General features: G+C 40.5%; 6 protein-coding genes and 1 pseudogene across 10 annotated transcripts; 4 read left to right on the top strand and 3 right to left on the bottom strand.

Annotated features, from left to right (window-relative positions):
- The first annotated feature begins 20,813 nt into the window (after window positions 1–20,813).
- On the top strand, window positions 20,814–21,482 carry LOC115730197 (peamaclein-like). Its single transcript, XM_030660797.2, has 2 exons — window positions 20,814–20,967; window positions 21,094–21,482. Exons 1-2 carry the CDS (start codon window positions 20,880–20,882, stop codon window positions 21,276–21,278), a joined length of 273 nt encoding a protein of 90 aa, XP_030516657.1. The 5' UTR covers window positions 20,814–20,879; the 3' UTR covers window positions 21,279–21,482.
- Window positions 21,483–22,744: 1,262 nt separating this feature from the next.
- On the bottom strand, window positions 22,745–29,103 carry LOC115730196 (aspartic proteinase 36-like). 5 transcript variants are annotated; one of them, XR_007197562.1, is made up of 13 exons: window positions 28,715–29,103; window positions 28,481–28,601; window positions 27,405–27,832; window positions 27,144–27,300; window positions 26,287–26,369; window positions 26,107–26,203; window positions 25,767–25,839; window positions 25,374–25,589; window positions 24,272–24,396; window positions 23,863–23,964; window positions 23,677–23,774; window positions 23,081–23,325; window positions 22,745–23,047 (listed from the first exon to the last, which is right to left on the bottom strand). XR_007197562.1 is itself a non-coding variant. In XM_030660795.2 (12 exons), exons 1-12 carry the CDS (start codon window positions 28,984–28,986, stop codon window positions 23,154–23,156), a joined length of 1,944 nt encoding a protein of 647 aa, XP_030516655.2. In that variant the 5' UTR covers window positions 28,987–29,103; the 3' UTR covers window positions 22,745–23,153. The 5 variants fall into 5 exon arrangements, 4 of the variants coding, with proteins under 4 accessions (XP_030516655.2, XP_030516656.2, XP_048130731.1 ...); XM_030660795.2 differs by having other exon boundaries at window positions 22,745–23,325; XM_030660796.2 differs by having other exon boundaries at window positions 22,745–23,325; window positions 25,383–25,589; window positions 28,715–29,102.
- Window positions 29,104–33,528: 4,425 nt separating this feature from the next.
- Window positions 33,529–35,599, top strand: LOC115728400 (annotated as a pseudogene).
- A 10,581-nt stretch (window positions 35,600–46,180) lies between these two features.
- LOC115728397 (putative pumilio homolog 8, chloroplastic) lies at window positions 46,181–49,999 on the bottom strand. Its single transcript, XM_030658732.2, has 5 exons — window positions 48,720–49,999; window positions 48,461–48,623; window positions 47,168–47,331; window positions 46,813–47,065; window positions 46,181–46,518 (listed from the first exon to the last, which is right to left on the bottom strand). Exons 1-5 carry the CDS (start codon window positions 49,586–49,588, stop codon window positions 46,390–46,392), a joined length of 1,578 nt encoding a protein of 525 aa, XP_030514592.2. The 5' UTR covers window positions 49,589–49,999; the 3' UTR covers window positions 46,181–46,389.
- A 3,806-nt stretch (window positions 50,000–53,805) lies between these two features.
- Window positions 53,806–58,518, bottom strand: LOC115728398 (metal transporter Nramp2-like). Its single transcript, XM_030658733.2, has 4 exons — window positions 57,671–58,518; window positions 56,236–56,372; window positions 55,481–56,133; window positions 53,806–54,519 (listed from the first exon to the last, which is right to left on the bottom strand). Exons 1-4 carry the CDS (start codon window positions 58,375–58,377, stop codon window positions 54,307–54,309), a joined length of 1,710 nt encoding a protein of 569 aa, XP_030514593.2. The 5' UTR covers window positions 58,378–58,518; the 3' UTR covers window positions 53,806–54,306.
- Window positions 58,519–60,918: 2,400 nt separating this feature from the next.
- LOC115728396 (putative cyclin-A3-1) lies at window positions 60,919–63,892 on the top strand. The gene is made up of 8 exons (XM_030658730.2): window positions 60,919–61,313; window positions 61,849–62,081; window positions 62,207–62,282; window positions 62,402–62,478; window positions 62,598–62,631; window positions 62,694–62,843; window positions 62,938–63,072; window positions 63,169–63,892. The coding sequence occupies exons 1-8, from the start codon at window positions 60,978–60,980 to the stop codon at window positions 63,238–63,240; spliced, it is 1,113 nt and encodes a 370-aa protein (XP_030514590.2). The 5' UTR covers window positions 60,919–60,977; the 3' UTR covers window positions 63,241–63,892.
- A 6,405-nt stretch (window positions 63,893–70,297) lies between these two features.
- Window positions 70,298–71,086, top strand: LOC115728399 (MFP1 attachment factor 1-like). The gene has a single exon (XM_030658734.2). It carries the CDS (start codon window positions 70,340–70,342, stop codon window positions 70,901–70,903), a length of 564 nt encoding a protein of 187 aa, XP_030514594.2. The 5' UTR covers window positions 70,298–70,339; the 3' UTR covers window positions 70,904–71,086.
- Window positions 71,087–121,896: the final 50,810 nt, after the last annotated feature.

Here is a 121,896-nt window from a genome sequence, read left to right as displayed (position 1 = left end):
AAAAAGAGTTTGGCCATTTATTAATAGATTTACCAATAACTTAAAGGGAATAGACAACTCACAAGCGAAGTCATCAATGAAAGCCTTGAAGTTTTTTTGACAAAGTCATAAATATCAACGGTGAGCAATAAACAAGAAAATAATCGATGGTGGTTGTGTCCATATCTGTTAATTTAGGATTTTTGTAATTTCTTTTGGATAAGTATTCGTGAAGTAACTTCCAGAAAACGGCCACCATTAGGAAGTTAATTGTTTATTTGAATTCCAAAGTTGTAACTCGCTATAGGGGATTATAAACTCCAAGTGTACACTCGATAAAGCCCCTTTAATCAATGACAGGAGTCAACGCTCTTTATTTTAATCTTTATTTTTTGCAATTTATCCTTTCTGTACTTCAGTTGTAGTTTAAATACTTCATCGTCGAGTAAATTCTGACATTGTATCTTTATCATCACACTTTATTGTCAATTAAATTTTGGCAAACTATTTTCTACTTTGTTGTTGATTAAATTTCAATGAAGCATATTCTTTTGTTGTGATTCATTGAAACTCCTATCCGGAATTGCCACAAAGCCCGTATTCTCTTAATAAAACCGAAGAACCAATTTTGGCAAATGTTTCTTGAAAATGACTTCTAACTCATATTAGCGTCTGATAATCAAACCACTATTGGCCAGAAAATGTCTTTAGTAAAATTCTATTTCTGTGAAGTGGACGGAACCCACAAGTTTAGTGCATTTAATGGACCAAATTAGAATTCATTTAGAGGTAGCAAATGGGTGGGTCGAATCGGAGTTTTGTCCGATTAATGTTTTGATTTCGTCATTTATGGATACATGCCGTTTCGGTTTAAAAAAGTCCAAGGCGGAGCGGTGGTCTTGGGTCGTCTTCAAATCATTTCAGTTTGTGCGTTTAGTTTATATTCCAAAATGTCTTTTCATTTCTTATAGTTAATAACATTTAAAATCAATCAAAATTACGATTGATTGATATATCACAATTAGAAAACTATAATTTAAATTGATAGCAATAAAAATAATTACGTAATTGAATATAAAGTTATGTCAAATAATGTACCATTTCGATAATTAGTAATTATAAAATTACATTCCAGTTAATATTTAGTTATAAATAGTATTGTATACATGTTCAATTGTACGAAAATTACTATTAGAACATTACAATTTGTTTTATTACTTTTATATAGTTTTTTTTATCAGATTAGGTATAGTTATTAATATTGTAATACAATTACAAATGATCTATTTATAATTGATGATAACTATAATGTAATTAGACCTGTGATATAATCTTTAGATATTCTACATTTCTAATAATCATATTACTATTGAATGATAAAGTAATAAAAGTATCACTAGTAAAAATTAAAAGTAATCAGATTTCGATTGTTTCATCAAAAAGTATTACCGAAGTTCTTTACTATTACTTCGATTGGCGCAAACCAATTTTCGAGTAGGCCTGATTGGGTCGCATTCAGATGGCTAGATGATTCAAATTCTTCAGGTTTGAGTTATTTCGATAACTTGTCGAGTTGAGTGCAAGCTATATGTTTTTCTTAGTCAACTCTGATTGGATTGGATTGGATTGGCTTTCTAGTGATTCAATTGAATCGAATTTTACGGGTGGAGTTAGGTTTTCTCACCTCTGCTTTCCATGACATGTATACAAGTAAGGAAGTACAATGATGTTAAAGTAAAAACAACCTTCCCCTATAGGAAACAAGGCTCCAATATGACATGAGTTAAGGTATTAGGTGTAGGGGAGATTGATTTCAGAGTGGGTCACTTTTCGGCCTAGAACATGGAATTGATCCTATGACCCTTGATTTCAGAAGATAGGACTTGGGAATCGAACCGGTCGGTTTTAGTCCAGTTCTCGATTCTACCTAAGAGTTAACACATTTTGTGTTTTGAGTAAAACCAAACAAATCCTTGCAGTAAAATAAAAGTTGCACTGTTTTCACTATAAAAAAAATTCATTGGTCAAGTAGTTATGTTGTTGATTATTTATGTTGAAAACCATGGTTCAATTCTTGATGGGTGCAAAAGCTTTTTTTTTTTTACCAAACGTTGCTTCAAAATCGGTTCGAGTAGGAAACCGGACTAGTTTAAATGATTTCTGGATATTATTTGATGGCCCCAGCCTTGGAAGTAGGAGCTAAACTGGTCCTAATCATTCGCAGAGTTGGAAACCGAGTGAATTCTTCCTAAGATCAGTCTTGAACTAGTTTATCCATGCCGACTTGCTCCGACTCCTAATTGAATCGGACTCGGTGCTCACCCTTCTTACTTGATTGTGAAAAATACCACGTGGCACTCCGGCGGATACCATGTTGGGAAATTTAGCAAATATGATGAACAACAGAATCAAACTCTGAGGCGTGATAACACTTTTTTTAAGGAATTATTTGCCCCACAACGTTGTTAGTAGTTCTTGGCAAAGATCCTCCTGCATACAACAGAGTCTTAAGCGAGAATATTAGATAGAAAATCTATTATTTCTTCAAGAACTCTTTAGGAAACAATAAAAAAGAAAGGCTGTATTTTTTTTTGAAAAGAAACTGTTGACACTTAAAATAATCCAAGAAAGACTCGTGACGAGCACGTGAGGAAGCAATGATCGCCTACAGGAAGGAACACCGAAGCAAGGCACGTACCAATCGAAAAGGTGCCACGTGTCGGGGTAAACTCTAGCGCCACTTCCTTCTAGAACAAGAAAAAGCGCGCGGAGGGAGGCCACGATCGAGGCGGTTGGCGGTAATCCCCACGACGTAAAAAGAAAAGGCGCGAAGGATGGGAAACCGTCATCCACGTGGCTTATGGAAAAGAGCAGAGCGTGGGGCCAAAGGAAGAAACCGCTCAAGGGTTACTAAAGAGCTTGCCTATAAATACCTCGCAATAGTAAGATACAAACACACACAACAAATCCAAAACACTTGCATTTTCAAACTAGCTCTTAACCTTTAGCCTTTAGCCTAGCCTAGCTATAGTTTTCAGATTCCCGTCGTCGATTCAATTCCAACGAGTATCATATCCAGAGTTAGGTGTCGTCGATTAGATTCCCGCGTCTACTCGTTAAGTTCAGTATCGTCGATTAAATTCGGGTGTTGCACCCTTCACCCATCTTGTCCAAGACCGTCGATTCAATTTCGGTATTGTGTCCTACAATCCCCCGTCCGGTGCTGTTGATTAAATTCCAGCATTGTGTCCTATATCATCTCCCGATCCTGTCGATTCAATTCTAGGGTCGTGTCGAAGTTTGTCACATGCTGTTACTATTGCGCACATTGAGCCGTCGAAGTTGTCGAAAGCTTGTTTGTAACACGCCCTTTTGTGTAAATCTACTGCATTTGACACTCTCCGTCCAAAACCGACCCGGAACTCCTTTTCGGAAAATGAACGGATTAAGTTCGATAAAAGATTCTCGCGCAAGTAACCCTCTTTGTGCCATAGTCAATTTGGGCCTAGAACCCATAACCAGCAAAGCCCAGTCGAAGGATTTCGATGCGCAACAATCTTTTTTGACACGCCCGGTGGGACCTTTGGTGTCGGTTCGAGAGAAGTGCTATGCCACGCACACGAGGACGTAACAACTTAGACGGTGGTGGAGACGAACCCCAGGAAGAAATACAACGAATGGAGTCATCCACGGCCCATCAAGAGGATGTCGAGGTCTCTCGACGGAACGTTGAGGAGCCAAGGAGAAATCCAGAAATGACGCCCGTCATGTTAACATCGATAAGGCGTACCATCGAAGAAGTCTAGAACGAGTTTGCTGATCACATGGTCCAAAGGATGACCGAGGTTGTCGGGCCGTTAATCATCAACACGTATTATGAATGTGCTGCAGGACAACATGGGATTACAATTAACCCACCTCATGCTCAAGAAGGGAATGGTTTCGTACCAGCAGCAAGCGGCGGTTTACCAGTAACGACACCGTCAAATATTGGCCCAAAGGGACAGAACACTCGGCCTTTAGCACCTGCGTTGATTCCGCAACGAGGGGAAGCATTACCGGCCAACGAACCTAGACCCCCGATAAACGCAGACACAGGTATGTTCCCTAGACATCCTATTCGACAAGATATACCTGCGGATACCGTTATATTTCCGGGACACCCTGTTCGACAAGACGAGAATATTGCTCATCGGGAGGTTGCTGCCCAGAATAACCCCGTCCCTATCAATGAACAACCGGTACCCATGATCATCGAAAATCAGGGGGCAGTACCCTTTAGGGGGCAATGGCAGGCTAAGGGGCAGGATCAATTTCCCCAAGCCAAGGGACAAGGACAGTATGGACACCGGGCCATACGACTTGGATATTAGCAGATGAATCAAGCTTTACAACCACCAGGTCCCGAGCCGGTGTTTCAACCTGTTGTGCAACCCATGTATCATCCGCCACAACATGGATATCAACTGCCATATCAACCGCGGTACCATCAGCCAGTGTTCGACCAGGCACCCGTATACATTGACCCAATGGTAGGATACCGGGCTAATGTTTACCGAAAATCGTACCCAGATTGGATGGATACGATCCCGTATCCAAGAGGGTTTAAAATACCCGAGTTCACGTTTTTTGGGCGAGGACGATCACTCAACGTATGAACATATCAATCGTTTTCTAGCACTATGTGGAGATGCTACACATGCGGATCACTTGAAATTAAGGCTCTTTCCATTATCCTTGTCGAAAACAGCCTTTACATGGTATACCGCACTACCACCCAATTCGGTGTTGACATTGGAGCAGATGGAGCGTTTGTTTCATGGCCGGTTTCAAGGAGCGATGTCGAACTTGTCGAGAGCGGATTTGTCAACAATGAAGCAAATGACAAACGAGACTGTCGACTAGTTTATTGCAAGGTTTAAACGGGCTAGGAACAAATGTTTAGTTCCTTTACCAGAAAAGACGTTCGCTGAGTTCGCCTTCAACGGATTGAAATTCGAAATACGAGATAGGATGGTGGGGCATCCATGCCCGCACCTGTTCGAATTATCCACAATGGTAGCAAAGCATGAGAGTCTGCTCAAGGAAAAAGACAAGAGGCATACCCGAAGAGGAGATGTAAGTTTCGTCGAGCCACCCGATTTCGACGAAGAATTAGCGGATCCTATCGAAGTAGCCATCGCCCGATTAACCATCGACAAGCCATACACGTGCCAATCATTGAAGCCAGCAAGGATGAAAGAAAAGTCAGCGATAATGGTTAAAGCAAAAGATGCAGTGTACTATTCATTCGATGCGAATCGGACGGAAGAAATTTTCGACATATTGCTGGCCGACGGACAAATCAGGATGCGTGAAGGGCGGAAGATACCGTCCAAAGAAGAATTAGCAGGGAAGAAGTATTGCAAATGGAACCACTCATGGAGCCATAACACATCGGATTGTTTAGTCCTTAAAAAGAACATTCAAGAAGTGATTCGACAAGGAAAGATCAAATTCGCCAAAGACAAAGGGAAACCCCCGATGGATGTGGACATCGATCCTTTTCCAGTAATGACCGGAATGGTGTCGTTAAAGGAGTCGAGTAAAGGGCATACGTCAACAAATTTATGCGCTCATTGTAGGCGAAAATTGGGAAACATGAGTACACCCGAGGAAGGGTACCAAAAGAGCGGTCGAATTAGTCGGAGGGACAAGACGCCCTTTCGCATCAAAAGCACCAGACCTCAAAGAAATCCCAGCCATCGGAGAATTTATAAGTCATTCAAGCGGAGATACGATGAAGGGGACCCTACAATTGGTACTTAAGGTGAGCCAAGTGGCAAGTTTGATTATTATGTGAGCTATGGTCCACTACCCTCACATCCTCAAGAAAACGTCCACTACGGATGGGGAAAGGAGTTCGATAGAAATTTTCGACAAGGCCTCCATAAGCCATATCGTCGACGCACTCTTAAGATACCAAGCAACCCCGTAGAGGGATCGTGGTATGAGGTGACAGAGGACCAAGAAAAGGAGAAAATCTTGACCCGAACTCAAAAGAGAAGGGTGCAAAGAAAGAACATGGTCCGCATACTACGGCAACAGGAGATTCCAGCCAGTCATGGCTCAATGGCAACAGCTCCTAACCACACCAAACTGCGGAGGCCAAGAAATCCGGTTTGGCGGCGACGGCCAGAAGAGACACACCCAGTTTAAGAAAAAGAGGACAAGGGTACAAAGACAGAAAACATCTGCGTCTAAATCCCAATTTAAAACCCCTACTAGCAGGTCGGTTTCCCCCCTAAGCTCTTGTATGGTACGAGTTAAATTACCACACGAGTTTCGACTTGAGTCGACCTCACCTGACGGCGGCGACAAGGAAACGACGCAAGAAAAGGAAGGGGCTCAATTTTGCTTCAACGATGAAGAAACCATGGAATTCATAAAACCCATGGAAGATCTCTCAAATCATTTGAGGTCGCTCAATATAAATGCCCGGATCAACGGGCGGCCGATAATGAAAGTACCGGTGGATGGGGGTTCAACGTTAAATCTCATTCCGTACCGCTTCTTCAAGAAAATAGGAAGAAATGATGACGAAATAATCCCATCGAATATACAATTGTCCGATTTCACCGGCGAGATTACCGAAGTAAAGGGAGTATATGTCGCCGACCCGACCGTCGGATCTAAAACATCGAGGACGTCCTTCCGTGTCGTCGACGCCGACGGATCTTATAACTTGCTGTTGGGGCGGGATTGGATACATGGAAACCAATGTGTTCCACAACACTTCACCAGATGCTGGCATTCTGGAATGGGGACAAAGTGGAATATGTAAAAGCAAATCCCCGGACTTGTGTTACCCGGACCCGTATATCCGGCCGGGACAAAGTGATGCCGGATGATTACCTTCGCATATCTAAGCCGCCCGAAGTGGACTCAAGAGATATTGCATTCTGCCGTTTCGACAAAGGGAGCACCGAATGGATCCCAAGAAAGGAACCGGTGGAACCAATCGACCAGCTTTCCAATGGAAAGTCGCTTATTTGCGCAAAACCTTGCTAAGAGGTATGCGGCCTACGGGGCCGAACAAAGTGATCGAGCTAAACAGCTTGTAGACGGCATTTTAGATTTTGAAGAATCCCCAATTAAGGAGGACGACAAGGTAATTCAAGCTCAAGACCCATTGGAAGAAGTCAATCTCGGAGACGAAGTTTCCCCTCAACCTACTTATGTGAGCCAACTACTCGATCGCGAATACAATGATCAAATGGTAAACTTATTGAGAAAATATAAGGATTTTTTTGCCTGGAATTACCATGAGATGCCTGGCCTTTCGAAGAGCATAGTTGAGCATCGATTGCCAATTAAGAGGGGATTTCGACCACACCAACAGCCTGCCAGAAGGTTCGCTCCCGAAGTAATCCTTAAAATTAAGGAGGAAATTGAGCGTCTCCTTTCGGCCGGATTCATAAGATTAGCAAGATATGTCGAATGGTTGTCGAATATTGTGCCTGTCAAGAAGAAGAATGGTAAACTCCGAGTGTGTGTCGATTTCCTCGACCTTAATGCGGCCACCTCGAAAGACGAGTACCCGATGCCCATGGCCGATATGTTGATCGATTCGGCATCCAATAACGAAATGATGTCCCTCATGGACGGACATTACGGGTATAACCAGATATTTATAGAAGCGGAGGATGTTCACAAGACGGCGTTCAGATGTCCCGGGGCCATTGGTACGTTCGAATGGGTCGTCATGCCTTTCGGATTGAAGAATGCCCGTGCTACGTACAAAAGGGCAATGAATTACATTTTCCACGATATGATTGGGGAATTCATGGAGGTCTATATCGACGACGTCATCGTCAAGACAGACCAGGTAAGTCATCCGGACCACCTAGAGCAAGCTTTTGAGAGAATGCGCAAATTTAAGTTAAAGATGAATCCTTTGAAATGTGCTTTCGGGATAAAAGTCGGCAATTTCCTTGATTTTTTGGTTCACCAAAGAGGTATAAAAGTAGACATGAATAAAGCCAGGGGTATTTTAGAATTGCCATCTCCCGATAATAAAAAACAGCTGCAAATGTTAATCGGGAAATTAAATTTCTTGCGGCGTTTTATAGCTAACCTCTTAGGAAAAATCGAAGTTTTCTCCCCGTTGCTCAAATTAAAGAATGAGCGAGAGTTTGTGTGGGAAGAGAAACATCATGTGGCTTTCGACAGGTTAAAAGAGTATCTCATCAAGCCACCAAAGTTGACGCCACCAAAGGCGGGACGACCATTGAAGTTGTATTTATCGACCGCCGATACAACGATCGGGAGTATCTTGGCTCAAGAAAACGACGAAGGGAAAGAGCAGGCCGTGTACTACCTAAGTAGGATGCTCAACGATGCCGAGACGAGATACACGTCCATCGAAAAACTATGTTTATCACCGTACTACGCTTGTACAAAATTACGACATTATATGTTGCCGACTACGGTACATGTACTTTGTAAAACAGACGTAATTAAGTACATGTTGTCCAGGCCAATCATTAGGGGCTGGATTGCAAAATGGGCGTTCACTCCGATAGAAATCGACCTGGTTTATGTGCCGCTCAAAACAAAAAAAGGGCGGGCAATATCCGATTTCATTACCGAATATCCTTTAGGTTTAAAAATCGAGGATGATAAAAATTATCTTGGTATTGCACCTTGGATATTATATTTCGATGGGTCAGTGGCGTCCGGTTCAGAAGGCGTAGAAATCATGGTTATATCACATTTTCGATAGAAAACAAAATTCATATTCGAGCTTGACTTTGAATGCTCAAATAACCAAGCCGAATATGAAGCCCCGATCGTGGGATCGAATGTTTTAATTGACATGGGGATCAGGTCAATTAACGTGAAGGGCGATTTTCGATTGGTGATCAAACGACTAAGCGGTGAGTATCAATGTTTGAATGAAAACATTATTAGACATCATCACCTGGCGAAAGAACTATTGTCGAAGTTCGTCGAATACGAGCTAATCCATGTCAAGAGGAGTGAAAATTTAGAAGCTAACGAATTGGCTCAAATGGCGTCGGGATATCGCATGTCGAAGGAACTAGCAGACCACATCATTACTCAGGTAAGGACCTTACCACCGATAGATGCTCGGGTAATGATGATTGAGCAATCTGAAAATTCGGGAGAAACCAACGGCCAACAAGATTGGAGGACCCCTTTGGTAAACTACTTGAAAAACCCAAGTTTTGCGAGTAGGGACTTCAAAAGAAAAGCCCTAAAATATCCGTTGATCGACAACGAGTTGTATCGAAAGACAATCGACGGATCGCTTCTCAAGTGCTTGGGGTAGGAGGAAGCAATACTAGTCATGACGGAAGTCCATGAAGGGATCCGTGGTGCGCATCAGCCGGGATTGAAAACAAAGTGGTTGCTAAGGCGACATGGATATTTTTGGCCAACAATCACCCAAGACCGCATTGATTACGCGAAAGGAAGTCAATTATGCTAAAGGCATAGACCAATCCAGGAAGAACTCCGCGCACCGATGAACCCAATTATCAAGCCGTGGCCTTTTCGGGGTTGGGCAATGGACATAATAGGGAAGATTTATCCTCCCTCGTCGAAGAAGCACGCTTTCATTTTAGTGGCCACGGATTACTTCACAAAATGGATCGAAGCGGCGTCGTACAAAAGCGTGACACAAAAAACAGTTAGAGAGTTCATCGAAGAGCGAATTATTCATCGATTTGGGATTCCAGAGACCATCACCGCCGACCAAGGGACGGTCTTCACAGGCCAAGAAATACCGGATTTTACTAAGTCGAGGGTATCAAGATGATTCATTCAACGCTCTACTACGCTCAGAGCTAATGGCCAAGCGAAGCTTCCAATAAAATAATCATTGGATTGATTAAAAAGCATTTGGAGGACAACCCAAGGGAATGAGACTCATTGTTGTCGACGGTGTTATGGGCTTATCGAACTTCCAAAAGATCAAGCACCGGAGTCACTCCTTACATGCTAACATATGGGCAAGAGGCCGTGTTACCCTTGGAGATTACGGTGCAATCATTAAGAGTAAAGCTCCAAGATGGTATGGCTAAAGAGCAATACGATGAAATGATGTACGCCAACATTGATGAATTGGGAGAGAACCGAGCCGCAGACCTGGAAAAATTAATGGCTCGGAAGCGAAGGGTTGCCAAGGCTTACAACAAGCACGTGAAAGCTAAGCGTTTCGACGTGGGAGATTTGATGTGGAAGACTATTTTGCCTATGAACCGCGATAGCGAGAAGTTTGGCAAGTGGTCGTCAAAATGGGAAGGACCATACTTGATAATAGACGTCCTCCCAGGGAATGCATATCGAGTAATGGAAATCGATGGAAGAGAACTACAACGCTCGATCAACGGGAAGTATTTGAAAAAATTCTATCCATCGATGTGGGAAATGCAAGGAGAATCAGAAAGCGAAGAGTAAGAAAGATCAATTCCATTCATTCAATAAAACCTTTTTACATTCTTCCTCCCTTTCTCTCTCTTTCTCTCTTTCTCTTTCGTTCTCTTTCCTTCTTTCTCTTTCCCTCTCTCTTCCTCTTGCTCGCTCGCCCAAGTAGGCCCTTACCGGAAGTGCTCCCCGAAACGAACCATGAAACCTCGCAGCCGGCACTCTAACTTGGCGTTCTCTTCCCTCGCGCGGTGATGAGCTTCAGCCAACTCTTCTAGTGCCGCCTCCAACTTGTCCTTCTCGCTCTCCAGCCGCCGAAGGTGCTCTTTCTGACCCCGCAGAAAACCATTGGTAGAGTCCAACATGGCCTTCGGACCCTCCAAAGGGGCCCCAATGGAAGCCAAGGAACGGGTCTCGCAGGTTTCAGCGAGTTCATGTTCCCGCTGCTCGGATTCCTTCAGAGGCCATCGCAGTGTCGGTGCCGATCGGGCGGTCGGAAACAATGTTCCGAAGTTGGAGGACGCTAGCGTGAGAGGCATGGAGGGCTTCCCGGACGTTACGAAGTTCCTTGTGCACCACTTCTCCATTCTCAATCTCTTCGATCTTACACCAAACTTCATGTTCGGTAAGATTGTGCTGAGACATGGTGGCCGGATTCCAAACAAACTTCTCCAGCCCATAGTCGAAGAGTGTGACAAACTCTTCGTAGTCCGAATGGAACGGGTGGTCGGAGGGAAGATTTTGGGGCGCAGAGCGGTTGAGCAGGGCATGCAGCTTCTCGAGGGCCCGTGGTTTCACCACCAAGATGGTATAGGTTTAACTCAGAAGGGAGATAATCTCCCTCCGGATAGCCGAGAACTCACGGCTGAAGTATGTAGGGGGAGATGAAGCCGTAGAAGAAGACGCACGCTCCATTAAGGCTTTGAGAAGTTTTCTCTAAGAATGAAAGGCGAGAGGGTTTGGATGAAGACGCACTCCGTGCAAGTGATCCTAGTTATAGATAAAGGCCAAGGAACGATTCGTCCCACGATGCTGAGTATCCGCCCACGACCTTCCGACGATCGAGGCAGAAAAAGTTAGTGGATGGTTATCGAGGCGAGAAGGTATATCGCGATTGGTGAAGCACATAAATAACCATAATGACGCGAGTGGCGGGTTTCCCACCGGCTATTAACCACGTCGAACCGTCATGACGATTTGAATTCGGAAGGAGAATCGGAAACGACGTCTTTCATTAAATGCCGCATGGAAAAAGGATGATCTTGAGAAGATCATGTCATGATGAACTTTGGAGAATTGACTCTAAGACCGGCAGCTCAATGATAGAATAAGACGATAAGGACAAGTGGCATTAATGTGGGACTAGCAACAAGGACTACAATACGTCTTTGCTCAAGACTCAAGACGAAACTATGAAGTTGCATTTCAACGTTGCAATTGGCGTCAACAATTGCCTCCTTTCGATGACCGGACCGCATCATATCAAGGTGCATGATTCGCAAATTGCCTCTTGCTGTTTGATTGCCTTCAATTGTGCAGATAGTACTTGCAGGGTGGTACAACCGTCATTTTCTAGGGTATCAAGAACACTACGTTGATAAGCCGCCTCATTGTCGCAAAAAAGGGAATCTGTTTCCAGCTTGTCGATAATCGCTAGTTCACGCTGCCTTGTCCCGAAGGACCTTAAAGTCGAGCCAAATGTGAGGAAGAGTTCATTAATGGCAAATCCAAGGGCACGACATTGGATCGGATAGGGCAAATAGGCCGAAAAAGCAAGGAGAGCTTTGATCTCGTCCTCAACAGACGCTTTGTTACATATGTAGGCATATCCTCCTCCTAGTAAGTCATGCAAGTGTAACCACTTGCCTCGAAGGTATGAATAGTCGCAACGAAGAGTATTCGATGGGCCAGCCGAGGCACTCGCTATGTTCATATGAACAACCAACGATTTGTTGGGTAAGTCATCCGTGCGACCGTCAAAAGCCAGTGAATCATCCGGGAAGGAAGTCGGATCAATACTTACATCAAGCGAGAATACAGAGAAGTACTCATTTTCATTATCAGATTGTTTATATCAACAGAGGGTTTACCTTCATCGATCGGTTGCTCAAGTATAATGCTCGGTATAAGGAAAGAAGCGGGTCTTTTTAGATGATGCAGCAAGCCCAATGAGTTTCGACGGACTTTCGGAAGAACGTCCATTGCATTGATTGAGAACAAAGAGGAGCGATAGGAGAGCCACCACTTGTCGAAAAATGAGGTGCTACAAGGATGGTCAGAGAAGGCGACAAATACAAAGCGCCCGAGAACAGCATGTACAACTTCGATATGGCCCATCATGTCGCTTACCTCTTCCTTGCAACCTTAAAAGGGGAAATTCATGGAATACATCACCGGCATTGGAATCCCTTGAGTAAGCCCAAATTGGCGAGCACAATAATGAGGGTTATAAATCTCGAATCCCGATGAGAATTTGCCGCCACCGAACAAATTCATGGCTAAGTCACTTGGGACTAACACGCTCATCCATAAAAGACGAGAATCGGGGTCTGCGCTGGAGGAGCTATAGATATCATTATCGACGGGTAGCTTGGAAAAATCAAAACCGGTGAGAGACAACAGTTCAATAAGGAAGTCGTCAAAAGCGGTAAGGTTGTCAGGGGCACAATGAGGGGTCCGATTGAACGCCATGGGTACATCATTCCTTTTAATTTTCGATGATTCGGTTGTCGAAGTGAGCGCTTGATCAAAAAACATATGAGGAAAGTACACTCGGAGCCAATAATGCGGAATCCATAAAGGACCCGAAAAGGGGGCAGGATGATTGTCCATCGCCGAAGATTGAGCATCCGACAATCCCCGATATAATGCAGCCAGGAACATCCGGCCTAGGCCAATATCAACACCACATGCCGCTTCATAGGCCATATCAAGGAATTCCGAGGAAATTCGACATGTGGGGAGACAAAAGACATATTTGCAAAGCCAACATAAAAGGAAGGCTGTATGTTCCCCGAGAAGAATGGATCCTGAAGATTTAGCATGACGATCCATGAATTCGCCATATGGCAGGTCAAGGCAAAGAGACATATCAAGAAAAAATTGGTCGTTCGGAGGTCGAGAGTCACCATCGATAAATGGAGAAAGACCAGTTAGAAACCAAATATCAAGAAGGGTAGGGGTCACTGGACCAATAGGAAAAAAGAAACAGCTCGATGATGGTGACCAAAAGCAACAAACACTACCGACGAGCCCATACTCCGAGGGATCAATAGATGTACCGCAAAAGGACAACATGACATCTATCATGGCTCGTGCCCGGATGGTAGTCGCTTCTCCTTCTAGTCGTTTGTACCAGTTGTAAACCTGATGGTCGAAGGTTGGATATGAAGAAAATCTATAGTTACTCGACAACCAAGCAGAGATACAAATGCTAGACTGCTCAAAGGGTAAGACTTCTTCGAAGCAAATGGGAAAGCAATTAGTTAGTAAAGAAGGAGGTGGCAGACTTGTGAGATGCGGACCCAAAATTATGTGACCATTGTTGGGTTGGTGATCCATGAAGGATAAGGAAAGTTCCCTTTTAGCCTCATTGTGAGAGAAAGTGTCGAAGCGCGACAAGCAAGGAGCCGCGCGAGTACTCATGTGAACTCTATAGCAAAATTCGTATGGATTGGCATTTGTAGGCAATCATTATTTATAAGAGATTCCGAAGTAACCGACTCGGGATTGTGATGGCGCTTATTCGGACGTGGGCAATTACATGGATCGTGGCGGAATGCAATACGGAAAATAAGGAGGAAAAAAGGGGAGATTTCATTAACCAATATCGGGAAACAAAGCCGCCTTGATCCCCTCAAGCAACTCACAGAGTAAACGTTCAAACTTCCTATTTTTATCTATATACACTTTCCTAGTATGACGTCGGTCTATTTCTGCCCGCACAACCCGAGCGCAATCGGCTCGTTTCTTCTCTTCTAAGGAAGCTGCGAACGTTTTCAGCTGATCTTCTATGGAGGATCGACGGGAAAGTACTGTCGATCGCCGACTTCGAGTCTCCTCTAGTTCTCTCTCTATCGCTAGCCTCTGTTGCTCCGGGGTAGCCTCCTTCTTATCCAAAGCAACAGTTCGTCGACAGAAGAGGACCGGTTCTCCTTGAGTTACAAGTTGCCTCGCTTCTTGGGTCTCGGAGCTAGGAGAAAAGAGCCGATCAGGAAAATTCGATAGAGCAAGCACCTTGTCCCGACATTGTCGAAAATGCACAAAGGGAGTAGGAAAGTGCCCCAAGAATGTTTTTAGCCGGCGGACTAGGCCTTCAGGAAGCTTCACGCTGACTTCCTCTTTGACCGACCACTCCATCACGGATTGGATGTTTCGAATATTCGATGGGTTGTCGACAAAGGAGGTTACCCTTGAATGAACAAGGTCCAGGGAGCAAGATAGCATGATTCCCGGTTTGCTGAAAATCTCTGAATCGTGCGAGCTGCTTGATTCAGGCATACTCGGGTGATCCCAAGAGCGAGAAGATCCAGCAAGATGAGCTTGAACGTCTTCGATGGGCGATAGAAGAAGAGAAGCAGCAGAAAGATCCCGAATAACATCCGCAGATGAAGGGTCTTCAAGTGTTGAGGGACCTTCAGCTATTAAAGGAACTTCAACCATCGGGGCCGGGACGATAGCAAGGGTCGATGAAGAAGGTTCCCCTTGAGGCTTTGTAGGCGAAGAAGCCGCAAGTTCATACGAACCGCCAGCAATGGTAATGTTGCTGGACCCCCCAACAGTTGGATCAAGATCCACCAAAGGATCTTCAAGACGAGCGGTTGGAGATGCTTCGACGTCTTGAGGGACTATTGGAGATTCCGCTGGAGATTTGCTCTTCTTCGCTACCATCTTTCGCCGTTTAAGAGAAGTGAGCGTCTCCTCATCAGCTCCGTCGTCAGAATCGTCACCTAACAGCGAAAGTAAAGCAAAAAATCACTCCGGATACCGAGAAAATCGGGAAGAAAGAGGCTCACCGAAAACTGATCGTCGGACGTTTGCGACCACCAATCGAGAGAGCTTTGGTTGCACCCTTTTTCCCGCTTTTCTTCAAGGCGGACCAAAGGGTCAGATCCGGCTACTTTGAAGGATGGATGAGATGGCATCTTCGAAAGGGCTTTCGAAGGCGAAGGACGTCCACGAGGTCGTAAACTCGAAGTCACGCGGACTAGAACGAAGTCTGATGGGATGTCCCCCAAAACCGCCGATACATCATGGTGGTAATTTCGGCAGCAAAGAAACGGTCCATCGAGCTTGATGTTATAGATCTTCTTGTCTATCAATGGAAAATCCATGAGATAAGGGATGGGCATAGGCACCGCTTGTTGAAGGCCGAACTGCTTGGCGCAAGATTGAGAAGAATATGGTTCAAAGCCAGGATAGAACCTTCCCTTAAGACATAGCCGGATTGGAAGGTCTCGAGGGAATAGGACAAAGGTCCAAAAGTCGCGATTGTTGAACCGTTTTAAGGTTCGAGAGTTGAAACAAGAGTTGAATTCGCCCGAGCGGTAAGGAAAGAAATCTATTCGATCAGCCTCATGAGACAGAGGTTGTCGAAGAAAGAACCGAAAAGGTTGAACATCACCAGGGACCTTCGAGGGGACAGCTTGGAGTAGTCGTATGCCAAGCTTCAAAGGAACCGTGTTAGGGTTGAAGGAAGGCTCTCAAACATGAATGGGAAGTAGAATGCGACCCAGGCTTGGAGAATCCAGAGCGGACCTGACAAGACACCATCCTCTTCGGAATTCGACATTAGTCGAGCAACGTAAGAAATACTCCCGTATAGAGACGCCAGAGCAAGAGGGCCATGGGCAACAAGATTCCCTTTTGCTAGAAGTAAGGCAAGGTCGTAATAGTCCTTGGACACTTTGAGTGTTGGGTTAAAGAATAGATATTTCGACAGCCAAAAAGAAGGAAAGCTGTTCGTTCTTCGAAAGAAACATCCCCAGACGTTTTACTATAGGCATCGATGAACTTTCCATAAGCAAGAGAATCGTCAAAAATGGGGCAGTCCTTAGTTTTTCCAAGATTCTTGACCGAGGCCCCATAGGGGGAGAGACCAGCTTTAGCGAAGGTATCTAGAAGGGTTACGGACATGGGACCCCACGGGAAGAAAAAGCAATTGATAGAGGAGGACCAGAAGCTCGTAACGGACCCCAGTAGACCTTTATTCGGATCGTGGGACAACATGCCGACCTCAATTGCTGTCCCGATTTGCGCCGTTTCCTAGAGACCGACCGTTGGAATATCCTCTTGAAGCCTTTGGAACCAGGTATAAGCCCCGTCATCAAATGACGGAAAACTCCTAAATCGTTGAGCCGGCATGGACCAAATGTCCTTTAGTGAAGAGGCTTGAATGGGAAGCCGCTCATCGGCCCGCATTGGGAAGCAAGACCGAAGAAATGATGGAATGTGGTGGTGATCATGGAGACCGGGCCCAAGAATGAGACCGGCGTGCTCTCGATGAGTGTTCAACAACTTGAGGAAGCAATGATCAACATCGTCACTATTGATGATTCCATCGAAGCGGGCGATGAAATGGTGAGGAAGGAACTCAAGGGTTTCGGTTGCCATGTAAGCTTGGAATGCTCAGAAAAAAGAGTTTAGGATTTAAGGAAAAACGTTGATGAAGAAAGACGACAATTGGGAGCTTTTTCAAGACCCTTAAAAGCGAGACGAAAAAGGCCAGTGCACGGTACGAAGTCGAAAAGGTTGCGTTTTGGGAAAAGAGATTAAAGGGAAAGCGTAATCATCATTTGTACAATTGGAGATCACCAAACCGGAGGAAGATATTTTAAAAGAGATAAATCTTCGATTTACATCTTTTAAGGGGGCATATGTTGACACTTAAAATAATCCAAGAAAGACTCGTGACGAGCACGTGAGGAAGCAATGATCGCCTACGGGAAGGAACACCGAAGCAAGGCACGTACCAATCAGAAAAGTACCACGTGTCGGGGTAAACTCTGGCGCCACTTCCTTCTAGAACAAGAAAAAGCGCGAGGAGGGAGGCCACGATCGAGGCGGTTGGCGGTAATCCCCACGAGGTAAAAAGAAAAGGCGCGAAAGATGGGAAACCGTCATCCACGTGGCTTATGGAAAAGAGCAGAGCGTGGGGCTAAAGGAAGAAACTGCTCGGCGGTTACCAAAGAGCTTGCCTATAAATACCTCAGAGTAGCAAGATACAAACACACACAACAAATCCAAAACACTTGCATTTTCAAACTAGCTCTTAACCTTTAGCCTTTAGCCTAGCCTAGCTATAGTTTTCAGATTCCCGTCGTCGATTCAATTCCGGCGAGTATCATATCCAGAGTTAGGTGTCGTCGATTAGATTCCGGCGTCTACTCGTTAGGTTCAATACCGTCGATTAAATTCCGGTGTTGCACCCTTCACCCATCTTGTCCAAGATCGTCGATTCAATTCCGGTATTGTGTCCTACAATCCCCCGTCCAGTTCTGTTGATTAAATTCCAGCATTGTGTCCTATATCATCTCCCGATCCTGTCGATTCAATTCCAGGGTCGCGTCGAAGTTTGTCACATACTTTTACTATTGCGCACATTGAGCCGTCGAAGTTGTCGAAAGATTGTTTGTAACACGCCCTTTTGTGTAAATCTACCGCATTTGACGATCTCTGTCCAAAACCGACCCGGAACTCCTTTTCGGAAAACGAACGGATTAAGTTCGATAAAAGATTCTCGCGCAAGTAACCCTCTTTGGGCCATAGTCAATTTGGGCCTAGAACCCATAACAAAGAAAGCCCTGTCAAAGGATTTCGACGTGCAATAGAAACGAAAATCTAAAAATTTGAAGAAGTGTCATTCTAACAATGAACAACACAGTTGAATATATAATGAGAAAAGAACACACATTCGTATGTAAAATGTAGTTAATTCTCATACACCTCTTCATGTCCAATAACGGTTAGTTTGAACGTACCTCTTCATGTTCGAATAACCGCACACTCAAACACAGCTATTCATGTTCAAAAATTGCTAATTCGAACGGATGCAACATTCCATCGTCCGAAAACTATCTTGTCTGAAAAATTGCAACTCGTCATTGTCCAAAATTAATATAAAATTTGGAAATTAACTAATACTAATAAAAAAAATTAACTTAAAAACTCTTAAGTGAACAATCACGTTGTTTTGATAAGATTTAACAGTTAATTTTTTGTTATAATTTCGAAAATAAAAAAAAAATATTTGCTGAATATTGCCAATTCCAAAGCGCAAGCATGCCAAGTGCTAATAAGTGCGCATAATAATCATGCACCGGCATGCCGGTATAATGGGGTCTAGCTCACTTGTCCATTTCTTTATTTTGAAAAATCATAGTAGCCTTCTAACTAACAAAAAAACTTGCACTCTTCCTTTCATCCCATGTAGAATTGGAAAATGGCACTTAGTATTTGTTTTGCAAACAAAGTTCAAGTCAGCATACTTGAGTTTGGTACCAACAATTCTCCTTCCTACCTCTATTTCCTTTGTGGAAGCGAAAGACTTATGATCTAGAAAGCACCAATACTTTCCGAAGGCCTCCGTATTGTATCCGACACTCCGACACTCTCTTGACACTCTTCGACATGCAATCCACACATGGTCGGCGCTCCAGACACATGAATCCAGCATCCCGACGTGTCATTTAGGCAAGTACAGAGTTAATTTTAAGCATTTTCAATTAATTATAGGTTAAAATGTATATTTATCAAAAAAATATATGTTTAAGTCATATATTTAGCCATCCCAAAATTAATATACCCAATCAGCAAAAAAAAATAAAATCTAATTGTGAATTTCTAACAGAAAAAGAAGAAGAAAAAACTCACAAATATTTTCATATAATCATGTGTACATAAAAATATATATTAAATATATAATATGTTTTAACGTGTCCAAATTCTCTATTCTTTTAGAGATGACATGTTGGAGTGTTGTGTTGCGTATCACATGTCTGTATCATTGCTCCTTTACTTATGATAGCTCATTGGCCTCAAAAGGGAGGCCTACTTACTACTGGTGGCTTTGGCTAGGTCTAAAGATGTTGCGCTGGAATGGATCCCACCGGGTTTTGAAACCGCGTGGGGACCGATTCCTTCGGTTGGTGAAGTCACACGGGGAGTTGAGGACATTTCCCATGCGTTCCCTTCCTTCTGTCGGGCTAAAGAGTCCCATGCGAAGACTCCTCTTTCGACTCTCGACTGTATTAATGTGCACGAGGTTATGCCTAATCAATCGTTGGAGATAATACATCTACGAGCCCGTTTAAGTATTTTAAGAAGCTGCACGACATACCGTGATAGATGTCGTAATATTTTTCAGAAATAATTTGATGGGGAAAGAAGATTTTGCGTTAGTTAAAGTGAGCCGAGCGTTAAGTGGTCGCAACCCATCAAAGTTGGGATAATTATTCAAAAATTCTTGAACATATATATGGTGGTTAATCCAATCCCAAACTTTTCAATTGTGCCGATTCAGCCCAAAACATTTCGATAATTTATCAATTTAGTTATAATCTTTTCGGTTGTGGAAATTTAGTCATAAATATTTTGAAAATTTGTCAATTCAGTCATAAGCCCGGTATTTGGATAATTAGCTGAAAGGACTACATTGACAAATAATCAAAAAGACTAGAAACAAACCGGCAAATCATCGAAAGTTATAGATCTATATTGGCACAAGCGAAATGTTTATGATTGAATTGACAAATCGTCAAAAGGTTTAAAACTGAATCGGCACAATGAAAAGTTGAGGACTTAATTAACCGACGTAGAATAGGTTTAAGATTTTTTGGGCAAATTTTCCTCGTTGCCTTCACTCCCCCTATAGTACAACATGCCGACCTTCGAAAGTCCTCCATTGTTTTTGTAAATTAGGCCGCTTCCGCGATCAATCGAGAAAGATCTTGTGGATCGCAAAGCATCTTGACGACGCACATTCTGTTATACTTTCTGATCTAGAATGTCATATTACTAGACACACAAACTAGTTTTTTTTTTTTTTGTAAATTTGGGGGTTGGAATACACACAAACTAGTTGACGAGTCATATCCATGAACGATTGATGTGTGTATTTGTCCGATTCAACGTGCTATCGACCGGAAAGACGGGGCCCGTCGAGAGCACGGTGAAAACGCCCTCGACGAAACCTACATCACATGACACCCTGTAGCAGTTGTACCCCAACACCAACATTCATTATGGGAAGCCTCTAGCACTAGCACCACCCCAAACTCTCTCTCTCTCTCTCTGGTACAAATTTGTTGCTCAAAGAACAAGTCACTCTTCACCTTCCCACTTCATCGCTTTGCTTCTCTTCTTCTCGTGTATAAATAAACCCTACCATCCCCATTACTTCCTCCCAATTTGTTCACTCATACACACACGCGCGCTCAAAATCAAAAGATCTCTGCTTCATTTGCTATGCTATGAAGATGGTTCAAGCAACAGTTTTCCTCCTCGCCTGTCTCGTCGTCTGCTCCTCCCTGCTCGACCCGACGATGGCCGCCGGATCAAGTAAGCGCACGACTTGTCATTGTTAGAACGATACTGACCTATGAAAAGAGTCATGCCTCGGCGACATGCAAGCGCCCCGTCGAAAACTTCACTTGGGCTAATTTGAGGTTATGGAATTTTTGCGAGGTTTCTGCGGGTCCAAGTGCTCGGCGAGGTGCTCGAAGGCGGGGCTGAAGGACCGGTGCATCAAGTACTGCCGTATCTGCTGCGACAAGTGCAAGTGCGTCCCCTCCGGCACGTACGGCAACAAGCACGAGTGCCCGTGTTACCGCGACCTCAAGAACTCCAAGGGCAAGCCGAAATGCCCTTGAACGTCAGTACCGCCTTAAGTATCTGTTAATCATGATTATCAGGATAATTACCCCTATCTTACGTTGTGGTGCTTGTGAGACATCATATGTTTGAGACTAGACAGCTGGTTATCTGCTTGTGTTGGTCCCTTGAGTTGGTTCTGGATGTGAATTAGGCATGAAAATATGTTGCTTGAAAATAAAGCATTTCTTCGGGTGCGTAATCTTTGATTTCGTGGTTCCAAGAGTTAGCTTCGAAGTTTTGGCCACGGACGCTCTTGAATCTTGGGAGAATGTAATCATCTCCTAGTAACCTCTCTCTAATTTTTTTGGAAAAATCACCAAAAAAGTCATAAACCTATTTTAATTGTGTCAATTCAATCATAATTTTTTTTTTTACCATTTAACTCTTAAACATTTGGCAATTGTGCCAATTCAATCTATCCGATCAAATTTAACCGGCCAGTGCTGGCGTGACAATTTTTAATAATATTTTAATTTTTCCTAATTATTAATTTATTTTTTCCCTTTTTTTATTTTCTTTCTTTGTTTTTTCTTCTCCTTCTTCCTCCATTACCTCGCCGGCCCTTACTTCTAGCCGGTTGCTGGGAGACCAGTAGTAGCAAGTAGGAGAAGAAAAAGAAAGAAAGAAAAAATAAATAAAAATTGAAAAATTGTCAAAAAATTATTTAAATAATGCCATGTCAACATCGGCCGGATGAACTGAATTGACACGGATGCAAAAAATTTAGCACTCAATTAGCCATAAAACAATTATGACTAAATTGGTACAATTTCAATAGATTTAGGACTTTTGGTAATTTTTTCTTAATTTTTCTATTGTTCGAATGATTAATATATCCAGCAAACAGATATAAGATAAAGGGTTAGCCTGTTAGGAACACGTAAGTGATGTAAAAACTAAAGATCCACGAACAGATTAAGAGATGCAATTGCACAAAACAAGAGACACAAAACCACAGTGAGGCCCTTCTTCGCCTGTTTAAAAGCTAGCCCCTTACTCCATGATCTTTTTATTTAGCACTAGATGAGCCCCCCCCATCACCTCCCTGGTATTTTGCTTTCCTCGACTATGTGCACACCGCGTCAGCACTGATTCCAGAACGGGTTGAAATCCAACGCGAGCATTCTTGAAAGGATTTTATGATGAAAGCATGAAGTCTTTATTTCCATTTTAGATGACCTTCGAAATCATAATCTGTTGATATACGGTTGATATACAGTAAATCCGAATGTACTATTGAATTTGAACCAATGACTCCCTTCACATGAAAACAATATTCTAACTACTAAGTTAAGTAGGTCATTAACCCAACCGTCCTTTCTCTTTTGATTGGTGTTCCCAATGTGGTTTTTTTTTTTTTTCTTTTAACTTCCTTAGAGGAGAAGCCAATGAATTGTGTCATTTGACTGTTCTCGGTAAAAGGTTCTTTCATGCGATGGATAACGGCTGTAAGTATTTTTACTGCGCTGAACTATTTCGAGATCCGTAGAAGTTGGTGCTTTCCAATTCCAACCATGTGATCAAGCACAATCCATGTCATTCACCGTTCACTTGGTTAGCCCCAAGGACGGTTTTTCGTTCGGCGAATTCTCTCTCTGCGACAGCTGCGCAGCTGCCTATGTTACACTCTGCAATCTTCTAATCCTTTTCGTCAGCCAAGTATCTTTTCTACCGTATAACCGTATGAGGGACTGCTTTGTAGGCTTCTACTATATACCCGTGGTAGGAACTGCCCCATAGACGAACTACATAGATTGTAACCTTCCTCCGACCGAAGATGGGATTGACGCAGCTAGAAATCCTTCCTCTATCGACGTATATCGATGACTTGCACCCAAAAAAATCATAATGAGCAGATGAACGTGACTCAGTCAAAGCGGCTGAAGCTCTTGCTCAGGAATGGTGACACCTACAGGCTTGTATGAACCGGATTGCTGCCGGTTATTCTTCCAAACGAACCATAGTGCAATACTCGTTAGGGTAAGAAACAGCGCTACTGAAGCTACTGCAGCCACTGCCAAATAATTTCGCTGCCACCACGTGCTGCACCAATCAAGAAGAAGATACTGTTAGAGAAATAATAAGCAGCAAAAAAATGGCGGGGGGTCATATTGGCACAAAGTTCCTAGACATGGACATTGGCCATCCCTCTCTGAACTTAAAGCTATCTTAAAGGTGCGGAATATCCAAGAATTTGGAATGCTGCGACAACTCAGCGACTCAATTACAACGTTTATAATTCTAATTGCGACTTTTTTTTTCTGCAGTTGATTATTTCTAGTACGACCATCAATTCTTAAATTCATGAAGAAGATTTATTCAAGCTAAAGGGGACACCAACAAAGTAAATTACAACTGAACATGGACACAATGAAGAGGAAAACAAAACCATACCGCTCCTTTTGAGGCTCAATTTTCCATTCAACTAGCTGATAACTACCGAATCTCTCAGGAAGCTGCACATGATGATCTCTTAAGCGTGTGATTATGTTCTGCATACAAACACACGAGTCAGGAGTGAACCGGCAACTGCAAGAGCCTACTTGTAGACTAAATTCTATAAAAGAAAAGAAGCCATACCACTGCGGTGGTGTTAGAGATGTAGTCAGCAGAGTCAGCTGGAAAGATGGCCCACTCAGCAAGGAACTGGTTTCCACTGGAAGTGAAGTTCAGCAAATGGACCTGAGCACGAGTATTAGTTAGAAGCAGGTAAGTTTAGAACAATTCTGCTTAGCACAATCTGAAGTCAGATAATTCTTATGGAGGTATCAAGACAGTGATCAATATCTCTCACTTGATTATAGATACGACAAGGGTATGAACCCTGAGTGAAGAAAAAGGTCGAATATGTTAATAGTGCAATGCGAGTTTTAGTAGATTAGGTGGCTAGGACATCAAATCAAGAGGTCATGAACTGAGGACATGACGTCAAGCCTACCATTCAATCAGAGAATACCCGGAAAAGATGCCTGCAAGATCTGACTCTTACCTGTGCAGTATTCATTCCCAACTCATGAGCAATAAGTTCTTCAAATTCTGTGAAGTTAGGCTTCCAGCTGGAGTTTTTGATGCTGAATGACATGTTGAACATTATGACTCCTACTCGAAATTCAACTGAGCACAAACAAATGGTAGGATGAAATCGTTAATGGAAGATTTCTAGTTGCAAGGCGATAAGTAAGCCCAAAACAAGCAAGTCAAATCCCTCAGGAACTTCAAGGTTTTCAGTCATAATAGCAACATGATGAAAATACATAGATGACGGCACATAAGAAAAGGCACTCCAGAAAATCCAAGCTATCTTAGAGTGCGCTCGTTTCGTGAAAAATGAAGGGTTTGAAAAACATTTTCATAAAAATGACCGCTTGTATCACTTACAAAAATGAATAAATGAAAAATAATCATCGTCCACGAAAATAAATAAATAAATATAAATTGTTACCGATGATGAAAATATTTTTCATTAGCTAATTATTTCAAGTGATAGAAGTAATTATCTTTTGAAAAATATTTTCCAAATCCTTCATTTTCCGCAGAAAAATGTTATGCGGAAAATGAATAATTTGGAGTATATTTTCCTAAAAATGATCTCTTGTATCGTTTAGAAAAATGGATAAATAAAAAAAAATCTCAATCGTTCAAGAAATTATTTAGACATAAATTGTTATTGATAATCAAAACATTTCCAATTAACTAATTAATTCAAACGATACAAGCGATTATTATTAAGAAAATGTTTTCCAAATAACTTATTTTCCGTGAACAAAAAAAGCCTTATTCTTGAAATGCTTTCAAAAGGATTAAGGAAGTAGGAAAACCTGCGGATATGTATATCAGTCAAAAGGAAGACTACCACTGTTGAAACTCTTACAGTCGACAAATCTCAAGAACTGGAAAAGGAAGGAGACTAAAAGGAACAGTCATCACGCAGCAAGTAATCCATTTAACTTCTTCCATCGTTCTTTTAAACAGGATTTTAATGACTAGGAGAGGAGATGCCAGAATTGACAGTGTGCAGCACCCATCTGATTCCAGTTGAATACTTTATGTACAAAAACAGCTAAGGGCACTCAAATGCTTGTAGGATTTACTCTTCTTACCCGGAAAAGAATTTGGAGGCAATCCACTTGGAGCTAAGCTAGGAGAAACAGCTGGAGTAGTATTGTGGTTCTGAGGAACTAAAGGTGCAGGTGTGGGACAACCAGTATCTTCCAGTTGCTTCCACAGTTCAGAGCAATTAGTTTTCCAAAAGCCAAGCTTATTTTTCTCCCTATCATAAGTGACAAGGGTGTTGCGGACAATTATACCTGCCAAAAACACAGAGTAGGCTGGATCAAAGTTCACAAATTGCTAAGCATTCAAAATAGTAAAAAAGAAAAGGAAAAGAAAGGGGACAACAGCAAGAATCAAAATGCCTTCCCAAATTCAGTATGAAGTCAATCAGGAAGAGTGAAAGAAAGAGAATTTCAAATAATAAAAAGTACCTCCTAGCAGAGTGGTTTCATCATTTTTGTTCTCAAATACACCTAAGCAGTATGCCCCAGGAACCTTCGTATGCTATACCATTTTTTGGAAAAAATACAAAATCAAGAAGATATGTCAGACTAATAAAGAAAGTTTAGCAAACAGAAGTCAAAATTAGGTTATAAACAACTCGAGCTTCTCTATTCAAAGAAGGCTGAGCAAGGCAGCATTAGTACAAGTGATAACATATTAAGTTGAGCTTCTTGTCTATAAGGCATTCCCGGCCAACTAGTGTCCATACATCCATAAACAAAAGCATAAATAAAGCATTCTACGAGGTGATAAAAATGTTAACATTACCTTGAACAAGTAATTCTCAGGAGATAGCGACAACTTTTGCTTGTTGCCGAAAACCATATCAACCTTTGGAAATACTTCAGATAACTTGGCGATGTCCCTAAGCATAGGTTGAGACCAAAATCCAGTCAAGCACAGTAAAGAAAAAGTGCCGGTGCACATATTACGTTTATCAGCCATTACCATCCAGCACCACCAAAACAAACATCGTGGTAATTCGGATCAGGTCCTTGAATCTTTTTCAGGGATCGAACATTATTTATAATCTGCATATGGAAACAGAGAATTGCTGTCACATATAGCATAGCTTTCACATTAGATAATGCAATGTACTTCACGAGCAAGGCATCTTCAAATGCTATTTGATTCTGCCAATTCTCATCTGTGGCAAAATCAAATGGCTCATTATGTTGGCAAAATTAAAAGGCTCATTTTGGGTTATGTTTCTAAACACGATACCCATCAATCATCTTTAGTCATTGTCCGCCAACTTAAATTCCACAATGTCCTAACCATAGACAGGATAAAAATTGAGTCAACTGACAATAAGCCATAGAAACTCCAACTTTCAAGATCAGAGAAGCATTTTCCCAAAGCCTTGTCAGAGTCAAAATGATTATATGAGTCCTTACGAGTCATCATTTGAGCCTGATCATATTCAATGAATTGAAGTTATTATCAGTTATAATAGAATACCAGAAAACCAAAGAGTCATTAAATTTTTAACATGTTTTGGCATTAAAGTTCAGTATAATCAGCATATGGGTTCATGGATACTAATGCAAGCCAATAAGTATATAGGTTCCAGGAGGTCCTCAAGGAAGCTGCTCATGTTAATGGACTTAATGTATCTTAAGCACCAATTATGCATCAAGCTAAAACATTTTGCATGATAGAAATATAAATTCATACAAAGAAAGATCAGATGAACTTTCAAAATCTAGTAATCAAAACAAATCTTTCTGAAACATAACAGAGATATACACGAAAACCCGCTCTTATAAAATTTGGATTATTTAACTCAGGCTACAAAATCTTACAGCATCCCTGAATGCCAGAAATGCCTTTGCTGGTAGGTATGCATATGTCGTTCCACTATCCAAGACTGTTCCATGTCTTCCATCAAAAACACTTGACCTCAACTTCAATGGCTTCCCAGCAACATGTATTTCCTTCAGCTTGATATTGTAATAAGGACTGTGAACATCCCAATACTATCACAAATATGTGAGATGCACTAATTGCATTTGCACCCTCAAGGATGTCAACAATCTAATATAATATGTCAGCAGGCTGTTTACCTGCGTTGAGGATCCGAATGGGAGAATACCATTCCCGTGGGAGAAGCAATACTTCCAAGTATCATTGCACCCCCACCCACGCCCATACCACCATAGCATAACGAGAAAGAGTCATCGATAACGTGCTTCTCAACGAGCTGATTCACAAGGCTGAGGTAGCCACGACCCAAGCCCATTATGCCGTCTGCTCGTTGGCTGAACAGATCACCAGTTTCCACAGTTTCACACCCAAAAACAGCCCTCTGGGGTGTGAGCTCACTTTCATTCCCAAATGATACAAGATCATTTCCCAGCACACCGGTACTGGAGCTCATCTCAGCATACCGTCTCTGATAAGTGCACTGCTTTCCTGCAGTGTCGCAGTAGCAATGGGCATTGCATTTGACAGGTTGATAGGTGGAAGACAAATGAGGTTGAAATCTTGGATCCTGGATTATTGCAAGAGACACTTCAAACAAACCAAAAGAAGAAGACATCCTGGTCCTTTACCAGTCAAGAACTTCTTACAACTTATCTGATTGTTCTAAATCTAGAAAAGATACGAAAATTGTACATAAATGAACATTGAACAGCACAACAGAAAAAAAACGAAATTGACAAAGAAAGTATGAGAAAAGTCAACACTGTTTTTTGGTAAAGAAGAAAAGGAAACTTTACTATCTATTATCACAGCGCTAACAAACACGACAGACCATTAACACTCCGTTCGTAACTCTCCAACCCACATTGACAATAATCAGCAGCATAAAAACAATCAAACACCAGAGCAGAGACCTTCGTTGGTAAGTACTTCAGTGACCAATTAGGCCTCTCAGAGAAGAAGTTAGAATTCATATGTAGCAGTCTTACTAAAACTGTTGTTGAGAGCTCTAGACAATCTAAGCTATGGACAGAATCACCATAATCACGGGTACTCCACTTAACTGCTAAATAACTTTCAAAACCGAAACTAATTACAACTGCCCAGTTCAAGAGTTCAGCCATAATTGCTGTACATAATCCAAAGAAGCAAGAGAGAGAGAGAGAGAGAGAGAGAGAGAAGGGAAAAAGCTTAAAAAGCAGCTGAGAAACCAGACCTGATGTTTACCACACTGTTGACAATTGGAACAAGGAACATAAGTGACGGTACTTCCCGTGTCCACAATCAGTGCAAACTCCTGAGGAGGCGTCCCAATGGAAAGACGCGTTGTATAGTATCTGCAAAATCGCCCCCCAAAAAATAAGAAACCCATCAAACATTTCAGCCGAAAACATGAATAACCAAGAAAAACTCAACGAAAGCTCGAAAAATGATGAGACTTGAAGATGACCCATTAGAGAGGAGATCATCGTAGAGCCGCATGCGAGCGCTGGCCGAGCGAGAGAGCTCCGAGTTGTGCAATCGCCGGCGGTGATGATCTCTCTCGTGAGAAGGAGAAGAAGAAGAAGAAGCCGAAGAATCATGGGGTGTTAGAGAGAGAGGCAGAATCAACGGACGGTGGCGATTGCTTGGATAGGAGAGAGCCTGCGTGGAGACGATGAGCTCGGTCAGAGACAACCAGGTGAGAAGGAGAGCGGTGAGCCGATAACCGGACGGAGCCATGGGAAGACGGTCGCCGGAGAGAGAGGACGAGAGAGAGAGAGAGAGAGAGAGAGAGGGAGTTGACGTTTGCTTTTGGTAGTCAGCGAAAGAGAATTGAAGAAAGAAACAAACTACGAACTCTTTGTTGATACTTGTAAGAAATTAATAAATTGCGGCGAATTTTCTATCTATTTATTTATTTTGCAACTGACCCCAGAAAAGGAAAATTGGGAATAAATAAAAATTTAATTGTGATTAGAGTGCACATTTGACATTCGTTAGAGGACTAATCTAATCATTGATACCCATCTCCTCATTCATTTTTGTTAGCGATGCAAGCGATCATTTTTAAGAATGTGTTTTATATATAATTTATTTTTCGCGAAACAGATGGAACTTTAAGTCCGGATTATCTTTGCTGCACAACTTGCCTGTAAAACACGGGTGATGCATGCATTGAAAGGGCGTGCCCATTGAGGCAACAATCGACAATCCACGCGTAGTTATAAGAATGTGTCACGGAACATAAGGAGAGAGAATACTCGTTCAACATTTATGGGAATTCATTCACGTCTACGGAACAGCCCGACCGAGAAAAATCTATTTAAATTCATTTTCACATGTTTAGTCACGTGGATTCGGTTGAAATTCAATCATTATCCATTTTTAAGAACATCATGTACGTTCACATCTAGATATTTTGTTAAGTATATTAGATGTGCCAAAAAATAAAAATAAATAATTTTTAAAAAAATAATGGCTCATATCGCTTGAAATTAAATAATTGGAAAGTGGGCATTTAGCTATGAAGCCCAACCCAGTCCAGTTGAGCTCACGAGAAGTCTGCCCGGCGCAAAAATGTTGAAGGAATTTTTTAATTGACGGACAACCCAAGCAAAAATGTTATGCATGTCTCGTGGACCCCAACTTGTTTTAGACTTTTCTCTCAAATTGGATTACTTAGGAAAATTGTTCAAAGAGTCTTTAACGTATTGCGTTTTTGCCAATTCAGTCCTAAACCAATTGAGTTATAGACATTTTCACATTTTTCAATTAAGTCTATTCGATCAATTTTGATCGGAAATTATGGATTAGAATATCAGTCGTCCTACGTGGTATCACTAGCACCGACTTGGATATTTTTTTTAAGTTTTTTTTTAAAATTATCTTTTTTTTTTTTTATCATTTTTCTTTGTTTTTCTTATGAAAGGACTAGCGAATGAGGGCTAATGACTTCCACCGACTACCGATCGAGGACCGATGACTTTCGCCTACCCTTGGCGAGGGCCGTGAAGCCCTCACTAGCTGCAGGAAAGGGACATTGCCCCTTGCTAAAGTTGGCTAAGGCATTGCAAGCCACAATGAGGGCTTTGGGACCCTCGTAGAGGCCAGCAACCCATGTTGATCCCTAGTCGGTGGTCGGTGGAGGTCACCGACCCTTTGAGCCAAAAGAGGGGAAAAAGAGGTAAAATAATAAGATTTAAAAAAAAATATTCAAAAACTATTAAACATTGTTCATGTTAGCGTTGATCGTACCACGTAAGATAGTAGGCTGATTGGACTACCTTGTCAAGTGATTTTTGATCAGAATTGATCGGATGTACTTAATTGGCAAAATATGAAAAGATTTAGAACTAAATCGGGTAGTTTTAGAGCTAAATAGTTACAATTAAAAAGTTTAGAATTGAATTGACACAAATGCAATGGATTTAAGATTTTTCTAATACTTTTCTCGGGTTTCTTGTGGGCTGGGTTAATGCAAATCGGTGCCATTGAAGATTGGTTTGGATGGACAGGGAGCTCGTACTCTCCGAAAATACCTGAGAATCCTCTCTAAGTTTCCGCTACTCTAACGCCGCATTCTCTTCGTCGTATTGGCCAATGGTGGTCGATGATGGTTAGGGTTTCTTTGTCAAGAAAGATTGAAGATGTTAGGGCAATGGATAGAAACAATAAAGATTACAAAAATGTGTCGGTATCTCTCCCTTCTGGTTATTGCTTTGACTGGCTTTTTGAGGTTAGTGTGTGTGTGTGTTCGATCATCCCAAGCTTTCCGTGTCTTTCCTAGGAATTAACATATCGGCCTCGTTCTTCTCAAGTAGTCCCCCGGTCATTCCGACTTCTAATATGTTTGCTGGCCAGAAAAGATTAATGAATAAAACAAAACTTCTGATTTGTTTTGGGACGTTGATGTGTATCCTTAGGAAAATACACAAATTATCAAACATTTTATCTGTTCTGAGAAAAATAGGTAGACGGGGATTGGTGCCAATTAGATCATATGATTCGTGCGTGGTGCCCAATTAAACTGGCCGGTTGAAATTTTCCCGTCATAATATGAATAAACGTTTTTTTTTCCTTTCTTACTAACCAACAAAGCACGAATCATATTTTGTCATATTCGCTCTCTTAGTGAAAAATGTAACGTTTTTGAAAAAATATTTTCTGAAAAGTTATTTTTTTAGGAAAATGATAATATTTTTCGTTGTTTGGCTCAAACCTAAAAATGAACTGAAAAATATATCCTGTCATTTAGTAAGAGAAATCTCATTTGATTTTCTGTGTTGTCATCTGATCGGAACATATCATTTTGCTAGCCACAGGCGAGGCTCCATCTCGTCGGATCCGGCACCTCGCCAACCTCGAGCGAGGCCTTCCCCATGGAAGATTCAGCTCATTGTCCTTGCTCATTCGAGGTCCTTCTATGTTTCAATCACCATCCCATCTCGCCTCCTTGAATACCTCCTCCTGTCGAATCCCCCTCAGCTCAACCCAAATACCGCAGGCAAATCTGGAAAGTCTTCCCCAGCAATCTCTCGGACCATGCGAATCAAAGCGCCAGCCTTCAAGCTCGCATCGAGACAAGATGATGTCCATCTTCAGCTCCTTCGAAGCTCTCTGTAACTAGTCGCCCGGCCAGAAGATCGCCTTCTCTTCCTCTCCGTTCCGTCCAAGGCTCAACTGCCTTCTTTTTGGCGGGCGAAAAAAAGGGAAAGGGGGGAGGGAACAAGGGTGAGCTTGTCCTTCCCTTGCGACCGTCACTTCTGACCTCCTCGTTCTTCTCACAACACCCCTTCTCTCTCTCTCCTGCTCGCCTTCTTCACTAATTTGCGAACTATTCGAATTGAGCGTCTTGATTAGGTTCGATATCTTCGTTCACAGAGCTAGATCGAGAAACAATGTAATGATAGGACCGGTTCGGTGCTTTACTTCACATTTTTATTTGATTGGATTAAAATCTCATTTATTTTTTTTTTTTTTTTTTTTTTTTTTTTTTTTTTTTGGGTCTCCGGGCGGTATTTGGGCAACTCACCACCACCGAAGGGGGAGACCCCGCAGACAGCAAGCCCAAGAGAAACGCGTTGTTGAACCTGACGCCTGCCTTAAGGCCAAAGAGCTCAAAGCACCAAACGCCATGCCCGGTGGGTGAAATTGTAATTTGGTACGCATACATTCTAACAAGTTTCATTTTGCAATCAATCAACCAATCGGATTTCTGAAGAAGTATATTCAAAGCGTCATCGCAGCAAAATATTGCAACGGTTTCTCCGAGCAATTTTGGGGAAATTCAACTACTCGTGGACTAGGAAAGTGGAAGACGCTCTGGTATAAATTGTTAGTTCGAATGTTAACTCATGAAATTGAAATCATTTTCTTTTTTTAAGCTAGTGCCCTCGTCGTGTTAATAAAATTGATTCTACAAAGCAAAAAAAAGAAAAATAAAAAAAAAATAATTGGTTTTGATACATTTTCGCAAAAAAAAAAAAAAAAAAACAGATTTGGAAATGTTATGATTCTTTAAAAAGGTGGGTTCATAATGTTTGCAGTATATACCTCAGTATTCATGCGGTTATTTACGAACTTTAGTTTTCTTTGATATCGAATTTATTAATTCCATAAGCTATGTCATTGTAATTTTTCCTTTTTGTCATTTTTTGTAGTTTAGTTTCATTCAATCTCTCAATTTAGTACCATATAAATTTTGAGAGAAATCTTACCTATTGGAAGTAGTGATATACCTGAAATTATAAAAAGTTGTACACTGATTTAACGAGATTGTCGATTTTGGAATTAGTTCTCAAAGCATTACAAAAAAATAAATAAATAAATAAACAAAAGAATAAGTTCTCAAATAGTATCAATTTTTGAAATAAAAGTCCACGTTATAAGGATGCCCAATGATGAGCTCTAGTGATTGCATGGGAAGACTCCATTTCGCGAGGAATGAGAGAATATGGCATTTGCGAGAGATTTCCACGTAAATAGTGGGGTTCCTACCTACTTTGAGCAAGCCAAAGGATCTCCAATTCGGCACAATCAAAGACCTTGGTTGGCCGTTGGCTTGTGGGGGTGGGAATCGCTTCAGCTTCTGAATCGTAATTTGAATTGAGTTAAGGCTTAAACAGCAAACGCAAGAAGTGAGAACCAACGAAGAGCAGGGCGAATGGGCAGGGTTGAATCTTGAGGTTCTTGACGCCCAGAAGCTCAAGCTGCAATATCGGTCTCTTCCATCTCCTTGATGACCACCAACCTGAGAGTGAGTGCGAGAGAGAGAGATGGATGATGGATGATGATGATGATGCTAGGAGGCTTTGGAGCTCACTGTTCATGGAAGTGTGTATCGCAGTAAGTTCAACTTCAACCTATCAGTTCAACTTCCTTTTCCTCCTTTGTGCTTTGGTTTTGTCTGTTTCACGTGGAAGCTCAAAAATGGCATTTCCATGTTCGCACATATAAAGAGAAATTTTGAGCAATGAGAAATTACTGTGGACGTGAATGCTTTTTTCTGAAAAGGTTACACCCTTCAAAATCTTGCAAGCAAAGCAAGTAAAGCTCGCTGAATTGTTTGATTTTCAGTGTCGGTCTGGTTGGCCAACTGTGTTTTCTTCTTGTGACTTTTAGTCGTTTCTTTTTCTTTTTTCCTTTCTAAATTTGAAAATTTGAAGAGAAAATTGAAGTTGCAAAAACCGTAAAAATTACATGTGATTTTGCTTACCGACATCAGGTTGGAAGGATTTCCAATGAATCATGCTAAATAAGAGGAGATTCGACATAACTTGGCATTATGCATGGAGTCCCTCAGTTATCTGAAATCGGGTCACATTTGACGCATCAAGAAACTTGGGCAGTGTTGAAAGTACCTTTCTCTCTACTGACAGGTGGTGCATCCTGCGGACCTTTGTTTTAAGCTTCCAGACAATGTGAGTTTGGAGGAAGGGGCAATGTGCGAGCCCCTGATCATTGGAGTTCATGCTTGTCGTAGAGCTAAGGTCGGTCCAGGGACAACTGTTTTGGTAATGGGTGCAGGACCTATAGGGCTTGTCACAATATTAGCTGCCCGTGCTTTTGGAGCTCCTGGAATTGTCATTGTGGATGTCGAAGACCACCGCTTATCGGTTGCAAAGGATCTGGGTGCAGATGATATCGTGTAAGTTGCTACAGATAGGAAGGTATGCTGGACCAAATTTGAAGTAAGCATCATGTTGTCATTTTCAATCGGACTAACTAGCTGAAGCTAGTGATTTTGGTGTGCATTATAGTGCCTTCTGCATAATTTGCGTTGGTTGTGACTTGTGACTGGTTGAGGTGTTTAGATTGCTCATCTGCCTATACTATTCACTCTCCCAAACCGTTTGCGAAGAAACTGGAGCATAACAATGAACAAAACTTGCGTCTCTTCCCCGATAATACAACCACGAAGCCCGCGTCTGTAGCACTTACTGTGGAGAATTAGTAGTTGAATTTCTTTGAGAGTTGTATTTTCCATTTCATGGTTTTAGTAGAGAATGGCATGGCAGAATGGTTCAAAAAATAGCGGTCTTTATAGGCCCTTATAAGCTTATCACTAAAACTTGGAGGAAATGGAGTTTTGACTTGCTCTCGAGTTCATTGTCCTGAGTTTCGCCCTTCTGCAGGTCATACCTGAAGAGGTGGGGATGACACAAAAGGCTATGGAAACAGAGATTGATGTGAGCTTTGACTGTGACGGTTTCGACGAAACTATGTCGACAGCACTGGAGGCCACTCGGTCTGGCGGCAAAGTTTGCCTGGCGGGAATGGCTGTCCCGCTAACTCCTGCTGCTACTAGGTGCTCTTTGTTTTTTTTTTTTTTAACGCTCTCGTATATTTTTCCCTCCGCTATGTTACAAATGCCACTGCAATGTGCTCTGCTAATGTTAGCCAAGGGCTGGCTAGATATGAGCCTGAGCTTTTTACTGCCTAACTATGCCTACCATGGATATATTTTTTACTGATCAACTGTGTATCCAAAGACTCTGTGTCAAGATAGTGGCAGTTTATAATCGCGGAGCAAGTGCTAATATTTGAAAACTAGTATAAGAAGTGTTCTGCTGTGGCATCTGAATACGACGGGAGGAACGGATTCTGCACCTTCGCTCATTCATGCATACTTTGATGACCTGCAGGAGGTTGACTTGATCGGCATATTCCGGTACGAGAACACGTCCACATGGCCTCTCTGCCTCGAGTTTCTGAGAAGTGGCAAGATAGATATGAAGCCCCTCATAAACCACAGATTCGGGTTCTCCCAGAAGGAAGTTGAAGACGCCTTTGAGACGAGTGCCCGTGGCGGAAACGCCATCAAGGTCATGTTCAATCTGTGAGAACAGAATCACGCGAAATTTTTTTCCTTCACCCAGTGAAGTGTCTTGGCTGTGACATGGAAATATTGTTAGACCACATGTTTGATTCCTAATAACGCAAACCCGAGAATAACTATTAGACCATAAGCGCTTATTTGAATGGATGATGAAATGGTGTGGCTATTCTTCAGCCTGTTCCATCTATTTTAGCATCTGTTGCGGTCCGAAAACCTTAGTGGTGCTTCGTGCATCAGCGGACTATAGCAAGTGAACTTTGCTAATCAAGGCGAAATATCATGCCCAAAATTTGTCCAAAGACCCTCACAAACGGCATTTGGGCGATCTCTTGAAATAGTTTCGGAACGCGGAACTACTAAAATCACGGTCCTGTCATGTTTTGCTTAGGTCTACTTCTGTTGTTACCTTTCTCGCTATTTCATTTCTCTTTCTCTAGCCTGAGGTAGTGTTACAGTGAGGGGATAAGAGTGCGCTTTGCTTGAGGTTTGTTTCGCACGTAAAGAAACTTGCAGCTGCAGGAGTTAACCAGTGTTCAAACGTAGGGGTTCGTGCCACCAAGGGAAAAACAAAGGAGACCCTTCCTGTTACGCAGGCTAAAGAGGGAATTAAGAGTACAAAATCATGCAACGCCATTAGGAGAAAACGATGTGTTTTCTTCTGATGTGTCCCTCGACGGAATGCAGGCTTTAGTCAAAGTTTAAGAGTGTTGTCCTAGAGGACCTTTCCAATTGAGAAAAATGCTGTCGAAATGGGAAGTGACTAGAAAGGAAAAAGGCATTGAAAAGCCACTACTCCTTTCCCGTCTAGGGTATCAAAAGGATTATCGACCCTCCATAGCGGGTATCGTTGAACAAGTCATGTAAGTTACAAGCACCAATCTAAGATGGATCCTGGAATCGAACCGACATTGCGCGGTCCAGTTTGGTCCGGTTCCTACGAGGAACCATATCTGATTCTTTTTATCGCATATGGTAAAGTGGGTGATCTAGGATTTATGTGGTTGGTCTCTCTTTCTAACCTAGTTAGAGAAATTAACTGGACGGACGAATTCATCTCTTGGTTAGCCACAAAATTTCAGCCTTTAGGTGTGGATTGATATATAGAGGAACCTGCTTTGGTTTGCAATACGTAATCTGGGAAAGTTAAATAAGAGAAGTTGGTTTCGTAACAACAACAACAACAACAACAAAATAATAATAATAATAATAATAATAATAATAATAGTAGTAGTAGTAGAAGTTGGCAATGATGTAGACGCCGTGTTGCTCTAGGCAAAAAGAGCTAATATGGTCGGTTATTAAAGATATGTCCGAAATATAATCCTATTAGTACTAGCATGCTTGTGGATTAGTTTTTGTTAATTTGTTTTTGTCATTAATCGTATTGATATGATCTTTTGTTAGCAGGCTTTTGTTGTGGGTTAATCACTTTTTGATTATAGTCCATGTGCAAGCCAGTCAAAGCTCTTCTTCTTTGGATTTCACAACTTAGTGATGAGAGAACAATATGACAAAAATATAATGGACATGAGAATCACAAAGAGAATCTCTCTGGCTCTGCTAGCCTCTGTCGCCCCTATTACTAATTTGGGAATACCGTCACGTGATATTCTCGAGAGGTAATCTCACGTATACACTAAAAGTAAAATTATGTTTTCTCTTTTCAGGCACGGGTGGATTTTTGTTCTGCACGATTGTTTGCATGATATATTAGATGAAAATCTAACCTAAAAGCCTTTCAAATCTCACCATCTTCTTGGTTTAGTCTTTTGAAGGCATTTCTTTGGGTAAATTAAAACATCCAAGGACCAAAACAATTACTAGTTATTAGGCCTGTCAAAATGGGTTATAAACTCGTTTCTCAACCCATACTTAGGGCGCGCACTGCGACACTTCTGCTTCACAAATCAACTTCTGATCAGAAGTTACTTTTTGATCAGAAGAAGGCATTTGGTAACAAGATAAAATTTATGCTTTTGGAATATAAATTCATTTAATAACGATTGAAAATTTTTACTTCTAAAACATTATTAATACAAAATATTCTATGAAAAACTATTGAGCCTAACCTAAAATGCATGTTATTCGAGAAAAGTCAAATACAAATACCGATGGGTTTACATATAATTTGTCATTTAATTATTTATGCAAACGGGTACTGGAGAAAATTGTGTTAATGAATATGATGACCGAACTCATATATCCACGGTAAAAGCTCAAATAGTTTCAATGCTTCCTCACCTGTGCTTAGAGGTGTCAAACAAGTTGGTCGGATTGGGTTTGGGTCGAGTTGGATATGATCCGACCCTTATTGACGCATTTAACCAGCTTTAATCTATTTTCATACAGTACAAATTCAGCGACCTATACCTAACCCATATTACTTAAATATTTCTATATTTAACCAAATTATAGAATATTTATTTCTCATAATTTATTAAGAAAAACGATATTACTAAAACACTCTCATGTAATTGAAATTATTTTAATTTTTTTAAAATATATTTATTATTATTAAAAGATACTTTTTAAAATAAAAAAATATTAGTTATTGTTTACTTCGACGGTTGGAGATGCTAACCCTGTGTGAGCGGTGGGAGGTGGCGGCGATTGGCGACTATTGACAGATGGCGACACCGATCGGTGATTGTTCGCGGCAGGTGGTGGCGATCGGTGACCGTTGGCGGTTGGTGGCGGCGATCGGCAGTAGGCGATGATGGAGGCGTGGTTGGGAGTGAGTATAGAGAACGATTTGCAATGGAGAGAGAGAGAGAGAGAGAGAGAGAGAGGAGGGCAAAGTGAAAGATATATTGATGTTGAGAGAATTCTACTTATGAAAGAAAAGTAATTTCTTTTACTTCTGAAAGTGGATCGAAAACAACTTATGAAGTCAAAAATTATTTCAAAAGTAGAAAATGAAGTTGCATAACCAAACCAATTTTTACTTCAGAAGTTGCGTTACCAAATGGATTGCTGTTCCAAAAGTATTATCATGCGCTCCCTTAATTGGCTTAGTTATTATATGGGTTAGCTATGTTTAGTAAATGGATTATAATTGAGTTTAGAATAGCAAGCCCAAAAGATATGAATGTTAAATAGGTTTACAATATATCAAAATACAACTCACTTTTATGACTCTCTCTTCACCCTTCATGCAAAAATATTGGACTCCTCACACTATTTTAAGTTAAGAGAACTCTTGGTGGGCCGCAAAAGGGGCCCAACTTCACCCTTATTAAAAATATCAAGACTGCTTCTTTTTGCCACATCATTCTTTTTATGAATCTTGTAAGTTTTGTGTGTTAGTTATTTGAGTATATCTTTCCTTCATTACATTTAGCACTGTTGCTTTTACGTAATACTCTGATCTTACTTCTTGTTATTGCAATCCATGGTCACCACAAATCATCTTCTTCAATATCTTATGTTCCATTTAATGAAATTTCAATCCTTTCACGTTGCTTTTTGCTCTAATTTTATGAATTCACTACCAAGTACCAACTCTCTCTTGTGCTTCATTATGAATCAATACAAAATTGAAAATTCTAAGCAATATTGAAAGCCAATTCTTTAGCATCCTATATGAAAATGGCTCTTCTAGTGGAATGATCAAAAGACATACAGAGCTTAAAATAGGTTAACTAGGTGGATTTGGATTTTCATAGGTTGAATTAAATAAGAAAGTATTTTAGTAAAAATGTCAAGCCGGGTAAGGACCACTGTATATAAATTTATATTGTAAATTTTTATTGTAAGGGCCACTAAATGGGTCAAAACGTGTCAAATGGTCAAATTAGTTGGACCATTATCGATTCAACCCAAGCCCGACCCGACACATTCATTTGACGGGCCTAGTTAGTATATTAACACTAATAACAATTTTTTGTTGTTGTAGTTAATAATAATAAATTGTTATTATTGGTATTATCGTTATTATTATCATTAGCAGGAGACGGGATTCCTTCTTTTAGGCTAGGTTGATCGTCCGTATTTCTAATCGGGATAGGATTGGATATAATATGATAATAAATTTTGGAATTTTGTTATATCATATCCACTGTTTGGTGAACTTCGAATTGAAAGTCCGATATTCTTATATTTTATCATATCCATTGTTTGGTAGAAACCGTATATAAACATAAATGACATATATGTCCCTACGTAGTGCTCATAAAATAATATCAATCTTATTATCATACAAATACCATTCTCATTTACAAGTATACTTGAAACATGCACAATTAATCAGACTTACAGACCTCGTTGCAACAAAATAAAATAAAATTAGGCTCACAAACCACTATATTTAAATTATTCTCTATGTTATCAAACACAGACTTCTAATTGATCAAAGTTTGTAAAATAGCAAGAAAATATTATCAATTCGTTTGAAAGCAAGATAAATGGTATGGAATTGAGCCTTGGAGGAGCTAAGTAACTTGTAGTTTAGTCATAGTTCAAATATTACATAAGGAATGCGTCTCAATAATGACAAACCAGCACCATATTATACTTGTCTAATAGCAATGGACAAAAAACCAACTTACAACTCAAGTCTTACGACAATGGGAAACAAACGATTCTTTTAAATAATGTCAAATCATACAACTCCTTCATGTCCTCAACTTGCATTCCATTCATTAAACATTTGTATTGTCAAATTTTGTCTCCATGTCGTGAAATGATCTAACATCTCAACAACATCAATTGTTTCCACATCTTCAATGATATTAGTACCTTCATCTAACTGCGCCTCGATTAGATCAATAGCCATTTCTCTTCTTATCAAGTTGTATATAAGACAACAAGCTATGATTATTCGACATTGCGTTCTAATTGGATAAAACGATGGACTCGTAAGTGTAGCCCATCATAATTTAAGTAGACCAAAGCATCTTTCTATGACATTTCTAACTTGAGAATGCTTCATGTTGAAGTACTTCTCAACATAATTTGGCGTACAACCTACTGTCCACTCGGATAGGTGGTATAGAGTACCTCAATATGGAGCAAGAAATCCCTCCCCAATCGTGTATCTAGCATCTACAAGATAATAATTACCTAATAACAAATGATAACATTATTAATTGTCTTAAAATCATTAAAACACACATGAAAAAATTTCAAAATATTGATAAAGGTTTATCTTAGCAACGAGAATCTTTAGCCTATTTGGTTTAACTAACGCATCTCGAAGCACTCTAGAATCCGCTGTTTAGTCTTCCCATCTAGGTACAACATATATGAATCTCATGTCGCATGAGAAAACTCCTTACACGTTAGTCGCTACATCACACTTTCCATTTCGGTACCTCGATTTATCAACCTCCGGAACCCATACCCAAATGTATGTGTCATCTAATGATCCTAAGCAACCCTAGAAACATGAAATTAATGAAATAACCTTACCTTTAAAGTATTAAATTAATCCATGTAATAGCATAGCAAACATATCTTAAACCATTTCCATCTCTCGTCAATGCATCCATCCGGAACTGGTTTAGGTGGGACAAGAAGAACATTATGCAATCTAATCACTGCACTTAAAAATAAGTTAAAATAGCTACTCATTGTCTCCCCGGACCTCATAAATCTGAACTTGATGATGCGATTTTTCACATGATGGGCAAGTATATGCAGTAACATTGCCACTTGTTCTTCTATAGTTACAAGTCCATCTTCTTGTAAACCACCAATTGTATGTACCAACTCTCATAGTGGACTAAATGTATGTCTATTCATCCTAAGTTATTCCACATAATTCAAGTCACTACTATTAATGAGGCGGTCAAGGTGATCTAAATGAGTTTGGCTTCTAACAAATGTACGATCCTTCAATATATGGTTACGGTAGTGCCTTTCAACAACAGTGAACGCCACAATCATGTACATCATACACAAAAGTAATATTTTTGTGTTCACCTTCTCTAATATCATAATGCAAAATATTTCATCTCTATCATCGTGATCCATTTCTAATGAGAAAAACAAAAAAAGCAAAAACATTAGGCAAGTACAAATTAGCAGGTTGGATAATAGCTAAATCATTCAAAATGATATCTTTTTCAAATCAATAGATTTTCATAAAATCTTAATAAATCAATCCATCATTATTGCCGGATATACACAAATGCTTAGGAAATGAACTAAAGTTGATAGGTCTAAGATAGCAATGTTAAGGAACAAAAGTGAGAGTTATATATCTCCTTGGCAATATGAACAAGGAAACACAACGTTGACACCTCAATGCCTCATTGTCAAACATATATTACCTATTCAAGGTTACAAATCTCATAGATTATCCAGATAAAAATAAACAAGGCCACTTTATGTTTGCAGATCAAGACAATCACCACCATGAAAGGATCTCCAAAGTCAAGGTTATGGTTACAAACTTTTTATTGAACAAACTAAGAATTCTTAAGACGGCTATTAGTTTCGTGTAGTATCATTACGGTTAAATCATTGCCAAATACATCGAGCACCATCATCCCGATCTGGACTAATCGTTCAATGCCTTGTTATGAAGTTGTTTGCACTAATTGTTCAATGCTTTATTATGAAGAATCAAAATCCTCTCCATAGGCTTAGCAAGTAGGGCAGACGATCAAATTAAAAAAAAAAAAAATTGCAGAACAGGTTTCTAACTTCACTCGACCAATCTCAATTGGACCAACCAAGCACAAATTTTTTGCTTTTCAGTAGAGCATCCGAATCTCGAAGCTTCTGACTTCCGATTCATAGTGGCAATCTAAAAATCACAATGGCATTCTCTTATCCAGAAATCGGTAACGTCTTTCCAAACGTAATTGCCCAAATACCGAAAAGAAATCTACACCTAAATCATTTTTAACGCCTATAACAACCCTTTTTCAATCCCTACACTTGGCCTTCGTGCACAAGTCTTAATATGAGAATGAGAGAGAGAGAGAGAGAGAGAGAGAGAGAGAGAGAGAAACGATATATTATTTACCTGCGGGAATATGATGCTTCAATTCTTTCTCCTCTTCCGTAAAGCTTCCATGTGAACCAGAGACCTATGGAGAAGAAGGCGCTTCAACGTCGCTACTTTAGTTACAGAGGAGTCGTGCGTGCTAACGGAGGAGAAAAAAAGGGACAAGGTAGGGTTTTCAAAAAAATAACTGGATATAAGAAATTCTATCCTTATTTATTCCACCCCCTCCCCTAGGATTTTTAATTTCGGGCTATATCCTCTCTATATTCGACTTTATCCTATACTAGACACCTACCAAATGCAAGATAGGATCAAACATATCTTATCCCGACTTTTATCCCGACAACCAAACGCAACCTTAGGTATGTATCTCTCCCTCTTCTCTAATCCCTTCTAGGGTATATCTCGCTCCCTCTTCTCTTAATATTCTTATCGATTGTATAAATGTCTTGTATAAATATGAGGATAATGAGGTAATAAAGTACTAGTGCCAATGCTATTTATGAATTTTTTGTTTCTTTTTTAAGAAGATTTTTTGCTTTACTCCTTTTCCGTGTTCTCTTTTAAAAGAGACTTGAGTCGTACACTGTGAGGAGAAATGTGTAATTCCACATACAAAAGTAAGTAAATAAATAGTCAAATTTAAACAGAAAATTATACTTCTCAAAGAAAAACAAGAAGGAAGGATCTTATTATTTAAGGATCTGTGTCGTTTTTTTCCTTCCTATGGGGTCCACAATTATCCGTTACAAAACATTAATGTGTAAAGTAATTGCATGTTAGCCGTTGCATTTGGTATGGGAGCTATCGGTGTGTGCCCATCATGGACTTTGGTGATCGGCCGCTGCAATGTTATGGTATCAGATTTACTTTTGGAGGATGAGAATGTGTTTTTAGTTGTAGAATTTGCTTTCTGGATTTCTTTTACTGTCTTTTGGGAGTTTGAAAGCATTCTATGTAACTCTCTTGACTATTAATGAATAGAATCTTTCTTTCGACAAAAAAAAAAAAAAACTAATTGCATGTTTGGTTAGGATTTGCAAATGAAATAAACATTTCAAAATGGAATGGCATTTTGAGTGATTTGCTTGCTTTTTCCTTTGTTTATAAAGAAAGGTTTATACTACGGAAAACTCCAAATTGGTACACCTATGACAAATTTACTCCAAAATACTTTTATACCATAAAAAACCTCAAACAAATACACATGTAACAAATTTACCCCAAACTATTTTTTTACCATTGAAAATCTCAAACCGGTTCACCTATGACAAATTTACCCCAACTAATTTTTTGACAACCTAAAAACCCAAACTGGATCTGGGCAAGGGTCGCTGGCCCTTGCCGATCGTGCCACGTCGGTAGGTCCACGACAGCGATTTTTGGCCAAAATCGAATAAATGAATTCAATTGGCAAAACGTGAAAATGTTTAGGACTCAATTGGCAAAACGTGAAAATGTTTAGGATTCAATTGGTAAAATTTAAAAAATTTAGGTCTGAATTATCAAAAGTGTAATAAGTTTAGGATTTTTTAGACAATTTTTTCATGTAACAGTTTTGTGAACATATTTTGCTTACAAATTAAAATAATATAGTTTATCGCACTTGAGACATCTGATTAATGCAGTAAATATGGCAACGTGAACATGTGCCAGTGTTTGTGTCAATGGTTTCATTTCCTTGAATTCACTATTACTATATTTGGAAACAGAAAATGTATGCAGTATTTTTTTTTTTTTTTTGGTGAAGATATGCAGTATGTTTTTCGTTCTCCTGTTTATGCTAGAAAATTTTACAGTAAACAATTTCCAAAGCCTTTTACAGGCCAATTATGTCGTGTTGAGACTGGAAATGCCAGTTAGTTGCAATTTGGAAGATAATAGTTTTTATTGTCATGCTTCATGCATATGAAGATTTAATGGTCATTAAAGAAAAATGGTTAGCATAATAATAACAAAATCACCAAGATGTCACAGTACAGCGGGGTTACTACCGAACTTACCACGATTTGTGACTTTTCTTTTACCTCATCAAGTAGATTCGTTCGTTTATTTATAAATCTCACTGAATATGTAGTTGTCCTGTAAGTATTTCGAGAAAATAAATAATACTCAGTTGCCAGAACTATAAAAATCAATTTATTATCAGAGAAAAATCGTATGATCTATTTGTATAAAGTTATATCTTCTCGTGCATCGCACGGCTTCTTTTCTAGTTGTTTTGTGATAACAAATTATGATTCCATTTGTACTTTGAAATTTAGTGATTTTTCGTTAAAATTTTGATCTGTACTTGCTCAAAATAAAAATATAAGCAAAGTGAATAAGTTCTAATTTAGATTTGTGCTAAGTAATTTCAATGTTTGACTCTAAAATTTGATTGACCACATTAATTTATCATTGGAATTGTGACTTATAATTGACAAATACTAATTGTCATATATTATTCAGAATTTAAGTAACGGGATTGATTGCACATACTTATCGAACAATCTATTGAACTGCATGATGAATTATAAAAATATGAATTGTAGTAATCTGTTGAATAAATTTTTATTAGGAATGACAATAATTCTTCTATGAATAGATATTAGAGTGAATTATCTATGGATATTAAAGGTGAAAAATCAATTATATTAACGATTAAGATTTTATTATTAGCTTTTATTTACTATAAAGTCTGTAATATTTGTATAATTGATATCTTGTGGTACTACTACAATGCATCATATAAATAAGTGCGAGTGAATATATCAAGTTCGTCAAAAAAGGAAAAATGATCAGTGGACGAGTTAAGACTGCTCAGTGGACTTGTAGTCGATCCAAGCCTGCTAGCCTATAGAGCGAACCCGCTTCAAACGATGAGTACTGAGTAGGAGAAGCAAATCAGGATCAATTATCTACCATAATGCTCCAAAACTCCTAGTAGTTAAAGAAACCTCAATCACCTTTGTATAATGGGGTCGATTACATCTAGAGGTGTCAAACGGATGAGTCGGATTAAATATGGTCCGACTTATATTGACCCATTTAATCCATTTTCATGTTGTACAATTTCGACCAAAAGAAAAAAATGTAATACAAATCTAACGACTCATACCCGACCTGACCCATAGTAGTAAAACACTTCCATATTTAATCCAAATTAGCAAAACTTATAAAGTACTAAAAAAATTATATTACTAAAATATTGTGGACAATTTTTATAATTAAAAAAATAAAAATTGACTCACTTAAGATATTTAGCTAATCCATTTATGACCTGTTTAAAACTCATTTGAGATCCATTAAGTTATTAAGCAACTCATTTATGACCCACTTAAGCTTGTTAAGCAACCCACATTTTGTCACCTCTAACGACACCAACTTGCGAATTCCCCATTGACCAACAATTTGCAGGCACTGGAAGTGATTCATCGACAAGCACAGTACAGACAATCAGAGATATGAACTCTCGGAGCAAGAACTATATTCGTGACAACTGAGCATAAGACAGTCAACAATGGGGCATATCCATTCGATTTACACTTTGAAAAGGCAACTCCCCAGATTGCTTTCAAACTCCTAAGTCTGTGTGAGAGAAGTGAAAAAAGACAACATTTCAATGTAACTCAAACATTCGACCAAAAAAAAAAAATGGAACTCAAACATGTCTCCCTATTTCACAAGCCACAAATGAGGAAATGAACACTGGACACCAAACACCAGGGGGGCACGGAGAACTTATTAGCCTAAGACCCAACAACAACAACAACAACAACAACAAACACCAACAGGAAGGTTAGCCTAAAGACCAACTGGCAGAAATCAAAATATGCAGCTTTACTTTCTGAGCAAACACATATCCTCATCACGGCAATATGTTCTGCTTCTCGAGCCGAGAGACCGCCTTCTTGCTATAAGGATTGCTCTTGATTTGTGGATCCAATCTCTTGAGCTCCGCTGACAAAATGTAGTAGATTTGGGTCTGCCGCTGCTCCTGCATCAAATGAGGACAGAGACCATGGCAGGCTAGCAATCAGAGGGATTGACCGTGCAAAATGGCATGAAGCTAATCTCCAATGTCAGAACAAAGTTCCAGAGAACATCTAATGAATCTATAAGGGCTTTAAAACCTTGATAAGATTGCCAGGACATTGTCGATCGTAACTATTGCGAATCTTCATAGATTGAGATTTAGAGCTGAGTGATGACCAATTGTCCACGAATGCTGATCATGTATGAGAAAGATACAGAACACCTTATGGCATGTAGAATGCATGTGAAAACTGACCTTGGACACCTCAACTGCCCTTCGGATGACGTAGTTTCCAAATTCGTCCAAGAGCACCTTCAGGAATTCTTCAAGCAACTCCACAACAATTTGTTTGAATTGGTTGTATCCCATCTCTGTCAAGCATTTCTCCACCACATTGCTACCATACTTATTGCAGGATAGATTTACATAGCTGCCGAGGAACTGTCTGTGAAGATCATCAGCAGCTTGTGGGATCTCCAAAGTCAGCAGATGTTGTACCACATAGTTGCTGGATGGAGAAAAAAAAAATAAAAAACCAATTGAAATGGAAGGAAGTTGAGTTTGGTATCGAATAATAAGAGTAGGCTTAAGAGGGTATAGAGAAACTAACCCATAGCGGTTTTCAGCTAGCAGAAGGGCATGGCTTGTAATTTCAGCCACGAGGCGATCTCTTTGCTTTCCTTGCGCATGTTCAACACATTGTTGCAGAATGCAGCATCCACTTTTATCAATTGCAATCTCAAAACACTTAGTAGCCACCAGATCATAAAGGATCTGCACAACAAACGCAGTACTGCAATAGTTAATGGAGCCATAGTAAATACCAGAGAAGTGGAGGCTACCCATAGGAGAGCAAGTCCAAGAATAAAAAGAACACTTTGAACAAAGTAGTGGAATGCCCATCTCAATGGGCAGAACAAACTAAGGTTCAAAAGGTGGTTGTGCCTGGCCTGCTGTTACTGAACCAATGATTGGCTTTGTTCATTTTCTTTTCTTATGAGTCAGATCCAATTATTATCGTCCTTGCATCTGCATTTGTCTTATAGTCCAGCAGACTTCTAATCCATTAAAATAAACGTCTTCAAAGTTCAGACATCTCTATGTTTCTTTCTGGTTCAAGGACAACTTATACAGTAAACAGATATTATCTAGAGTAAATCCAAACTGAAAAATACTTTTCACCTAGCAACTGTTACTCCTACATCTTAATTGGCATACATAAATCTGTGTTTGTTATCACAAGCAGCACTAATTCAATTATTTTAGATCAACCTCTGTTCTCTTCTCTGTTTCTTTCATAGAAAGAGGACTTCACTTTATGAAAATTATGCAGGGCGACATGAGTGTAGCATACTGTACATGTGTATCATCTTGTCGAGCTCGAGGATAATGTAGCTTCGAGATGAGGATGCTCATCAGTTGATCTTTCGTCTAACTAAAAGATGTTTTAAAGCTAAATCGACCACAGTATGACAAACCTTAGCTTATCTTCAATCACACTGAAAAACAGATCGTAACATGGTGAATTTTCTAGACACACGATTAATTGTGTATGAACTACCTCAGTGGATTTCTCCTGCATAATTCTCAACATAGGAACATCAAACAGGAACTGATAGCTTCATTTGCTCTCCCTAGAACTTAGTGCATTACTGGGTAGTTAAAAGTCTTGGAGAGGAAATATCCCCTAAGAAATAGGTTCGAAAGGTGCACCGGCTTCTTGACACTCCATATTTTGCTGCTTTCCACAAATATTGATAATCTCCTTTCCCCAAGTAAAGATAAGAGTCAGATAATTAAAAAGGGCTACAAATTTAATTCCTAACATGTAGGAGCTTAGCAGGAGAGAGAACTTCTCTGGAAACAGAAAGAGGTGTAACCAACCAATGCAATGTCACACTACCTCATTATCTTCATTAGAGAAGACCTTAAGGCAGTGCCGGATGACTTGATGACCGACAGCGTTCTTGATCAATTGATACATAAAAGGTGCGAGGGCATGTATAACCACATTCTTTTGCCAACGAGTGGTAAGTGTGTTCATTAACTTCTGTACAGAACGAATCCTGCAAAAGAACTAGACTATCAGCATACCGAACAGAATTGTTAGTCCAGACTCTGAAGTAGACTTATGAGGAGATACTTGTGAAGCCACAACATACCCATATGTGCTAAGGCATATGCTAACAATTTGAGAATTCCAGGTCACCGCATACAAAATTTGCTTCCTCTGTTCCTCACTGCAGACTTCGAAGAGCCTCTGCACCACATGGTTAGCGAAAGGGTCGGTCATCAAATCGCCGACACGTCGAATAATCTCCGAGAAAACTAGTTCCGTCTCATCCCTGTCCATCCTCTCCATCATGGAGAGTAAAATCCGGAAACCTTCTGGATCTTTGGCAATGGACTCTACTCGGCCTCGCATAGCTTCTACAGATGTACAGTTGAATGATGCTTGCAGGAATTGCGCCCTCCTATCATTCGGACTACTTCCGGAAACAAGCCCGTTTACATGATATCCATTATCAGTCACACCTGAATAAATCCTGGAGTAATCGTTTAACAACCCGTTTTGCTGCGGAAGATTTGTGTTTGGCGAGACTTGGCTAATCCTATCCGTATAATAGTCCCATGACCCATCCCTATACAAACCAACCTGGCCAAGAGTATTAAACGCTGGACGCAGCACTTCGGCCTCGGCCGCCCCATAAATTTCTCGCCCATCAGGACAAGACCCTAGCAGACTCCGATGGTCCCCGGGGTGGCGATAATCCGGGGACCAGATACTGAAGCTGCGCCGGCTCAAGCCGCTCAGCTCATTACCCTTCAAAGCCAAGGACACATCGTCCACCCCGTCATCCAGCTCGACGCGACCCGGATAAACGCACGTCTCGTGACCGGAGCAAGGCAGGAGGCTGAGGCGAGCCAAGGCGGCCTCTAGGGTTGCGGGGGCCGTAAAGGGTCCGACCGGAGGGCGGTTCTGAGCGGAGGCAGACCGCGAGACGGGGGTCCGACGGGGCAGGAAGCACATGGGCGTCGTCGGGGTCGTCGGGAAACGACATGGATCGGAGAGAAAAGAACCGAAGCACCGGTCGCCGCCGCCTGCTTCTAGTCGTCTTCCACTCCGAGAGGCGAAGAAGAGGAGGAGGAGGGAGGGGGTTTCGGGGCGCTGTGTATATATATATAGAGAGAGAGAGAGAGAGAGAGAGAGAGAGAGAGAGAGATGGGTGGGGGAGTTTGAAAAAACAAGAAAAGAGAATCAAAGATACGATCTTTGGAGAGGAGATTCGATCAAGAGTCGGAGAGATATCGACTGGAGGAGGTGGGGAGGAGGGAATTTGGGTGGATGGAAGAAGGAAAGATCGAGAGATGAGGGGAACGCAATGGGAAATCGGTTGACTAAGATAGAGAGAAAGAGAGAGAGAGAGAGAGAGAGAGTGAAGAGGAAGAGGAAGAGGAAGAGGAAGAGAGAGAAAGTGGAAGAAGGAGAGAGAGACTCTGCCCTGCATGCAATATATGGAAAGTTTTCATGAGCGCGAAAGGGACAAGCTCTCGGGGGATTTCCTTGGTTTCCTTCTCTGTTGTGTATGTGGTGGGGTGGTGGTAGCAGAGGAGGCTACGCAGCGTGGGGTGGCCAGGGGGAGGGTCGGGGTTTCGTGGGCTTTGGTCTCCGGTTGGGCCCCACTATCCTAGGATGGGGCCCATTTGGATTTCCTTCTCTCTTATTATTTTTATTTTTATTTTATTTTTGCGGCTTTAAATTTTTAAGTAACTTTTTCTTTTTCTCTTCTCCGAGCGGTGTTTATAGGGTTTGCTACTTTTTGCATGATGCGTCCGTTCATCGGGGTTTGTTTGTCCGCATTTATGACCAAAACTTAGGATATAAATTCGAGGGGTTCGATTTGATGTCATGTGCGTAGATGGCGTAAAATGCACCGGACATAAAATAGTTACCCCAAAAGAAAAAAAAATTAAATATGTGCTTGATTGATATGGATGGTATCGATTTTATCTTTTTTTTAAAAAAACTTGTGTGGAAAAACTTTGATTTTATTGACGTACCTCTTTGATTTTAATGCCGTACATTTGTTATTCTATATCTATATGAAGCAAAACTCGTGTTAGTTTCGATATTCAATCTAAACCGGTAAAATTTCATGAGCGCTCGTTCGTTTGGTCGAAAGAATGCGTATGATGGGAGAGGCGGGGACAAAATTGTAATTTTCACAAGTAATCGAGATGGCAATAAGATGGTTATGTGAATGTCTAATGCTTTCCTAATTCAAATTCACATTAACTCGAGATTATTATTCTTCCCAGGTAGACAAATCTTCAGATATATATATATATGTTTGTCTCTTTATGCATTGATTGGGTGACTCTTTCTCGCTCCTCTTTTGCTGGTGATACGGAATGCAAATTGGAAACCACATTATTCTCTACACGGTTGAATTTTAAGAGTAGTCTATTGGACACATAACTTTAAGATAGGGAAAAATCCTTGGTCTAATTCATAATTAATACCGACCCAATTTGCCTCTTCGACCCATGCAATAAATCCAGCGTCACGGTATAAAAAAGTTGATAACATCGCAAAAAACTAAAAGTCTTTGCATTTTAGGAATCATGACTTCCTTCTTCAATTACGTGCAAAAATTAAGTCGAAATTCATCGATTGAAAATGTGCAATCAAAATCTTCCGTGCACATTTCAAATTGTATGCACAAAAAGGGAAATATGTGTTAATATCGAGGAAAGTTCAAACAATTGTTAGGTCGGTATCTCTCATTCTCTCCTCTCTCTCCAAAGATAGACATTAGATTATGGGCAGTACTATTTTCACTCTTTTTTCACTAAAAGATGTAGATTTTATGTTAACTGACCAAATTATTCTCAACTTTATGAAGCATTTACTGATACATTTATAGGCAAATTAATGATTAATCAGTTGCTACTTTTCTATCTCGATAAAATTCGAAATTTTCCTCTCTCTTTTTGTTCTTTCTTAAACCCAACTTGAAGAGAACAACGCCAAAATAGCAATATCAAATATCTCTATATATATATATATATATATAGTTGAATGTGTACTCAACTAGAAACTCAATTCGTGATTTTAATAAAGTTGTTTCTTCCAATTTTGAAATATAAAAACTAGAAAAAGTTCACAAAAAAAAAAAAAAATGAAAGAGAAAGATCAAGATCAAGATCAAGAGTAAACTTCTTTTATTGTTCAACCGTGAAGAAAGTTATCGGTATTGCCTGTGAATCTTGTCCTCAAAATTAGTTTTCTACGAATTCTTATAAGTTTGAGTGCGAAGGAGATGTGATTAGATTTGGAAGTTCCATCAAAATCACTTAAAACAAAGACAAAAGAAAGAACGAGCAATCGTCTGCTAAGTCGAATCAACAACATTATATCTTTAACAAATTAACGAATTCATCATTCGCAAAAAAGAAAAATATTTTCTAACTTCACAATATAGTTTTACTTAGAATAAAGACGTCTCTTAGGCTGGGGTTCTCTTGCATGTTATGCTATGTTGTACCTACCACCTGTTTTGGGTTTCCTCACTTCCTTCGTTTCCTGGCCCCCTCAGTTGCTTCGTTGGGTCTTTGCGTTGCTGTTCACCCTGTTATAGTACATTCTGTTTTGGTTTTTGGTTTCTTGGGTCTGTTTGCGTGCCGTTCTCGGTTTTGATGTATCCAGACCCTCATTTGTGTTGCTTCTGTGGGTATCACATGCTGCAACACTCTATTGATTCATCTACAGACTTCCTATTGGTGTGCCTATGCTGTTCGCTGCTGCTCTAACATGGAAGGTCCTCCATTCTACCATCACATATGCTGCTCCTGCATTGAGTATGCTGCTGTCTTTCCAAATTACCGCCTGCATGGATACTGAAGCCCCTAAACATTGTAGCTGCCTCTTCATCGCTTGGGCTGCCATGAATACCTCCCCTAAGTCACTATGGGGACTATCCTCTACTGATGCTGCTGCTCTGCTGCGGGTTCCTCCGGGACATGCCTCCTACCTCACTGTTTTGTTGGTTCCTCTCCCATCCAGCATTGGTTTTTTGGTTAACGGGTCCCCATACTTGGTTGGCCGTTTGTTTGCTCTCTATTTCAATGTATTAGCTGGGTGGCCTCCTGTCTTGGCCCTTCTCTTGGTGTATTTTGCACCGCCACCGCTGAACTCTTCATGTCACACTTTGTGCCATTTTGAGTTCATGGTTTTTTGTGTCCGGTATCTTTTGTATTTAGTTTCTTGAAAGATCAATACATACTTACCTTACCCAAAAAAAAAAAAAAAGACATCTCTTAGTTGTGCCGAATCAAAAGGATGGACATCAGTTAATTAATTTATCCTTGGAAGTTTAGCGCAAATATGGTGTTAAATGAGAGGGGTGATTAGATAAATTTCGTTGAAAGGGGTAATGTTAATGAGAAATATCGAACCAAATCTTGTGTTTAAAAGGTAATGTGGTTCCACTTTCTCGGAAATCCCATCTCCGCAACATTTTTGTGATGAAAAATCGGGTTTCTAGCTATAGTCAATCATTCGTTCCCAATCATGGGGCGACGACCAGCTAAAACTAAAGTTCCATTAAAGGTGTAAATAGTACGCATCTGTACAGTTATGTCTATTCAATTAGCACAAAAATGGTGGGGGGCAGACAAAAGGATGTGGAAATAGCCCTTTCCTAGATTATTTACTTCAATGTCAACTTTTTTCACAAGTCATGCATGCTCACCATGCACATGTAATTTTTATGAGAGATATAATGCATGAAGAGATTTTACAAATCAGGGCTTCACATGATTGGAATTCACCTCTTCATATTATTTGTGAGGAGTGATATTTATTTTCTTATCATTGGGTTTCTACGATTTTTCAGTAATATAAGTAGTATCCTCCTTCTTCTTTTTATCGTTTCATATGCCACGCATTAATGCTAGTTTAAATAATAATTGTAGGATGAGAAAGATTTAAAATTTTTTAGAATTCAAATTAAACATGGGAGAGATTGAGAAAGATCTAATTTAATCGCAAACCTTTTGAACGATTTGTCAATTCAGTTATAAACTTTTCAATTGTATCAATTTAGTCGTAAACTTTTTGGTAATTTGTCAACGATTTTATTGGCAAAATTTTAACAGGTTTAGAATCGAATTGACAAATAGTCAAAATGTTTAGGACTTAAAAATAACGTGATATGCTCCAGTCCGGCGTTTGACGCATGAGTTATCGACTAGAATTTGCTGCATCACTTGATAAATATGACCTTTATACTCTTAACAACGCTAGGCTTAACGAAAATAAATGCCCCGTATTCCGATCACATTGGTTTGGTGGTGCCCTTTTCATCGTACTCTCTACTCTTCTATGCACTCTGATCAACAATCTACTGTGTTTCTTCACTTTCTCTCAGCCAGAAGACGTCCAAATGTATGTTCTGTCCCATTTGCTATGTCCTGCTTTCTAAAGAGGGAAGATGAGGGAATAAAGGAACAAAAGCAATGTACCATATGAGGCGCGAACCTTGATTGGAGCGAGTTCGCTATGCTTCTCCACGGCTGGGTACTCAGTTCCTTTAGGCTACTCCGGTTCGTTTCCCTCTTGGCTCCTCAAAAAAAGATTGCCGCTTCGAATATGAACAAAATTGCATCGACCTTGTTCAAGCGACATTCCAATCGTGTAGATTTTTTTCTTATGGGGTTTCTTGCGAGAGGAAAATTTCTGTAGATTCAATGTCCGATGCGAGAGAACTTTGTGCTGACCCAAGCAGGAGAAATTATGCGACCAAACAAGAGGAGATATATGATGAAGGATATATAGGCTGCTGTGCCGATGCAAACTAAGAAACCGATGAGCAGCCCCTTCACTTCTGAAGTAATGAAATTCACCAACAGATAGCCGTTGATCATTATCAAAATTGCAGCCACAGTCCAGGCCACCCTCTAAAAAACCAATAAAGAGGTAATAAGTCAATCATCAGCTGTAACTAGTAGATCATGTCTAGTCTAACAATCCTTAAGTACTTCTGCGTAGAGTTTGACGAAATTTGGACCCAAAATAAGGTGGTGATGAGTAAGCTGCGCACAAAAGTGCAAACGCAAAAAGAAGGATGATAAAAACGAAGAACAACAGGATTCAAAAACAAACAACAGTCAAGTGTTTGGATAGTCAAACACAGTTGATCTACTTTCATTAGAGCAGTTCATGCTTCAGATGCAAAATACAGTTGTCAGGTAAGCAGAGCAAGTTAAAAAAGATGAGGCAAAGATGATTGGTCTAGTTGATAAGAGCCGCTATTTCGCATTTCGCTAGGACTAGATCTAAGTCTCAAGACTCACCATCGATCCTCTACCTATGCGTTAAAAACAAAGTCGGCCATAACAAGAGAGCATACTACTGGCAAAGAATGATCAGACAGGAGAAAAATTGACTTCTATTTTAATCATATCAACATCCGAGTCTCAGCACCCCTTTATTCTATTTAAGCTTTAATTGCTTCATTTCTTGCCAACTTTGCGAATGCATGCTTATTTATTCCTTCAACAGACGAGTAACTTTACTTTTTTGGAACCCTCTAACTTGTCGAATTTACTGCAATTTCAATTGGCTAAGATGATTATTGCAGCTTGAACAACTCTCACTAATTAATCCTCCATCTCTAGCTGTCTCCAAACCATCATCTCATTCGAAAAGCTAGCATGAACTCAAAATTTGGGCACTGGCAGTCAGGCACAACACAATGCCAAACCAAGTTGTTCACCCAAAGGAAAATATCTAAAAAGAAGCAAGTAGAATGGCGATTTCAGCACAATTACCATAAGTAATTTCTTGTTGGATACAAGAGAACCTGCAAAAGCACATCAAGAATATACTGCAACCAAATGATGAGTAAAAAGAAATCACCTCGAGGAGAGGACCAATTTTGAAGGAACCCATTAGGTGCTCCTGGGATACCATAGTGAGCAGAGGTATCAGAGCAAAAGGAATCTGTATACACTGAAGCACATTAAGCCATTCATTCAAAATGTCCAGGGAAGCTTCAGACGTGTTGAAGACAATAGCCACTATTATTGTGGGCACGATGGCAAGGCTCCTTGAGATAGTTGCCCTAAGCCATTTCTTAAGCTGCAGGTTGAGAAAACCTTCCATGATGAACTGCCCAGCATATGTGCCGGTTATCGTACTACTCTGTCCAGCTGCTAGCAAACCGATACCCCATATATAAAGTATTGGAAAGAACCCTCCCCCATACTTCTCCTGAAGATAATTCCCAGCATTCACTAGCCCAATTGTCTTGGCTTCTTCCGTACCATAGAATCCCTTGGCAAAAACAGATGTCACAAGCAAATTTATTGTGAACATGACTGAAAGAGCAGCCGACGACTCGATGGAGTAGTAATTCAGTGCCTCTTGGACCCGGCCTTTATCCTGGTGATCAATATTTCTCGACTGCACCAAGGCAGAGTGTAAAAACACATTGTGAGGGGTTATGACGCAGCCCACCACTCCCACAGCTTGCCTAATCGTCTTTGAACTAAGTCTAGGAAGGAGTAGACCTGCAGGAAGGATCTGAGTCCCGGATAGCTACTAGTTGCATTTATAGCATATTGTGGATGCTCAAATGAACCACAAGCGAAGCGACAAGGAAAGTTTCTTACCGGTTAAAAGCTCTTTTCCGCTGGGTTTTGTCTCCGCAAACATGCAGGCAAAGGTCAAGGCCATTGTTGATATGAGAACTGCAAAAACGGCTTCCAATTTCCTCACTCCATAGTTCTCAAGGAATAAAAACATGAAACTAGTCACAAAGGGAAATCAGTTAATTATCGGTGCATACCGGATAATATCAATTTATCCAGTAAAAGAGAAGTGTGCAAAGTTGGCAATTATCATAAAGAAAGGACATAAGCATGAATAAGCAATTGGTACAATTACAATCCAGATTGAGAGTACAGTACGCCCAGAGCTTAGAAAGACTGAAAATGAAGAATAACCACCTGTTGGCAAGGTCTCAAAGTTCACCTGCATCTCTAAGGACATTTCATTGCCAGCAATGAGGTAAAGACATGAGAAACTGTACATGCTGCAGCACATATAGCTAGCAACTAGAATTCATTTATTAATTCCAACATAACTACAACTATAGACAAAATAAAAATATACGTCAGTACATGTAAAGATCTCATATCCTTTTCCCTGTATTGACGACCTCTTCAAAGTTTTCTTTATTTGATAAATTAATCAACTCTGAAACATATGCTGCTATCAATAATAACACATTCAAGCATTTTTCTTTGCGGTGACTTAAGCTCCATTTCAACTTCCGAGTTGCAAAACAAGGGATGCAATTCAGAGAGTTCTCTTTTGTCACTGCCCTAAAGACCAGTTTGGTGGTTTCCCTCAGACATGCCGATTAATTCTATCAAAAGAAGCATAGATCTCAGACTGCCAGTCTAAGCTGCAGCAAAGGCAGCAAACAAGCTCCAGTAGCATCAAGGGACAAACTACGAAATGATCAAGTTTCCTACTAATGTCCAGCGTTTTTCATAAGCTGACGAATACCACAGTGGTAAATCTGAAGCTGCAAAGTTCCAATTGCACACAAGAGAAACACGAGAACAGTGAACTCTGGGAATAGACTAATGCTTCCACTCGTAGGGTCCGAACACTATCAGAGATACACATGTCGATGTTGCTTCGAGATCACTAACAACAATCGTGGATGCGCATGCTGAGGTGGATCACTTGTATATACTTTCCAAGGCTAGTAACCAATGAAGAGAAACATAATCAAACATTCAGCATCTACCCCACCACTTACCCATAAGCTATAGTTGGTTCAAATGCTCTGCAGCATGAGTGCTTTGTCTACCATGTCAGCCATATATTAATACCAGGTAAGCCTCATGCTAAATAAACTAATACTGGTCTCTAGGAATAATAACTTATAAAACCTTGGGGCAGAACTTAGCGAACTCTGCATTTGGCTCGATTTGTTAAATGTCTGACTTTATCAGAGTCACTTTCTCAATCAACCTTGATAGTCTTAGCGTTTAAATCCAGGGGACAAGCAACTGAAGATCATTCATCACCTACCAATCTGACGCGGTGATGATGACCCCGGCCCAGAGAGGCAACACCCCGCGGCTGAGCACCTGGATCCCGATGGCGCTCCCAATGACCTCCTGGATGTCCGCAGCGACGAGAGTGACCTCGGCCATGACCCACAGCACTAGCCGCGTCCATTTCGGGTACTCCTCCCTGCACAGCTCCGCCAGGTGCCGGCCCGTCACGACGCCGACCCGGGCCGACAGCATCTGCAGCAAGAGCCCCATTAACGTCGCCCACATCAGCAGCCAGAGCAGCGAGTATCCGGCGATCGCGCCGGCCTGGAGATCTCCCTCGAGATTGCCCGGATCCAAGAACGCGATGCTCATCAGGAAACCGGGGCCGGTGAAGAGCCAGAGCTTCTTCCACGAGAAGGGAGGCGCGACTTCGGACGCGGCGTCGACGTCGAAGACCCGGACCTTGTCCCGGGTCGAGAATGCGGACTCGGGTTCGTACTCGCACTCGTGATCGCGGTCATCGTCGGACGACGGCGGCGATGACGGAGAGGTAGGAGGAGGAGGTGAGTGAAGGGGCTTGGAGGTTAAGAGTCGGTTCTCTTCGTCGTCTTCGCGGTGCTTGGGATGGTGGTGTTCTTGGGGATTGGGTCGGGTGGCCGGAGAAGGCATCGCCGGAGAGTCGTTGGATCGGCGAATTTCGGGTTTGCATGCGAAAAAAAATGCGGGACAGTTGGGCATGCGTCTTATGCTGATAGGCAATGGAAAAAACCCGAAAGGGCAACCAAAAAAAAAAAAAAAAAGGGAGAAGAATAATCAGCGCTGTGGTTGTGCCGTGAAAGGAGCGAAATTTCCGGCGGCCGGACCATTTTCCATTTTGGCGCGTATTACTTAATTAGAGTGCGGGGGGGCGGCGGTGGTGATTTCGCTGGACGGGAGTCGCGGAGGATCGGCCCGGGGAGGAGGGATTGATCGTTGGGCTTTCTGATCCCGTGCGCACTTCCTAGCTTTATTTATGCAATTGACGGAATTAGGGTAGCAAATGGCCAACAACGGCCGGCACGGGGGCACGGTCCGGCGCGATTGGCCCGTGCTTGGGCGAGGCCAAATGTGTCCACCGCTGTTGCCGCCCGAGTCCTCAACTGCTCCATCAAACATTGCATCCCCAGCCCCGAATCGCCCATTACCGTGTCATCCTTGTCGCTATCCTCAAGGCCGACCTCCATAAAACAATGTTTGGGAAGCTCAAGCGGCTACGGCAGAGCCCGACGAAGTTCGAGTGGCCATGGCCGTGAGCTTGAAGAAGCCTGGAAACTAGAGCGGCCATGGCTAGGCTCAATCTAAATCAAGGGGTCATGGTCGAGGGCTCGAAAGTTGCGAGCTTGACAAAACTCGAGTCGCCACTGCCACATGTTACAAGAAGCTTGAAAGCTAGAGCCATGGCCAAGCTTCACGAAGCTCTTAACAGTCATGGCAACGAGCTTAAAGGACGCTGAAAGTTGGAGCTACCAAGGTCGGGGTCCCATGTGTGAAATCGCCATGGCCAAGCACGGATGTCTAGTTATATTTTGAAAATTCATTTTTGATTCTTACAGTGGAAATCGCCTTTTTTTTTTTTTTTGAATTTATACATTGTGTTGTTCTAGTTGACTACGAAAAAACTTTTTCTCGACTATATTTCTTAAGAAATTTTCCAAAGTAATCCAACCGTCAAAAAATAAGATAAATGTTTTTCGATAGTAACTTCCTGCGAAATAAATGAACTCTTCAATCGCACTTTTAGAGGCTCCTTAGATTTCTAATTAGAGATTTACAATACACATGTTTCATTGTGTTTATACAATTGTGAGATTATTTATTATGTAGTTGACGTGGGATTATCGCTATTACAAATTATTATGGTGCTTACAAATACCAAATGTCAACCCAATTCCTTTAGGGAGGCGGATATGGGATTAAGTGTATCGAAACCACCAATGAGTTTGGAAATAATAACGAGTTAATGATGCGGCTTTGTCCCATCTCCATCCTATGCAATTCGAAGTTGAAGAGGATGTTTACCGTACATTGAAACCTATGTTGGAAGCACGGGTTACAAATTGTCCAAAATAAAACACGCAACTTTGCGGGTATCATATAATTTTGCAATTTCTTATCGCACAAAGAACCTGTCAATTACACTTGCGTGTGATTTAAAAAGTGATACATGTATCTCATACAATAGATTACATGTTTTATGGCAATTAAGGGTAGCCATAAAGTAAAACGACATTGCAAGATTAAATTGCATATGGATGAAATAGTTAGGAAGTATTTAAATTTAGGAGAAAAAAACAAGGGAAAATTTTCAAATAAAGGCCCGAAATGCTATCAATTTTTCAAATAAGGACTTGAAGCGAACATTATTTTAAATAAAGGTTTGAAGTGGCTATATTAGTCTAAAAAAAAGGTTCGACTCACCTGATTGATTAGTGACATTTTCATCATTTATTTTTTCTTTGTTTTTTTCCTTTTTCTATTAAAAAAAATTAAAAAGGAAAACATGTGGTATTTCCTTTTTTTTTTTAAATTTTAAAATTTATTTTTTAATTTAATCTTAACTAGAAATTAGGCTAAAATTGTATTTTGACAAAAATGCCCTTGACCAACCGTAATATTTAGCTAGGTTGGTCGGCCGGGTCACACCCTTATTTAAAATAACTACGGCCACTTTAATCACTTATTTGAAATTGCCATACTACTTCAAGCCTTTATTTAAAATAATGATTATCTTCAGGTACATTTATTTGAGAAATCGAGGGTATTTGGAGCCTTTATTTGAAATTTTTCCAAAAAATAAGTGGTCATGTCATTCTCATTTTGAGTTACAAACTTGCTCGAATGATCCGATGATTAACTTTGATCAATTTCACGTACGTGAATTAGACAAGAATTTGCCGGGCGAAGAGCTCCCTCAAAAACTTTCGATTTATCTTTTTGAAATGGCTTTTCACATTTTATTTCGCACTTCAAATTTCATGGCACATGAGTTTTTTTTTTTTTTTTTTAATAATGCAAAGTGCTCGGAACTGGGATATATGCTCATATTAACGTGTAGATTCACTAACAAATATTAATAACTTTCTTTTCCTATAACTAATGCTTTCGATTTTGTTGAAAATAGAAAAGAAAATCGCTTTGAGCTCCTTCCTTAGCCAAAAAAAACATGGTCACACGTTCAAGCGGCAAAACCCGACATTCAAACCCGTGGAAATGGCGCTTCTCTTCCTTCCAAGTTCCACCACAATCTCTCTCTCTCTCTCTCCACGTATACACAGAGAAGCTGAAGAGACAAGACCGCAATGGCGGAGAACGGACGAAGCCCGCGCATTGCCCAAGGGGCGGCGCAGAAGAGAGCTGCGGATGCGAGAGGCGATGCTGAACAGGAGCCAGCGGCGACGAAAAGGAAGAGGGTGCCGCTCGGAGATATCACCAATCTATCCAGCCCGATCGTCCCGGCGAAACGAGGCGGCGCCGCCGCCGCGACGAAGACCAAAGTCGAGGCCATCGGCGTGTCAAGGTCCGCCGCATCCGCTCTTTCAACGGTGACAGGGGAGGGCGGCGACCGCAAAATTGGTCCACCGACATCATGCGGAGATTATGTTTCCGACATCTTTCGCTACCTTCGCAACATGGAGGTCGGTGCCGATTTTAATTCATCTGTCCTTTTCGAGTTGTTTCCCCGGCTAAGATGAGCTTTCTTGCAAAGGAACTGGTTTAATCTGATAATCTGCGGATGACTGGACCTGAAACTTTTTCTTTCGACATTGCGTGAGTGCGTCTTTTTCGAAAATGAACAAATCCGGTATCGTCGCTCCTTGTCCCACCGTAACCGGGTCATGTTATTGTCCAAACAGTTAGAAGGGCTAAAGAATTTGACTTTGGATGGATGATTATGCCCTTAAAACTTCAGTCAGTGTGATCATGTTTTCTAGGCTAAAAATGATAAATGTGTAAGCTCTTTTACGGGGTAACCGCATAAGTTTACCTACATCAAAGTTCACTCATTTTGAAACCCGCTGACAAAGAACAGCAGTACACTAGTTAGCGTGAATCTGCCTGCTTCGTCGGCATTTAGCTCATGTTCAAATTGATGGTGGAAATGGGAAAAAGTACAAAAGCTTTCGGAAGCAGTTTGGATGGGGTAATTTGGGCGTGTTGGTTGTGATGCAGATGGAGCCAAAGAGGAGACCATTGCCTGATTACATTGGGAAAGTTCAGAATGATATGACTCCCAACATGAGAGGGAAATTGGTGGACTGGTTGGTGGGAGTTGCGGAGAAGTACCATCTTCTTTCAGACACGCTCTATCTCTCCATCTCTTACATTGATAGGTTCTTATCTTTCAATGCTTTGACTAGCCAAAAGCTCCAGCTACTTGGTGTTTCCGCAATGCTCATTTCCTCGTAAGTCCGTTAGTAGTAGAACCTAGCCTCGGCGTCTACCTTCTGGTCTGGTATTTTGCGCCTCATCATCGGACATGGTGCTGATTTGCTGTCATTCTTGTTTGGCTCTTCGTACCGATGTTTAGAAAGTACGAAGAAATCAACCCTCCTCATGTAGAAGATTTCTGTAACATAACAGACAACAGTTATACTAAGGAAGAGGTATCTTCTCACTTCACTGTCATACCATTGTTGTTTTGCTTTTGGTGAATGTACCTAGCCTTTTCGAGGATGCTCCATGTAAAGTAGTGAATTGGCGTGTTGCTCTTACTGATTTTAAGGTGGTTCGAATGGAGGATGATATATTGAAGGCTCTGGAGTTTGAATTGGGCAATCCCACAACAAGGACATTCCTAAGGCAAGAAGCCATCTTCCTGTTCTTGTCTAATGGGATTATCTCCTTTCTGATATCCTATTTCAATTAGTTTGGAGTTCACATTGACCTACAATCACCATTTGTTTCCTTCCGTTTTGCAGAAGATTTGGCACAGTTGCTCAAGAAGGTCACAAGGTAGGTGTTATTTGCTTATCTTAAGTTTATCTGATTGGCTAACAATGTATCGCAATTCGCAGACTATGAATCTGAAACTGGAGTTCTTGGGCTACTACCTTGCCGAGCTAAGTTTGTTGGATTACGCCTGCGTGAAATTCTTGCCATCTGTTGTTGCTGCATCTGTCACATTCTTAGCAAGATATATAGTGCGGCCAGAAACTCTTCCCTGGGTAAGAGCCTAGCCTACTTATGATGATGCTTAGAATTGATAATATTGCTTTCACTCTCGGTCCATATTATAAAGATCATCCTACTTTTTTTCAGACTTCAAGCCTGCAGAGGTATTCAGGGTACAACGTGAAGGACCTGAAAGAGTGCGTTCAGATCATACATGACTTGTACCTGGGGAGAAGAGGAGGCTCCTTGCAAGCTGTACGAGAAAAATACAGGCAGCACAAGGTATTTGCATCGTCTATTATCTGAATATATTGATGCAACCCGCGATCATCGCTATGGAAATCGGTCACTAATAAAATTACCGAACCCTTTTTTCAGTTTAAACGGGTAGCTGTCATGCCTGCTCCTCCACACATACCAGCTTCTTATTTCGAAGATGTGCAGGAGTGATCAAGCACATGTTGGGCTGCGTATGTACTCGTGAACCGATAGAATTTTACTGGATATGGCAGCAAATATTTGCATTTTAGCTATGCACCAAGCAAGTGACAAGCGGACAAGGACCGCGGCATGTTGCTAGTCATACCAGAAAATGCGGACGATGAAAACTACGTTGTCTGTAATTCAAGGAGTTGCTACCATTAATTTGTAGAGTTTTCCATGAGTAAGATTTGCTTTGATTTCGTTGGCAAACAAATTGCATTCGGTTGACGTAGAAGTCGTTTGATTCTGCTGATTGCTTCGAAGTCGGCAACGAAAAGACTCATGATCTGGTCCCCGGGGAGGTAAGTCCCTCAAATCTTGTTCTAAATATTGATTAAAGTCGACTTTCCTTCACTGCTATCACAGGTGAAAACTGTCTGATTCTGTGCTTTGTGAAGGAGTTACTCAGCAGCTACAGATGCTCTACGAGCTTGTTAAACACCCGGCTTGTGATTTTCGACTGTTTGGGTCGATCCACATGCTTAAATTTTCCCCGTGTCATCACCGTCCAAGAAGGCCAGTGCCAACTCAAACCTCTTCAAAAGCCAAATGAAACCGTCTTTCAGATTCTTGAGATTGTCCATACTTTTAATTCCTGAATAGCGGAGATTACAATAGTTGGTTCTCGGGAAAATTTCAAAAGAAGGCCCTAAGTGCTATTAATTTTTCAAATAAGGGCTTAAAGTGAATATGGTTGCAAATAAGGGCTTGAAGTGTTTATATTATTTTTAAAAAGGGCCAAAACGAAGGGCCAATTTAGTCATTTAATTGTTTTTATTATTTTTATTTTTTTTTTTCTTTTTCTTCTCTCTTTCCTCTTCTCTCCCCTCTCCATCGTCCCTGCCACATCGACTGTCACTGCCATTCCCATCCCCCTCCCCAGCCTCAACGAAACACCTCGATCCTCTGGAACACAACTGTGCAGCGGAACGCCGTGGCCTCAGTCTCTCGCGCCCTACACTACGACAAGCCCTTCGACATTGCTGCCGCCCACGAGGTGTGACTCCCCACCAGGTGATCGGAGCCAAAGAACCTATACCAGTCCATCTTTTGCAAGACCCGGTTCTTCCAGTGGCCTGACTCGCGGAGCGTCCCGATGAGTCTGGTAATTCCATACTTATCTTGACACTTACCAGCAATTAGTTTTTCTGTTTTCCAACAGTGTACTCTTTTACCTTCTGAAAACAATATATTAGCTACTTTTTTGTCCTTTGAAATCTGTCTATGAAATCCCATATTTTATTACTTTATAAAAATAAGGATATGAAGTAGACATTATTTCAAATAAGGGTTGAACTGGTCATTGTTTTAAATAAGGGCATGAAGTGGCCATGTCGGGCTAAAAAAAGAGCCGGACTTCACCTGTTGGTCAAAGATATTTTCGTTTTACTTTTCTGGTTTTTTTTTATTTTTTATTTATCCTTGTTCTATTTTTTTCTTTTCCATTTGCTGTGATCAGTTTCAAATAATGTGTGGCACCCATACTCTAGGTACTACTAGCAGAGCCGTGACGTCCCAAGCCGTCACATCTAATTACTGTCATTAACCAAGTCAATATTTTGATGCAACGGAAGATTTTAATCATGAAATAAGAGGAAAATTGGCAAGCTAATATTTATGAGACACAAACAACGACCATGCCATTTCCGATATATTTAAACACGAGTTCACATAAATACATTAGCAAACTAGATTAATATTCACATGAGGACGTTAACCTGGGGATTCATACAAGTCACCTAATCCCATCTATGCACGGGCTACACATCTCCTAGTAAGTCATATATCAAAATGCCACAACTCCAGCTCCAAGTTTGCGGACATCCAAAAATTCCACTCGGCCACTTCGATCCCCACCTAGGCTACCGTCGCGCGCGACCCTCCACCGGCTGTTTCGCCGTCCACGTCGTCATCGTCGACCATCATCCCCGTCGAAGAGGTCATGGGGAATATGGCCCTCGAGTTGTCCGTCAATCACCGGGAAGATGGACACAAATTGGTACACCACTAGGGCCATGCCGACTCCAACGTGACAATAAGGGTTGTAGTGACGCGGGTGAATGAGATCCCATGCTCGTTGGGCATCTCGAAGTCCTATGTCTCTATCTCTAGCTCGATGGGTAGGCCGTAACGGGAGCCCGGGAGAATTGCAATGGAGCCATCTTGTCGGTTTAAAAACAACGAATACCACAAGTGTAAGAAATTTTAGCAAGTAAATTCAGCCACTCTAACACTCGCTCGACTCATCATACTATTTAAAGTCATACATAATTCAATATTCCAGTCTATAGTGTAGTAACAACATTCCGAATCCATGCATTCCATGTAACACACAACTTTATGTAATGCATAAGAAAGAACGCATAATCTCATTTCATGGACTAAGCTCCATATACGAGAGTTCATATATATATATATATATAAGAGTATCGTATGAGTATGCAAAATGCAAATGGATGGGTGCAAGTCTCCCACGTGCACCGCTTACCACCACCGTTTCTGAGTTAATTCCGGACTTGTAATTTTTGTTCCTTTCCCAGCTTTATGGCCGACCCTCAAGGAAACTCCCCGCCATGAGTTCCTCACTCTGAGGCTTCGCGTTATTTCCACGTGGTCCGCTTGGTGCCACCTACCAACTACCAAGTCATCCCCGTCTCTCTCGAGGAACATTGAATTCATTATTGTGGCCTCCTCTTTCCACACACATCGACTCATCAGATGTTATGCAAATGCAAGTCAATGTCACAACATACTCTTTCACAACATGTCCCTAGCATTAATCAAGCTACTCGATAGCGTCGAACTTTACGTTTAACTCCTCATGGTAGTTTGCTTCGCTTAATCATAGACAAGCAAAATCGAGCTACTCATCAACATTGAACTCCCCAATTTACGCATCAAAGGAGAGAGAGTCTCGGTCTAATCACATACACATCTCACTCATTCAAGCCTGGACATCAATAACAGAACTAACGTAAACTTATACTTCTTGGATGTTCGACCGACTGGGAGTTACACGGAATTCCTACGTTTTCAATTCTGAGGTTGTTTGATCGACTAACAAATTACAACATCAAATACCGACTAAACAGCCCACACTCTCAACTCTTCGCTGGATACCAATTTATCACCTTACGGTATAATCACACAAAACTATTTCAAGGATACCAACCGAGGTAAATCTGGCCCCGTAAGCCATTCTAGCCTTCGACCGTACAATCTCCTCCTTGTCAACCTACTCGTAGATCATCAATCCTAGTGCAAAGCGCCACAAAAATCCCAACTCTCGCCCAAGTAAACCACCTAAACACGAGCTATGAGTACACAATGAAGCCGGTGAGGGTGAGAGGGATGAAATTAACTCGCCTGAGTTGGGTGTGGTGATGGAGACGCAGTTCGGTTTCCGGTGAAGAGTGGCGGTCGGCGGTGGCGTGAGGGGCTGAATCGAGAGCTTCATCTTGAGAGCTTGGCCGGGCTGACTTCTCACAATCTCCCCAAATGAGGTTTGCGAGCTCCCTTTGGTGTTCGTCCACCTGCGGATCGCACGAAGGAAAGCCCCCCAAATGATGAATTTTCGTTCCCCGAGCTCATGATGAGCTCCCTTGGGTAATGGAAGAAGCCAATTGCCAAGTGTCTAGTCCCTCACATCTCCCATCACTCACACATGCACGACACCTCCACTTGCCTCTTCCAATTTGCGCACGGCCACCCTTCATTTGCCACTCACTTTCTAACCAATTTTATGTGAAATGATTCTCCTTCATAATCTTGAACACATCACACAAATTAGGCCGTATATCAATGAGTTGCTAATTTGATGTGGGGGCGATCTTTGAGCTGAATTTGAAGGAAAATAGTTCATCCCTAGGCTCGAAAAGTTTGGTGTCGCATCATGCGCAATTGGGACCCGTAACCACCGGCCTTAAACTCAATGTGGACGAACTTTCTGGAGCTGAATTCTTAATAAATTAATCGTCCAATAAAATGTGACGTTGCACATCCTCCCGTCGATTGTACCCTATATCCAAAATGACCTTCGTATGGGAAAATGAACTTTCCACCTTACTATAGAGGGTTTTCATAACAATTTCGGATAATATGTTCCAAAAAGAACATTTATTGAAAAAGGATGTATCCGTCTCAATTGCAACTCACTATGGTAGTAATCAACCCACTACAGTTAAAATAACAATTAACTTAGGGAGTTGGTTTTCAGAATGCTACACAATGGCTAACAACAGGCGATGCCCGGAGGGGGCCAAGCGAGGTTGCCATCAAAATCTAGAGGCAAGGGTTGGCCTTGCTTGGACAACACGGGTGATCGGTTCCTCGAGCGGTCCAATCATTGGATCGGTTGCATTTTTATTTTGTGATTTATCATTAAATTCTTCTCGTTAGCGATATATTCACCGACCATCTCTTGTTAATTGCATCGGGGTGTAGATAAACTTGGAAATCATCATAAGCATCTTAGGTTTAGATCTACATTTAGGATTTTTTGAAAAAATTATTATTCAGCCTAGTCCAAATGGTCTGATTCCCCCATGGCACCGAGAGCCAAACTAGAGCCCTTGAGAACTAGATTGAACAGATCGGTTAGGTCAGGTCCGGGCGGTTCTCACTTCAATCGATTCATTATACTTAGCTCTATTAGGTGACCCTCTTCCGATTTGGGCAAGTTATTCCGCTAACTCCGTTCAATTTGACTAATGAAAAATACTGGAGTAATTTTATTTTATCTCTCCTTGGTGGTGTTAAAGTTAATTAAAGTAATAAAATGGTATCGTTTCAATCCAATTCCTAACTTGTACACAAAATCTTAACTAAATTAAGTTAAAAATCCACCAATTTTTTTTTAAAAAAAAAGGCTTAGATTGTGATTATTGCCCCATCGCCAATGGGGCAAATGCTATGGCCGGCGATCCTCGTTCGCTTATGGGAGAGCGTCACGGCCTTCTTCCGGTTCTAGAGAGAGGCTGTTAATCCTTGCCGAGATGCAAGCGATCCCACTAGCCAGCGCCACCTCCCTACCGGTGCTAAGGCCGCAGCCAGAGGTTGGAGGGTAGTTCAAGCTCTTATTTGAAAAAATGAGGGTGCTTTATGCCCTTGTTTTGGAGTTTTCTATTATAGAAATTACATACCTTGACTATCTCTCTTCCTTTTGTGCCTCTTCTCAATTCTCCCTCCATCACTCTTACTCTCAAGATTGAGGGCAGGGCCCTGCATCTTTCTCTCAATTTCTTTTCTCGGCTCTCGCTCTCTCTCTCTCTCTTTCTCTCTCTCTCTCTCTCTCTCTCTCTCTCTCTCTCTCTCTCGTGTGCATCACTTACTTGTCCAATGGCTCAATGACAACAAGGGGCTCTTAGGGCATGCATGACAACACTTCTGGAGCTAAAATCCGTTTAGTTATGCAAGTTCATTTTTCTACTTCTGCAGCCACTTGAAAAAGTAAAAGAAAAAAGTTAGTTCTCTCCGTAAATAGAGAATTCAATTTTTGCTCAGAAGCAAAAGTGAAAAAATCAATTTTTGCTTAGAAGCGTAAGTGAAAAAAATTAACTTTTGGCCGGAAATCAATTTTTAGAGTAGAAGCGTTGTCATGCGCGCCCTTAGCCTCTCTCTATAAGTTTCTCGCTCCAGTTGCTCGATCTTGTCTCGCCTTCTATTTTTGTATGCTGCATTTTGATTGTGTTTTCTCTTGCCATCCTTTGGTTGCTTGAGAACTGGCATGTTTATGTCTAGTTGAAGAACAATTATCCAAAGAAACCAAAATCTTTTGAACTTTGGCCAATTCAATCCTAAAAAGAAAGAGAAAGAAAAGAGAAAAATGGGAAAAAGAAACAAAATAAATAACAACAAATTCCAAAAATATTATTAAATTTTTTTTTACGTTAGCATTGGCCGTGGTACATATGACAATCAACGGTCACGTCAGCGATTTCTGGCCAAAATTGACTGGATGGACTCAATTGATAAAACTTGAAAAATATTTCGATCGAAAATTGACAAAATTAAAATATTTATGACCGAATTGATAACAAGATAATAAATTCAAAAATTTTTGAACAATTTTTTCAGCTGTGCAAGGATGACTTTTTGGTACTAGACTTTCGTATTCACAGTTCTTTGACTCGTTGGCTTGAGCCAGGCCAGGCAAAGATAAGTTCTTGGATGTGCGATTTAGGACAATGTAGCGACCAGACTTATGTTCCCTCCCGCCCTTGTTTCATTAGCGGCCATCTCGATGTGGACCCAACACCTACAATAGAGTCGTGTATTTCTGGTGATTTTTCGCTTTACAAGCCTTGAATTAATGGGTTGGAAGGTCATAAGATTGGACGGTGGCCTGAAAGTTTATGGAAGGGATGTACCAATGTCCGATGCAGGCGTTCCTAGTCTTTAAGGAATTTTTTTGGGCGATGAAACAAAAAATGAAAGGCATTACTACAGGTTCCAAGGCCGATAAGGTCGGTTCTAACCTTCGAAATATGTGGATCGGTCTTCATAGGGTAGGTTTTTAGCTTCTAGATCTGCGAACTAATTACTTACCCTAAAATGGATCAACCCCTAGCGGAAGGATTGTGCGGTAAGCAAGCATAGAGCCGAAAATTATCTTTTGAATACGATGTTAGAAGGGCAGGTTGTTCTTTCACTTTGGTAGTTATGCCCACGTTATTCCAGATTATAAATTTTGAAAGCCAAAATGAAATAAATGAGAGATAACGAATGGGTGCATTGTCGTTTTGGAAGGAGTGCCTTCAAAGACAATAAGATGAGACGCACCTTGATCCCCTAACCCTTTGCTTCATGTCCGAGCCAAAGAGAGAGAGAAAGAGAAGTCTCGTGGCCCGGCCTTTAACGAGCAAAGAAAAGCTCAAACGTCAACCGTCGGATCCAACTACTTAGGTGACCCGTCTTTTCATCATCTACAGTTGTCCTAACCCCGCGCGCGCGCGCACCATAAATACGTACGCCTCAACCGCACCCGATCATTACCCCACCTTGAATATTTTAATCCCCGAAAATCCATTTTCCTTCCGCCCCTTCCAAATTAACATCACCCCCACCAATGTCAGACTCAGAAGACATCACCACCGCCCAACCCGCCTCCTCCACCGCCACCCCCGCCGACGAGGACTCCCATCCGCCCCCGCCGTCCGGCCCAATCTCCCACCCTCCGCCGTCCGAGATGGAGGAGACCGTCCAAGATCCGCTCCCTCCGGAGCCCAGGAAGGACGCGACCCCCGCCCCTAACGTCGCCTTCAGCATCTGGCCCCCCTCGCAGCGCACCCGCGACGCCGTCGTTGCGCGCCTCATCGAGACCCTCTCCACCCCCTCCGTCCTCTCCAAGCGCTACGGCACCGTGCCCCAGGACGAGGCCGCCTCCGCCGCCCGCGCCATCGAGCAGGAGGCCTTCAACGCCGCCGGCGGCGCCGCCGCTGCCGACGACGACGGCATCGAGGTCCTCCAGATCTACTCCAAGGAGATCAGCAAGCGGATGCTCGACTCCGTCAAGACCCGCGCCGTCGCCGCCTCCCCCGCCGCGACCCCGGCCCCTGCCCCCGGCGGAGACGCCGCTCCCCCCGCCTCCTCCAGTGAGGAGGCCTCTTCTACTGTTGAGTCGGAGGCTTAGGTTTTGTTCTTCAGCTCATCAGGGAAGGCGCTTTTTTTTGTTGTTGTCGGTTTAGAGATCTTAATGTGGATATTAACTCTGATACATTGAGGGTTATTACTTAGTTTCTGTTTTGATTTGTTTCGGTTGGACTGATTATGGATTATGGTGGTCATTAATGTGAGAATGGTGTCATGATCTATACATATCCAGGTCTCTGCGAGTGCCCTTCAGGCACCGATGATCGTTATATGAGTATGATTAGTTGATGCATTGTGAGCTTCTTGTTCATATTCCATTTGCTATCCCATAAAGCACCCACATCTTTTTAATCGATCATCAAATTGTGTTGTTCTGTGTAGTCTCTGCTCGCCAGTTCTTTGTTTCTGCCCATGTTCCTTTCATTAGTGTCTTATGCCGTGTAAACCTTTTGCTCTCTAGTATTCTTCTGTGTTTGACTGACCATATTTTAGGCTTACTTCACTGGTTGTTCCAGTATGGCAATTGCACTTCTGGATGGTAAGCGTCCTTTAACCACGTCTGTCAGCATAAATCATCCTATTTTGTCTAGTTGAGGAGCTCATGCCCTGCCTTATGGAGTTTGTATGTTTTTGGATTTTATTCTTTAGTGGTTCTTATATCATTGGATGCAATTGTCTTTACCTAATACATATTACATACTGCATATAACTTCCTTGCTTCATGCAAATCGTTGCCTTGTGGATTGCTCATGTTTTATGATTTCTCCTAGTGGCTCTTATATCATTGGATGCAGTTGTCATGAACTGTACATGTTTTATGGTTGCTATCTTTTTAGCATGCAAAGAGTTGCTTCTATATCATCGGACGCCATTGTCTTTTCCTTATAGATTTTGCATGTAGTTTTTCAGCGCTGAGTCTTCTGACTTTCCTATTGCTCTTTCTGATGCTTGACTATTCATTCTTTGTCAGTCGCAATTCCATAAATGGCACAAGTTTATGAAGTTGTTTGTTAATTTTATTACTGCATGCGCTTTGCTTGATGGAAACTTATAATTTAGTCACTTTCCTAAATTGTTGTGTGTGTAGGACTTAAGTTATCATTATGGTGTAGCCATTGCTGAACCGTGAGTTTGCTGAAACATGTCTTTATGTATTTACCTGCTGAAGTCATTATTACACTTTCCATAAAACTGTTCTTCATTTAATTTCGCTAGCTTTGTTCTGTATTCTTTCTCAATCGAGAAGAGACAGCAGATCCTTATTGCATCTTGATAAACCATTTTAGATGCTAAAGGTGTTTAGATGTTTTACTCAGGAAGTCAAGATTGTTATCTACTTAGCAGAAAAATATGTCCCAAATGTTTTTCTAAAATCATGTCATAATGGTAATCGATGTCAATATATTTGGTTTGTGAGATCTTCCAAACGATGCTAATAATGCATTTCCCCGTGTTTTATGTTGGTTTAGAAAATGTTGGATATTAGTCGACATACTGGCTAGATGATGTAAGTATTAATTCGTATCAATGTTTTAGATGTTTCTTTGAATTGTTGCTTGGATGGTGTTTTTCTTGCTATAGATATGAGAATCCAGGAGACAGGAAAGGGTATGATTGAGAAGATGTGTCCTGTTACCTGAATGCTCATCCCTTATTCTTTCTGAATTTTCCTCTTTTCTGGCATTTGGTCTCCTCTAAGAATGGGATCTTCTCCTTTTTCTGGATAAAGCACTGTCTGAGCTGCTTTTCTGCCTTGCTGTATTTGGGGGACTCAATTATGTCTTGATAGGATTTGGCAAAGCTCCAACCTATTAGGAGTAAAACAAACTGATAATCAGACTGCATAGTTTTTTCAGGAGCGATTGGTATGTTTGCCAGTGCATTCTAAGAGTATTAGAACAACACACTAAAGTTTTTGGTGCTTTTGGGTGTTGGGATTTTGTCAAGCTATGTGATGGCAAAATTAGAAGCTTTATTGATGTTTGTGTTTCTAGATAAAACACAGATTTTAGCTGGAAGGATATTGGGAGTTCTTGAGAAGGCATGAATGTAATATTTATAGTGTCCTCCAATAACCACACTAATCTGATGAGGATGCAAATGGTACTCTTTCTTTTTTAGTGCCATAATCCTCTCTCTCACCCCACTATTGCCTGTCCATGGTTCATTTGCAAAAAATAAACCCTAGTTGTCCTAAACCACATCCTTAATTGTTGTTAATTTTCTCAAGTGACCCAAGAGAGGGGGAGGGTAATATAGTTGATGCCTGGGGCTTTCTGTTCAAGGAAATACAGCATGTGCTCTGTTCAACTTCATTCCAACTAGAATGATTGATGAGGCTGCATGGACCTTTTATCTAGGCAGATGCATAACCCAATAATTTATGCTGATATGAGGAATGAGATTACTCTGATGGATCATTTTGTATGAAAGAGCATCTGTATTGTAGCCGTCTTACTTCTGGTGCGTAATTTGTCATTTTCCACTAGCTAGTTGTCGTGTTTAGACAAATGGTATGAAACTTTAGCCTTTTACCTCTCTTGTTCTGATTTACTGGCCTGATACGACCTGTGGAGTGATCCACTGTCCACAAAGAATAAGATACTTAGAATGTGGCTTGTTTCTGTAGAAACCATACTACTTGTGGTTGATTTGTTAGGTGTGTATTTTCCTTGCTCTTCACGGAACTCCTGTTTACGTGTGTTCTCATAATATGATCGGTCATCAGTTGTGTTGGATGATATCCACTCTAAGCTATTGATTAGAGATTTGAATTGCTGATGGTTGTTATATGGATATTGGATAAATGAGTTGGTTTTGAAAGGACTGTATGGTCATTGCTTGGTGTGTTGTATTTTTATAGACGTTTCTTTTGTTGGTTGTCCAATTTGACCTGGACAAGTATTGTATCTGGGGCTTGATTAGAAAGAAATTATAGTTGGGGAAAGGGTTTATCAAGGCTGGGGGTGTAATCTAGTTAACTTTTTATGTTCCCCTTTTCCGTGTAGAACGAAATTGAGTGGACACACTGTACAGCTCAAAGTTGATCTCTCTTGACAAATTATGCAGGGTGCTAGACTGAAAATTGGACGCGACAGGATACTCTTCTTGAGTGATCAAAGCTTATATTTTAGTGCTCATCATGCTCATGCTGGAGCTTGACTTGTGATCACCACGAGCTGCGTCGTATCATTAGCAAACCTGAGTTTAACTTGAATTTTGGCATCGGTAGCTCCGATAATATAATGCAAAGTTCAATGCTATATGAATTCAGGCGAAATGTACATTATCAAAGCACATTAAGTGGTAAAAAGAACTTGATCATGCTACTGAGCTGCTCGTATGAGTTTGAACTTGGACTTGATCATCATGGAAGCTCATACTCCTTGAACTGGACATGGAATGGCCTGCGAGATTGATGAGCTTGTGACCATCTCAACATGTTTTGGTGGATGCACTCCTTGCCAAGATTTTGAGAATCGCGGGAATGTTAGATTGAACAAGAAAAGATGGAAGTGATGTTTTCTGTTGCTTGCTGTCTTCCGTGAGAAAGATGTGCAACGGTTTCTACATACGCCAGGTCGACGAAGCTGATCTTTGCTTGTTTGATGAAATCCCTTCTTTGATCTGGGGTGCAGATTCTATCTGCCACATTCCATATTGGTTACTTCATAGACCAGTGATCTCTTGTCCAGGCGAGTCGAAATTTCGGGTCGGTTTGTATCTCTGAATGAAGCGTCTTGTGACCACTCATGGACGCAATTACGGTTATGCGAAATGTACCCCCGTGACTCTACAGAAAGATTGATTCATGCTGCCTTTTTTCTGCTCTGAAAGTTTACTTCGGCTTCGATTTCTGGTCAGTAGTTTCTGCACAATGAAGATTGAATAAGTGCGCGCGTCCATTCCAACAATCTCGGTAGGTGTTTGCTCGTGGAAAAAGAAGCAAAACAACAAGCTGCTGCAGTTCGGTTTTGGCTGACTTTGTCCTCCCTAAGCAACAACCCTTTTTTCGTTTGATTGGCTAACATGTTTTCGCGGTAATTTCGGTCGTCAATCCTATTTAACCTGGGAGTAGTTTATGTGAATTATTAATTACGATTATGGCTTATTCTATATGGCGATGACCAATTCGGGTCGATGTGGAATCTGGGTGAAGAAGAAGCTAAGTACAACGGGACAAATAGTTTTAGTTGGAGATTTGAAATGTGTGCCGACGTGAGAATTTATGTCGATGCCTCCCCTGTCTCCATCCCCCGGGATCTTCTTGTGGACTTCAATAGGAAATTAGGTGGCAATTTGTTCGGCCTCTTCTACTTCTAACTAACATGCTCCAACTTTTCCAAATTAATAATGTATAATCAAGGGTGATTGTCCATCTTCAACTAAAGTATACACCTACATTGAGCAACAAAGAACCCTCATTCTCACGTCGCCACGAACAACAAGCGCCCCAAACCCACTCATTGGTACCACTAATCGCCGCCCGTAGCTATTCCCCCTTTTTTGCCGCTTCCTCCTCATCGCTCCCCTCCCGGACTGAAGTTTTCGACGGGTAGGTTCTTGCTTGGTCGCAAAGGACAGTTTGCAGAGGGGGATGATGGGTGGCGCCGGAGTTGGGCACTGAAGGGACTGACGTAGGAGAGGGAGCGTGACAATATACCGTTTTGAGTTTTTGGTGGCAAGTTCTGGTTGAGATTCGAACTTCAGGAGAGTCTTTCGGTGTTTTTACTAATTCTGAAGGTCTCAAGGCCTGGAAAGCCCTTGCAATTCGAAGTTCAATCTTCTTTTCCCGCGGAAAAGGTACGAGAGAGGAAGAGAGTGGGTGTCGAAGTAAGGGTGAACCATGACTAAGCAAAACCCTTGTTCTTCTAAGGCAATTGCCACTTGCTAAATCACTGGAAAAATGCACCAGTTCCTACAGATTTTGCTGGAGCCTCGAATTGTGAAAAGTTCGATCGCGTCTTCACCTTTCGATAAGCTTCGAGGTTGTGAGTTTATCGTGGTTAGTGAATAGTCTGGCATATCCATCGCGACCGAAAGATTTTCCTTCCTTATTCAAATCAGCTCTCATGGAGAATTTCCCAGTGCTCATGCTGATCCAATTTAGATACACACTCGAGCATAAAAGAATCCTACTTCCAATATATGAACATGATTGGCCTCGAGATGGTAATACATGAACAAGAACTTAGGGTCATTGTCTCATTTCGATAAAATCACGTCACGACTTAGACGTGTGATCTGTGTATGAGAATTACCAAAATCTATCAAAATCTAATGGAGCTGCACCTTGTTGTGCAAGAACTTAAAAGAAAGTAAGTAGAATTTGGGAACAAGAAAAGAGTGTGACGAGCGGTTGAGGGTATTAATGCCCAGGTCCTTTTCTGCTGGGTCCGGAAGCCAACTTGAACGCAAGACTCTTAGCAGAGCTAGGCCGGGACGTCTTGTTGCTGTTGGCAGAGAAAGCGAACGAAGCCAGCGTCCCCATCAAAGCGCGGTGATCTCGATCTCGATCTTCTCTGCAACCGGAGACTGTGTTGGCCTGCAGAGCCCGACCATGGACTTGGCTGAACTGGGCGGACACCACCAAGATCAGTAGGCCCAAGATCAAGCAGGAGCTCTTCATCTGGTTTTGGGTGCTGCTGTTTACTGGTTTCCTCTCCAACTTGCCAAGAAATATTCGGACACAGGCACCACTTTTCGGGTGTTGATGTCTTCTTGATCTTGGAGATTTGTGAATGTTTTGGAACTGGGTTTGCGACTTGTGCCCATATATATATATGCACAAGAAGGAAAGAGAGGGAAGGTGAAGTCCTAGCTGTAGCTAAGCCCTTTTGGTCTGTGTGTACGTGGGGTGGGACCTTTGAATCTTTCATGGAGAAACTGGTGTTTTGACTCGGCCTCTCTAGAGAGAGAGAGAGAGAGAGAGTTTGAAATTTTGTGTGCTGTCCGAGTTTGACTTCCATTTTGATGACGAAGTCACTTCACGAGGCGAGCAGTTCTGGGCAAGGCGCGGTTTCCTTTCTCCTTTGCATCTTCGGAGCTGTGAGTTCACACGCTTTGTGGACCCACGAACGTGTGATGTCTGATGGCAATCGCGGTCGCCGCGCCCCACCGCCTCCCCCGCGGTGGAAACCTCGGAAAGTTTTAGACGAACGGCCAGGGAAACCACTGAATATTTTCTCGGGAGGGAGGGAGAGAACGGAGCGTCCGATTCCACGTGTCGCGATTACAAAGATGTTTTGGACGAAAAGGGGTGGGGTGGTGCTGACGATGATGCGCTTTCGGACATGGAAAGGAGGCCGGTGAGGGGTTTGGTGAACTGTCTGTTCTCTTACCGCGGACGGTGCTCGTCGTGTGGACTGAGGAAACGATCCCTGCGTGATGATCGCGATTGATATAGTGGGCAGGTGCTCGGGGACGCACTTTAACAAGACTCAAACGCTAATTACTAAGACTTTTAACTAAGAAAGGGCCCGTGAACGGTTCGCTTGGTATCTTCAATGCGTGAAAATTTTCGGTGGTTGCAAAAAGTCGTGCTAATCTTAATCGTTTATATGGTGCCCGTTTTTTTCACTCATATGCAAATAATAGATTGACATGTGTCAGTTGAGTTGGAACAAAAAATAAAAATAAAAATTTTGATTTCTCTCCTCTTCTTCCCTCATCACTGAGCACCACCCCATTCGGCTACCATCTCCACCCCTTCCGGCATCGCTTGCAGTCGGTCCAAGCTACACCTCCGTCATCGCTCTCGGTTGGTTTCATTGTTGCTTGTCCATGGTTGCAAGCTTGCTTGTCCATCCTCCGATGGCAAAGGCATTGCATCCAAGGCGAGCGATGAAAGTCCATCTCGTCGCCAAATCCATTCCCCAATCGGGTCCTCCTACTTTGCTAAGCGTCGACACCGACCACCCCTCCGTGATCCTGCCGCAACAAGCCCTCGAGCCATGGTCGCATCCAGACCACCCCTTTTTCATCCTTCCTCGTCCATGGTCGATGATGCTTGCTCGTCCATGGCTGCGACAGACTTGGAGCCATGGTCGCGTACATATTTGGAACCGTGGAGCCACAGCTGCCAGTGACATCGGAGCCATGGCTGCGTTCGAGTTGATCTAAGGGCACCGGCCCTAGATGAGCAAGGACGATGGATGACAGAGAACTTCCAGGTGAAAACCCTTGATAAAGGCAAGCACTGAGATAGCGAGGGCGGAGGGAGGCGCCGGTTGCTCCGTCGGTGCAGGCCATGTTGGATCCAATGGTAGATGGAGGAGGAAGAGAGAAATGGATAGACATTTTTAAAATTTTTTTAATATAATTCCACGTCAATATATACATGTCAATTTATTGGCTCGAAGTAAAAAATGCATGTCATGTGAACTAATGACATGATACTGACAAACCACTGAATATTTTCTCCACCGATGCAAAAAATATTTTCACAAATAGCACCATATCATGCTACTTTCATGTGAAAGAGTAAAAGCCACCAAAAATCATAAAATATACCAATTGCGAGACATTTGCCCTAATTTTTTTTAATAACATAAAAAACCTCAAATTTATACTCGTGTGATATACTTACCATAAACTTATAGTCATGTGATATATTTATTCTAAACTTTTTCAGCGACATAAATAACCCTAGACGTGTATATATGTGACACAGTTACCATAAACTTATTTGTTAAGACACAAAAAATCGCAAATTTAAACCTGTGCCACACATTTATTCTCCATTAAGATTTTTTTTTCATTTTTCGTTTTCTCCTTCCTCCTTCGACTTCATCTCCGCTCTTGCTGCCACCGCCCTCCTTACTGTCACCATCACCACCGTCCCCATTGTCACCAAACCAAGGAAGAAAACGAAAGAGGAAGTTAAAAGAAAGGAAAAATAAAACGAGAAAAGAAAAACATAAAATGACTTTACATATTTTTGCCACATGAGCGTTAAATAGCACTATGTTCTTTTCATCATCCATGTCGGTAGCCACATGAGATTTTTAGCAATGTCCGTTAATTGAATTTTGACGAAGGGTATATGAAACGGGCACAAATTTAGGATAAATGTATCACGTAGGTACAAGTTAGTGGTTTTTTGTGTCGGAGAAAACAATTTGCAATAAATATGTTACACAGGTACAAATTTGAGGTTTATAGTATTATAGAAAAATATTAGGATAAATGTGTCACAATGAGCATAATTTGAAATTTTTTGTGGCTATTCGCTTGCTTTGTGACGAGGAAGATCTTTCACCGAAATTCGTTCTTCAATTTTTATTAAGCGGGTTTTGTGGCTCAACTATAGAGGAGGATTCTGGCGAAATACGCTTAACAACAGAAATGTGTGGACAATCGGATATGGATTTGAGTTCAACAAAGGACTAAACTTCTATAAGTTATGTTACCATACTCCTAAAAAGCAGTAGATGACTAAGAAATAAACTTGGTTACTTGAACTGAAAGTGCACAAAATATAAGGGGCAACGAAAGCTAAATTGCAAGAGAAGATAAGTGTTTTTTCGATGTCCTGTTGATCTGTCTCTTCCTTATTTCCTTTGCATACTTGTATTCTCTCGCATCTTGTAACCGCCTAATCGCTTATCCTCATATTTTCAAATCTTGAACCTTGGCACCTTCAATAATTTCCTTTTTACTCACATTCTTCATTGCTTGTCCGCCAAAATTCAGATGATCTTCCTTGACTCATAACTTCCACAATAGATTTAAATTTGAATCTTCTTAAATAACTTCCCATGATCCGCTCATGCCCACAACTTTCGCTTTTGGCTTATAACTCCCTTGCTATCATAACTAGCAACTCTGCAGTCTTTCGGTGTATCGCTTCCAACTTACCAAACTTCGAGATGTAACAACACTTTTTTCTGTTCGATATATTACTGCCAACTTACCGATGTTGACACCTAAATTTTGATTTTTAGTAAATCATTCATTTAAGTATAAAATGAGAATTATCATAGTTCTCACAAAAATTAATTTCTCATGCACTGCATATTTACTTTTTGTCGATCATGCATATCATTGCATTCAAGCTAGAGGCAAAGCAATTGAGCTCAATTTGACAGAGGACTGGACTAGGCTTAGTTTGGATTTTTCGGAAATCAAGAAGGAGTGTGTGCTGAAAATTAACAAGGCTATTGGAATAATTTTGAGCTTAAATCAGCTCATTTACTGTTTAATTTGGGAAAATCCTTTTAATTAAAAAATGTCCATTAATTGAAAAAAAGAAGAAGGCTTCATGGATGAATATTTTGTCTCCGGATCAAATTGCGATTATCACAAGTTGAGGAACAATTTTGCAAATAATGAAAATAAAACGTAAACCCTAGCTCACCATTATAAATACACACGTAGGGTTTACATTCTGGGAGACTTCATTCAAAGCACGACCATTGTTGGAGGAGGCCACACATTGTAAACACACGGCCGTGATAAGAGAGGGAGAAAATCTACTTGGTATGGTGCTCTCTGATCTCGCATGGTCTTCCCGACGCATACCATGAAGAGTTGACCAATATCTCTTGCAAAGCATTTCATAACAAGCTCTTTCCGATGTTGGACAAGCATGGATTTCACAAGGGAGGGATACAGAGGCACACTTGGAGATTGGCTCAAGGAAGTTCTTCATAAAAATTTGTCCTTTATCTCCCATTAATATGCTGTCTCTTTCCTCATGGTACATGACCAAAAGGCAATTTCGTATACAAAGTGTGTTCTCTGGACTTGTGCCTAATGCCATCAATCCATCTACTTTTTTTTCAAGGGCACTAATAGCCAAAGAGGCCGGCGATGTTCTTGTTTTTGTGAACGCAAAACGCGACGCCTCAAATCGCCTCTGCACTTGTTTTCCTCATTCTTTTTGCAGGATCATCGATCTCGTTGCTTATAACTGAGTACTGCCACTGTCCAGCTGCTGGTGTATTGTCACCGTTGTTGCTAGTCCGTCGCTGCCCACCACAAGCACACTGAGTTCCAGCGAGCTTCAACGATCGTGTGCCACCCTGATGACTCCAAACTAGCGCCAACTTTGATCCGATGGACCTAGCAAGTTCATTACTAAGGCTTTCAGGGATAATTGCGTCACCTGTCAAATTCTAGACTTGTGCCGATGCACATTTGACCCGATGCCTTGTTGTTTGATGTCCTTTGATAGACTTTCTTATTCTTTCGTGGTTTGGATGTTTTGAAGGTTTAGTCCTATTCTTGCGGCAAGGTGTTTTTCAAGTCTTTCTCAGCCATGCACACCCACCATCCGGATGCGGACCACAAGGAGTCCCTCAAGCCTTGCGAAAGAGATCCCATGAAGACATTGATGTTTGGTCACCATGAAAAGATAAGAATAAAAGGGGAGGAATTCTTCATCGTTATGCGAATTTCCTTTTTGTTCCATTCCAAACTTCTATTTCTTTTACTGGTTGTTCACGAGGCACGCAGGGTGGTAGAGAGAGAACAGGAACCCCACTTTGTAGAGATCACTCACGAGTCTCTCTTTTTCTAAAGATTGTGCACTTAATACAAGTGGACATGTTATGCACATAGAGAGTAACTCGTGTATGACGGCATCATCACCGAACTTATTCTTGCTGCATCTGATAAGGCGTTGCGTTCAGTATTGCCGAGCACTTCAATCCCGCTGAAGCCCCCCTGCTGTCCAGCTTGTTTTGCGCCACTGTTCAGCATTATTTTTTAGGTTAATCAGCCCTATTTTTCATTGTTATTTGGTGCTTGATATAGCTGCTGTTTGGTTATAAAATTTCTCCAATCTGGACCTCAATCGGTGACCAATTCGAGTCAAAGGGCTGCTGTTCTTGGGCGAATTTACAGCTTGCATAGGTGCAAGAATTTGGCTCGGAAAAGGTATGATTCTTTAACTTTTGATTGCTGAATCAATGCTCATTTGATTGGAAACTAGCATGTGTGTTCTTACATCTTAAGAAATGTACACATTGGTTTGCAATTAAAAGTGAATAGTTAAACCTTTTTGCTAATTCTTTGCTACAACAGAAAACTTGGAGTTCTTGGTATGAAATTCTAATTTTTTCACGCAAGATTAATTGGATGATGAAATTGGTTGAACTCTATGCATGATTTGAGAATTGATTTTTTTTTTTTTGGAAAAAACCTTTTCTCAAAGCTTAATAATTGTTCTACAATTTCTCTATGATCTAAATTGAATTGAAAAAAATTGAACTTGTGGCGAATTGATTAAGGAATTTCGGCACACATGACCCCTTGGCCAAATTTGATATGTAGATGGATGCGTATTGTTTTGATTTCTATCCCAATTGGTTGATTTGATGTTATCTATTGGTTGTTCAATCTTATCTCATGTAAGTCAGATAATGATCATGCGAATCGGGCTCTATCTAATCTCTAGAATTTTTTAATCGGATAGTATTTAACTTGGGGATAATCCTAGCATTGAATTATGATCCATGGTTGGTTGATTTATCTAATCCTTATCTCGGTGTTATTTGATGCTATCTTGTATTGTAGATAAGGATCGGTGCTTAATTGGATAATGTTTGGTCGTTGTGGATAGACTTTTGATTCTAATGATTATCTTTAACATGCGAATTGGTTGGGATGATTATTTGATCTTATTTCTGGTAAATTTCTTGAAAGCATTTGATTAGAGATAATATTTGCGTTCAACTGGATAATCATCCAATTTTCTTGAGAATTATCTGAAATTAATTTTGAAATCTTAAAGATAATTTCTCAAATTAAAAGTGGATCAAGTTTTTTTAGATGAGGAAAGGTGGATCCCAATGCCATATTTTTGGCCACCCCTCTCATATTTTCGAAAATCCAAAATAAATTGATTTATTTTATTTTATTTTTGTCGTGCTTGTTTGTTTTTTTTTTGTTATAAAATTTGCACAATTTTAAACAAACATGCCCATAATATATGCTCCCCTTTGTGCCTAGACCCGTCGAAAAAATAAATCGCACGCCTTAGCCACCATCTTGTGGAATGGGATGGTGATTTAGTATAACAATTCGTGTTCTGCCCTTTGGCGAAAGGAATGTTGTTTTTCTATACACATATCCACATATTGGCTCGAATCCTCGAGGATGTAGTGGATAAAATCTCGCTCTAGCCCAGATATTTGGGAATGAGAGAATTTTCGGAAAAATCGGAAATTAAAAGGTATATTATGGGCATTTTTGTTTAATTTTGTTCAGATTTTTGAATCCTTTTGAATATTTTCTTTTATTACCAAAAATATCAAAAAATCATCCTCTGGGCACATTATATATGATCCCTATGTCACATTTTTTTAATTAATCATTAAATTCACATCGATCAATCGGAAAGGCTTTTTTATGAAATTGGTACCGAAATGGTGTTAATTTTTCAATTAGCGTAACCAAGTCCTCGGACTCATTATCTCTGGTTCGTAGAGATAAAATAGTTTTCCTGCTATTTTATATAGGTTTCTAATTAACCTACCGCAAATGATTAGTGGCGGCTCCGATTAAATATTTTCCCATGAATAAACCTAAGTTGCGATTTGATAGGGCCTAGGAGGGTCCGAATTAAGTTAGTTGATTTAATTAACCCGATAATCCGTTAGCCTGATTTTAGGTCGCGACAACCGAACTTCGGGTCATGGTAATGCTATTGCCCATTCGGTATCGGTATTTATTATTTTTTGGTGTCAACAACGGCATTTCTCTCGTAAGAAATATTAGTTATACTTATTTAATTAGGTCAACCTAATTACATATCAAGAATTTACAGAATCTCATCATCACTTTCACTGAAAAGTGCATGTTTCTCGTCTAGTTTTTGCACAGTGGCAACTCCATTCTTTTCGTTCAAAAACGAGGTTGTACCTGTATAACGTGTTATCATCTTGAGAAAACATAAATCCAACACCCCAAAATTAACCATTCCCTAAAAGTGTGCTCTCACTCCAAATTAAATCTGTGTCACGAACATTCACCATTTTTAGGAGACATATATTGTTGTAACTCATTTCTCTTGACCAAATCATGAATATTTCAAGACAGTGCGACTCTCTTGGATTCACGGAAAACATATTTAATTGCGATATCCGTGTCACGAACATTCACCATTTTTAGGAGACATATATTGTTGTAACTCATTTCTCTTGACCAAATCATGAATATTTCAAGACAGTGCGAATCTCTTGGATTCACGGAAAATATTTTTTTTGTCCAAAATTGGTTCCTAAGGCTAGGCCAAAGCTTTCAAGGTTGATTTTGTAATTTTATTTTTTTTGGTATTTTAAATTAATTTTTTAAAATAAAATGATAAAAAATCAGGTGTCAACATCATGCAATAACCAAAGAGAAGAAAGTGTGTTAAAAAACAAAATTATTCCCAATTGTTTCTAAAAAATGTTTCAAATGTGTTTTTAAAAAGTGTTCTAGGAACATAGAAGTAAGTTTTTTTTTTCTTCTTGTTTATGCTCTAAAAGTATTTCTGTTTCTTAAAAACGATCCCGAAACATTTTGGAAACACTTTTTTACCATATGCGTTTCTTTTCCAAAAGTGTTTTGGGAACACTTTGGGAACAAAAATACTTTTTTTGGGGCATTACCATACGTAGTCTAAGTTGAGCATGTTTCAGAAGTTCATGGACTATATTGGTCAAATTAAAAGTCCAAGGATCACATTGGATATTGGGTTAAAGTTTACAGATCATATTGGTCAAATTAAAAGATCAAGCCTGTATTGCAAATTGGATCAAAATATATGAATCATTTGTGCCATTATGCCAAAAAATTAGCCTGTAGGTAGTAACTAGGCCTTTGCAATCTAGTGCCACTACTAGCTCGTCAATCCCACATGGCCATGCCCATCCAATCAAGGGCACCCACGTGCCACCGTCCATCTCACATGCCCTTGCTCCCTCCCGTCTAGATCCGACGCTCCTCATTGGACGCCGCCCCCTCGAACCCCATCCCAACCGTCTAATGCTGGTCCCCGAGTATTCAATTCTATCATCCGAGTAGACTTAAGACACTTGACAGATGCCCGCTCTCTCCTCTCTCATCTTGCGTTTTCTCCCCCTTCCTCCTCACTCTCTCTTTACTTTTTGAAAAAAATCTCTCACACGCCTCGCCTCTGTCTCTCCTCTTTGTCTCGCTAAGCGAACGACGACCTCGTCTCTCGTCGGACGCTCTCTCACTCTGTCCTCCGGCGCTCGTTTGCTCTCTGCTTCGGGGAACATGAAACCCATTCTTTGCTCCGGTGCCGACTCGCTCTCTGCTTGCTCTATCGCTGCCTCCCCTTCCACCTATGACTTTACACTGTCTTCTCCTCCGGATCTGCGCTTTCCCCACCCTCCTTCCTCACCGACTGATGCGTTGCCGGCTCTCTCCTTCATCTCTCATGGCCTGAGACACAGACACCCTCCAAATCTGTGGTTTCCCTGCCCTCCTTTCTCATCAACTCGCGTGTCCTCGACGTGTCACTGGCCTTGACAGCGTGTTGGCACGTATTGACCGAGTGTCCGACGTGTATACGTGTTCGATATGTGTCCGACACCAACGCATTGACATACATGAGGGTTGTCTTTCTAGATTTTTCAGACATGGTGCTACGTCACCTATACTAAAAATAAAAAATTGACATTTAGAGTTTTCGGAGTGCCACATTAGGAATGTTTGAGCGATTGCTGGAAGAATTTAATTGCATTGAATTTGAAACTTATGGGACGTGATTGCACATTTCAAATGTCTAAGACTTGATTGCGCGTTGGGCAAAACAATTTTGGGAATGGATGTAATTTTCTTTTACTATACTATGATTGGTGTAATCGAATGCATAATCTATATAATCATCTCGTACATGTATATATAGTCATTGGTGCAAAAAAGAAGCCCTTCCTAATCTAATTAATTACAACAAATGACAACCCTGAAGTACTAACCTAGTAACCTTTGCGAAACACTACAACCAACATGTTCACATTCCAAAAGTTTGTTTGCCCGGGACCATGGATGAAGATGGGTATTGTAGTGTCGCATGCCGTCTTGAGTGGAAGGATATCTCTCTTAAAAGGAGCGCAAAATGCTCAAATACAAGCATGAGGAGGAGATAATTGATGTGCGAGTGAGCTTTATATTAGAAAAATCCCAAATAAGAGATTTGTTGTGGTTTAAACTAAATAATAATATTCTCATAATTAGCTCATAACTTGTAGGTTTGAGTTTTTCTGAGTAAATGTTGGTCTAACCGGATATGCCAATGGATTTTCATTTGAGTACATCTCTCATCGATCTTCTCATTTGAAAGTATTTTGTCGCATGACACAAAAATTATGGCTACACTTAATTGACAATAGCAGATTGATCGTACTCTCTTAGCACATGCATTGGAATGCTCGACCGTCCACCGTGATTCTCAAACGCGTTATATCCCACGTAGTCACGCCAACCATGTTGGACATAAACCCTAGAATCGATTTCTCGGGCGAAGGTCTTGTCAGCTGCAAGCTGCAATTGCACCCACTTCCCAGAAAACCCTCTTATTATTACGTCGATGTCTGAAAAGCCCGGTGCGGTCGGAGGACAGGTTTTTCCTCGGATCTGGTTCGAATCGGTGCAGGTCACATGCGTTCATCGTTTAAATGCATTCATCGCTGAATCATTGCGCGGGCGATGTGAACGGGTCAGGCTGCATAGTCAAACGCTCTCAGCTGTCGATGTCGGACGCTTTCTAGAGTAAAACAACAATTTTCAACTTTTCGGTGGGCTCTGTCAATGATTCCATGTTTTACAAATTGTCAAACATTCCCTCTCTGTCAACAAAATATGCTGCGTTTGACTTGAAAATGACGATCTGTTTAGTTTTAGAGGGCTTTCCCTGGCTTTTTAACATGGCGACATTCCCATTTGGTGAGTGAGGCTCGTCCAAATCAACGCTTCATCTACAAAAGTCTGCACGTTACGACTTTCACTAACACCGAATCGAGAAAATATTGGGTGCCCAAGGAGTGCCAGCACATCTCTAAAGAACTCCACCGAGAAATCGCGCCAAAGCGGGACCCACATGCCTAAAAATTTCAAAACCCATGAAGGGTGCCGTCTCCGTTACTCCCTGTAGCTGCTAGCGCCCTTTTTCTCTCTCTCCTCTTCCCGATGATTGCTCTGCATGGCCATCACAACCGACGAAATCAAAATCTGCTCTTCACTCTCTCTCTCTTAAATTCCAACCAAGCAAGACACGGCAGACCAAGTCCATTCTTGCGGTGCTGCCAATGCCATCGACGGAGGACCAAGCATGAGCAGACCAAGACCACCGAAGTCCTTGCGGTGTTGTCGGTGATGGAGGAAGAGCGGACGCTGACAGTGAAGTAAAGCGGCAAGGAGTACACATTCTAAGTTTACGGCAGCGAGACGGTGGATTGTTTGTTGTCTCACCAACGTGTTGCACCAAGGGCCAGAAGCCGAGGATACGCAAGCTCACCAACGTGTTGCCCAAGCGCCAGAAGACAAAAGCACGAGCTAAAGGTTTTACAATCTACGATGACTACTCTGCTCTGTACCACTTTCAAAATATTTTGAAATCCAGCTCTGCTCTGTCTCAAATCCCTTCGCTTCACGAGAGAACGCCTCTGCTCTTCTCTCAAATCCTTGCCCTTCAAGAAAAACCTGCTCTGCTTTCTCTCTCAAATCCCTCATCAGCACGCGAAATAGAGAAGCCGCCGAGCGAGAAGGTCGGACTGCCTTCTCAATTCCCTCATCCGTTTTGCAGGCGTGGGTTGTGGCTTAGGACCAACTGCAGCCACTAAACTCCGAGCTTTAGCGCTCGCTTCCTGACGTCTTTTCCCAGCTCTTCCGGTTCTCGACTCTTGCACAACTCTGTGGCCTTTTCCGGTTCAAATCCAAACGAACTCTACTGAAGGAGCTAGTGCGAGTCCCCACACGGACATTTCATCAACTTCGACGCTCGCTCGGTGACCAGGTTTGTGTTGCAAACTTTAATTTCGCGTAATGTGCATCGCATGTTGGTTCACTTTGTGTTGCAACTCTGCTTGTTGGTGCACTTTGTTTGCATATTAGGAAACTTGGCAACAACTAGCACTATCACAGGACGTGTGTTCAAGAAGAGCATAGGATTCTGGTCGTCGGTCGTGTGAGATGCTATCAAGTAACTGGCAAGGACCATTAGAACCAAAGAGTCAGTGCTCGCATGACGAATAAAAGCCAAAAGTAAAGTCAGTTCACAAAGATATGACGCTAGCATAGCAAAGAGGGCAATGAACAACAACAGAGAAGGAGGTTCACTTCCTCTAACACTGTAAATTTTTACTTGTGAAAGCCATCGACACTGTCAGCAACAATTCGAGAAATTTATACTCTAATGACCCAAATGAATAAGGTTATTTAACAAGAACTAAAGCCTTCAACCTTGCAAAAAATAATATAACACCAAGAGAATGTCAAGCACATGCTTATTATACTGCCCTATACAGAGTCAAGCAATCATGCATTACAGATTCTCACTCTCAAAATTTGAAATCGAGGAAGTTCACAATAACATCTTCCAAAGTAACTACTATTTTCCATCAAATTATCAACTAATCTGTCTTTTGTAGGCCACGCTTTTAGCTATTGAAGGAATATTGGTAATGGTTAAACTTGTAATTTCAGGAAAGACAGCACCTAACTGACTTTGCTGAGTCCGTAATTCCACTCTTCGAAGAAGTCGCAGTTGCTTGCTCTCAGTACGTTCGATTCAGCTGAATTTGTGATCATTGCTTGATTCGGTCCTAAAAGGTAGTCTCCAAGTGATTTTGTTCCTTTGCGTTGCTTGTTGCCCGTCCGTTTTCCAGATTTTCCTTTTTTTTCTCGCTGTTGGACTTGAATTGGACTGCATGCCCCTTATCATCTCTGGCAAAAAACGCACTCCCTTGGTATTATTACATTGTCAAACTGATTCTTGAAAGAAAATAAATGTGTTGTCTTGCAGGTTCGATGTCTTCATCCAGTGTGAATGAGACTTCTTGGAGTGGATTGACTTTCCAAAATAAAAAGTGTAAGTGTGGTAAGCGTGCTGTTGTGAAAATATCGGAATCAACACAAAACAAAGACAAGCTCTACTATCATTGTGTGGATAGAACGTGTGACTTTTTTTCTTGGTGTTTGCCTACAAATGATGTGTGTCATCTTATTAAGAAGGATCCACCTACTGAAGACAACATGGGAAATATTGAGTATTTGCTTCAGCATATGAAAGAGAAACTCGAGAAAATTGATGAGAAGATCGATGACAAGGTGCAGAGATTTAGGCATGATATGCACAATTTAATAGGCATATTGTTAGTTTGTGTTTTATTGGTTGTTTTAGTAGGAGTACTTGCCTTGAAAGAGTAGATAGTTGGAACTTGTAATTTTGCTATTTTGAGTGATGAAGATTGAAAAATGTGGTGTGCGACGAGCATAGATGTGATGTGAGACAGGTTCTTTATGGTTGATCTCGGGTGCAATTGTTCCTGTTGCTATGACCGAACAGACAGCTACTTCTCCTACATCTTCTGCAACCTTTGCTAGTCCAGATGACAGATATGGAGGGCTTACTATTTTATTTTGATCTACGGTTTCTTTTCATTATCAAATATTGTAGAACTCGCTGAGAGAAAAATCCGGTGCTGTTTTTTGGTTTCTCTGTGAACTGTTCTTTGATGTTTACGAAGCAATGCATTTTAGATAGATAGTAATTTTTTCCACGTTTGCTTGCTAATGTGAGAATTTTTTTGTTGTTGTCGGTTTTTATGTCATTCTCGATTTTTTATTTATAAAAAAAAGTGTTCCTAATTCTACGTTATTTTTTCGTAAAGAATTTGAGGCTCTTTATTCATGAAATAAAAAAAGTTAAACACAAACTTTGTCAAATATTTGAATTGGGTATTTACTTAAGAAAAAATAAACATGCGGACCAATCAGAATAGATTGCGAACTTGAATAATCGAACATGCAACATGGTCGGATACGTAACGAACTAGACCATATTTGACGTTCGTCACCCTCTGTTGCGGAATAACGGCTAAAAAAATTAGGTTGAAACACAAATGAAATGATTGTTTCGTTTTTTCGAATTTTTTTTTTCTGTTCTGTTTTTATGGCCCTTTCATTTTTTATATAAAAAAAAAAACGTGTTCCTAATTCTACGTTATTTTTTCATAAAGAATTTGAGGCTCTTTATTCATGAAATAAAAAAAATTTAAACACAAACTACTTTTAGGTGCGTATTTGAAACTACTATTTACTTACGAAAAAATGAACACCCGGACCAATCAGAATAGATTGCGAACTCGCATAATTGAACATCCAACATGGTCGGATACGAAACAAATTAGACCGAAGTTGACATTCGTCACCCTCCATTGTGAAATAATGGCTAAAAAAATTAGGTTGAAACACAAATGAAATGATTGTTTCTTTTTTCCGATTTTTTTTTTTTGCTATTCTATTTTTATGTCCCTTTCATTTTTTTTATACTAAGAAAAATGCATTTCTAATTCTACTTTATTTTTCGTAAAGAATTTGAGACTCTTTATTCATGAAATAAAAAAAATTAAAATAGAAACGTCTAAACCTAGGAGTCAGATGCATATCCCCTCAAAACATTGATGGATTACTTATACAAAGAAGAGGGAGGGGGGGGGGGGTTTCTTTATTTTTGCGAAATGATTATTTGTTTCCATAGCTTTACATCTCGAACCTCGAGAGCCGCAAATAGCAAACTCGAATAGGAAAGCAAACTACTATGCGCATAGAATAGCTTGACATGTTAGATCAAACGAAATAATGATGAAAAACCACCCCCCATGTAGTGAGCTTGACATGTTTCAAGAAAAACTGGATTTCAGCCCACCTGAATGAGAATCGTTGATGTTCTTGTAGCCCTGTTCGAACATTATATCATGAGGCAAACAAAGAGCAGTTACAAGCTGAGATTCAATAAAAAAATATAGCCACTTCACGTAACGCAAGAACTGCAAAACCAAATCTTTAATCCATAAGACATAAACGAAACAAACAGTAACTCCATTCATTGTTAATGCCCTCTGAATTATTCAGCTAATTTATCCCAGCTTGTTGCAAAGAGTGTGATGACCCCTGCACTAAGGAATAACAAATATATTTACATCGTACTACACAATATGGCTAGATAAATATTGTCTCCAATAATCGCACATTCACAAAAGGCAAATAGTACCTGACTTGAAATGGTTCCATGAGATCTGTTATGGTACTCCAACATCTATCAACGAAAAAACATTTCCAATACATAACACAATACAAAAAATTGCAACGACACTGCGATGTAAATTGATTTTGTAATAACACCTGACTAGTGAATGGGGAAAATCCATTCATAATCCCTGGCGGCATAATGTATGATGGTTGCATATGCATAAAATAAATGACTTCATTAGTATAATATAAGTAAATGCTTCTATGGATCCATTATGTTACTTCAAACTATTAAATACCAGACTAGTGAATGGGGAAAATCCATTCACAATCCCCAGCGGCATCATTTATGATAGCTGTATCTGTATAAAAAAAAGTCCAAATTAGCATAATGTAACTACAAATGGAAGACTAAGAGCAACACACTTGATTATGAAAATTTCGATCTATTGTAGGACCATCAATGTTGATAGGATAAAAGGCACTATGGGTCTGATTTGAATGCATTGAATAATGAGGCAAATAAGTTTAATCATGCGTTGCTCACTCAACCAACTCTATATTATAAAGTATTAAATATGTTAATTGGCATTAAGTAGCATAATAGACAAATTTACCTACTCATATTAGCATGAACAATAAGTCACTCACCTCGACTTTCTATTCGCATTGGGGGTGTTCCTTTCTTAGATTTTTTTTTCTCACTTAAGCTTTTAAGCCTCCCGTAATTGATTCCCTTTCCTTTCCTTCGAAGGGGGTTCAAGACCGCAATGTCACACAAAGAAGCCTCATTATCATCATCACTAGCATCCTCGGTCACAACTAGACTTGACTTGTATAATGAAATGTCAGCCTTCCCTTTTTGTAAGGCTTTCCTCGCTATGCTCATGGTATTTCCATCTTTGGCTCCCAAACTCATCGGTTCAAAAGATTATTGCATTAATTTGGAAAATCAATTAAACTTAGATGGACCCGTTGACATTTGAGGTGATTCATTAGTCACATTCCCTTCTTTAGCACATTTAGTCCATCTTTTCAAAATGTGGGAAGATGGAATGCCCGTAACCGATATGTTCCCAATCAACACACACAAGGCATGGTGACACAACCACCCATTTGATTTAAATAATTTGCGTTCACAAGTAACTAAAAAGTCCGTAGAATCAAATCTAACAACACATTCACGTTGAATCCCCTTACACCGCAGGGTATAAATTTCGACCGATCCATCGAATGTAGTACTTGAAATTTGTTCGGAGATGCTTTGCAACATTTCTTCATTAAACTTTTTGAATATGGAACAATTGTACAAAGAGGCAGCATGTGTCAAAATTCCCATTGTTCAAAATCTGCATTTTCAGCTCCCCACGAGAACTATAATCATCTTGACTTTCAATTTCTCGCATGTGCTTCAATTGTTCTTCATAGTGGTGGGCAAATTCCATAAGGGTCAATGTCTTCGTCGACATTCGCTGGAAGACATTATTGGTGCTCTCGCTTCTTTGACTTGATCTTATACCACATGTAAAAATATTACGACCAAAAGATGAACTATTTTTGTCTAAGGTCGTATAATCTTTGAAGCCAAGTGTTATTCTTAGTTTTCCACTCCTCTTCCATTTACCTCCAAGTAGATTCAAATTCATCATCTGATCTGCATCTATACATAAATGCAAAGAAATATTTATCCTTAAACACCGGCTTGTGGTAAAGCTGTGGAATGTCTTGATTGGCATTTTTTCCAATGTCCCAAGAGCATAACGGTGTTGTGTATTCGAAAACACCGTTCTAATGGCTTTTGCCATTGCTTGGTCTTGGTTAGTAAAGATGGTTTTCGGAGCCTTATTACCCATGGACTCCAAAAATACCTCAAATAGCCAAATAAATGAATCGGCAGTCTCATCCAACAAAAATGCACAACCAAACAAAGTATTCTTCCAATGGTGATTAACCCCAACAAAAGGTGCACATATCATGTCATATTTGTTGGTACAATACATAGTTTCAAACACCAACACATTACCAAACAGTTGTAATTAAATTTGGACAACCTATCTCTTCAAAATAGATTTGTCAACCTGCCCTCTTGATCTACCTGTACAACGTAGAAAAACATTGGGTTTTGTATTTGCATGCAATGAAAATGATTTAGTAGATTTTGACAATCCCTTCCACTTAAAATATGTGATCTTTCTATTTGCAAGTGATTTTGAGCATCCCGCAAGATGTAACGCAAGTTTTGGCTTCTTCTTGCTCTGTTTGCTAAGAACTTAAATAAGGAAGCCCCTATCGGCTAAGACATCCTTGTCCCTATCGGATATCATTCTTCCACATCTAATCAATGCTTTTGATTTTCGGGTATAAGCGCATGATTATGCTCAGAAACATGCTCCATAACTTCATAGACACCACCGTCCACCTTAAATTTGATATGAGCAAGACAACCGCATCTAACTTCAAACCTGTCATATTTCCTTTCTTTGTAGGTATGCTGGCATAATGCCCCTCACAGTTACAAACAAACGTCCGTCGGGTTATTTCTCCTTTATCATTTCTAGCCACTTTGTCCTTCCTCACTCCAAATCCTTTGGCGATTGCATAAGCCATATAGTCATTATATTCTTCAAGTTCATTTGCATAAATCATACCTACTATAGGCTCATAACTTTTCTCCAAATCACGCATTACATATGAAAGATATGAAGTTTCATTTTGCAATGAAAAGAACAAAAATTATTTAACGTAGTGCTTTTACAGGAAAAATAACATCTCATCTATTGCTTAAGAAATAAAAGTATGTCTCTCATAGCATAAGTAATGAATTACCTCTGATTCAGCCATTCAATAACTTTGCACGTGCAAAGTAATTGATGTGACAACTTCAAAAAACCAGTAAGAATCTTGGCAAAATCAAGTTCAATGCAGCAAAAATCGCAATGAATAGGTGCTCTAATGGCTTCCTCGATCAAATTTCGGAACCTTTATGTCCATAGAGAAGTCAAAATCATCAATTATTTCAGGAAAGTTCACTTCATCCACAAGAAGATCATCTTCAAAAGTCTTGCAAACAAAAAATCAATAACCATCCAGCAGAGATGAAATGAAAAAATCGAATTTGCTATATGAAGGCCTGTGTATGTCCTATGAAACATATCTTTCCTTTCTTTTATAATCTAATGAAACAAAGTGATATTTGAACAAACACTCCAAATATTCAGCAAAGTTGTAGTTTAGGGGACTAGCAAATCAAATTTGCTACGAAAAGGCTAGTCTTTCCTACATGATGCTTGTTCATGTACTGTGACATGCGAGCACATTTTTACTTCTATAATCCGATAACGGTATGCTAGTGAACTAAAACTCCAAAGAGTCATCAAACATGAACTTAGCATAGGAGAAGGCCCAACTATGAAAGATAAAAGAAAAAAGTCGGTAATAAATAGAGCAACTCAATGGAGGTGCACATTAAACAACAAAGAGAATCTTTGTAAGTTTTACATACATATACACATTAGTGAGCTGCTTTAAACCGTTCAAACCTATCTTTCATCTCAAGCTCAATGATGACATTGTTCGAGAATAAATAAAAAGTGAAGAATCCAACCAATTAGGAACAAAACCTCACAAATGCCGGACCCAAGGGAGTAAGGGCCATTTGTTGACACCTAAATTTTGATTTTTAGCAAATCATTTATTTAAGCATAAAATGAGAATTAGTTATAATTCTCGAAAAAATAACTTTTCATGCACTGCATATTTATTTTATTAGTCATACATGTCACTTGCATTTAGGATGAGTCAATTAAGCTTAATTTGACGGCGACTAGACCAAACTCAACTTGAGAATCTCGATTATCGCAAGAGGAAGTGCCAAATTTTAATGGGCCAATGGGACTTAGTTTTGAGCTCAATTCTGTCTATTCGGGCTGAATTTGATAATTAAGGTTTTCAGTTAAATGTTCATTATTCAGAGAAACCTTAATTGGAGCCCAAAAATTTGAGATGAACCCATAACGTGATTGAAAATTTCGGTCAAGGCTAGCTCATGGGTGTGCCGAATTCCTATGATAATGTGGACCTAGTTTTAACTTCAAATTGGCCCATTTTGAACATTTAATTGAGTGAAGCCTCTAGTTAATTATCCATTTAATTAACTAGAATCCAATTAGGCCCAAAATTGCATTCTAAACCCACAAAAGAAGCCATTTTCAACCATTTCTTTCATCATTACCCCCTTTGGCCGAGATTCATGGAGTCCTAGTGGATTAGGACTCCTCAAAGTTCAAATAATTCAAGAGTTTTAATGATTTGGGGATCCTATCTAGCTAGAGTTTTATCGGATTCAGAAACCTAAATCTAACATCATAATAAATCCCGCTCTAGCTAGGGTTGATAATCCATTAGCCTAAATTTTAGGTCGCGACAGCTTGACAACTCCGCTGGGGATTTTAATTTTAATTTTTTGAAAATTAAAAGGGGTCAACTGAAATTTTAATTAATTTTCAAAAATTAAAATTGATTTTTCGAAATTAAAATTAAATTTTGAATTTTAAGGTTGATTTTCGAAATTTTCACCCAATTCCCCTTAATTTTTGGAAAAATCAAAATTTTTGTGGACTTAAGCGGTTAATTTTCATGATCTATGCCTTGATTATGTGATTGTCGTCGCGACCTAAAAATAAATTTTTAGGTTAATGGATTATTAGGTTAATTAGATGAATTAACTAACCAAATACGGACTCTCCCAAGCCCTACCAATTCGCAACTTAGGTTTGATTTTTAATTTAGGAGCTGCCACTAATCTTTTTTGGTAGGTAGATTAGATACCTAAATAAAGTATGAGAGAATACTTTATTTTCTGCTAACTAGAGATTTAGTGTTCGGGGACTTGATTATGTTAATTTTTAATTAACACCATTTCGGTACCAAATTTCATGAAAATGCCTTTTCCCGATTGATGATTTGTGATTTTGATTTTCCTTTTTTTTTTTTCGAATTTTGAATTGAAACAGATGAATTTGAACAAAATTAATCAAAAATGCCCATAATATACCTTTAAATCCGATTTTCTGATAAATCTTCTCATTCCCGAAGATCCGGGCTAGAGCGAGATTTTATTCGCTACATCCTCGAAGATTCGAGCCGGTATGCGGATAAATATATAGAAATACAACGTCCCTTCTCGCCAAAGGGCAGAATACGAATTTCTATATTTAAATCACCATCCCACGTGGCGTGTGATTTAATTTTCCGACGGGACTAGGCACCGGGGAGCATACATTATAGGAAGTTTTGTTTAAATATGTGCAAATATTTATTGAATTTTCGAAAATCCTTAGGGGATTCCGGAATTTTCAAGGGCATATGGCCCTATCTGCAAGGGATTGCATATCTTTTAAACTTAGGAAAGATTATCTCTTGAGATTTGGAATGAATTTTTTAGATAATTTCCCAGATTTTAAAGATATGTTTGAAATTTTCAATCGGGATGCGATCTTATCTAAAATATTCAGATTTTTGAAAAAATTCAGATCCAACCATTCGAAGATTATCCATAAGATACACCAAATATTTTTTCCATAAACAATCCGAAAATATGCTCAAGATATATGCAAATCTTAAAGAAATTCTTGCTCAAAATATGCGCAATTCCGAAAATCATGAGACAATATCAGATATTTCTTTTAAAACATTATCTTGCCTTATCTGTCAAATCTCGATCTAGGTTTTTTTATGAACAGGATTATCTCATGGAAATTTCAAAAGATTAGGATCAATTCCAATTTAATCTGTGAACATATCAGATTTGATCGAGATCACTCCAAATAGGCAACTCACTCACGAATTTCGAAAAAATATGCATAACATGTCACCGATTATCTTGCCCAAGTATAAAGTTATCTAGTCAATTTTGCCAAAGCAACTTCAAATGAGCAAATTCATGATAATCCGAGCATCAATCCAAGACCCACGAACATTCATGTGACCACCAACAAATATGTATGCTTATCTCAAAAATCACAAAGGAAACATGAAGAGAGTTTAAACATGCTTGGTTTCTAATGGGGAATCAGACAAAAGCTAAATTTCTCAGCAAAAGGATTTTTTTTTTAGCACCAAAACCTAACACCAAGCTGAGCAAACAACATTGATAACGATAACATGATAGTATTCAAAATTAGAACCATCGTTACTTGATTCGTCAAATTGTGCGTCTTCGAAGCAAAGATCAACTCGCAGATAGGGAGTTCGATGACGAACAGGAGCTGAATCGACAATTAATTAGCCTTGAACAGTGAGTGTTTTGCACGAGAAGGTGTGGTTGACGGCTCCAAACAACAAGACAAAAAACTGCACTAATTAGTTAGCAAAAGATGTCCAAAACAGGCTGTTTTGGACTGAGAACACCTTTGGACAGCAAGCAATGATCGCCTGGACAACAGCTAAATTTGGACCAAACGGCAGTGAATTCGATCTCGGAGCAGCTATGATTCTAAGCACCAAATAACAGCTAATTGGACCTTCGAACAGCAAAGAAAAAAAAAGCATCGATTATCAATGAAAAGCGGCCTAGAGAGCAACAGTTTTGGGACGGTTCCTTCTCCCTTTTTTTCTTCTTCCTGTTAAGTGTGGACAGAAAAAGAGAGAAGGTTCGTGTCCTTCCGATTGTTTTGTACTCCTCTTTTACGTGAGTACTAAAAAATTTTCTAAATCGAAGCCCCCTAGCCCTAGGCTTAAAGTTGTATTTATAGAGAGAACTAGGGCTCTAAATTGTAGGGTTTATTTAAACCGTTAGATCAAAAGCTCCAATTAGATATCGATCGTTAGATCGAAAATTCTGATCTTGAGGAGTTCTATTGGACTTAGACTCGTACAATTTTCGGCCAAATGAATGAGGAGGGCAAAATGGGTTACTTTTCAATGTTTTATGGGCTCGTTTTGTGATTCCGGACTCACTTGGACCTTAACTAATAAAATAGGTAATTAATTAAGGCCTTTTTGCAATTTTAAGAGCTCAAACGGGCTATTTTGAGTCCAAAATTATAGTAAAAAATTCTGTACCCTCTCTAGTGTCTTTCGAGTCGATTTTAACTCGATCGTCCATTGGAATCATGCTCAATTGACTCATCTCCGGCCCTAGCTTGACCGATGAAAATTAAATATGCAATGCATGAAAATTTATTTTTTGTGAGAATTATGAATAACTCGCATTTTTATGAATGATTTTCTAAAAATCAAAATTTAGGTGTCAACAATTGTAATTGTTGATTGATTTATCTTTTCAACTGTTTGAAGCTTGATTGATTTTGATGGCATCTTATTTGAATGATCATGCTCCAATATGCATGATGCTTCTAATCATTTTCATGTAGGTTTACTTAATTATTGAAATTTAATTTAATTGCTCTATTTTATCGCAAAATGCCATGATTGAGTGAATTAACCTGTCGTGCATGATTCATGACATTGCATTGGTCCCTAAAATTCTAGTTGAACCTAGGATGGTGTCTGGGTGAGGATCTTCCCGGCCTCGGGATGGAGGAATGGATGACCTAACCCTCAACCCCGATCATATTGAGAATTCCCTGCTCCGGCCTGAATCTGCTGGCATGAGAGGATTTCTTGACATCCCCCAAGCTCAAGAGGCGCTAGATACGGCTTAGATTGTTGAGTCTGATTCGCCCTCAAGAGCTCTTTAAAAACTTGGCTAATAAAGCATGCATATATCATTCTGCTTGTCTTTTAACCCATGAGCATCATATTCGCATATGTGTTTTTTGAGTCGATCCATGGCTATTAGATGCGTCGTTGTTTTGATCTATCACTTTATGGGGCACTGCAACATTTGCACCGTAGAGATCACTAAGGATGATTTGATTGATTGGCTTCCCCAACTGGACAAGGTCGCCCGTCACTATGTGGAGAGCAGACTAGGGAAGCTCATCTTGTTGCTGGATATTAAGGTCCGTATCGGTATAATTCAAGCTCACGCTCACTGCTGGATTTCTCAGACCACCACATTCTTGCTTAGTAAGCATGAGCTCACCCCTACCTTGGAAGAGTATAGCGTGCTCATTGGTAAGTCCCTTGACTCTGAGCTCATCGGTCCATACCCGAAGGAGGATGCCTATGGGGTTTTAGCTGATTTTTAAAAGTTGAATTACTGATCACTCAAAGGGTTCCGAAAGGAAATTACGGGCATTGTTCTTTTACTTTTCTCATCGATTGTTTCAACAAAGTCCGATCCTTGCAAAAGGGCAAAATCGTTTTATTCGCATTTTTTGGATTGATCATCTTTCCTCATCACAAGAATTTTGTCAATCCTCACATGGCTCATTTTGTTCAACAAGTTTACGAGGGAAGAAATTTTGTGAATGCTATTTTGGCTGAAACTATTATTTCCTTGAACAAGTATCGACGGGGCAAGGATAAGATCTTGCGAGCCCCCGCCGAGCTTTTGTAAGTATGGTTTTTGTCTCATATCAAAGAATGTCAAAACCTTGTGTCAATAGACACACTGAGAAATTTTGCCCCGCCATTGGTCATCTTCAAAGAAAAACAAAGTAAATGCTCAGATTATCACTTTTCCGAATGGCTAAAACTCGTGAGGAATCCTTCTGCCAAGTCTCTCCAATGGCATGTTAACTGGTTCCAATGTAAGGAGTCTCGTCTCACCTCTGGCTGATCTGGACCGATCTTTCTCTTGGGTTTTACTGGAGTAGCTGAATATTATCCCCCCCAAGTTATCCGACAGTTCGGGTGCGTTCGGAAGATGCCTGCGCCTCAGCCATCCGATTAGATCCAACTGAACTTTGAGAACCTTATCCCGGAGCACGAATAAACGGTCGTTATCGCTCACTACCTATGGGCTGCCTCTCGGCCGACCAAACTTTCGTTCTCGAGGAAGCCACTAGAGCCCACCGAGGAAGCCTATCAATCAACCAAGGAGTATCGATCGAAGCACTCCATTCCCGAGGAATGGCGTCCAAAGCTCCCAAATATTAATCCATCCCAATCCGTCAACAATGAGCTTAGGCGTCTGCTGGCCGAAGCTGATGAGGAGATTGCCATGGCGAAGAAAGTCATCAAGCGCCCGAAGGCACAAGTCGGTCCTCAAGTCAAGAGATCCAAGGATGGAGCTGGGCCCCCGAAGTGATAGGCATTTGTTGAGTCATGTCGTCGTGTTTTTTCTTGCTTTCCTAGGTCTCATGTTAGGAGTTTTTGTCGGATTTTAGGGATCTCATGTCTTAATACACTTTTAGATTAACAAAACAGTTTTGTTTTCATTCTGATCTTGCTGTCTTGTATGAATTTTTACGCCCCTTTCATGTTGGATTCAATTTTCTCACTTCAAACAAAAAATGTTCGTAAGATCTTAAACCATCATATCAGAAAATTTGGTGGTAATCCAGTGTGTTTTCTATTTATTATGGAATTAATGGGCAAGGTCGAGCAGGCTAGGATCTCGCACATTCTCAGACTACAGATTCATTTTGCGATTTACTACTAGTAAACGTGCCATATTGCTAAATTTCCAAACATGAAACTTGTAGATCTATGTTTCAACTAATAGCCTGAAAAATTTCAGAATTAAATTCACAATTTAAGGGGGTCCTTCGTTTTTTTAAAGATAGGCGGACAGAACGGTTTTCTGAACATGATTTTTCGGAAAGACATATTAAACTGATTTGATCTGCTCATCTCTAGTCTAATCGCCCTACATGAAAGTTGTTCATCAGCCTCTCTGCTACAAGCTCATACAGTTTCATACCATTTTGACTACATTATGATTTTTCACGAATTGTTTTCCGAAATCCGACGAAACTGGAATTTCCTGGTTAGGGTCACGAGCTAAGTTTGAGTGGTGCTCAGAAGTTTAGATTAGCCATGTATCGACTCGACGTCTCTCACAACATTGTACTCATCACATGATCGTCCATTTTCGCGTAATTTAACACGGATCCTTCCCATATTACTCGATCAATCGCAAAGAGGATGGCCGACATTAATGCCGTCATCAATGCCACCCTGGATGAGAAAGTTGCCTCCACGATTGAACGCTTCGAAAGGATGATGTCCCAAAAGATGGAAGAAATGATGGTTGCCTTTACTGCCAAGCTTCAGCCACCTAGCTCTGGCATACTACCAGGCCTTTCCATTTTAGTTCCTCCGGGAGATAACACCGGCAAAACCCGGGAAGCCGGTCCTTATCAAATAATGCCACTAGAAGATGTGATCATCACTAGCACGAGCTCGGGCTCACTACCCTCAGCCCCAGTTCCCCAAGCCAATCCCGTAGCTATGGGGATGACGGATGGGACGGCCAAGCTGTTAACTCGGATGGAGCAGAGGATCCGAGAAATAGAAGGTACCCATAACATTTCCCAGGTTGATTTCTTTGTCTTCTTGAAAGTCGGTGTGCCTGAGAAGTTTAAAATGCCCAATTTCAAGAAGTACAATTGCACTTCTAACCCGATGCAGCATGTCCGGATGTACTAAGCCATGATGAGCAAGTATGCGGCTAACGACCCTCCGATGATTCAAATCGACCAGGCCGATGTGAAAGATGCAGCTATGAGATGGTACACGGGCTATGAAATCTAAAGCATGGAAAATTGGGAGAAGGCGGCTAATGCTTTTATTAAGCATTTTAGCTTCAACTTGGGTGTTCTCATTTCTAGGAAAAATCTAAGATAGGCAGAAATGAAGAAAGGCGAGACAATTAAGCGATACGCCACTAGATGGAGGTATGTGGCATCTCGGCTGAAGCCGGTACCCCCCGAGTGAGAGCTCATGAAATTGTTTGTCTCCACTCTACCTCGGAAGATGTGCTCACGAATCCTTGGATCCGCTGCGACGTCATTCGGTTACCTCATTGCAATGGCTCAAGAAGTTGAGAGTGGCATGAAGAAAGGTTGGTACCGAGATGTTGCCACCAATACCAAGAGATTCGCAACAAAGAAAGACAAAGAGCCCGCCTCACAAGTTAACATGACCTATGTCCGAAAACCCGTGGGCCAAGTGCCGGTTGTGCATATCCCTAACCAGCAGCAGGCGAACTTTGTGCGCAACGGTAAAAAGGAAATTTACATCCTCCTCGGCAATTTACTCCTCTACCCGAAAACCCATCATAGGTACTTGCGGTGTTACGTAAGAAGGGCTTCTGACTTCCGAGCCTTTGCAGCCATGCAATACGAACTCACCAAAGTATAACCCGTCAAAGAAATGTGACTACCACTGTGGTGAGCCTGGACATGACGCAGATAGTTGTTATATGTTAAAACACCGTATTTATGACTTGCTCAATTCTAAAGCATTCTCATTTCAAGACAATAGTCAGCCAAATATCAAGAATAATCCTTTACCGGATCACTCGGGCAAGTTAATGCTATATTTAGTTACGAAGGCGGATGGGGAGGTGATTTTAAGATCCAGGTGGCTGACATTTTAAATGCTCTGGTTAGAGCATACTATTATCATGTTAGGGAAATAGTCTCGTTCGACCAACTGGAAGAGAGAATCTCAACTCTCATGAAGAATGGATTGATAGTTTGGGCGAATCAGACCGAGATAGTAGCCATTGTATCTCGGATTGTAACCGATCGGGATCGAGAATTTGCCGCCTTGACTCTATCTAAATCTAAGTCTTCTCCGAAAATTAGAGCAATAGAGGCCAACATGGCTAATCCGATTAAGAGTGATCCGGAGCTAGTTGATATGCCCGCCTTGGAGGACGCAATAGATGATGAACTCGGAATTGTCATACTCGAGACTCTGGTGATAACTTCCCCCTAGCCTTTTCCTTATAAAGATGGCAAGGCGGTTTCTTGGTCCTATGATCTTGTCCCGATAACAAGGTTTGGACATACTTATAATGATGATCATCCGGCTAAGCAGGTCACCGAAAAGGATGCAAAGGAGTTTTTGGCTGTGATCAAGAGAAGTGAGTACAACATTGTTGATTAGTTGCGAAAGTTGTCGACCCAAGTCTCTCTACTTGAGCTCTTATAGTCATATGAAAAACATCGAGATTCCCTGATAAAGGTGTTGGGTCAAATTCATGTGCCCGAAAACATCGATCGGGATAAGTTGGATAATTTTGTTGGGGCAATCCTTCTAAAAGATCGTGTCGCATTTGCTAATGATGAGATCCTCGCCGAGGGACGAAGCCACAACAAGGCCTTGCATATAACGGTCAAGCACAAACGGACTTATGTGGCTCGGGTGCTCATTGATAATGGGTCGGCATTGAATATTTGTCCCCTAGCTACACCGAACTATTTGGGAGTTGACTTGGCCGGGATGCGGGCAGCTAAAACCTCGCTCGAATCCTTTGACGGTATGAAAAAGAACGTTATGGGAAAAATTAATCTCGAGATCCAGATTGGACCCTTTCTGTTCAATGTCTTGTTCTAAGTGTTAGGTATCCCATATGCATTCAACCTCTTGCTAGGATGTTTGTGGATTCACAATGCGGGTGCTGTCCCATCAAGTCTTCATCAGAAGATCGAGTTTGTGGTTGAGGAGAAGTTAGTGATCGTCCATGGTGAGGAAGATCATCAAATTTTCAATGAAACGGTTATCCCCTACATCGAGCCAGCTCATAATGAAGAAGATTCTTACCATGCCTTTGAGCTAGTGCCAACCATTCACGCGTCGTCGGAAAGTCCTTTATCCATTCCTAAAATGTCAACTACATCTCTTATGGTAGCTAAGGTAATAATTGGCAATGGGTTTTGAGCTTGGCAAGGGTTTGGATTGACATGGCTAAGGGATTCGTAACCCAGTTGAACTCATAGGCCGGTCCCATACAGCTGGTATAAGATTCCAAGGATGTAGCCATTCTGGGCATAGCAAGCGACATGCGATAGGTCGTGGTATTTTGGAATGTAGTCCTTTGCCACCACCTTTGTACACCACCTTCCGATCAACTGGAGTAATCGGTGGCTACAATAAGATAGCTCAATTTGAAGATGACCTAGGGATTGTGTTCCCTAACTTATCGAAGGGCCAAGATGTTGTGGCCGAGCCGATGGATCCGGGCGACGATGAAACCGATGATAGAGCCCCTGATCTTGCTGGATGGTTCGACAATTTGACCATTGCTGCCATATTTGAGGATCCCATGCATGTTGATGGAACATCCGAAGAGGAGCCCTACATGGTGCCTAGTCCCCCAAGGCCATCTGTTAATGTCATATTTGACGATCCATTAGAGGGTTTAGATTCGTAGTAACACCTTTACATTTATGCAATCCCCTGCGTGGAATATTTCTAGTTTTTAAGAGTCTAGGTTGCATCACTTTCTTAGGATCCTCATTTCGGTTTTATGTTGCACTTTTCAATTTTCCTTCCAATAAGTTGTAATGCATTGATTTCATTATCAATAAAATTACAGATATTCTTCGTTAAATTTTTTGAATTTTGTCGAGGTATCCCCAAACCAACCCCGATGACGATAACCGGTGATCAAACAATCTGTTATCTATGGTAAGCACCGAGGGTTGGGCTTCGTCAAGAATTCTCATCTCGAGGTTTTCGAAAACAAAATTCTTCAAAGGAGACACTCAACTTTTGAAAAAATGAACGAATGATTAAACCCTATTTGTCATTCCGATTTCGTCACTTTCTGTCTCAAGGGCAAACATGAGGAGGAACACCCAAGTGGATTCGAAGTATACGACCTAAATGAGTCTAGTCCAGATTATAAGGAAATTTGTCGGGATTTTGAACGGCATGAGGAGGTCAAGCCCTTGACCGATCAACAGACTATCTCGATCAACCTAGGCAATGCAGAAAACCCTAGAGTAGTTAAGATTGGGGTAAACCTTTCTAAGGACGTAGTTGAACGTCCGACCAAGCTCTTGAGGGATTACCAAGACATCTTCGCCCGGTCCTATGCAGATATGTCCGGTCTCGATCAAGTGATCATTAAATACTATTTACCGACCGACCCTTCAAATGAGCCCATAAAGCAAAGGACACGGAGAATTAAGCCGTAGTTGGCACAAAAGATTAAAGAAGAAGTTGTAAAATTTCTTGACGTGGGATTTATTGAGATTACTGAATTTTCTGATCGGGTTGCTAACATAGTCCCGTACTAAAGAAAGATGGTCGGGTTTGGATCTGTGTTGACTACCGGGACTTGAACAAGGCTAGTCCTAAAAATGATTTCCCGCTCCCACACATTGATGTACCCGTCGACAGCACAACCGGGTTTGAGCTGTTTTCATTTATGGATGGTTTCTCCGGATACAATCAAATCCCGATGAACGTCAATGATAAGTTGAAAACCGCATTCACTATACCATGGGGGTTATTCCATTACAAGGTAATGCCCTTCAATCTCAAAAATGTCGGAGCTACGTATCAATGGGCCATGATCACTTTGTTCCATGACATGATGCATAATGAGATCGAAGTTTATGTCAATGACATGATTGCAAAGACAAGGCGTGGGGAAGATCACGTTGAAACCTTGATAAAGTTATTCGAAAGACTTTGGAAGTTCAGATTACGGCTTAACCCAGCCAAATACATTTTTGGCATTAGCTCGGGCAAGTTGCTTGGATTTATTGTTAGTAGCAAAGGTATCGAGATCGACCCATTCAAAGTAAAAGCCATCTGCGAGCTCAAGCTACCGACAAAGGTCAAAGAAGTTCGCAACCTCATGGGTAGATCGAACTATATTGCTCGATTCATTTCTCAATTATTTGAGACTGCTAAGCCATTCCTCTGGTTGTTAAAAAAGAATGTGCTAGTCAATTGAAATTGTAACTGCGAGAGGGCTTTTGAAAAGCTGCAGCAAGATCTCATGAATCCCCCAATACTTGTTCCGCCAACGCCGGGGTAGCCTATGATCCTTTACCTTACTATCAATAGCGAATCCTTGAGTGCGATGCTAGCTCAAGTATATTGCAAGGATGGGAAAGAACGAGCTATTTACTATCCGAGCAAGAAATTCATGGCTTCTGAGATGAATTATTTTGAGACTAAAAAGACATGCACAACATTAGTCTAGGTGCTACGCAGACTTCGGCAATATATTTTGCATTATCAGATACTCCTAGTGACAGAACGCGATCCTATCAAGTACCCGTTGAATCAACTCGCCTTGATCTCGAGACTTGCCAAATGGCAAATCCTCATTTCTGAATTTAATATTAGGTATTTGTCCCAAAAATCGGTTAAGGGACGGGCCGTAGCCGATGTCCTAGCTGAAAGTCCGAGGCGGGACAATGACACCTATCATCCCGAGGATCGAATCATGGCAGTAGATGATTATATCTGGACCATGTATTTTGATGGAGCTATAAATTTATCCGGATCGAGCACTGGAGCAGTTCTAACATCTCCCGGTGGCTAGCATTATCCCGTGGCAGCGAAGTTGATATTTCCTTGCACAAATAACATAGTAGAATACGAAGTGTGCGTTCTCGGCTTGCGGGCCGCGATTGGAATGGGTATAACCCGGCTCAAGGTATTCGGAGATTCTGCTTTAATTATCCTCCAAACCGTTGGAAAATGGAAAACACAGGATGCCAAATTGCTATCCTACCATGAGTATTTGAATGAGTTGCTTGAAGAATTTGATGATATCTCATTTGAATATTTACCCAGAACTCACAATCGGTTTGCGGATGTTGATGGCTAGTGAATTCACCTAGAGGGAGGTGAATATGTGATAAAGTGTGATTTTAAGATTTTATTACGGAATTTAGATCACACAGCATAAAATAGAGATCTCGGATGATCAAGCAATTCAATTGATACAGGATATATAATCGGATCGATGCGCGTTGTTTGTGTGCGCTTTAGTTATCACAAAATATTCAGAGTGATTAGAGTAAGAGATAAGGAAAACTCGCACATAGAGGATTATAGTAGTTCGGCTTTGGTTAAGCCTACGTCCACTTCTTCGGTTGACAGCCAATTGGCTGGATTCCACTAGTAATTTGCTCGGAGGTTACGGATCGGTGATCTCCTTGACACGCAGGACTTCACACTTAGCGTTCAACACTCGTATGTACACCTCCTCACAATTACAATGGATGGAACAAAAAGTGTGTTTGAAATGGAGTACACTCTATCTATGAATTGTGAACATTTTTCCCTCTTTACACCGATTTATCTTCCCTTTGTTTTCGAGATGTCTTTTATACTCTTCCGCCTCTAATCTAGCCGTTGCAAGACATCCATAAGAGATCTCTCCAAATCTATCCTTTTAGACAAGATGATTACTTAAAGAAGATCTCTTAGCTGTTGGGGATCGCCAAAGGAAAATCTTCCCCGCTTGGATCAAATCGCCCATACAATTATGATCCCGGGTTTCCATAGATGGTTTCTTCCATTTGGAAAGTCTTTGTTTGTCCTCTTGATTCCGCATCCTTGATTGATCTCGATCACCGAGAATCTTTAAGAATGATCCAGCTCGATGGTGTCCGTTGATATGCATCAATTAAGCTCAATTTGTATTCCTCTTGAGGTTCTGATAACTGCTTGTAAAGTACTTCTCTCATAGCTTGAGCGTCATTCCAACGTCTGAGCTATCCCCGCTCATCGTCCGAGCTTGAATCAGCATCTGAGACTCTCAGAAACAACATCTGAGCCAAATCCTTTTGCCAGATTCAATCCCGTGCATCCCCACACCGAAGGATAATCAGTAAAACAAGTAAATCATGGCATTATCTCAAAAACACAAGAGTACTTGGATTGTTTTATCAATATCAAAACTATCTAGGGATTTTTTCAATAATCTCCCCCTTTTTGATGATGACAAAATGATCCACTATAGTAATTAATAATTGAGTTTTGAAAAGGTGAGCAACTTCAGCAAAGTTACTCTAGTGAGAATCTTGCTAAGGAATAATTTTAGCGATTCGTTCCTGTACTTTTAGCAAGATTAAGTTCCGAAGAAAGTGCATTTAAATACTATGATGAGCAATCACGGAACTTGTGCTATCTCAATCGATAAGTTTGTATTCTAAGTGCATGTACTTATTGAGATGTGTAATAGTTTCAAATACGATGTGAGCGAGTATGAAGGTTGTAACTTCTCAGAGCATCACGTTACGTCGGATGCTCAGAGCTTGTCCCGTTGTTTAACTAAAGCTTTCAAATATGTAATTTTGAAAGTGTGGAACTTGTTCACCCGCTCCGCTTAGGAGAATATGTTTCTTCTCGGATGATGTTTCTACGGATCATGCTTAACCCGAAATCCTGTATTTGAAGGATTCTTGCCAAAATACGTATGCATATCACAGATTGATTTAACATGATTCATTTATACAATTTTTGAATCATATTTCGCACATTTTACATCACAACATCACAACTATATCTCTCTATACCATCACAATTATATCATTATATATCATTCTTCCCCTTTTTGTCATCAGCAAAAGGGAGTAACTTGCATAATTAGATATAAATTATAGAGATAAAACAATGCTCCCCTTGAATTCAATGCTTATTCGGGTCATTTATGCAGTATACTCAAATCAATCATGCTAGCATTCAGAAAATAATGAGTCATTCAATCAATTAAATCAGAAGAGAAAAGAATTGGATTGAGTGTGACATATAAGGATCTTATTCAAGGCAACGAGGTTAAGATGAAGTCTAGGCTAAGAAATTTTTGGTGTTTGGAGAGTCCTTTAGTAGATCCGAAACACGACGGCTCGTGTCATTTGGGACACCTTTTCATTAACTTCAGCTGCTATTTTGTGCAGATTCTTTTCAGCTTGTTCGAGCTCGAGACTTGTGAGATGGTATTTGTTATTCATATCTTCTTTGATGGTCTGTCCCTTCAAACTCAGCTGTTCTTTGATCGCAGTCATTTCAATGTTAAATTCTGTAATGAACTTCCTCAAGTTATCTTTGCATTTACCCTACTTGAACAGAATATCCCATAGTTTGTCCGTGTCAAAGATTTATGGTTTCTTTGTTTCCCAGTAGTGACACCATTCTCCCCGAGTGTGATCATGTTTGTTTTGTTGAATCTTCCGGACGATATCCCTGTTCATCTCGGTAGATAGCTTTTCAAGAGCCTGTATTTCTGTCAAGATGTAGCTTGGATCTAATTTGCGTTCTTCCACCACTGCTCTTGCATATTCCGCTCGAGCAAAATCTTGCTCATTTTCCTTGCGAAAGTGAATGAGATCATGAATGTGAAAATCATTCAGATTTAGCTCGATATCGGTTTGAGTTCCTTGCGGTGAGGCCTTCTTCAATTCCTCCTCGGTTAGCTTTGTTGCATATTCAATCACTTCTTGTTCCGAGAAAAACCCGTTGTGCTCTATCAAAGCTTTCATAGTTTTCTCATTGTTTCCTTTACGTCGAGCTGCAAGAATTATCTTCTTAACAACTTTGGCCAGCCTTATTTTCCTTTCAAGATAAAAGGTAGCCCTTTTAGCGATGAGAGATCTTACCAGTTCGTAATGCTTGTCAGATTTCTTCCCCGTTAGTTGTGAGGAGCTCGGTGGTGTTGGATAATATGAGGTCTTGTGGAAATTTCATTAGCACCAATTTTGAGAATTCTTCCAGCTTTTTAGTTGATGGAGTCCCGAAGTGTATCCACCGTCTTGGTTAATCTGTCGGTTTTGAAAAGGATTTGTTTTACTTTCTCTGGAAGGTCATGTGTTAGTGCACTAAACTCTTCCATCAGCCTTTCTCTCATTTCTCCTGTCTCTTGAAAGAGCAAATTGTACATTCTAGTGATTTGATGCTTCATCTCGGTCTGGTAGTACAGGACATCTTCCAATAGGTCAGAGTCATTATTCTGACTCATTTCTTCTTCCTCAATGCCCGCTTCTGTTTCCATGTCCTCCCCTTGAGATTTTTCTCCTTGGCTTTCGGTCAGTTGCGTTGGATCATCCATTTCTTCTTCGCGATTCTCAATCAGAGTGTCATGGTATTCTGCCAACATCTCTTTATGATAGATGTCTTCTTCTTCCAGCAATCCATGTTTTGCTTTTATGATTGCCGTTCTTTCTTTTTTGACCTTTTCAACGAACTCGTTGAGGGAAAGGTGATCATCATTCTCTAGATAACTTTGAGAAAGATCAAGGTATTTTGTTGAGAATGGGATGTTTTTGGGGTCCATAAGGATTGAAAGGCGTTGACAATTTTAGGAATATGGGATTACGGAAGACTATGGATGACTTTGGAAGAAAATGAGTTTGAAGACCACCCTTTTAAAGTTGGAGAGATAAATTTGATTTAGAAAGAAAGAGAGATTCCGTAAGAGATTATCCTGATTTTGATAAAATAGGAAATTCTTTTGAAAATATTTTGAGAATATTTTAACTCAATCAATTTAATTTCAATCAAGGCAATCAAATATTCAATCAGAGCAATTAGCACAATCACATAGTATTTGCCGAATATTTAGAAGGATTGTGTTGATGCGTACCTTATTTATCGCCAAAAATAAAAACGACTTACGCGCCAAGATTTTGAACGATCAAATCTTTTGTCGTATCTGCCCGTAAGATGTTGTCTTCGGATGATTCTCCGAGTTCCGAGATCCTTGAGTTCCTTCAAATGATATTTTCAAGCTCTGAAGTCCCCGAAGATCTTCGGATGATAATTTTTAGTTTTGAGGCAATTTTTCCTGTCTAGATCTCAGCTCAAATAGGAATCATGGTTATACCCAATTCTTGTCTAATGTACTCAAATGTATTTTTGTCAAGTGCCTTAGTGAATATGTCAGCTATGTTGGTGGCTAGTGATTTCGCCTAGAGTGGGGGTGAATAGGTGATAAAGTGTGATTTTAAGATTTTATTGCGGAATTCGGATCACACGGCGTAAAACAGAGATATCAAATGATCAAACAATTCAATTGATGCGGGATGTGTAGTAGGATCGATGCCTGCTGTTCGTGTGCGGTTTAACTATCACAAAATATTTAGAGTGATCATAGTAAGAGGTAAGAAAAACTGCATATAGAGATTATAGTGGTTCGGCTTTGGTTAAGCTTACGTCCACTTCTTCGGCTGATAGCCAATCGGTTGGATTCCACTAGTAAGCTGCTCAGAGGTTACAAATCGGTGATCTTCTTGACACGTAGGACTCCACACCTAGCGTTCAACATTCGTATGTACATCTTCTCACAATTATAATGGATGGAACAAAAAGTGTGTTTGAAATGGAGTACACTCTATCTAAGAATTGTGAACACTTTTCCCTCTTTACGCCGATCTCTTATTCCCTTCAGCTTTGAGATGTCTTTTATACTCTTCCGCCTCCAATCTAGCCGTTGCAAGGCATCCGAAAGATATCTCTCCAAATCTACCCTTTTGGATGAGGTGTTTGCAAAAGAAGATCTCTTAGCCGTTAGGGATCGCCAAAGAAAAGTCTTCCCCGCTTGGATCAAATCGCCCATACAATTATGATCCCGGGTTTCCATAGATGGTTTCTTCCATTTGGAAAGTCTTTGTATGTCTTGTTGCTTCCGCATCCTTGATTGATCTTAGTCATCGAGAATCTTCAAGAATGATCTAGCTCGATGGCGTCCGTTGATATGCATCACTTAAGTTCAATTTGCATTCCTCTTGAGGTTCTGATTCTTGCTCGTGAAGTACTCATCTCGGAGCTTGAGCGTCATTCCAATGTCCGAGCTATCCCCGCTTAACGTCCGAGCTCGAACTAGCGTCTAAGACTCTCGGAAAAAAACATCGAGTCAAATCCTTTTGCTAGATTCAATCCCGTGCATTCCCGCACCAAAGGATAATCTGCAAAACAAGTAAATCACGACATTATCTCAAAACACAAGAGTACTTGGATTGTTTTGTTAATATCAAAACCGTCTAAGGATTTTTCGCAACAAGCTAATTGATATTTAGAATCAACAAATTGAATGTTAACATCACGCTTATGCACATGATCACGAATAAAATGATGTTTGATTTCAATATGCTTAGCTCGTGAATGCAGAACTGGATTCTTTGTGAGATTGATAGCACTTGTGTTGTCACATTTGATTTCCACGTTATGAGCTTCAACACCAAAGTCCTTCGGTTGTTGCTTCATCCATAGTATTTGAGCGCAACGGCTTCCTAGTGCCACATATTCGGCTTCTATAGTTGATAGAGCTATGGTATTCTGTTTCTTAGAGAACCAAGATACCAGCATTGATCCCAGAAGTTGACATGTGCCCGAAGTACTTTTTCTATCCAACTTACAACCCGCAAGATCAACATCCGAATAGCCATGTAATACAAGATCTAATGTTTTGGGATACCATAATCCTAGATTTGGATTAGTTCCTATATATTTTATGATTCTTTTGATAGCAGACATATGAGATTCTTTAGGATCAGATTGAAATCTCACACACATGCATACACCGAATATAATATCCGATCGAGAAGCGATAAGGTATAACAGAGAACCAATCATGCTCTTGTATAGCTTCTGATCAACCTGTTTACCTTGTTCATCCTCATCCAATTTGGATGAGGTAGACATCAGCGATTCTGTTTTCTTAATGTTATTTTGACCAAACTTCTTCACTAGTTCCAAGGCATATTTTTCTTGATATATGAATGTGCCATGATTAGTCTGATTTACTTGTAGTCCTAGGAAGAATTTGAGTTCTCCCATCATACTCATCTCGAACTCATTCTGAATGGTCCGAGAGAAGTTCTTACAAAGATGTTGGTTAGACGAGCCAAATATAATATCATCAACATATATTTGGATAAGCAGAATGTCTTTACCTTCCCTTCTGATAAATAAAGTCGTATCAACTTTACCTTTTTTGAAGCCTTTTTCAATAAGAAAATTACTTAACCTTTCATACCAGGCTCGGGGTGCTTGCTTGAGTCCGTAGAGAGCTTTCTTCAACTTATACACATGATCCGAGTTCTTTGGATCTTCAAAGCCTAGAGGTTGTTTGACATAAACTTCCTCCTTGATATATCCATTGAGAAATGCGCTTTTAACATCCATCCGGAACAACTTGAAGTCATGATGGCAACTGTAAGCAAGTAACAATATGATAGATTCTAGTCTTGCTACTGGTGCATAGGTTTCATCGTAATCAATCCCTTCTTCCTATGAGTAGCCTTGTGCAACGAGTCTTGCTTTGTTCTTGATTACTTTTCCTTTGTCATCCAGCTTATTCTGGAAAACCCATTTGGTTCTAATAACAAGATGATTCTTTGGTTTGGGTACAAGTTCCCAAACTTCATTCGATCTGAATTGTTGTAACTCTTGTTGCATAGCTTCGATCCAGCTTTCATTTTCAAAAGCTTCTTCGATTCTTTTGGGGTTCGATTTCAGAAACTAGAGCAAAGGCATTTATCGTATCCTTGAGTTTGGATCCGGTTCTGACTCTTTCATCTATATTCCCAATGACCTGATTTGCGGGATGACCGGATCTGTATTTCCAGCTCCTATTCGATATGTCACATTCAGTCTCAATGAGGTCTTCATCATTTGAATCTTCAGATGATGTGCATTGCGGAGTATTTTCCGTGTTCAGAGAGGTTTCATATGGTTCTGCGTCTTCAGATGATGATTTTTCCTTCTCAGAACTCATTGTTTCTTCAGCATCTATCGTCCGAGTAGTTCGCTCATCTTCAAATTTCACATTCATTGATTCTTCAACTATCTGAGAGTTCTTGTTGAAGACTCGGTATGCTTTACTTGTTGTGAAGTAACCCAAGAATACACCTTCATCTAATCTCTCATCAAACTTACCAGTCCTATCACTTACATTCTTAAGAATATAACATTTACAACTAAACACATGAAAATATGAAATATTTGGTTTCCTTTCCTTGTAGACTTCATAGGGAGTTTTCTCAATCAATGGTCTAAGGAAAACACGATTGATAATATAACAGGGCGTTGAAACAATTCAGCCCGAAAATGAGGTGGAGCTTTGCTTTCAATTAAAAGAGTTCGTGCCATTTCTAGGATCTATTTTTCCTTTCAACAACTCCATTTTGTTGAGGAGTATATGGAAAGGAAAAATTGTGTTAAAAACCATTTTGATAACAGAATTCTGCAAAGTAGTGATTTTCAAATTCACCTTCGTGATCGGTTTTGATGCTTATGATTGAATAACCTTTTTCATTTTGAACTTTCTTAAAGACGGTTTTAAAGAATGAGAATGCATCACTCTTGTGAGTAAGAAAGAATACCTATGTGAATCTAGTATAGTCATCCACGATAACAAGACAATACTTTTTACCTCCAATACTCTATGTTCAAGTAGGTCCGAAGATATCCATGTGCAACAACTGCAGAGCATGGGTAGTGATGACTTCATTTATGGGTTTGTAAGAATTTCTTACTTGCTTTACAAGTGTGTATGCTTCGCAGAGTCTTGTCTTTTCGAATCTCGCATTTGGAAGTCCTTTCACAAGCTTCTTTTTGGAGAGTTTGTTGATTTGCTTAAGGCTTATGTGTCATAGTGTCATGTGCCATAGTTCTGGATCGTCTTTGACGGATAGGAGACATTTTTCATTCTCAGCCAATGTGTCCGGAAGGTACATGTTGCCATATCTTGTCCGGTGAATGATGACTTGTTGTCTTGGCTTGTACCTGAGCACTTATTTTCTGCAAAAGAAACTTTATATCCAATATCACATAGTTGACCCTTGACTAATGAAACATCTTTGATGAGTAGATTGTCAATCTTCACAATTCCTTTGCCGATAATCATTCCTTTGTTGTTGCCTCCAAAGGAAACGTTTCCTCCATCAAGTTTTTCAAAATCAATGAACATGGATGAATCACCAGTCATATGTCTAGAGCAACCGCTATTAAGGTATCATTTGTTTTTCCTTTTGTTCGGTACTCGCAATGATCAAAGATTCTCACTTTTTCTTTGGTACCCAAATTTGCTTGGGTCCTTTGAGGTTAGCCGAATAAGTGTATCTAAGAATGTTACGTGTTGGTCGGTTGATCTTTGAGTAGTAGCTCCTTGAATGTTTCAGATCACCACAATTTGAGCATCTCGAGGGATATTGTTCTTCAAATCATACAAATTGTTTCCTAAAGTGACTTTGGTAAGCGCGTATAGAAGGTCGCTACTTGAGTTTTTCTTTTACTGTTGGAAAATAATTTTTCTCATCGCTTTCCTTTTGAAAACCAAGTCCTGACTTGTTCTAGTAGGGAACTTGTATAGAAAGTATATGTTGCAAAGTTTTTGAACCAGATGAGAATTTTTTGTGTATTTCCAAAACTTCCTTTTTCAAAATGGAGTTCTCCTTTTCGAAAAGATCTTTTTCCTTTTTCGGGGAAACGTTTTCCTTCTCAAAAGGATTTCCTTCCTTTTTCAAGAAATCGTTTTCCTTTTCAAGAGATTCCACCCTTGATTTCAATTTCGTATTTTCGGAAGATATAGAATCGAATTTCTCATTTAGTTGGCAAAATTCCTTTTCGAGAAAACTGATTTTATCTTTTTACGAAATATCCTATTGTTTAAAAACATCTACTTCCTTTTTCAATTTAGAAAGTCTCTTGAGAGTAGCCTTGTATTCTAAACATAACTCATCTATATACGCAGATATCGCAAGGGAGAGATGTTTGTATGAGTTACCTCAAGATCATCATCCGAGTCTGCCATTATACAGACATTTGCGTATTCTTCATCACTTTCACATTCGGTGTCGCTCTAAGTTTCTGCTTTTAATGCTTTCTTGGATTTCTCATCCTTGCCTTTTTTCTTTAGTAGAGGGCAATTGGGTTTGATGTGGCCTCTTTTCTTAAATTCGTAATAGATGACTTCTTCATTTTTAATCTCGGATGATCTTCTACGATTGTATCGTCCGAGATCCTTTCTGTCTTTGAAGTTCCTACCATGTTTAGCCATTCTTTTGAATCTCTTGACCATGAGTGCTAGCTTTTCATTATCTTGGACTTCAGAATCCGAAACGTCCGAATCAACATTAGATTTTAAGGCAATTGACTTCTTACCTCTAGTTGTGTTTTCATCATTGATTCTTTCTTCTTCATAGGATTAAAGAGTTCCAATGAGCTCATCCATTGACAATAGAGATATTCTTTGAGTCTCTCGAATGGAAGTTTTAACGTTGTCCCATTCCTTTGTCAGAGCTCGGAGTAGCTTGTTGATTCTCATCGGTTTAGAAACCGGTTGTCCGTGATATGTGAGACCATTCACTATTTCGATGAACCCGTTAAACATTTCTTTCACTGTCTCTTCAAGCTTCATTTTGAATGCTTCATATTGTCCGAGTAGAAAGTTGACTTTTGTCTTCTTTACTCTCTCTGTTCCTTCATAGGTAATGTGAAGCTTATCTCATATTTCTTTCGTTGAGGAGCAATCCGCAATACGTCTATATTCGGTAGGAGATAATGCACTATAAAATGAATAAATAGTCTTTGCATCAAGAGCACCTCTCTTGGTTATCTCTGTTGCGCTTAGAGCAGCCGTCATATTATCCCCCGCACTTGTAGTCTCTGTCATTGGATTTACTCCTCTTTGTATGACATCCCAGATTTGAGGATCTTGGCATCCGAGAAATGCTTTAAATTTGTCCCGCCGGTCGCTATAATCTTTTCCTTCAAAGTATGGTGGCCTATTGTTGCTTCCACCTTCGATCCAAGAAGGAGAGAAATTGCTAGCCATAAAGATCGTTAGCTCAGAAGTAAAAACACTTCACAAAATATGAGCACCAGGCTCCGATACCAATTGTTGATGGCTAGTGAATTCACCTAGAGGGGGGTGAATAGATGATAAAGTGTGATTTTAAGATTTTATTGCGGAATTTAGATCATACAGCATAAAATAGAGATCTCGGATGATCAAGCAATTCAATTGATGCGGGATATATAATGGGATCGATGCACGCTGTTCGTGTGTAGTTTAGCTATCACAAAATATTCGGAGTGATGAGAGTAAGAGATAAGGAAAACTACATAGAGGGATTATAGTGGTTTGGCTTTGGTTAAGCCAACGTCTACTTCTTCGGGCGACATCCAATCGGTTGGATTCCACTAGTAATCTACTCGGAGATTACAGATTAGTGATCTCCTTGACACGCAGGACTTCACACCTAGCATTCAACACTCGTATGTATACCTCCTCACAATTACAATGGATGGAACAAAAAGTGTGTTTGAAATGGAGTACACTTTATCTAGGAATTGTGAACACTTTTCCCTCTTTACGCTGATCTATCTTCCCTTCATCTTCGAGATGTCTTTTATGCTCTTTTGCCTCCAATCTAGCCGTTGCAAGGCATCCGGAAGAGATCTCTCCAAATCTACCCTTTTGGACGAGATGATTACTAAAAAAAGATCTCTTAGCCGTTGGGGATCGCCAAAGGAAAGTTTTCCCCACTTGGATCAAATCGCCCATACAATTATGATCCTGGGTTTCCATAGATGATTTTTTTCCATTTGAAAAGTCTTTGTTTGTCCTCTTGGTTCCGCATCCTTGATTGATCTCAGTCACCGAGAATCTTCAAGAATGATCCAGCTCGATGGCATCCGTTGATATGCATCAATTAAGCTCAATTTGCATTCCTCTTGAGGTTTTGATTACTGCTCGTGAAGCACTTCTCTCAGAGCTTGAGCGTCATTCCAACGTCTGAGCTATCCCCGCTCATCGTCCGAGCTCGAACCAGCGTCCGAGATTCTTAGAAACAACATTTGAGCCAAATTCTTTTGTCAGATTCAATCCCGTGCATCCCCACACCAAAGGATAATCTGCAAAACAAGTAAATCACAACATTATCTCAAAAACACAAGAGTACTTGGATTGTTTTGTCGATATCAAAACTGTCTAGGGATTTTCTCAATAGGCGACGCATTGGCAACCTTGTCTTCAATGTTACAAGTCACTAATGGGCTTGAGGTTGAGCCCTTGAAGATCGAAGTACTGAGAAAATCGGCATATTGTATGGCCGTAATCGATGAACCCGATGGCAAACCGTGGTGCCAAGATATGAAGACTTACATTCAGAAGTAAGAGTTTCTCGAGAAGAGTACTTCGTCCGATCAAACGTATATAACGAAGATAGCCTCGAAGTTCTTTTTGAGTGGAGAGAATTTATACAAGCGGTCATTCGATTCGACCCTTTTGAGATGCATTGATTCTACTTGAAGCAATCCGTCGATGTTAGCTAAGAAGATCATAAGGTTGGGTTATTATTGGCTCACGCTAGAAAACGATTGTATTCAGCATGTTCGGAGTCGTCACAAATGCCAGATTCATGGGAACAATATCAATGTTCCTCCAAACGAATTGCATCAGCTGTCGGAACCTTGGCTATTCTCTATGTGGGGCATTGATGTAATTGGTCCAATCAACCCAAAAGCATCTAACGGGCATCGACTCATTCGGGTGGCTAATGATTATTTTTCTAAATAGATTAAAGCCGCATCATACCTAGCGATCACGACAAGGAATGTTGTAAAGTTCATCCATTGGGATATCATTGCATGATACGACTCACCCGAGGCCATAATCACTTACAATGGCTCAAACTTGAATAACAAGATAGTCGATGAATTGTTCAAGAAATTCAAGATCAAGCATCTAAACTCCTCTCCGTACCGTCCTCAAATGAATGGAGCAGTGGAAGTAGCTAACAAGACATCAAGAAGATCTTGGCAAAGATGGCGGAAAATTATCAAGACCGGCATGAAAGGCTGCCTTTTGCACTCATGGCATATCCGACTTCGATCCGAACATCTACCGGGGCAACCCCATACTCCTTCATATACGGGATGGAAGCAGTATTACCGGTCGAGGTAGAGATCCTTTCCTTACGTATATTGTCTTAAGTCAAGCTGATCGAAACTAATTGGATCCAGTAGAAGATGGATCAACTGAACCCGATTGATGAGAAATGACTTAGGGTTGCATGTCATGGCCGGTGCTATCAGCAAAGGGTTGCTAAATCCTTCAACAAGAAGGTTCGGCCTCAACATTTCCAGGGAAGAGATCTTGTTTTGCGAAAGTTGTTGCCCATTGTTCTACTTCCCGAAGGAAAGTTTGCTCCGAACTATGGTGGCCCATATGTTGTGAAGAAAGTACTCCCTGGTAGTGCTCTGATCCTAGCTGAGATGGATAGTCGTGTCTTCACCAGTCCAGTCAATTACGATACTGTAAAAAGTACTATGCCCGATTCGCTCTAACATTTGAATCAAGTTATAATCCGTTTGATGCTTTCTCATGCATTGCTAGCACTTGTTTGTCTGCTTATTTTTGTTTACGTAACTAATCTTCACTGTGAAATAGTTTCAATTAAGCAATCTTTGTGGTCCAACGAACCGATCATTTTGAATAAGGAACATTAGGACGACGAAAGGTAAGCCATTTTCCTATACACGTCCATATCATAATTCCTAGTGAGAAAAGTGAGATTTCCACACCCACAAGGTAAAATATTATCTCGCGAAAAGTATGACGATCAAGATGATATGAGGCATTCATTTCCTCTATCCAAACACTACAAGTTGTCCTTTGCTCAACCCCTTGAATGGTGGTTTCATTTCATATCCCTGTTAGGAACAACCCCATATTAGGGTAATTTTCAGAGAACCAAAAGATGGGCAAAATTTCCTTGCTTTCACTTGCATCAATCTTCAAGTGTATTTGTCGCATGCGAACCCTATATTAGCTCAAGTGCCTTAGACATGACAAAGAGTAGTCCATTTCTATACCATACACACTCGATCCTTTGCTTAACCAATTTGAGCGGCGAATTCATTTCTCAAAACCCGATTAGCGATCATCTTGGTAAATAATCATTTGAAACCATCCGACAAACAAGTAGAGTGCCTTGAGGCAAACTGGAACTCGAAAGATTTGCCAGCAAAATATGTAGGGGATCCAGATGAGACCTCTTCCTTCCTTTTGAAAAAAAAAGCTCAACAAGAGAAAAGGGAGAAGGGAGTAAAACAAGCAAAGGCTTGCCATGCAAAAGGGGGGTAGAAAAAAATAAATAAATAAATTTGAGCTTTAAAAAAAAACCAAAAAGAAAAAACTCCCTAAGAAATGCAGCCTGAAAGACAAAGGGCCCTCTCCTATCATGAGAAACGGGAAAAGAAAAAGCCCTTTCAGAAAAATCTTTGGAAGTAAGGGAGGTCTCGGTTGAACTTGCTCAAGTGTTCCTCAAAGGAAAATTTGCAAGAGCGCCATACTCAAAATGACAAAGAGAGATGATCATTAATCTCACCATTATACACCTCTTGTTGTAAAGAAGCCTTTCATTTTCAAGCCTACCATGAACCTACGTTCAACCCTTACCGAAATCTCTTCAAATTAGGATACTTGGGTTAATGTAGGATTTAAAATCGCTTATAAATATCGCTCGAAGAAGTGCAAGCAATATCATTTTTATCACATTTCGCGGGGTTCCCGACTTGTAAACCCAATGCAGCTAATAAGAATTTCATTTCATGGCCTAATGATTCATATGAATCCCCTTTGATAAACCTCTGACCAAGCCTGAATTAAAGTTCATATAAAAGACCTCATGAATTGGTCTAGTCATACTGATTGAGAGAATACCTGGACCCTTGTCAAGTGTGATGATGGCAAATTTTTGAGTGATTTTTGTACCGGCATCAATGGTCGGGTTTCAAAAGCCTTTTTATGAGAGTGAGTAAAAGTCCTTTCCGACTGAAGGTTCCTCATTTGATATGTTCAAATTTATCAAAAGGATCAGACGGGTTTCCTTATTGATAAAGTTCCCCAGTGGAGCTTTGTAATGCAAGCAAAAAAAAGGTTTAAAGATTTGTGGACATATCATGTTGCATTTGCATTGATTTTGTTCATAAGTATACCTCAAGATTAAATAGGTATGATACAATAGGTTTGTCTTTTTCCACGGCCATTTGTTCGAAGAATCCAGGTAAGTTTTCCGAACCCTTTTTAAATTGACAGCTTTTCCGATTTTAGTTGTCCTTTTAACCTCTCATATTTACCATGACTCCATTCGGGCGACATATCCCTTTTTTGTATTTATCGATTCAGTTCGGTGATACTTTCCTTATAATTGTGCCATACGGCTTTGACGATATTGATTCATGATGACGTATGCACCCATGATCTTTACCTTTGTCAAATCGCAATGACATATGCACTTGAGATCTTGATCTTTTGTCAAATCATAATAACATAGCTCTTATGATTTTGACCCTTATCAAATCATGATGACATAAGCACTCATGATTTTGATCCCCTACCAAATCATAACGACGTAGCTCTTGTGGTCTTGGCCCATTTTAATCGAATCATAACGACGTAGCTCTTATAATTTTGACCCCTTTATCAAATCATGATGACATAAGCACTCATGATCTTGATCTCCAACCTAGTCACAATGACATAGCTCTTGTGGTGTTAGTCTCTTTTACCAGGCTATAACGACGTAGCTCTTATGGCTCTGGTATCATTTCAACTAACTCATAACGACGTAACTCTTATGATTTTGGTCTTTTAATCAAATCACAATGACGTATGCTCTTGTGATCTTGATTATACTTTCTTCGACTCATAACGACGTAGCTCTTGTGATCTCGAAGCCCATTTCAACTCTACATATATCTTGCGCTGTCCCACGTCGGAGGGTGAAACCTTTGGTAACGGATAAGGCCATAGTACTTTAAGATCCTCTTGTGATCTTGGTCCTTTTTTCGATTCACGACGACATAGCTCTTGTAATCTCATAAAGCATATATTCAACTCTACACATATCTTGTGATGTTTCGCATTAGGGAAAAGTCTTTAGTAACAGATAGGCCTAGTACCTTAAAATTCTCGCATCCGTAAGGAGCTTGGAACTTGAGGGAATCATTAGCATTATGAGGTATTTGATAAAACAGGTATTTTCATGT

The sequence above is a fragment of the Rhodamnia argentea genome, chromosome 2 (genome assembly GCF_020921035.1).
Source record: "Rhodamnia argentea isolate NSW1041297 chromosome 2, ASM2092103v1, whole genome shotgun sequence".
Taxonomy (NCBI): Eukaryota; Viridiplantae; Streptophyta; class Magnoliopsida; order Myrtales; family Myrtaceae; genus Rhodamnia; species Rhodamnia argentea.
This window is presented reverse-complemented; position numbering and strand designations above follow the sequence as displayed.

Bases quoted from the DNA above. Each gene is read 5' to 3' on its own strand.
- LOC115730197 (XM_030660797.2), top strand. From the start codon at position 20,880: ATGAAGATGGTTCAAGCAACAGTTTTCCTCCTCGCCTGTCTCGTCGTC. The intron at 20,968-21,093 runs GTAAGCGCACGA...AATTTTTGCGAG, and splicing joins GACGATGGCCGCCGGATCAA to GTTTCTGCGGGTCCAAGTGC.
- LOC115730196 (XM_030660795.2), bottom strand. From the start codon at position 28,986: ATGGCTCCGTCCGGTTATCGGCTCACCGCTCTCCTTCTCACCTGGTTG. The intron at 25,590-25,766 runs GTACTTTTTATT...TGTTTTTGGCAG, and splicing joins TGAAACCACTCTGCTAGGAG to GTATAATTGTCCGCAACACC. The intron at 23,775-23,862 runs GTATGGCTTCTT...GTTTGTATGCAG, and splicing joins TCTCTAACACCACCGCAGTG to AACATAATCACACGCTTAAG.
- LOC115728397 (XM_030658732.2), bottom strand. From the start codon at position 49,588: ATGTGCTTCCTGCCCCGTCGGACCCCCGTCTCGCGGTCTGCCTCCGCT. The intron at 47,332-48,460 runs GTAGTGTGACAT...TTTGTTGTGCAG, and splicing joins TCTCTAATGAAGATAATGAG to ATCCTTTATGATCTGGTGGC. The intron at 46,519-46,812 runs GTCAGTTTTCAC...CATTTGATGCAG, and splicing joins GGGCAGTTGAGGTGTCCAAG to GAGCAGCGGCAGACCCAAAT.
- LOC115728398 (XM_030658733.2), bottom strand. From the start codon at position 58,377: ATGCCCAACTGTCCCGCATTTTTTTTCGCATGCAAACCCGAAATTCGC. The intron at 56,373-57,670 runs GTAGGTGATGAA...CTTTGTGACTAG, and splicing joins ATCATCACCGCGTCAGATTG to TTTCATGTTTTTATTCCTTG. The intron at 54,520-55,480 runs GTGATTTCTTTT...TTGGTTTTTTAG, and splicing joins AAATTGGTCCTCTCCTCGAG to AGGGTGGCCTGGACTGTGGC.
- LOC115728396 (XM_030658730.2), top strand. From the start codon at position 60,978: ATGGCGGAGAACGGACGAAGCCCGCGCATTGCCCAAGGGGCGGCGCAG. The intron at 62,283-62,401 runs GTATCTTCTCAC...ACTGATTTTAAG, and splicing joins ACAGTTATACTAAGGAAGAG to GTGGTTCGAATGGAGGATGA. The intron at 62,479-62,597 runs GCAAGAAGCCAT...TCCGTTTTGCAG, and splicing joins ACAACAAGGACATTCCTAAG to AAGATTTGGCACAGTTGCTC.
- LOC115728399 (XM_030658734.2), top strand. From the start codon at position 70,340: ATGTCAGACTCAGAAGACATCACCACCGCCCAACCCGCCTCCTCCACC.